This window comes from Myxine glutinosa, chromosome 12, assembly GCF_964187855.1.
Source record: "Myxine glutinosa chromosome 12, kmMyxGlut1.1, whole genome shotgun sequence".
NCBI lineage: Eukaryota > Metazoa > Chordata > Myxini > Myxiniformes > Myxinidae > Myxine > Myxine glutinosa.
Window position 1 is genome coordinate 40,965,291 of NC_136272.1, and position 144,179 is coordinate 41,109,469.

At 44.7% G+C, this 144,179-nt stretch overlaps 1 protein-coding gene and 1 long non-coding RNA gene across 5 annotated transcripts; one reads left to right on the forward strand and one right to left on the reverse strand.

Annotated features, from left to right (window-relative positions):
- Positions 1 to 6,623: 6,623 nt before the first annotated feature.
- On the reverse strand, positions 6,624 to 64,915 carry LOC137437933 (vascular endothelial growth factor A). 4 transcript variants are annotated; one of them, XM_068132690.2, is made up of 8 exons: positions 64,529 to 64,915; positions 59,482 to 59,749; positions 45,346 to 45,388; positions 27,237 to 27,433; positions 18,430 to 18,506; positions 9,626 to 9,661; positions 8,897 to 9,031; positions 6,624 to 8,673 (listed from the first exon to the last, which is right to left on the reverse strand). In XM_068132690.2, the coding sequence occupies exons 1-8, from the start codon at positions 64,543 to 64,545 to the stop codon at positions 8,652 to 8,654; spliced, it is 795 nt and encodes a 264-aa protein (XP_067988791.1). In that variant the 5' UTR covers positions 64,546 to 64,915; the 3' UTR covers positions 6,624 to 8,651. The 4 variants fall into 4 exon arrangements, with proteins under 4 accessions (XP_067988791.1, XP_067988792.1, XP_067988793.1 ...); XM_068132691.2 differs by having other exon boundaries at positions 59,482 to 59,746; positions 64,529 to 64,884; XM_068132692.2 differs by lacking the exon at positions 64,529 to 64,915 and adding an exon at positions 60,702 to 61,068.
- Positions 64,916 to 109,097: 44,182 nt separating this feature from the next.
- On the forward strand, positions 109,098 to 109,705 carry LOC137437388 (uncharacterized). The gene is made up of 2 exons (XR_010986519.2): positions 109,098 to 109,245; positions 109,524 to 109,705. It is a non-coding gene; the product is annotated as an uncharacterized LOC137437388 (long non-coding RNA).
- Positions 109,706 to 144,179: the final 34,474 nt, after the last annotated feature.

A 144,179-nucleotide genomic window follows, 5' to 3' on the forward strand; every position in this document is an offset into this window, starting at 1 on the left:
CTGGTCTTGGCACTACATATTTTCGCAGGCGTTTACGAAACCTGTTCAAAACGGGCTTGGGGCATCTGTGAAGAAAATGGGCTTGTGACAGCCTCGGGTTTTGGCGCAGTATTCTGGCACAGGAGTTCATGAAGTGGTTTGAAGCAGTTTCGGGACCTTTGAGGAAAATGTGCAGCAGATGGCTTATAGAAAAGAATGTGGAATGAGAAAAATGGCACATATGGGATTTATAACTGCAAAATCGTAACCCAGATCTATTAACACGGACTTTAGACTGTTAAACAAAACAGTATAACTATGAAATAACTGCTTACCTTTGTGAGGATCTCTTTTGGGAATCCTGGAAACCACAACACTCATAACCCCCCCCCCCCCCCCCCCCCACTTCTCTCTCCAGCCTCTCAGAGGCTGTATTAAACCGTTACGTGAGGGCGTGCTCAATTGCTCCATGTGACCCCACTTACCGGACAAGACAGCTCCCCCTATTCTAGTCCACGTGGTTGTATGTGAAGAGTAGTAGTGTACGACCCCCTTTAGAGATGAACCATTGCCTTCATTGGCGATAGATTCGATGGCGTTCAGATAATTTGTTACAGGATATCGCTCTGCTTTTGGTGCTGGGTGAAGGAAAGTTTTGTTTAGCTAAGGTGCAAAAGGTTTATTAATTGAACTATCTCCGTTTGGTTTCTTTCATTACCCTGTAGTGGCTCTGTCGGCCATATTCTTTTGGTTACCCCTTTTACTTTACCTGTGGCCTGACCAGTCGCCATCTCGTCCCACAGGCATGCCACATTCACTTTCAGCATGGCCAGCTCCTCTCATACCATGTCACTTTTCCCTACAAGGTCTGCCTGCCCAGCCTTTGCCTCTGTTCGCCCAGCACTCATGTTGTTGCACATAGCCTCCATGTCTGCCAGCATCCCAACTTGACCCATATTTAGCCTGCCCAGCTCTCAATGAACTCTGCCTGGCCAGCTCTCAGCCTCACCTCCATCCTTTCAAATAAGGCCATCATGACATTTAGTTGTTGGCTCACTAAATGTGCCGTTGACGCAGACCTGCTGCCTTGTGGCATCTGTTCTTGCTCCATTTGGGGCACTGGGCTCACAGATGGGCGATTAAAAAGACTACCAAACAGTGGGGATGGCACTACTGCACGCTCTACAAGTCCTTCTTCAGTGATGTCCAGTTCAGTTACAGCAATGTCTAACCATCTAGCATCCACCTGGTTCTGTCCATCCTGATCTGACATCACGACGAGATCCTGTGTAAATATATGTGATCATGTGACCCCTTTATAAGGCATCTATTTATTATGCTTACACAGGGTAGGGAGAGAAGAAATGGGAAATACCAACATTGACGAAAGGAACAGAAGGGAAGAGAATAGTAATGAAGGTATCTCTTTGTTGTGTATGTATGGGTAGCGAGTAAATTGAGGAAAAGAAGAGAATGTAGGATGGTAGGAAAAGGAAATGAGCTGAGCACAGTTTGGGAGAGAATGGAGGAAGATTGGGAGGATATAGGAGTATGGAGATAGAATAGAAGGGTAGGAGCAGAGAAAGGAGAGAGGGTAAAGAAAAATGCTACCATGTTGACATATAAAATAAATAGATACCTCCAAAAGTGAAGGACAACAGGGTAGCAGAGTGTCTAAGTGTAGACAGAAGACATGGGAATATTGGATGGGACATTAAGGGAACTAGGGAAGAGACCAGTATTGAGATATATCATTGAGTTCCAGTATTGAGTTCCCCATGTAAACTCTGCTGCACTGCTAGCTTCTTCTTTTCACACTACGTGAGGGTCTTTTGCGTCATTCTCTCTGTTGATGCTGGTTGAAGAAAGTTTTATTTTGTGAAGGTGCAGAAGTTCTTTGACGGGCTGGGAATGTGGCTTTAGTGAGGAGGTTTAGAGAAAAGGGTATTCCGGAACTGGTGCACCGAGCCCGAGCTCAGCAGAAGCCCACAGGGGCAGGGGAGTTAGTAGAGGTGTGCCGAACACACCAGGAGAGGGCTTCGGGCACCATGTTCCAGAGAGGGCACCAGAAGGGGTAATGTAGGAGATGCCTCCCCCTAATAGTTAGTGGAGTGCGGAAGCTCAGGTAGCCGTGATGCCAGCAGCATGGATGCTGAGACGAGTTAAAGCAGGGAGAACCTGCCGGGGAAAGCCACACTACTCAGCCATATTGTGAGGAAGTACAGAAAGAAAATTTGAGGGCTGGGCCCAAACTTCCTCGAGCACCAATAAATGGGAAGACAGGACTTGCAATAAGATAGATAGCAGGGATGTTCCCCTTTTTACCATTTTTGAATGTCAGTGGCCACAGTAGGGTAACTAGATTTGCGAGGACCCATTGTGTCCCAGATGTTAGTATTGGGGTAGGCATACCCACATCAGGCTACTCCACTGGCGAGCCTTGTGAGGCCATGCCACATCATATGTGCCTTCATTTTCCTCCTGCAAGATAGGATAGTTAATGGCAATAGTGGGCCGGGGACGGACAGACTAGTTTAGAAGGGATGAGCAGGGCAGGATTTAGGTTCGGGAAATTAAAGGGATAAAGGTAGAGTTAGAGCAGAGAGATTACAGGAGCAGAAGTAAAGTTAGTTTAGAGGGGTTAGCGGGGTAGATAGATCAGGTTAGGTTAGGGTGGTAGCCGGCCACCTGATCTGCTACGATTGTATGTTCCTCCCCAGACCGATGTAGTGTTTTTCAGACCGATGGGAAACCTGCTTGAAAGAAGCAAGTGAGGACCGAGAAGACTCACCTTTGTTCAATACGGGCCACTTGGGCCAATGGACTCCAAAGAGAGAGTGGCCACGTGGTCCCACTCATTTAACTAATGGCCAGGTTCGTATTGAAGGCCATTGAAGGCCGCAAAGACCTTTATTCAATGTTGGGTTACGTGGGTCGGGAAAATCGCCACCGACGAACGGCCACGTTGTCCTGCCTGCGTACTGCAGCTAGAAGGTCACTTGATCATTGTGAGCCCAACAACAACCTGGTGCACAGGTTGAGTATGTGACAAGGAAGAATTGATTCGATTTTGGTGAATATCCGAAGAGATTCTTCACCATTGAGTGATGAGGCTAAATCCGATTATAGAGCACAATATTTCAAAAAGTTCTGGACAAGTTATGACAAAATTAGGTGGATGAGTTGGGTCAGTGACAAGAACAAGCCGATTAGATTTTGGTTCAGGTCTAGATCCAGATTCGGCCTATCAGTGGGATACAAAACTTAAACTATTCAGCCTGGCAGAGGTATGCGCTCTACAGACTAGGGTGCCGTTATAGTTTCATGCTTTCAAATCAAACTTAATATATCGAATCTTCACATACTATATATCTTCTTGACAAACTTCACAAACTTCACAGATTGGTAGACTGGCGGCCATTTTAGTTGCAAAAAACCCCGATATTGAACACGTCCCCAACCATTTCCCGAATATGCATTTACCAATCTTGTTCAAACTTGGCACAAACAGAGTACATGCTGGCATACACATGCACCTCACTTTATTTTGCGATCAGATCCTAGATGGCTGACTAGCAGCCTTTTTTTTTTACTTAAACGTGTCCCCAACCATTTCTCGGACAAACTTGGCACCAAGACAATACATGAAAGTACACATATGCAGAAGGTTGTTGTTTTGTAATCCAACCAAAAATGGCCTTTAACACCATGCAGCAAAATTACTAAAACCACGGGGGCTATGGCATTTTATGTCCTTTTTCTTCTTGTTATACTAAGCCATGTATGACCAACACTGGAGTACTGCAATATACGTTGCTCACCTTTTTACAATAAAATGAGGATTGCCTCGTTTGCTCACCTTTTTACAATAAAATGAGGATTGCCTCGAGAAGGTGAAACAAAGAGCTACTAGAGTCACTAGACTATTACTAAAACTTTGCTGGCTAAATTATCCAGATAGATCGAAGGCACTCGGTCTAACCACTCTTGACCACTACAGACGAAGCAGAGCAGAGGTGATTCAAATATATATATATTTAATTTACAGAGGATTGGATGGGTACCCTCTCGCAGAGAGGACAAAAGGCGGGACCTCAGGGTCAAGCTTCGTCCTCAGTTGTTCCTGGGTCCCCATGGTCTTGTGCTCCTGGCAGTTTCAGTCCATGTCGGTTCTGGTGATGTGTCATTCTGCTCTGTGCGCTGTGCTGGGAAAGAGGACCTGGTGTGTCTGGCTCGGTACAGTTCATAAAAGACCTTTCAACATTGCGGTGCCCACGCCACAGCAAGACCCCTGCCGTTGCATAGCCGGGCAATCGCTGGACCATCTCCTTGGACAAATCAGAAGGGTCCATCAGGGATTTGCCCAGGTTAGACTCTGAGTATCTCTTCTCTCATGTCCCATTAACCCTCGTCGCTACTGCCCAGTGTTATCTCGCTAAGATATCTCATGTCAGTTACTCTGTTTGTTGGATACATATTGTTACGTTTGTAGGGGGTAGGCAGTGATTACTTCAGTTCAGGTAGATTTGCATAAATTAGCATGCTCCAATTGTCGTGAAGAAAAAGAACCACCATGTAATAAGTAGGGATCAGGTAGGTCATGTGTTCGGATTAAGTGTTACGTGGCCATACAAAGGGTGGCTCTTGTGCTAATTAGCTCAGGGATTATCGGTAAAATTATCCCTTGTACGTCATTACCTCTGTATCTATTCCTTTGTCTCTTTTGGCACTGCACCATAGACACGTCAGGCTAGAATCCCACATTTAAACACTCATTAATAAAAAACCTACCGGAAGTCATGCATTGAGCCCTACTGCTGACAACCCCGACTTGGGAGGCGCAAAGAGCAGGTAGGTCCATGGGGTCACACCCCCAAGAGCAGTGATTGGTTAGAGGAAGTGTGAGGCGCTCGGGGATTGGTGGAAGGATGACGTCAGCGATAACGTTCTGGAGTGGGCGAGTTGGCACGGACTGGTTGGATAAGGAAGGACAAATGACGTCAGAGCCTGGGTGATAAAAGAACGCGCTAGCGGACATTTTGGCTCTCTTCTCTTTTCTTTCTCCCTCTTTCTCTCTCTTCTCTTCTCTCTACCCTCTTCGCTTCTCTCTGCTCTCTCTGCGTCTGGTCTGGATCGCGGCAGTCGGCATTTATCTCTCTCGTCCTGGACAATAAAGCGAACGATCGTGCTTGGACCACGGGCTCAAGGAAGCAATCGGACCGGCCGTGTTTGGAGACACCACTGGTGGACGTGCAGAGGAAAAGGGCAGGGCCGCAGCTTCCCACCGGGGACGACGGGGACAGGCCCGGCTGGACGAGCGAGCTGCACACGGCCCGTTCGATTCGCGTGGAAGGCCTGTTGCGCGCCGGCGGGCACGGCCTAGTGAGCGAGGGCGTGCGGAGGCCTAGCAGCACGGGAGTGAGCTGTTCCCGCCAACAAGCGAGCGGTTCCCGCCAACGACCTTGACGAGACCCCACCAGTGATCAGAGTTAAGTGCACCCAAACACACATTATTTTCAGTTACCTTTCCCTGTGTCCGTGTTTCAAGTCTATTTGTGGGGACGTCCCAATTTAGGAAATTATTTGATCGCGCGTTTCTTTGTTACCGGCATTTCTTTTAATAAAACCTGTTTCTTTTTGTTTAAATCCGTTTTGTGCGAGTTATTTTCCGCAGGTATGGGGACTGTCGGTGGGATCCGTTCAGGTAAGCGCTCTTCAGCATCCTCCTCCTCTCCTTCCCCCACACCCCAACCCCCCACCTGTATTAACTCCGCCACATATTGAACTGAACGCTCCGGAGTAACAATTTGTTCAGCTATCCGTTCCTTGGAAAGATTTTAATCGGCAGGAACGCGACTATTATTAACAGTTAAAAAGGGGTTTATTATAAAGAGTTGGATACATTGTCCATTGCTTCTTGTACATTCCTGACTTGTGCTTTTGTTCCAAATACAATTTGCAAACCTGAATTAGTCTCTGGGTGGATCCTGGTGGCTCTGTGGAACCTGTTGAAGTTGAATTGGTCCAGAATTTCGCATCATGTGGTCAGTGTTTGCTCGGCCCTGATAAGATCGACCACGCGATCGCCGATCACCGCGGCCACTCACCCATCTCAAGGACCTCAATCTGCACGGTAAAGGGGCTCTCGATGTGGGAATGCGGCTAGAGGTCCGAGACTGTCGTGGTCATTTTGACATGACTCACCAAATTCAAAATCAGGCAAATGGGATAATCTGGTGTCTGTAACAATATGAACAGATATTTTAATTGATGGTCATTTTCATGTTTTTGCCAAATGTGATTTTATTACAGTATGTACCATTATACTCGTTTCGTCTTTTGTTTGGATATTAATGTGCAGTGACTAAGATAATCTACATAAATAATATGATGGTGTGTGACTGCCTGTCCCTTCGTCTGTGATGATTGCCATATCGCCTCACCACTTCACGCATCTTCAAAGTTTGTAGGGATAATTTTAAATGTTTTACCAATACCTTGTATCTCGTTAGCAATTCTAAGTATTTGATATTTGACTTTTGTTTTATCAACTGCTGCACAAAGCAAAGTAAAATTTCCATGGAATTTTATGCACAAAGGTTTGCACATGTACACACCCAAATAAACACAGACTTCCAAAAGAATACCTTAGCATGTACTTTATTGTATTCAGAAATGACAGACCAATTTTCTTTTATTGGATATACTGTGCATCATCTTGAGAGCTGGACTGCCCAGCAGTTGTGTTAATTTGATACAAGGTCACATCGTGAATGAAAAAGCAGCGATAACAATGGCAGTTTGGGTATGAACAGGCAGTTAAAGGGGACAGAAATAAATGTTCTTTAACACACAAATCCACACATGTTAATAAAAATCGGGTCACATAATGTTACATCGACATGTTTTCCATCAGATAACATCTACAAATCAAAACAGTTGTGGTCTGGTCACTATGAAGCCAGGATAGGTGGTGGGTTCAATATTGAATGAAAACACAAGGTTTGATTGAGTGATTTTCATACAGCCGAGCTACCATATCACAAAGCCAAAATAGAAAACATAATAACTTGCACTCACATCATGACATTGTCAAAGGGATGACGCTGAAGAAAAATGACAAGATTATCAATGATACTCAACAATGCTGAGACAAGTACTTTGAGGCTGCGATTCGGCTTTTATCATACAACTTCAAGTAACTGCAACAGACACAAAGGCAGAAGCATATTGCGTGCAGTTTGGCCCTGGAGATTCTGCCAGTTGTGGGAAAAGACACACCGTCTCCCTGCAATCACCAAAACTATCAGTTTTGGACAAAAATTTGGCACAACAACAGAGGACGAAGGAAAACGTTTTATTCGATTTCCCACGAATTCTTGACAATACTTTTCTGAAGATAAAATAGTAATTACTTTTGCTAATTCCAAAAGGCATATATTGGCCTGAAGCGCGTCCCATTAAGAAACAGAACTATCATTAGACAATTACCAATAGGGTAGGTTAAAAAAAACTTTTGCAAGTTCTGCATTATCCGACTTAAAACTCCACATGTTGGCGCTACAAGCTCAGTACTTTTATCCAAGAATCAAGTTAACATAGAATCTAATGTATGGCATATAAATAAAATGATATATGGAGATCAGCTTTTAGGGAAGCAGGACTGTGCTCTGTGAACAAACTGTTGCTCATAGCTGATATTCGTATAATCCAGTTATTACCTTATGCTGTCACCAAAATAGCCAATTGGGCATAAATATTAACTGAGGAAACAAGACAGTTAAATCATTTGCTTCACCTTTGGAGAGGGAAGCAACTGGTTTTGCGGTGTCATCACATCACAATTCGTACCATTCAGCTCCCTCTGCTCGAGCACACCAATCTAAAGTGTTGTCTGACAAGACTCAATGTAGCAAAGTACTGAAGGTTTTTGATGCCGCGTCAAAGGGTGCGGATAAAAATGTTTTTCCCTCAACCATGAAGGTCCTGCACCACCAAGACACGGCACAGATGTCGGTCCTTTACACGCGGTTTCCAGCACATTCTTTCTGGTGATGGTCGTGTCTCTTGATGCCATTGGAATAGAAGTGATGTTGTTGGCTGTGAAACTTTTTGAAAAGGGAAAAACCTTTTGATGCCTTCTCAGAGCCCCAAAAAAACATCACAGAAACCACATCATGTTATTAGTGCAGGAAATAAAACTAAGATTTTCTACCAGTGCGGCACCACAACTCCAGAGAACAGAAATCTCATTTTTTTCTAGTGAAAGAGCAGCGGAGCGCAGTGCACAAGATACAGCAGCTAAAATACCACTTTGGTAATAATGGTGGCATCCTCGGAGATGCAAAAGGAATCGGGATGTGTACCCTAAACGATCTTATAAACGATTCATTATACTGCTTAAAGATAGTGGTTGTACCTCATCATTCAGAGGAAGATGATGCTGTAAATGAAGTGCACACAGTGCACACAGCACTGCACACATGCAGTGCACACATGCAGTGCACACAGCCACACATTAGGGTTTGGTACAAGCAAACGGATTAACATCCACTTTTGCTGCTCAAGGCTTACGCAAGAACCACTACCTACAGAAGACCTTTCCATAACGAGCCAGGGATAAATACACCCCAAAACTAAATAAATATGCTTCCAGCTCCGGCTCTTGAGGCTCACCTTCGTGGCTTCCTACACCTGGAGACCAGACAGAGAAGTCAAAACAAAAACTAGATTCAGAGGCTAAACAAGTAATCTGGCTGTATGTACCGATATGGGATAACACAATGAGATTTAACAATGAAAGCCCATTAATAGCTGACTAAATCATGCCACGCCTCTCTGACCATGCTAAGGAAAAATAAATTAATAAAATTGATGAATATAAGGAAGTAAGCAAGTAAAGCAGGTAAGCAATTACCGGCAACTGGCGCGATCGAGGGATCGACCGCGCTTTTCACAACGTCGAGCCAACAGGCGACAGGAGCATTGGCAGGTGACCGGATCTTGTTGAAAACGGTTTGGGCGGCGGGCAGAGCAGGGCTTACAAGAACCACTAAACATAAACAAATGAAAAATCTGTGAACAAAGTCACAATTATAAAAATAACAGTAAAAAATAGTTATTTAATGTCATTAGCTTTGAGTCAACATGCTACTTCTGACACATTGGCAAATTGACTGCGATGTTGTGAATGAATGAATGAATTGAATGAAATTGAATTGAATTTGAATTGAATGAAATTCATTCATTCATTCACTGCGATGTTGTGCCAAACGCAATCATTTTGAGCAACAACACATGCAGAAAACATTTACTCAAACGTGCTGTGGATTACAATTATAATTGCAGTAAAGGTCATAATTAAAATTATATTACAATTTTGCATTTTGTTATTTTTTCTTCACTGGTATGCCACACTTGGCGAAATTATATCTGAAGGTGCAGCAGTAATAGATAACCATGTCTGTCAGGCAGCCATTTATAAGTGAAACCATGAAGATGTTTAGAAGAAATCAGGAGTGCTTTCAATGAATGCTCAGACATGGATAAATTGTTTTGAATTTGACAGTCGTTCATGTATTTGCAATGTACTGCATTCAATGACTTCTGAAATTCCATAACGTCCTCTACAGACAGGTAGTCTTACCTGTCAGTTTGCAATTGTTTCGAGACCTCCTTCAGCCTGGAAGAAGAAAATGTCAAGATCAGGAAATTTGAATCTAAATTATTTGTGGGCAAAAGGTCACAACAGGTCACTCATGGTGTCACATTGAAATGGGGGAGTTAAAAAAAAATCCTGTACAGCAAACCCCAAGCTGAACAACAACACAAAGTGGATAATTTTTTTGGAAAACCAAGAAGGATTAATGTGTAGACATGTGAGTACAGGTACACATGCGTGCACACATCCCCTTTTTTAATTTTTGTTCCTCACAATTGTAACACACACACACACACACACACACACACACACAATACTTTAAAAAATTAATTCTACAGTATTGGCTATTCCTAAAATATAATACAATTTAAAGGATTGCTGTAAATGATGTTAATTTCACGACATCCCGTATTCAAATTTAAATTGTAAACCTCAAAACAGTTTCCCCACCTAAAGAAAGAACCTTAACCTGTAAACAAATGACTTGTTTCCCGACTGCATGGATCATCAGATGGCCACCGTTCTTCCTCGAGGTTTCAATCCTTTCAGCCCAGAACCTCTCCAAACGGCAGATCCACAACCTTAGTCATAGACCCACATCAGTAGATTACCAACATCAGTAGATCCACAACCTCAGTCATAGACCCACATCAGTAGATTACCTACATCAGAAGATCCACAACCTAAGTCATAGACCCACATCAGTAGATTACCTACATCAGTGGATCCACAACCTCAGTCATAGACCCACATCAGTAGATTACCAACATCAGTAGATCCACAACCTCAGTCATAGACCCACATCAGTAGATTACCTACATCAGTAGATCTACAACCTCGGTCATAGAGCCACATCAGTAGATTATCTACATGAGTAGATCCACAACCTCAGTCCACAAAAACATGTAAGGATAGAATCCCCAAAAAACAACCAAACAAAGTATGAAGGAATGACACCAAAATACAACACCACAATCCTTTTATGGATATCCATCACGACATATTTTGACATTTTTCCATCTCAATCCCACAACAAATAAAAGGCAATTGCACAAAGCACACCACAAATCTACAACTAGCTCTAACATAGACATCTTCACACAAATGGTAACCTGCGCACGCAAAGCTAAAAGCGGGGGTTAAGCAATTGGTTCATGTCCGTCCGTCCATATTATCAGTTTATAATCGAGCAACAACTTGTTTAAATTGAATGTTGTGTTTTGAACATGAAACGTAACATAAATTGGAAGACAAGTTTTCTATTTAACAATACCTTGGCTCAGAATTTGTCCCGATCACACATACGCAGAGAGGAGTGAAATAGTTTTTTTACCTGGCAGTAAAACAAAATTGAAAACCATTCCAAACAGGAAATATACTGTTTATAAGGACGTCATCGTTGACACATACGACAACAACAACAACAACATGCATTTTAAGGCCATTTTCCCTGCTAGAGCGGGGGGTTAGCCAATGCGGGGGTTGACACATACGACAGGTATGAAGAATTGGTGTAACATGTTAGATAAGGTGGTGGAATAGATGCTGGGGAATATGGCGGTAAAACCTAAAACAAAGCACCACATATGGGTAGAGTTGGCCGTTGACCGCACCGCTGGACCATGGGCTTGACCAATGAAAACCGTGTGCCAAAAAGACCACACCATTCAGGAAGCTGCATGAAGAGCTGCCCAGGCCCTGGACCATGCCTCTACCAAGGCTTTATAAAGCCGGAAAATTCCATCACCGGGGCTGGTATGCATCCAGAGAACATCCCAGAGACAAGCTGAACCCTCGAAAGCAAGCAGTTGCAAGAGCAAGCCAATGTGAGAGCGAGCGACTGTGGGATCGAACGGGTTGGTGCTGACATTGTTGGTGCAAGAGCTGACAAGTCACGGAGTTTTTCCTTGGACGTGCCGTTAACACACCGATTCACACTCTCTATCTCTTTCTATCCCTATTTCTAATTAGTTCAACTTGGAACGCACGCAAACATTCAACAATTACACCCTTGACCCATTGGGGGCTGGGTTACTGACTCGCATTCACAATTTCCTCTGACGCACCACAAGCATTCATACGCACTTCTCCCCACACAGCGCACCACACCATAACCCACTCTTCTTCCTCCCTCTCCCCTCTTTCATGTTGGGACCAAACTAAGCCTGCAGGCTTACGTCGGGTGAGCAAGAGGTCGCCAACAAGCTCCGCCTTCTTCATCTCTTTCTATATATCATCATGAAGTTGATATATATATATATATATATATATATATATATATATATATATATATATATATATATATATATATATATATATATATATATATATATATATTGTTACGTGTGTGGGGGTAGGTAATTAAATACCTTAGTCGAGGTAGGATTGTATAGAGCAGTGTGCTCTGAATGTCGCGAAGAAGAATCCTCATGTATTTAAGTCAGGGCCGGATGTCAGTGTAAGCGTTATGTGTCTCCATGCGAGAGGTGGAGCTATGTTAATTAGTTAAGGTATAGGGGTAAATTCCCAGTGTGTAATCGCCTATGTGATTTTTCACTTCGTTCTAATAAAGCATGCTCAGCTAGCCATGCGATCGGCACATGATTAAAACAACGCGATCGCCGACGGTACCCAGACACGACTACACCACCCAGCCAAATCTTCTCTATGGGCGCCAAGTGTGGCGGTGAAGCCACGCCCGGAAGGGACGATTGGTTGGGACGATTTGATGGCGCTCGGTGATTGGAGCGAGTGTGACGTCATCGTCGAACATTCAAGCACCAGGAGCAAAAAGGCGAAGAAGTGACCGCCATTTCTCCCTTTTTGCTCTTTCTGTCCCTGGCTGGTCACAGGCGGGTCGCATTCGCTCTCTCTTCCTCTTTCTGTCCTGGGCTGGTCGCAGGTGGTCGCATTCGCTCTCTCTCTCTCTCCGTTCCTGGCTGCATGGAAGGCGGACGCATTTTGCTCCCTCTCCCTGTGCCCCTTGACGGAGCCGGCTGCGCGTGGAGCGGTGCATGCTAGCGAAGCGAGTGGTGGAGCCCGGTGGATCACGACGATCAGAGGAGGAAGGAGTTTTGGCCGTCGCTCTGCGGGTTGTTGGCTGCTATGGGCGCGACTGTGCGCCATCTTGTGCGGGCCCGAACGGTGGTTCCAAGACCAGCCAAGGACGCCAGGCGGAGTATCGGCCAACGCACACACAACATTTTATTTTTATTCCATCACCCCCTTGTGTTGTATACGAGTCTGTAATGTGGAGGCGCCTCAATATAGGAATTAGTTGGTTTCACCTTTCGTTTTGTTATTGCCTGCATCATTTTCATTAATCGTTTATTTGTTACAATTCTAATCCCTTGTGTTCTGTCTTTTAATTTTAATTTTCATCCCTTGTGTTCTGCAGGTAAGCCCTTGCTACTCTCCACTACTGCGCGTGCCAAAGGAACCGCCATTGTTTGGTTATACGCCTCGGAGTTAAAGCTCGTTTTGGTCATTTGTCGCCCTGAGGTCTTCACTACAGGGTAGACGCGACAATATATATATATATATATATATATATATATATATATATATATATATATACATATATATATATATATATATATATATATATACACTAGCAGAAGTACCCGGCATTGCCAGGCGGGGGAGGGGGAGGGGAGGGGAACGGGGGGGGGAGGGGAGGGGGAGAGGGGGGGAGGGGAGAAGAGGGGGGAGGGGAGAAGAGGGGGGGAGGGGAGAAGAGGGAGGAGAGAAGAGGGGGGAGGGGGAGGGGGGGAGGGGAGGAGAAGGGGGGAGGGGAGGAGAAGGGGGGGAGGGGAGGAGAAGGGGGGAGGAGAGGAGAGGGGGGAGGGGAGGAGAGGGGGGAGGGGAGGAGAGGGGGGAGGGGGGAGGGGGGAGTGGGAGGGGGGAGTGGGGGGAGGGGAGGGGGGGAGGGGGAGGGAGGGGGGAGGGGGGGAGGGAGGGGGAAGGGGAGGGAGGGAGGGGGAGGGGGAGGGGGAGGGGAGGGGGAGGGGGAGGGGAGGGAGGGGGAGGGAGGGGGAGGGGGAGGGAGGGGGGAGGGGGAGGAGGGGGAAGGGGAGGGAGGGGGAGGGGGAGGGGGAGGGGAGGGGGAGGGGGAGGGGGAGGGAGAGGGAAGGGGAGGGGGGAGTGGGAGGGGGGGGAGTGGGAGGGGGGAGGGAGGGGGGAGGGAAGGGGAAGGGGAGGGGAGGGGGGGGAGCGAAGGGGAAGGGGAGGGGAGGGGGAGGGGGAGGGAGAGGGGGGAGGGGGGAAGTACCCGGCATTGCCGGGCGGGGGAGGGGAGGGGGAAGAGGAGGGGAGGGGAGGAGAGGGGGGAGGGGAGGAGAGGGGGGAGGGGAGAAGAGGGGGGGGGAAGTACCCGGCATTCCGTGTATAAACGTGAGGGAGAAGAGGGGGGAGGGGAAGGGGAGGGGGGGAGGGGGAGGAGAGGGAGGAGGGGGGTGGAAGGGGGAGGGGGAGGGGGGGAAGTACCCGGCATTGCCGGGCGGGGGGAGGGGAGGGGGAAGAGGAGGGGAGGGGAGGAGAGGGGGGGAGGGGAGGAGAGGGGGGAGGGGAGAGAGGGGGGGGGGGAAGTACCCGGCATTGCCAGGCGGGGGAGGGGAGGGGAGGGGAACGGGGGGGGAGGGGAGGGGAGGAGGGGGGAGGGGAGAAGAGGGGGGGAGGGGGAGAAGAGGGGGGGGGGGAGGGAGAAGAGGGGGGGGAGGGGAGAAGAGGGAGGAGAGAAGAGGGGGGAGGGGGAGGGGGGAGGGGAGGAGAAGGGGGGGAGGGGAGGAGAGGGGGGAGGGGAGGGAGAAGAGGGGGGGGGGAAGTACCCGGCATTGCCAGGCGGGGGAGGGGAGGGGAGGGGAACGGGGGGGAGGGGAGGGGAGGAGGGGGGAGGGGAGAAGAGGGGGGGAGGGGAGAAGAGGGGGGGAGGGGAGAAGAGGGAGGAGAGAAGAGGGGGGAGGGGGAGGGGGGAGGGGAGGAGAGGGGGGGAGGGGAGGGAGAGGGGGGAGGGGGAAGAAGAGGGGGGGAAGTACCCGGTATTCCGTGTATAAACGTGAGGGAGAAGAGGGGGGAGGGGGGAGGAGAGGGGGAGGGGAGGAGAGAGGGGGAGGGGAGGTGAGGAGAGGGGGGGAGGGGAGGGGGGAGGGGAGGAGAGAGGGGGAGGGGGGAGGGATGCGAGAGGAGAGGGGTGGGAGGGGGAGTGGGGAGGGGGGAGGGGGAGTGGGGGAGGGGGGGGAGGGGGAGTGGGGAGGGGAGGGCGGAGGGGGGGAGGAGAGGGTGGGAGGGGGAGGGGGAGGGGAGGGGGAGGGGGAGGGGAGGGGGAGGGGAGGGGGGAGGGGAGGGGGGAGGGGAAGGGGAGGGGGGAGGGGAAGGGGAGGGGGAGGGGGGGAGGGAGGGGAGGGGGAGGGGGAGGGGAGGGGGAGGGGAGGGGGAGGGGGAGGGGGAGGGGAGGGGGAGGGAGAGGGGAGGGGTAGGGGGAGGGGGGAGGGGCGCGCAAATCGTCGAATCAGATGCCACCGATTCAGATTCCGTGTATAATATTCCTCGCTGAAAAAAATATGGATCTAAAGATGAAAGAAAAAAAAACCTATGTGGTTGTGAATGGCAATGTTCCTCGCTGAAATGTGAAAAAACTGAATTACGTGCGAACGCACAACTGAGATTATGGCGGCAAAGTTGGAACATCATGTGATCGCTCTGAGCGAATCAGCGCGCTGCTCTGCCATTCCGGTCATAATATTCCTCGCTGAAATGCGCTGAGGTAAAAATATGGTAAAAAATATATTATGAAATCAATTTTTAGGTCGGCCATGTTCTTCCCAGGCTCAATGGCCATGTTTGTGCCAAATATCAAGTACGTGAGCCTCTCGTTTAGGAGTCTATCGGTAACATTACACACACACACACACACACACACACACACACACACACACACACACACACACACACACACACACACACACACACACACACACACACACACACACACACACACACACACACACACAAACTGTGTTTTATATATATAGATATACATATTTCTATATCAGTTATGCAATTTCATACCATCAGTGGTGAACCGCATTAAGGTATCCCATCCAGCTATGCTGTACCTTAATGGTAGCGATAAGTACCGGTCTGCCACACGGCACATTATCTCTGGTATCCACCTCATTATATGGAATCCATGGGAGGGGGGGAGGGGAGGAGAGAGGGGGAGGGGGAGGGATGGGAGAGGAGTGGGAGGGGGGGAGGAGGGAGGGGGCTCTCTTTCACGAGCTCGATCTTGTATACAACAAAAAAAAAAAAAAAAAAAAAAAAAAAAAAAAAAATCGCCTGGATGCAGCCGGGAGATCCTAAGATCAAAATTATACTCTGTCGGATGGTTCTCCTGAGAGATTGACAGGCAGAGCGTACGTACATGGCGGGTGACGTCATTACGTGCGCTCATTAAAAGCTGGAGAACTGAAATTATATATGTATATATATATATATATATATATATATATATATATATATATATATATATATATACATATCTATCTATAATTCCAGCAATCTCTGTGTGTATGTTTGTATGTTTGTATGTTTGTATGTTTGTATGTTTGTATGTATGTTTGTCTGTGACCGCTGTTTCTCGACAACTACCGGTCCGATATACTTGAAACTTGCCAGGTATATTGCTGGGGACCCCGAGGATGTGCCTTTTCAAGGTTTTTAAATTAATCGGACAAGCAGTTACCGAGCTATGTCCAAAAAACGATTCAACCAATCAGAGAGCAGCGAGCTATCACGTGTGCCGAACGTGGCGAACAGACTCTGCCTCGGACGGCACATTTGAGAGCGTATTCATTTATTTCACGTTTGCAAACTATGTTGGCGCTATGTTGGCGTTAAACTATGTTTTAAAACTAATAAAAACTAATTTGCGATTCATCGTAACTGCGATATACGACCTTCCGGAGCTCCCGTGAGAGCGTGCGCCATTACGGATAGTAATTCAATTAAAAACATAAAAACATTGTCCCAATTCAGTCAGAGCGAAGGGCGTTGTTTTAAGCGAAGAGCGTTTTATTTTTCCCCTTAAATTCAGTCGCCGGACGGTGAAAGCTTTTTTTTGGGGGCAGCTACTGGCAGCGACGTACGGCCAATCACAGGACACGTTGTTGTGTCGACGTGCCGTGTTGTTTTCCCTCGCGGTTTGGAATGTTTTTCCTTTTCATTTCTTTTCTCTTCCTTACGGAAGTACGGGCATTTCCTTAAATTTGCGATTCTTTCGCTTTCCTGCGCGTTTGGGCACGCTATGGCGATTTCTTTACCAAACTCCGAAGCCGTTCGCTTTGGACCAAACCATTTCATGTAAATAGAGGGGGGGGGATTGTCACCGTACTCGCAAGCCGTTCGCTTTGGACCAAACCATTTCATGTAAATAGAGGGGGGGGATATAATTTTAGATATAGATATAGTACGGGCATGCCCTAGTATACATACATACATACACATACACACACACACACACACACACACACACACACACACACACACACACACACACACACACACACACACACACACACACACACACACACACACACACACACACACACACACACACACACACACACACAATACACATCTCGTATATTATGATGAAGCTGATCATATACAAACCCATAATTAATTGCCAGTAAATAATCAATGAATCTAAAGATGTTTTCACAGTTGTTAGTTTATTCCTGCACATCAATCAGACTTATGTATGTGTAGGAACAAATTTTTAACTAGAATGGCACTCAGTAGAGAGCATACCTCCAACAAGTGAACAGTTTATATTTTGTATCCCTGAGTAGACCAGAAAAATCAAAATACAGAATCACATTTAATCAAAATAATCTGTCCACACCTTTTTGAAATATCCTGCTATATATCGTTTTTGGCCCTTTGTACCAATGGTGAAGAATCACTTTTAAAATTCTACTAGGCGGATCCGGATACGGATCTTCACCAAAATTGAATCGATTCTTCCTCGTCACACACACAACCTGTCCACCAAGTTTCGTCCAAATCCATCCATAACTTTTTGAGATATCCTGCTATATGTTGGTTTTAACCCGATCACTCAATGGTGGAAAACCACTTTAAAAAATTTAATACTTCTCATATCCGAAGCCATATTCAGATCTTCACCAAAATTTAATCGATTCTTCCTCGTCACACACACAACCTCTCCACCACGTTTCGTCCAAATCCAACCACAACTTTTTGAGATATCCTGCTTTGTATAGTTTTTGGCCCGATCTCCCAATGGTGAAGAATCACTAAAAATTCTACTCGCCGGATCCGAATCCGGTTCTTTACCAAAATCTAACCATTTCGTCCTTGTCACATACCGTACCTCTCTGCCAAGTTTCCTCTGAATCCGTCCACAACTTTTTGAGATATCTTGTTCACAAACAAATGGACAAACAGACAGACAGACAGGGGTGAAAAGATAACCTCCGTGCACCTTGGTGGCGGAGGTAAAGAAAGGGGCCAGATCTGAACCCATGGTATCCCCACACTCTGCTGGAGTATCCTGTTGCCAAATATAAAGAAATTGTTTTTTTAAGAGAAATTTAATACTTAAAGTTTTTTTTTTGGAAAAACTACATCAATATTGATTTTCATTTACGTCTGTATTACCACCGAGTCTGGTTAAAATATTATTAAGTCATCACGAGGTGTATTTTTTCATATATATTCGTTTTTGTAACATTTGGAAGATCAACGACTGCCATGGGCCGACATACCTGCACTCACAGCTGCTGTGCTCAGTGAAGGTAACCGTTTCCACGTGTTGGCCATGTAAGGGCCGAATCTGTAGAATCTGTTAATGATAATAAAAGCAATGATCAACATGGGCTGAAAATTCAGGGTTTTTTTTTTTTTTTTTGTATACTGAATCGAGGCTCGTGAAAGAGCTGACATTTACTTCACAAACAAATCAACCAGACAAACAAAATATATAAAAAGAGGGAGCGGAAGACAAGAGAAGGGGAATCACACAAACACTTGAGAGCACACAACATTTAAGAGCAGGGAGATGTGTGGGAGGGAGAGGGCTTGGGGGGAGGAGGCGTGGGGGGAGGGGGAGGGGGGGTGGGAGAAGTATAAAACACAAGGACACCAAGGACTTCCAGGACAGAAGTTGGCGTTTGATCTCATTACAGCATAAAACTGTTACAAATCCTCTGACTGCTCACATCTCAACCAACCTCAAGCATTGCCTTTGCTAATTCTCCTCAATCCCCTCTAAACATTCCTCACAAATCTTGTTTTTCTTTCTTATATGAGCACATAGCTTATCAAATAGGAATCCACAGTAAAAAAAATCCATGTGTTCATTCAACAAGCTATATTGTTTACAAACAATCTTTCAATTAACACAAGTGTTGACCCTGGTGTTGGGCTAGCGGCTAGGGTGCCAGCTTAGGATCCTAGCATCCTGGGTTCGAATCCCGGTCGATCGCTGAATTAACGCTAGGGGGGTTGACTCAGCCTGTCATCCTTCCGAGGTCGGCTAATTGAGTACCAGTTCACTGGTAATTCCCTGTTTGTCGTTAAAGGCGGCAAAAAGGGTTGGCGTCAGGAAGGGCATCCGGCCGTAAAACATTGCTTCAAAAAGGGGACAAAAAACAACAACAACCACGGTTCCCGAAAAAGGCCAACCCCCGCTTTGCGGGGAAAAATGGCCTCTAAAGGTGTTTTTTTTTTTGTTTTTTTTTCAATTAACACAAGTGCATAACAGTGAATAAACAATGGATAAACACATGGAATGTGGGATTTGAACCTTGATTCCTCAAAACATTAGCCAATGGTTCAGATGGGAATGCTAGCAGGCCAAATGAAAAATTCATTTTTCATCTTCAAATCTCATTTATTAACAAGATCAGAGTTAAAATAGTTAGGCCTTAGTGAATGGAAGGTGCATTGATGGAGAGTTAATGTTCAATCAACCGAATCCAGGTTGCGTCACCATCGCTTGTGTGGATATGCCACCACTGCCATACCCCGTTGCAATGAATACACTGGGCAGTTTGCCATCGGCAATGCAACGGGGTCGGAATTTGAACCGTTTGAACCTGCGAGTCTGGAATCGCCAGATTACAACACTGAAGCTCAGCTGTTTTTAGTTAACCCAGAAACATAGAATTAATGATGAGTGAACCATTAAATAACTAGAACGCCACTCAGTGGAGCGCATACTCCCGCCGTGGGTTTAGTTGGAATAATACGTTTTGTTTAACATCCCCTCTCCCCAAAACAATAAATGAAAAAGAAAGTAGGCCCTAACTGTTAGATAATTTATTTTGATATATCTCGGAATTGGAGGAGAAAAACATCATTTAAGAATAAGAATAAAAGCTTTAATGCAGCAAAACAGAAAAAATCTTTCCCAAAAAAATTTCCCAAAAGAAATCCCAAAACAAATTCCCCTATCCGGAATAATATCCTGAGTTTCACCAAAAACTAATCAATTCTTCCTTATCCCAAGGGCAATCATCCCACCAACTTTCATCCAAATCCGTTCAGAACTTTTCCAGATATCTTGTTCACAAACACACGAACACACACACACACACACACACACACACACACACACACACACACACACACACACACGATCGAATGCATTACTCCCTGGCGGGAGTAATAAACCTGAAAATCGCAGAGCCAGAATTATTTATTTGGTCTGGGAAGCCAATGCGAGGTTTCTTCTTCGTCTTCAGCCTCTCACAACCCTGGGTGAATATGCGATCTTTTTTTTTTAAGTTGGAATTTTGCCAAATCTGTTTTATTCCTTTGTTAATATACCTCAGCCATTGACAAATCTGGAATTGTAATTTTATTTGAGGTTGAAATTAACCCGGGAGATTGTGTCAAACGATGCCTGCAAGTCTGTACATGTGATAAATAAATTAATCGTCCACAGTCGTAGACTCTTCTTCTTCACGCAATAACAACTTCTAGCTTCCAGACCGTACATTCAATCATCTTCAAATTTGCACACTTATTACTCTTCATGACTTCTACTACAGCATGAAGTTTCACGTCGATCAATGAAATGGTTCAAGAGATATAAATGTTTTTATTATTTGCGTTTTATTAACGATGTCTGCCAAACCACGTGACCTATCGCAAATTCCAAAAGGACATTTTAGTAGACTGATATGCTCAACAGATCTGTGAGGTTTCCCCTCGATTGGATCACAAATGAGGGAGGAGCTAGGTTTTAAAGGTTTGTGCTTAAAAACGTCACAACTCTGAAACCATGTGATACATGACGTCATGCTCGCGGACTTTTTTGTTCGTCATGGGTATGCGATTCTGCCTCCAACGTTTGGCCTCGATTTGTTAAGGCATTTTGGAGAAAATTGGATTTTAGTGTTTTTCACTCAAAACAATATGGCGGCCGAACCACGTGACCTGTGACATCATAACTACCATTGAAATATTCTACAGACCGAGTCGCTTCTATGGTGAAAATTTGCTCTCAATCGGTCCAATTATTGCAGAGAAAATGGTTTTTAAAGGAAAACAGAAAAAAAAAATTCCAAAAAAAATTGCTGGATCCGGAATAATATCCTGAGCTTCACCAAAAACTAATCAATTCTTCCTTATCCCAAGTGCAATCATCCCACCAACGTTCATCCAAATCCGTTCAGAACTTTTCCAGATATCATGTTCACGAACACACACACACACACACACACACACACACACACACACACACACACACACACACACACACACACACACACACACACACACACGTAGGAAATATAGATTGTGCTTGGAAACGCAAAGCAAGAGATGAAAAGACCCTTCCCATATCCTTTTTTTCTCAAGACCGAGTTGGCTAAGGTGTTATATGAACTCTATAGTTCATTTAGCCTTCTTTAAAACTCGTTCAAGATAAATTTCACTTATGTCTATCTTTCCTAATGGATCTTTCCAGCCTGTTTTGCTACTCTCTGCACTTTTACCAAATCACCTTTTCTGACACCACCAAACCAGACACAGCAACTGTACAGGATAACACTCAATTACTGATATGTCGGCCTCATAATAGTTTTATCAACCCTGAATGATTTAAGTTGCCGAATAAAGTAAAGGCGTTGTTGTCATTTGGAGACCAGTGATTTACAATGTTCTGACCATGATAGATTAATCATCAATTATTATACCTAAATACTTACAGGAGTGAACAGTTTCAATATAAACATTCTTGATCATGACTTGATCGTAACTGAGCTTTGGATTTCCTAAAATCAAAAAAATAATCTCTTTCGTCTTTTGAGTGTTCAACTTAAGAAAATTATCAGTTCCGGCTCAGGGGTTTTTGCACGTGCTGGTGAAAATCTATCAAAGCAGTTCATTTCCGCCTCACTAAAGTGGAGTTTACAGAACCGGATTTGTCGTGTTTTTATGTTGGGTCTTCGTCTAGGTGTTGCTGTTGTATAAAAAATTTAAAAAAACACCTTTAGAGGCCATTTTTCCCCGCAAGCGGGGGTTGGCCTTTTTCGGGGACCGTGGTTGTTGTTGTTTTTCGGTCCCCTTTTTGAAGCAATGTTTTACGGCCGGATGCCCTTCCTGCCGCCAACCCTTTTTGTCGCCTTTTACGACAAGCAGGGAATTACCAGTGAACTGGTACTCAATTAGCCGACCTCGGAAGGATGACAGGCTGAGTCAACCCCCCTGGCGTTAATTCAGCGATCGACTGGGATTCGAACCCAGGATCCTAGGATCCTAAGCTGGCACCCTAGCCGCTAGCCCAACACCAGGGACTGATTCTCTGAAATAAAACTCCCTTCAAAGGATTCATTCTATAACATTCTAAATAATTCAAATATTTCAGATTCTGATTATCAACACGCACAAAATGTCTGGTATCATTATGGAATTAAGAATATGGGTGAATACCATGATCTCTATCTGAAAACTGATGTTCTTCTTCTAGTTGATGTCTTTGAGGCTTTCAGAACAATCTGTCATTCTCAATATGGATTGGATCCTGCTCACTATTACACTGCTCCTGGATTGGCTTGGAGCACGATGTTGAAAATGACTAAGCAAGAGTTGGATTTTATAACAGATGTTGATATGCTCCTTATGATTGAGAAAGCAAAAAGAGGTGGAATTTCACAAGTATGCTCGAGCAGATACGCAAAAGCAAATAACAAATATCTTCCAAATTATGATTCAACAAAAGAGTTCTTACTTAATGTACTATGACGTGAATAACTTGTATGGTTGGGCAATGTCTCAGGCTCTTCCTTATGGAAAACTTAGATGGGTAAAAGAAAAAGACTACAAAAAGGTTTTACAAGATGTATGTATATCTACACAAGCTGAATTAGATACCTCTAATACAGGTTATTATTTTGAAGTTGATTTGAAATATCCAGAGGAATTACATGATCTTCATAAAGATTTGCCATTTTGTTGCGATCCCGTGCAATATTTCATGTTAATTAATTTGTTCCTTGTGCTATTTGTTTTGTTTGCTTCGTATTGTTCAAGGCCTGATGGCCTCGTAGGTGTGAAAATTATTTGTTTCTGTGTTCCTCATTTTGCTTCCTTCTTCCCAGGTACCTTGCTTCTACCTCATCAACATTATCCTATTTCTGCTCCACGCTTCAAAAATATCAAAACCAAAAAATAAATAAATAAATAAATTCTTTTTCACTCCATAACGATTCTCATTTTTACTTGAATTTCTTTCTGCTTCTGCTTCTACGCCGCTCCCCCTCCCCCCTTTCTTTTATCAATATGTCCAAACTGAATCTTCATTAAATTTTATGTAAATCCTTCTCCTTCCTTTAAAAGCATTTAAAATCATTTTTAAAATGCATTTCAACCTTTGCATCTCCTTCAAAAATGCTACAGGTGTTTTCCTTCGACACGCATCTCTTCTTCTTGATCACAAAGATTATTTTTCACAGCTTTTTGTTAGCTAGACGCATGATCCAATAACTATCCCCCTGCGTGTACAGCACCACTTTTCTCCATGCCTTCAACAACGGATCTTATCTCCCATCCCATGATGTTTATCTCCGTTGGTCAAAGTTAGGAATTCAGAATCAAAATAAGCATCCATCGCCACCCCATCCTCTCAAAGCTTCATGTCCCTTTCGACATCCCTTCTTACCCCACCCTTGCCATGCTTCCCCCTCACCCCACCCTTGCCATGCTTCCCCCTCAACCCACCCCTAAATGCTTCCCCCTAATCCCACCCTCTCAAACATTCCCCTGCAACACACACACACACACACACACACACACACACACACACACACACACACACACACACACACACACACACACACACACACACACACACACACACACACACACACACACACACATTCCTCTGCATCCCAGACACTCAAAACCTTCCCCCACAACCCACACACTAAAACCTTCTGCCATACCCCACACAATCAAACCATCCCCCACACAATCAAACCATCCCCCACACAATCAAACCATCCCCCACACAATCAAACCATCCCCCACACACCACACACCACACACTCAAACCTTTCCCCTCAAACTCAAAGTCTCATTAATTCACTCTAAAACCTGGTGGCACTTTGTTAAGTCTGCCTGGAGTATGCTCCCCTTCCTTCTCTAACTTCTCTTCAAATGGCACCACAGCTGACTCGGCATATGAGAAGGCCGAATGCCTCAATTCTTTGTTTGCTTCCAAATTATATGGTCCCAACCCCTCACTCTCATTACCCATTCTTCCCTGTCGTACCCAACTGCTCTCGGACTGCTCTTGGACTGTTTCTTGCACCTGAGATGGTGTAGAAGGTTCTTTCACCCTCAACTCTGACTCTGGAACTGGACCGGACGGCATCAGCTCACGAGCCCTAAAAGATACTCTCACAAATATTCTCTCCCTGTCCTTTTCAACATTCATTTGCCCCAAGTCATCTTCCATCTACCATCTACCTGGAAATCTGCCAACATCACTGCCCTACATAAAAAGGTGCAAAATCTGTCAACATCACTGCCCTACATAAAAAGGTGCAAAATCTGTCAACATCACTGCCCTACATAAAAAGATGCAAAATCTGACTCCCCTTAACAACAGACATATCAGTTTACTTCCAATCATCAGCAAGGTCATGGAATCCATCATTGCAGATCATATGAAATCCTTCCTTTTCTCCAACAACCTCATCTCAATTCACCAACTTGGTTTCAGATCAGGTCACTCTACCTAAGACATGCTGCTTCTATTCACCCAACAATGGATGGAGGCCCTCAATGTCAGACATGAGATCAGGGCCGTCTCTCTAGACATATCTCCTGCTTTTAATACAGTCTGGCATCCTGCCTTACTCGCCAAGCTCTCTGCCGATGGCATCCAAGGTCAACTCCATACATGGCTTAATGACTTCCTCCACTCTCGTAGCCAATGTGTGACACTCAATGGAATCCTTTCATCCCCTCTCCCTGTTAAGGCTGGAGTGCCCCAAGACAGTGAGTGTTCTGGCCCCAGTCCTATTCTTGATCTTCATAAATATTCTCTCTGAGCCTGGAAAAACCCCTTCATTGCTGATGAGTCCACCATGTGCCAAGGCATCACTCATCTTTCAGACAGGCAGGCTGCAGACTCTTTCCTCTCTCCAAACCTTGACAAATCACAAGCTGGTCAAACACTTGGAATACGTCTCACACTGACAAATCTCACACCCTTACGATCCCTCTCTGAAATGCCTATATAGCAAACCCTCCTATCTACTTTCTTAACAATCCTCTTGAGGAAGTTCAGTCATTCAAACTCCTGGGTCTCACTATCAGCCATGATCTTTCTTGGGCAAACCAAATTTCAAAGTTGGCCTCCAAAGCTAGCCACCAACTGGGCATCCTCCATCGTACAAGGTCCTTCCTTGGCACACCTGAACTCCTATCCATCTACAAGGTCTTGATTTGCAGCTTGATGGAGCAATGCTCTCCCCTCTGGGCTGGCTTCCCTGCCTCACATCTTGCTCAGCTTGATGCCATGGAAACCAAGGTCTTCTAGATTATTGGAATCTCCAACAACGAAGCTGCGTCTATGGGTCCATCACTTTACCATCGCAGACATGTCGGCGATCTCTGTCTTTTACCACCTCTTCTCAGTCTTGCACCCTCTGCTCTTTCCGTGCTTTGTCCTCACCCCTCCCCCCCCACTTCCCAATTTTCTGCTGGGCACACACAGTCCACCATCAACCCCCTTCTGGTGAATCTACCTAAATCCAGGATCACTGCTCACCTCCATTCAGTCGTTCCTCTTTTTTCCCCACCTGTGGAACCAACTTCCACATTCTGTTCAATCTCATTTTTCCCTCCAGGTCTACAAGAATAGCAGGTTGGTGGTGTTGGCTTAGTGGTTAGGGTGCCGGCTTGGGATCCGAGGATCCTAGGTTCGAATCCCGGTCGATCGCTGAATTAACACCAGGGGGGTTGACTCAGCCTGTCATCCTTCCGAGGTCGGCAAATTGAGTACCAGCTTACTGGGATGAATGATCCCGGTGTGTACTCTGGTTTAGAATAGGTACACCGTATCCCTGCGCATCGTAAGAGGCGACTAAGGGTTGGCACCAGGAAGGGCATCTGGCCATAAAAACATTGCCTCAAACAGGGAACCATGATTGTCATGGGGCCCGCAAGGCTAACCCCTGCTCTAGTGGGGAAAATGGCCTTAAAACGATCATTCATTCATTCATTCATTCATTCATTCTACAAGACCTCAAATTTTCCCTCCAGGTCTACAAGTCTTCATTATACATAAGCATGTATATATATATATATATATATATATATACATTAATTTCATAGTTTTAAAAATGGAAAATCATATTACATGCCTCGTAACAATGAATATCTCACTTTTTAATCCCCTACCGGTTTCACCGAAGGGGTCTATAGGATTGCTGTCTGTCCGTCTGTCCGTCCGTCCGTCCGTCCGTCCCACCTGTGGTTTTCCAGACTTTCCGCCCTTACCCTTTAACATATTCAACTGAAACTTGGTACATGGCTTTATGATGATAAGTTACAGACAGAGAGACTGTTCTGTTCTGTTCGAGTTATGTCCTTTTTGGACTTAGAAAATATCACAATCTCAAAAGCAATTTATTCCTATACTAGGAAAGATAATCCCTCCTGCATTCCTTTCCTTCTGTGCTTCATCTTTCTATTGCGTTGTGAATCGAATTGATGTTAAATAATAGTACAAATGATGTGTTGGCCTATATAAATTTAGAATCCTGTTTAACTTTGCTTCCTGGGACCTTATATGTTATGAGACAACAAAAATTGTACAATTTTTTTCTGTACACTTCATTTCAACCATTTTGGTCTTGCTGTGACATACAGTAGTGTACTTAGGAAATTATGAGTGAAGCGATACATCAATCATTCTACCCAAATCTTTAAAAAACAAAATTCTAACTCGGCCATCAAAAAATATTTTTCCAATTGAGCTTTTGCATGATATTGTGATTCTGGCCTGATTATTTATTTTCCCCTTCTCTTTGTCATTTTTATATCTCTTTACAACCTGGAGCTGAACAAGTTGTGTCACTGAAGGTTGACAGACTCGAGCACCGTCGGTACAGCAGCCAGTGCAGCGCCGCAGCTGGACACAGACTGGTCGTACGCTGGCACCTGGAGCAAGCTGCACCTCCCCAGCAACTCCAACCATAGTCTCCACTGGGCGACAATAACTTCTGGCCAGCACCTCCTCAAAGGGCAACACTGCCATGCAAGGAAGGACAAACAGAATGATTTGGTAAACTAGAACACACAAACTATGAGCTTAAATACTATTAGCAGGTAAACAGAAATCGATAGGATCCATTCTGCATCGACATCTCACATAACAAAGCAACAAGATAATTAACAAATATTATGAATGTCTCATTCAAGTCTTGTATTAAAATTACAGACAATTGCTGTTAATTTTTTAATTTGCGTGTAAAATGACAACTTACAAGGTGCTAACTCCACTTGTTTTGATGACAAAAATAATCAACTGCATCATTGATACAAGTGCGCTCTAGAAGCTCATTCCGAGAAACTATCTGAAAACAAACGATAAAATAAAATAAAATAAAATACAAAGAAAGGACATCAAATAATTTACGAAGTTTGAGTCTGGTACATACCTGGATACAAATTTAAAACTACAAGGCCATGACATCATCCAGTGGATATAATAATACCTGCATGGAGGCCTTTTCACCGAAAGGGTTACTTTGTTTAGCTTGAGATTTTGGACAGAGGAAATTGTTGGACTTTCCCCTGTCCAAAATCTAGCACGTAATCCTCAGTAATCCATCGCTTCTCTGATGTGTTTAACCAAAAGACAGCTTGTTCCACCTCACAAACATATTGCATACCTATTGGTGTGTCGGAATGAGGATGTAAAATGAAGTCGAATACCCCCAAAAAAGGATATTTTTTAAAACGTTGTTGTTGTTGTTGTTGTTGGTTTACCCTGTGCACGCGAAGCAAAAAGCAGGGTTACGAAATTGGTTTATGTCCATCTGTCTGTCTATCTTATCGGTTTATGTTCAACAGTTTATGATCGAGGAACAACTTATTTAGATTGAATGTTAGGTGAATCGAAACGTGAATAGGAAGACAGGTTTTCCATTGCGCAAATAACTAGAACAGTACTCGGTAGAGAGCATATACCTCTACCTGGCTGAACAGTTTACGTTTTGTAGCGCATTGATTGGCCAGATTTGAATTTGTACCTGAACCAAAATCTAATCAGCTTGTTCATGTTGCCTTCCCAATTCATCCACCAAGTTTCATCGGAATATGTCCCGAACTGTTTGAGATACTGTGCTGAGATATCGTGATATCGTGTTTCGTGATCGTATCGTGATACGATCGTGATATCGTATCGTATCGTGATCGTGATATCGTATCGTGATATCGTGAGATATCGTGTTTCATCCGATCACTCAGTGGTGAAGAATCACTTTTTAAAAATTCTCGTATTCAGATCCGGATCCAGATCTTCGCCAAAATTGAATCAGTTCGTCCTTGTCATGCACCCAACCTATCCACCAAGTTTCGTCCAAATCCAACCACAACTTTTTGAGATATCGTGCTCTATATAGTTTTGGCCCTATCTCTCAATGGTGAAGAATCACTTTAAAAATCCTAGTATCCGGATCCAGATTTTCACCAAAATTTAATCAATTCATCCTAATCACACACTCAACCTATCGATCAAGTTTTATCCAAATCTGTCCACAACTTTTTGAGAGATCCTGCTCAAAGTCAAACAAACAAACGGGGGTGAAAATATAACCTCCGCCCACCTAAAGTGGCGGAGATAATGAGAATGTCACTGGTTATGCTGAGTTTTTGGTTATGCTGTATTGTCTATCCTTTGCAGAAGTCAGTCAGGGCAGCAATTTGACATTTGGCAAGTGCTTCAGCTTTAACAGCACAGTGGCAAGTAATGCTAGCAGATGGGACACCAGTTTAACGTCGTCATTAGGGACGGCCTACACATTGATGCTTCAACCTGCAAAAGAAACACCAGGATGACAGTTTATAGCTGGGTCGGGATTTAAATCCAGGCAAGACACCAGCTAAGATGTGGTTGTGCCATGTCGTGCCGTGTTGATGTCCCACGCCACAGTGGAGGTGAGATTGTAGGGGGATGGTGGACAGGAGGTGTGGGTTGATTGTGGGTATTGTTAGCTTGGGTGAATAACTCGCCTTTTAGTCACCTACTGGTTTCACCAGAGGGGATCATGGGTTTGCTCTCCACCTGTCTGTCTGTCTGTCTGTCTGTCTGTCCATCCATCCATCCATCCGTCTGTCTGTCTGTCTGTCTGTCTGTCTGTCTGTCTGTCTGTCTGTCTGTCTGTTCCACCTGTGGTTTTTCAGACTTTCTACCCTTACTCTTAAACATATTCAACTGAAACTTAGTATATGGCTTTATTATGACAAGTTACAGATGTTCGGGTTTCATTGATTGCGGAGGGGGGAGGGGGTGGTCATGGGTATTGGTATCTAGGGTGATGGTTGATGGAGGATTGTGGAGGGGGGAGTGGTGCTGGGTATTGTGGGGGCGACGGTTGATAGGAGTTGTGGGAGGATGATGGAGGTGGTGGTGTGGGGTTGTCACGGGTATTGTTAGCTCGGGTGACAGTTGATGAGGGATTATGGAGGGGTGATGGAGGGGGGGCGGGGGAGAGGGGTGTGGGGTGGTCATTGGTATTGTGAGCTAGGGTGACGGTGGATGGGGAATTTTTCTGGATGGGCTTAATTTTGAGTGACGGCTGTTTCTTCCGCTTAATCGTGAAGGTGGCAACCGCGCTCAATCGTCGTGGATAACTACAAGATCTATAGCCATCTTTGTCGTTTCATAACAGTTGTCTGTAAAATGTCCCGAACACAAAACCAAACATTTTTGTAGGCCCAATCCACACTCGGGTATTTCGGACAAACTTTGTCTAATTTCTGGCAACCCTCGGATCTCTCGGCTATTGGTATAGCATGAAACCATCTTGGTTTGTGTTACTACAACCACCAAGGACGCATCGACTCAGCATTTCTTTTTTTGTATACTTAGTCGAAGCTCGTTTAAGAACTAACACATAGAACATATAACAAAGGGAGTGGGAGACAAGAGGGGGAGGGAGAGGGAAGCACATCAACAGGAGGGAACAGTGACATCAGGAGATCTGTGGAGGAGAGAGGGCTGGGGTGGATACATGGGATAAATGAGATGGACACTACAGGGGCTTTCAGGAAAGAAAACGGAATTTGATGGAGGTGGATTTGGGGTGGATTAATGTGAGTGGAAAAGATCAATGCTTTGGATGGGGGAAGATATGCGATGGTGGTGAACAGCTGTTTGGAAGACCTGGAGGGAGGAGTGGGATTGAAGAGAGTGTGGGAGTTTGTTCCAGAGGTGGCGGAAGAAAAAAGAGGAATGAAAGAGTGAAGGTGAGCAGAGAGTCTTGATTTTGGCAGTTTCACCAGAAGAAGGTTGCTGGCGGATCTTGTCCGTCCTGCAGGAATATTTGGGGGACAGGGAACAGACAGAGTTGGGGGAGCTAGGCCAGAGAGGAGTCAGTAGAAGACAGAAAGACCACAAACCTGCCTACAGTGAGAGAATGAAAGGCCCTCAGGATCAGATTCATCACGGGAGATTCCAATGATTCTGAAAGCTTTGGTTTCAACAGCATGAAGCTGCGCTAGGTGTGAGACAGGAGTACCAGCCCAGAGGGGAGAGCAGTACTCCATCAAACTGCGGATGAAAGCTTTGTACATGGTAAGCAGCTCAGTAGTGCCAAGGAAGGACTTCGCACGATGGAGGATGCCCAGTCGGCGACTGGCTTTGGAGGCCAGCTTGGAAATGTGGTTTTCCCAGGAAATATCATTGCAGATAGTGAGACCCAAAAGCTTGAGTGAAAGAACTTCTTCGAGAGGATTGTGAGAAAGTAGATGGGAAGGTTATCCAGTCGGTCTTTTCGGAGAGACATCGCAAGAGTGTGAGATTTGTCAGGATTGAAAGACATGTTCCACTTGTTGGACCAGTCTGTGATTTTGTCCAGGTCTGCAGAGAGTGAGGAGGCTACAGACTGCCGTTCTGAGGGATGAGGTATGGAGCGGCAGAAAGTGGAGTCATCAGCAAAGAGATAGAGAGGATTTTCCAGAGAGTCGGAGAGATCATTGATGAAGACCAGAAAAAGCACAGGGCCCAGAACACTGCCTTGGGGAACTCCAGCCTAAACTGGAAGGGGAGATGAGAGAAAACCATTCATGGCCACACGTTGACGACGACCAGAGGAAGTCCGCGAACCATGCGAGGAGATTTCCATGGATAACATAGGAGGAGAGTTTGGTGAGCAGAGCGGGGTGCCATACCGTATCGAAGGCACGTGTTATGTCGAGGGAGACAGCTCTGATTTCCTGTTTGGCATTAAAGACCTCTATCCATTGTTGAGACAGAAGAAGCAGCATGTCCAGAGTAGAATGACCTGGTCTGAATCCAAATTGATGATCCGAGATCAAGCCATCGGAGAAGAGGAAGGATTTGATGTCAGAAGTGATGATTTATTCCATGACTTTGCTGATCATTGCGAGCAGGCTGATTGGTCTGTAGTTGCAAGGATCTGTTTTTGCACCTTTATTGTGTGAAGCGGTAATGTTGGCTGATTTCCAAGCAGATGGCAGATGACCTTGAGCAAAAGAGAGGGTGAAGAGAACATAGAGAGGGTGAGATAGAGCGGCAGAGCAGGATTTTAGGACCCGTGAGCTGATCCCTCTCGTCCAGTTGCAGATTCAGTCGAGGTTTGACAACAACTTCTCCACCTTGTCAGGAGAGAAAGACATAGCGTCCAGGAGCAGCTGGGTTTGACTGGGAAAGGTGGGTAAAGCGAGAGATGGGTTCGCGACACAAGATTTTGAGGCAAACACAGAGTTGAGGCATTCGGCTTTTTCACGTGCAGTGTCAGCTGTGTCGCCTTTTGAGGTAAGGGAGGGGATGGAAGGGGAACAAACACCAGAAACAGATTTGACCAGACGCCACCAGGATTTGGAGGAGGGAGCCAGGTTTGAGAGTTCAGTCTTGAGAGTAGAGAGATATTGTTTCCTGGCTCTCCTGAGGGTAGAAACACATTTGTTCCGAGGTTTGTGAAAGGAACCGAGATTACCTTCAGTTGGATTAGCCTTCCATGAGGTGAAGGCAAGTTGCTTCATGGCGACTGCCTCACCACAAGCTTCAGTGTACCATGGATAGGAGGAAGGGTACGACAACCGAAGACGAGATGGGATAAATCTGTGCATGAGAGAGAGCAGTTTACTTTGGAAGAATTCCCAGGAAGAGTTGATGTCAGAGGCAGTAGAGATGGGAGACCAGTCCAGATGATTGATGGCTGCTTGCAGACCGTGCCAGTCAACCTGAGTGAAATGCCAGACTCGTCGTCGCTGAGGAGGCTCTCTGAGAATGGCCAGAGAGATGTCCACTTTAACAAGGAAATGATCAGAAGAACCGATTGGAGCAGAAGAAGAGCAGCAGACATTTGCAGGGAAGTTTGTCATGGGCAAGTCTAGAAGAGAAGATACTCCATTGACTGAGATCCGGGTCGGGAAATTGACAGATTGTGTCAGTCCCAGTGAGTCGCAAAAGTCCTTTGCTGAGGTGCCATGGCTGGTGTGAGAGGAACCCACACCCAGCTAGCTGGCATGATGACAGTTGAAGTCGCCACATATGAGGAAGAGAGAGTTGGGATGAGTGGATAGAAGATGGTCCACGTTGTCAGACAGGGAGATGTAAATGGAGTCATCACTTTTTGGAGGAAGGTACAGAACACATATGAACAAAAGGTGGGAGCGGAGAGGAAGCCATAGCCAAAGGTACTCCTGGGGGTGGGGTGGAGAGAGGGCAGTGCAAGGACAGTGAGTTCGAGAGTTTTTGATAAAGATAGCATCCCCACCACCAGGACGAGGCACAGCTCTATCATACCGGAGGAGGGAGTAACCAGGAAGATATATTAAGTAATCAGAGATATCTTGAATGAGGAAAGTTTCTGTTAAGCAGATTACGTCTGGTTTGTGAGAAGCAACCTGTGTGGAGAGATCAACCAGGTTTGAGCGAAGGCCCCGGATGTTTGAGGTCCATACCGTTAAGGAAGAGGGAGGGGAGCATCGGGTACAGGACAGGGGAGGGGAGGGGTCGGGTAAGATGAGGGGTGAGAGGGGAGGGAGGGAGAGCTGTTGATAGTGTGTCCGAGATTTCAGAAGGGTTAGGAGAAAGGGAAGGATGAGGAGGACAAAAGCTTTGATGGTGATGGGAAGAGGCACAATGAGGTGATATTTAAAGGGGGTGGGGGGGGGGGCAGAGCAAAGTCGAAGGTTCAAGGAGGTGGAGGTATGTGATGGAAGGGAGAGCTAGTGGGGAGGAGGGAGCTTTGAGGAGGAGGAGGGAGGAAGGAGAATTGGAGAAAAATAGTAAGAGGGGAGATTAGAAGGGGAGGGGTGGGGAGGGAGTTTTGAAGGGGAGGGGTGAGGGGATGTTTTGAAGGGGAGGGGTGAGGGGGGAGTTTTGAAGGGGAGGGGTTGTTTTTTTTGTATACTGAATCGAGGCTCGTGAAAGAGCTGACATTTACTTCACAAACAAATCAACCAGACAAACAAAATATATAAAAAGAGGGAGCGGAAGACAAGAGAATGGGAAGCACACAAACACTTGAGAGCACACAACATTTGAGAGCAGGGAGATGTGTGGGAGGGAGAGGGCTCGGGGGGAGGAGGTGTGGGAAGGGGTGGGGGGGTGGGGGGTGGGAGAAGTATAAAACACAAGGACACCAAGGACTTCCAGGTCAGAGGTTGGTATTTCAAAAAGTGGAATTGGGGTGAAATTATCGGGGATAGAAAAGATCAAGGTTTTGGATGGGGGAAGATAAGAGATGGTGGTGAACAGCTGTTTTAAAGACCTGGATGGTGGAGTGGGATTGAAGAGAGTGAGGGAGTTTGTTCCAGAGCCGGGAGAAAAGGGGAATGAAGGAGCGAAGGTGAGCAGAGAGTCTTGATTTAGGCAGTTTAACCATAAGAGGGTTGCAGGCAGATCTTGTGCGACCTGTAGGAATATTTGCGGGACAGAGCCCAGAGAGAGCTGGGGGGGCAAGGCCTGAGAGGAGTCGGTAGAAGACGGAAAGACCACCAACCTGCCTGCGGTGAGTGAGTGAAAGGCCCTTGGAGTTAGCTTCATCGTGGGAGATTCCAATGATTCTGAATGCTTTGCTTTCAACAGCGTGAAGACGAGCTAGGTGTGAGGCAGGAGCACCAGCCCAGAGGGGAGAGCAGTATTCCATTGAGCTGCGGATGAAAGCCTTGTACGTGGTGAGGAGCTCAGGTGTGCCAAGGAAGGACTTCGCACGACGGAGGATGCCCAGTCGGCGACTGGCTTTGGAGGCCAGATTTGAAATGTGGTTTTCCCAGGAAAGATCATGGCAGATAGTGAGACCCAAAAGTTTGAGTGACAGAACTTCTTGGAGAGGATTATTCAGAAAGTAGATGGGAGGGTTGTCCAGTCGGTCATTTCGGAGAGACATTGTAAGAGTGTGAGATTTGTCAGGATTGAAAGACATGTTCCACTTGTTTGCCCAGTCTGTGATTTTGTCCAGGTCTGCAGAGAGTGAGGAGGCTGCAGACTGTCGATCTGAGGGATGAAGAATGGAGCGACAGAGAGTAGAGTCATCAGCAAAGAGATAGAGAGGATTTTCAAGAGAGTCAGGGAGATCATTGATGAAGACCAGAAAAAGCACAGGGCCCAGAACACTGCCTTGGGGAACTCCAGCCTGAACAGGAAGAGGAGATGAGAGAAACCCATTCAGCGCCACACGTTGACTACGACTAGAGAGGAAGTCCGCCAGCCATGCGTGGAGATTTCCATGGATACCAACAGAGGAGAGTTTGGTGAGCAGGGCGGGGTACCAGACCGTATCGAAGGCACGTGATATGTCAAGGGAGACAGCTCGAATTTCCTGTTTGGCATTGAGGACCTCCATCCATTGCTGAGAAAGCAGAAGCAGCATGTCCAGAGTAGAGTGACCAGGTCTGAAACCAAATTGATGATCAGAGATCAAGCCATTGCAGAAGAGGAAAGATTTCATATCTGAAGCAATGATGGATTCCATGACTTTACTGATAATTGAGAGAAGGCTGATTGGTCTGTAGTTGCTAGGATCTGTTTTTGCACCTTTTTTGTGCAAAGCGGTGATGTTGGCAGATTTCCAAGCAGATGGCAGATGACCTTGAGCAAAAGACAGTGTGAAGAGAACAGAGAGAGGGAGTGAAAGAGCGGAAGAACAAGATTTTAGGACCCGTGGGCTGATGCCGTCAGGTCCAGTTGCAGAATCAGAGTCGAGGGTTGACAGAAACTTTTCCACCTTGTCAGGAGGAAAGGACACAGAGTCCAGGAGCAGCTGGATACGACTGGGTACAGTGGGTACAGAGAGGGATGGGTTTGGGACACAAGATTTAGAGGCAAACACAGAGTTGAGGCATTCAGCTTTTTCACGCGCGGAGTCAGCCGTGTGGCCGTTTGAGGTGAGGGAGGGGATGGAGGGGGAACAAACACCAGAAACAGATTTGACCAGACGCCACCAGGATTTGGAAGAGGGAGACAGATAAGAGAGTTCTGTCCTGAGAACGGATAGATATTGTTTCCTGGCTCTCCTGAGGGTGGACACACACTTGTTTCGGGCTTTGTGAAAGGAAATGAGATTTCCTTCCGTTGGATTTGCTTTCCAGGAGACGAAAGCAAGTTGTTTCTGGGCAATAGCCTCACCACAAGATTCCGTGTACCATGGACGGGAGGAAGGGTATGACAACTGAAGACGAGATGGGATAAATCTGTGCATGAGAGAGAGCAGTTTACTTTGGAAGAATTCCCAGGATGAGTTGATGTCAGAGGCGGTAGAGATGGGAGACCAGTCCAGATGATTGATGGCTGCTTGAAGACCATGCCAGTTGGCCTGAGTGAAATGCCAGACTCGTCGACGCTGAGGAGGCTCTCTGAGAATGGTCAGAGAGATGTCCACTTTAACAAGCACATGATCAGATGAGCCGATTGGAGCAGAAGAAGAGCAGCAGACATTTTCAGGGAAGTTAGTCATAACCAAGTCCAGAAGAGAAGATGCTCCATTGATTGTGATCCGGGTCGGGAAATTGACAGATTGTGTCAGTCCCAGTGAGTCACAGAAGTCCTTTGCTGAAGAGCCATGGCTGGTGAGAGAGGTACCCACACCCAGCCAACTGGCATGGTGACAATTGAAATCACCACATATGAGGAAGAGAGAGTTGGGATGGGTAGATAGAAGTTGGTCCATGCTATCAGACAGCGAGATGTAGATGGAGTCATCACTGTTTGGTGGACGGTACAACACACATATGAACAAAAGGTGGGAGCGAAGGGGAAGCCGTAGACAAAGGTATTCCTGGGGGTGAGGTGGAGAGAGGGCAGTGCAAGGAGAGTGAGGAAGAGAGTTTTTTATAAAGATAGCAACCCCCCCTCCAGGACGAGGCTCAGGTCTATCCTACCGGAGGAGGGAGTAACCTGGGAGAGATACCAAGGAATCAGAGACATGATGAAGGAGGAAAGTTTCTGTTAAGCAGATCACGTCTGGTTTGTCAGAAGCAACCTGTATGGAGAGATCAGTCAAGTTTGAGCGAAGGCCCCGGATGTTTGAGGTCCATACTGTTAAAGAAGAGGAAGGGGGAGCATCGGATACAGAACAGGGGGGGGGGGGAGCGGTACGGTATGATGTGGAAGAGGAGGAAGAGGTAGGGAGAGCTGTTGAAGGTGCGTCAGAGATTTCAGAACAGCTTGGAGAAAGGGAAGTATGGGGCGGACAAAAGGTTTGATGGTGATTGGGTGAGGCGCAGTGAGGTGTTGTTTGAGGAGGGGGAAGAGTGAGGCAGAAGGTTGAGGGAGCTGAAGGTGAGAGTTGGAAGGGGGAAGAAGAGGGGAGGACGCTTTGAGGTGGAGGGGTGAGAGGGGAGTCTAGGAGGGGAGGAGTGAGGGAGGGTCTCAGAGGGGAGGGGTGTGGGGGGAGTTTAGGAGGGAAGGGGCAAGGGGGGAGATCTGAAAGGGATGGGTGATGGGGAAGATTTGGAGGGGAGGGGCAAGGGGGAAGATTTGAAAGGGATGGGTGATGGGGAAGATTTGGAGGGGAGGGGTGAGATTGGATTTTGAAAAATGTACGATTAATGGGAAACGAACATTTCTTGCAAAATGAGATTCTTGCGACCTTCGAGTCAAAAATACGTTTGAGGATGCTGAAGGATGGGTGGAGTTCTGGAGAGTTTAGGGAATGAATGAAAGATGCACTGTAAGAGATGGAATTTTTTTTTGGAATGAATAGATTTGGTGAGCAAGTCGAAAGCATCCTTTTATAGAAGAAGAAGAAAAAGGTGTTATAGAATATGACAGAATACCATTCTTCAGGGGACAGATGGAACATTTTTTAACGACGTGAACAAAGAACGAACGAACAAATAAGAACGAAACGGATAAGAACAGAGAAGGGAATATATATGTTTTTTTTGTTTGTTTTTTTTGTTTTTGAGTTGGGATGAAAACAAAGACAGAGACTGAACGTGGAACGTGAAAAATAGAGACCGAAAGGAATTGCGAGCGCCGAAAGGAAACCGACGATTCTGTACACGGGTATGAAAAACCAACACCAAGAATACTATTAGAGACACACCAATAGTTACATACACACCGAAAGAAAGATAAAGTTTCGACCTGTGGTAAAGCCGGTATTACGACAAAAACACAATTGTGAACAGTTACTTATTAACTTCGAAAGCGTGCGCGCATGCACAGCTTTGAAGAGACGTGACGTCACGTGACTTCCCGAGACGTGAAGAGACTTTGAAGAGATTTAAAACGTTAGACAAGTGGTCGATGTTCGGGGAAGTTAGGGGGAGAAGAGAAAATCTAAGAAATAAGCAATACAGCGAAGGAAAGAACTTAAATTCACAGAACACCTATGGGGGTAGGGAAGCCGAGATAGACGAGGGTGAGGAGGAGTTTTGAAGGGGAGGGATGAGGAGGGAGTTTTGAAGGGGAGGGGTGAGGGGAAGTTTTGAAGGGGAGGGGTGAGGGTGTAGTTTTGAAGGGGAGGGGTGAGTGGGAGGATTTCAGGAGGGGATGGGCGAGGTGGGAGTTTCGGAGGGGAGGGGTGAGGGGGGAGTTTAGGAGGGGAGGGGTGAGGGGGGAGAATTGAAAGGGAGGAATGAGGAGGGAGTTTTGGAGGGGAGGGGAGAGGAGGGGGGAGTTTAGGAGGAGAGGGGTGAGTGGGGAGTTTAGGAGGGGAGGGGTGAGGGGGGAGTTTAGGTGGGGAGGGGTGAGGGGGGGGAGAATTGAAAGGGAGGGGTGAGGGGGAGTTTTGGAGGAGGAGGGGTGAGGGGGAGTTTAGAAAGGAGATGATTCATGAAAAACCAACATTTATTACAAACTGGGTTTGTTGTGATTTTCCAGTCAGAGATCCGTTTTAAAACGATAGAGGAGGGGTGGAATGAAGGTGAGTTTAGAGAATGTAGAAAGGATGACGAAGAGATTGAAAAAAAATTTTTATGAAATGAATTGATGAGGAAATTTAAAAAAGCCTTTTAAATTGGAAGAAAAACAGCGTGTTGTAATACAGTCACGTGAAAAAGTAAGTACACCCCATGTAAAGTTTTGACTTTTTCAACATATTTCAAAATACAGCTATTTGATCTTCATTTCAACAATATTGATAGATGAAGGTGATATAATATAACAAATATCATGAAACATTTACATTTTGTAGTCCATTGTATAATTTAAATAAACATAAATGCAAATTTCACATGTGGAAAAAGAAAGTACACCCCTACATTTATCACTACTTCAAATACCTAAAATTAGAATCAGTTGCACCAGCTCAGGTGCAAATGATTAGAACATCGTTGGAGAGGATCTTGGAGGAACCTGTCTTATTTAAACCTCAGACATTTCGTTTGGTTTGCTCTTTGTTGTTGAAGTGTGTGGCGTCACCATGCCGAGATCAAAAGAGCTCTCTGAGGCCTTCAGAAAGAAGGTTATAGATGCCTACGAGTCTGGGAAGGGATTTAAAAAGATCTCCAAACAATTTGAAATCAATCATTCGACTGTCCGGAAAATCATCTACAAGTGGAGAAGATTTCAAACAACTGCCAACTTGTTCAGGCCAGGCCGCCCCAGCAAGTTCAGCCCGAGAGCAGACCGGAAGATGCTGAAAGAAGTCTCTAAGAACCCCAGAATGTCATCACGGGACCTACAGGTAAATCTTGCCACTGTTGATGTCAAAGTGCACGAGTCTACTATTAGAAAGAGGCTGCACAAATTGGATCTACATGGGAGGTATGCCAGGAGGAAACCCTTGCTGTCCAGAAAGAACACCAGGGCAAGACTAAAGTTTGCCAATGAACACCGAGGCAAAGACCAGCACTTCTGGAACAATGTGCTCTGGACAGATGAGTCAAAGGTAGAGCTATTTGACCACAGTACCAGAAGACATATTTGGCGAAAACCAAAGACAGCATTTGAACACAAGAACCTGATACCAACTGTAAAGCATGGTGGTGGAAATATTATGGTTTGGGGCAGCTTTGCTGCATCAGGGCCTGGGCAGCTCACTATCATAGAATCCACTATGAATTATTCATTGTACCAGAGGGTGCTTGAGGATAATGTGAGGCCATCTGTCGGAAAGTTGAAGCTCAACCAAAGGTGGACCTTGCAACATGACAATGACCCTAAATATACCAGTAAATCCACCAAGGAATGGCTGAAAAAAAAGAAAAGCCAGTGTCCATATGTTTTATACCTCTCCCACCCCCACCCTTCCCATGCCTCCCCCCCAAAGCCCTCTCCCTCCCACAGTTCTCTCGATGTCTCCATGTCTCTCGGTCCCTGCTCTCAAATGTTGTGTTTGTGTCCTTCCCCCTCTCTCCCCATCTTGTCTACCGCTCCCGATGTTATTTGTTTTATGTGTCTGTTTGTCTTTCTGTGTGATTAATGTTCGCTCTTTCACGAGCCTCGATCTTGTATACAAAAAAAAAAAAAAAAAAATGGATGGTTCTGGAATGGCCAAGTAAAAGCCCGGATCTAAATCCCATCGAGATGTTGTGGGGGGATTTGAAACGAGCTGTGCATGCAAGAAACCCCTCAAACATCACACAACTGAAAGAATTGAAAGTGGGCAAAAATTTCTCACAGTCGATGTCAGAGACTGTTAGACATTTATTTAAAAATGCCTACTTGAGGTTGTTTCTGCCAAAGGGGGCAATACCACCTATTGGAGCCAAGGGTGTACTTACTTTTTCCACATGCGAAATTTGCATTTATGTTTATTTAAATTATACAATAGACTACAAAATGTAAATGTTTCATGATATTTGTTATATCATATCACCTTTATCTGTCAATATTGTTGAAATGAAGATCAAATAGCTGTATGTTGAAATATGTTGAAAAAGTCAAAACTTTACATGGGGTGTATTTACTTTTTCACGTGACTGTATAACACTACATAAAACACTGCAGGGGAAAGTTTCACGATTTTTGTTTAAATATGTTTAAAAACAATCTGGGAAAAAGTCCCTGAAGTGAGGGCCTGGATCAGAGAAAGGAGAAAGGGTTAAATGAGATGGAGGAAACTAGAATTGGAAAGGCGAGTTTCGGCTGGAGATGGAAGGAAGTGGTGGTAGAAAAGGAGATGAAGGGGGCGGGGCAAGACAACAAGCACATGTGGGGGCCCGCAAGGATAGAAGGAAATAATAAATAATAAAATAATAATAAAAATTGCATTTTAAAAGTTAGACAAAGGGTAGATGTTCGGGGACGTTAGGGGGAGAAGAGAAAATCTAAGAAATAAGCAATACAGCAAAGGAAAGAACTTAAATTCACAAAACACCGACGGGGGGGAGGGAAGCCCCAAGTTACCAGGCCACGCACACGGTGCGAACAGAAAACGATTAATTATACACATGTTTGCACGAATTGCAAACAAACACTAACGAGAAACACACAGTAACACATGCACAATAAAATAACGAGTGGAAATTTGACAAATACACAAATGGGAAAATACTTAAACTTTGATGCCGTGCAGAGGTCAAAGTCGCTGCCTTGCTTGAGGGACCGGAAGCGGAGGTGAGAAGAATTTAAAAAGTGAGAAGAATTTTAAAAATCAGAATTAAAACTTTGATTAAGGGCTCTTCAAACATTGAAGCATTTCTTATGACTGCCTCCAACCACCCTAAGCCTGGTGTTGGCTTAACGGTTAGGGTGGAGGGTTTGGGATCCTTGGGTCCTGAGTTTGAATCCCGGTCAGCTGTAAAATTAACACCAGGTGGAGTTGACTCAGCCTGTCATCCTTCCAAGGTCAGCAAAATGAGTACCAACTCACTGTGTCCTCTCTCAAGGAGGTTGGGGCAGGATTTGCACTCCGGCCGCCGCAAAACACCTCATTCCATAATACACACAGTGGTATGTGTCAGGATGGTGCTGAGGTCACTTTGATAGTGTTGACTAACTGACCAACATATAAAATAAACCACATGGTGTCTCAATGCAATCTCTTCACTTCCATGGTGACAGACAGCTTCGAGACTTGGAGTACTTCAAAATAATTTCATACTTACAATATTTGCTAACTGGTATCTCCACCCAGGTTATACTATCCTCTTCAACTAAACTATTGTTATGTCTGGGGGGTAGAGGAATATCTAGAGCCAGATAGATCTGTATAGGTATGTATCCGACTGTCGTGATAGAGATCTACCTGTAATAAGTTCTATGTTAGCCCGGGTTGCCGGTATAAGCTGTATTGATGCCCCCACTACGAGGGAGCAGGGCGTGCTAAATAGTACTGTAGGGATTATGGATAAGATTCCTTTGTTCGTCGTTTCCCCCTGTCGCCAAACCTTTGTCCCTTATGGCAACGCATACTCATATAAACACTTAGATAGGCCCTTTAGTGCAACAGTAATTAAATTCCCTTCCCTTACAATGACCTTGGAAGAAGACAGGCAGGAAGCCAGATCGGGGCACCGCCGGATGGCCGCCGCCAGCCGCACCACCAGCTGGCCTAGCAACATCGCGTGAGACGAGCTGTAACCACGCCACAGGGAACGTGTGATTGGTTGGCGCGGAAGGCGCGAGCCTTGAACCAATCAGCGCGGAAGTCGCGAGACAGTTCAGGAGACGGCGGGAAGCTACGAGGCTCTGGTTGGTGGCGCGCCAAAACTGAAGTCACATGCCAAGTGACAAAAGGACTCGCTGGCAGGATTCTGGAAGCTTCGCTCTGGGGGATTGAGTCATGCTGACGGTTCGCGCGTGTATTGCGTCGTGCTGAGGCTTCGCTCTTGGTATTGAGTTGTGCTGGTCCTTCGCTTGTCATTTTTCATCCTTGGCTCTTCGTCTTGAGAGGTCCTGGTGGTCGTTGGTTCGCCATCGTCATGGTGCTTGGAGCGGTGCTCGGTGCTTTTGGTGCTGTGAGCGAACGGACCCCGTGGGCTGTCGACGAGGAGCCTGGAGTGGGGCGGGTCGCTGGGGCCTGGAGGAGCGCGTTTGGCGAAGCGGACGTAGGGCCTCCTCGCGCCAGAGCTTGGAGCCGCGTTGGACGGTGGACAAGGCTGCAGACAGTTAAGACGCACCACATTTCACACGTACACGACAGACAGTTATTTTTGCAATTCATTCCCTTGTTTCGTATTTGGAAGTCGGTGTGCGGGATCCCATTTTAGGACATTTTATTACCGGCGCGTATTTCCCTGTCCCGCTATCTCTTGTAAAATAAATCCTTGCATTATTTTCCCTTTCCATTCAACATCTTGTGTTCGTTGAGTTAATTCCCCTACAGGATCGGAGCTGCGGTTGGATCGCTATCGGTAAGCGCTTCCGCCTCTTCTTCTTCACTTCTTCTTCCCGTGTTTTATAGCCGAATCCGAGTTGGTCATCGCCTCAATTAAATCCGTTTGGTCATTCGCGAGCCCTGGTATTAACCGGAGGGTATTCGCACGACAGTATCAAACAAGCCCAATTACACCGCTGTTAGACTTTCGGTCTTGTTTCTTTAGCATTTATGCAAAGAATGGTATTCCCGTCAGCGTAGCGATGGATCTTATATGCTAGTGTCTCTTAAATGAGAAATTAGCTTGTTCTCAGCTGCACATGATCACAGTAGCATTAGTTACCTGAAAACTGCACATCTGCCATTTTTGTACTGCAGAGTCAAATAAAATAAACGTAGCTGTTGTTTAGCATTTATGATCAATTTAAGAAACAGAATTATTTATTTTTACATAACATGTATTATGTTTACTTTTTGGGTGGTCAAAAATTTAATAAAACGAGATGTAATCTCAAACCTCAAATTTTATTACAGTCTCATGTTGACAGTTTACACTAATTTGTGGTGATTCGATCATTTAGATTTTAGAACGTGCTGCAGCAATATAAAGTGTATAAAAGCACAGGCTGTCATAGTGTCATATGCTTCCCAGTTGTACTCTGAATGCGGTAATTACTCCCAGGACTGAAACCCCCATGAGAAGAGTGTGGAAATAAAAGTCATGGCTGGTGAATATCATTTGGATGAAAAAAGACAAGGGTCCACGTTTTATCAAGAGATGTAAGCAAGACAATGAAATGGGTAAGTATAAATGGAGTTTGGAATAACTAGTAGTTCAGGTAGAAAACTAAAACTCTCCAAAAGGGATGTTAAGTACTACAGTGTGAATTTTTTTACATGATTGATGAAGGCCAAGTACAGAGTTTGCCTTGGCTTGCTTTAATTTAAGTACAGATGTGAATATTGCCTCAAGAAAACAAAGACATACAGTTGTTTCAACGGTGGTGCTGAAAAATGACAGCAGAGATGCTACCAAATTAAAACTAGAGCAAAGTCGATGGCGTGCCATCGAAAATCCCCATGCTGCCCACCTAAAGCAAATTTGACCCAATATCAAATCTTGAGTGAAACTTATTCTTCCGTTTTTGACCCCTGTGATCCCAAGTTCACAGCCCCTGGGAATGAACTGGGGGTTAAATCAAAAAAATCATTACATATTTCATGTTGATTGCATATACAAAGTTTCATTTAAAATGTTTTAAAACGTATCCGTAATTGCATTTTTCGGTACTTGAGCTTTTGACCCAGCCCCAGGGTGGTGAGGGGGGGGGGGGGGGGGGGGAGGTCAAAACTGACACTGCTCTTACACCTTCGTGCCATGTGTTGATCATAACCACCAAGTTTAGTGAATCTCTGCCCAAATGTTTAGGAGATAGTGTGACGGACGGACAGACAGATTGACAGACAGAACAGATTACACTGTGCTCCCACTGCGCTCCCCCTACACCACCCCCTCCCACCCTCCCTCCCCCCCCCCCCCCCGCCGTTTTTTTTTTTTTTTTTTAAACATGGCGATAATTAATCATTGGACTACAAACAGTGGTTGGATAAAAGTTGGAAAAGGCACCTCACAAATTAATCCATAATAAAATTGTTCAGCAGTAATCAACAGCAGTTTATTTGACGGGCAAAGGAAGAACAGTATCATAATCCCTGTATTGAATGCACAATTTTTTAATGAAAGTTTTAGCAAGTGAAGATGTGACAAAACATGGAGATAGTTATACTTCTTCGCTGTACTATATCTATCTTTCTCATGTACCATGGCAAAATAGAGATATTGTTGTGTGAAGTTGTAAAAGATGGTCAAGACGTTGTGATTAGTGATGTTCGAGTTACCAGCATTAGGAACAGTCATAGACTACATAATAATTGTGTTCCCGTGTCAGATAGAGGTGAAGAGATCAATGTGCAGTGGAAAGTGGAAGAGGTGGAAATGATTAGCATGGCTGGAATACAAGACTAACATGACTAACATGAATACAAGACTAATTGGATGGACATCATGAATTTAGCTATCCAAAATCCTGATAAATGAAATATTTGGGGTTGGGTGGGGATTCCTTACAAATGTTATGCAAAAGCACACCTGCAATCGATCAAATTATAAATGCAGCACATGTAATATAGTTAGGCCTAAGTGGTCAGGCATTCAGCAATTTTACCTGTATAACAAACAGACAGGACAGGTGTGCTTACCATGCTGGTGGCTGGTAGAAGGGGGTGCTTGGTGAATAGAGACCTGCAAGTACAAAGAAATGTGAAGTTTACAGGGAAATCTTCCCTCACTGTAGCTGTTTTGTTTTTATTTCACTTTGGTGTAATTAACGTGAAACATTTACAGCCCAGATACACAAAAGAACACTCCTTTTCTATCTTTCAAGGTTTTTAAAAATGCACCTTGTTTTTGTTCACCAATTATAAAGCCCCTTCCCCCTAGCCTTCCCCTCCACCCCCACATTCACTTTTGCATTGTTGCATTTAATTTCCCATTGTCTTGTCCAGCCGAGTTTAGCTTGAGAAGGTTTTGCTTTTCTTTTCTTTCTTCTCCGTCTTCTTCTTCTTCTTCTTTTAACAGGATCTAGGGCTCAAAGTGGAGCTGCTAACACACAAATCTCACACACATGGATCAACAGACGAATACGCGAGACAGAACAAAGGACTGTTTGAAGAGACAAACACAACCATTGAGCTTGGGAGAAGCCGTCGCTTCCCGGGGCACTCTGGGTACCAGCGACGCCACAACAATGCCACCACCTTTCTCACCGCACCAAGGCAAAATTTCTGCAGGAGGAATTTCATCCTCCCCATGGGTGCCAGCATATGGGAATTGTCCGTCCTCTTATCCTTTTGAATGCTTAGTGTCAAGCAGGAAAGCAACACGTACCATATTTTAAGTCTTTGGTATGATATAAATATTTAAGTATCATATTTGCATTGAAAGCCTGATGTTGGCTTAGCAGTTTGGGTGCCGGCTTGGGATCCTAGGATCCTGGGTTCGAATCCCGGTCGATCGCTGAATTAACGCCAGGGGAGTTGACTCAGCCTGTCATCCTTCCGAGGTCGGCAAATTGAGTACCAGCTTGTTGGGATGAATGATCCCGGTGTGTACCCGGATTCAGACTAGGTACACCGTATCCTTGCGCATCGTAAGAGCGTGACCAAGGGTTGGCGTCAGGAAGGGCATCCGGCCATAAAAACATTGCCTCAAACAGGGAACCATGATTGTCATGGTCATGGAGCCCGCAAGGCTAACCCCCCGCTCTAGCGGGGAAAATGGCCTTAAAACGATCATTCATTTTCATTATGACTCGGTCAGGTTTTGAACCACCGACCTCCCAGACTCGGAGTGAACACCCCAACCATCATACCACAGAGTCTGGGATATTTATTTCCTCGAAATTGAGGTGTTTTCTCATTATGCAGCTTTCGAGGCACTTATACGGAAGCATGGCCTGGTCTGCATGCCTCAGAATGAGGTTAATGTGGAGGATTTTGTAATTACTTTTTGTAATATTGTTGGAATAGATCAAATGTGCACTACCAGGCGAATGAATAAACATGTTATAGTCGTTGTTTATGAGGAAAAGCCATTCTATGAAATTCTCACTACCGCTTTGTCCATCGATAAACAATACATTGATTTGGCCTCAACTTTATACGAGTACATTGGCGCATTCCTCTTTTTGTAAAATTTAAAAAATCAAGATCGATTTTATCTGAATTATACTGCAGTTTCATAAATTCATAAATCGCAATGATACTTCTCTGTGCTGCTGGAATGAGCATGTAAAATATATTCCATTCCATTGTTTTTTATTGTCCATGTGAAACATGGAATTTTTTAATCCAATGACAATGCAATTCAAAAAGGGTGCATCACATCATTTTTGCATTAAATATTAGCCTTTCCTTTATGCATTAGCAATATAATGTCTTTTTGACGATAGGCTTAAAGTTTGCTTCCTCCAAATGTTGAAAAGGTTCAAAATGTCTAAGTTTCAAATCGACAATCATGATTATCAGAGCTGTTAAAATGTTTTGTCAGTGGTGAGATTTGTTCGTAAAAAAAAAAAAACGTTCCCATCTTCAGGCCACATCCTTTCTTCACAAAAAGTCATGTATCCCAATGTTAATATCAGTACATTTCCTTCCGCCTCTACTGTTATGGAATTCACTTCACTGTTGTTTGAAATGATGCTAACTTAACGCCAGCTTGTAATGTTTCCGACAGTTGCGTTTCAAATTTTGGGGATGGTTTACATGTGAATCCTCATTTTAAGAAGACGGAAATTCCTAAAAAAGGTAGTTTTGATATGCAAGAACCATTTCGTAATTGACAACTTTACCTACAACTGATTTGAAACACACTAATACCCAATGGTGCCTGATAGGATGGCCTAGAGATATGCACTATGGTGCATCAAATGTCCTGTTTTTGAAAAATATTCTCATATTGATCGAGTCATACTTTGTTACGCTGGCCCCATATATAATTTCTGTTAAATATTTCAGATTTTCGATTTTGTTTAGACCCCCCCCCTGCCTCCCCCCTCCACCAGCATTGGGTAAAAATCAGGTACCCCCACTAAAGGGCACCATCTGCCATACAACATCTGCTACACCTCAGCTGACACCTGCCCGTATGCTGGACAGTCCGGACTCTCAAGGCCAGAACGCCAATGGCAATGCAACAGGTCTGGGCAGTGCTATCAATAACGAGGTTGCACAGATAACAGGAATACGCTTCCCTACCTGCCGCCAAGTCCTGCGCTGTCTTGCACTGGATTTCCTAGTGCTCCCCCCCCCCCCCCCCCCCCAAATGAGCGTCTGTGCAGCTCTTCCTGCGTCAGGTCGCCAACTAAAATATAAAAAAAAGAAGGCCAGCATACCCCGTGTCTGACCACCAGGCGTGCATCTTGCTCATTCAGCTTCTGCACACCAACTGTAAGATGAGGGAGATTCCGCCAATGAGTAGATCAGGCCCGGCCATGCTCGCAAAGCTGCAGGCCATGGAACAATGACTGGGATGCGACCTTCCGGTTGTGACCGGCCAATGTTGAGCAGCAGGTCACAAACCTGGGGGATCGTCTGTTCCTTCAATCAATGAAGATTGACCACATAGCATCTTTCAGCACCTACGACAAGGTCATGTCGCAGAAGATGCACCATCGTCAGGTTCGTGAGCAGGCCGAGGAAGAACAGCGCAAGCAGAATCTGCAGAAGATTGGTGTTACTAATTCCATAATTTTGTTGGCAGACAACAGTGAGGCGGCAGCCAGCAGCAATGACGAAAGTGATGCGACTGACACTCAGACGACCACTGTGACTTCCACTCAGAGCCAGCACACAGGCACCCCGGCGTTCATCCCCCGTGATACGATATGTCGTCCGAAGTTGGTTTCCTTTGCCAATCGACTCAAGCTGACACCGACACAACAGGAAGGCCATAATTGATGAAGCCGGGGACAATCCTGCCAATGTGTCAACTTGCCATGTTTTGAAGAGGAAATAATAAAAATGTTGAAAAAATTATTTTTGTTTGGTTAATTGGTTACCCAATTACCCAATTTTCAAAAAAAATGAACTAAATTTGATTTTACAATTTTGATCGCATTTTGGAATCAGTGACCCTGGATGTAATTGAACCCTGAATTACTGTAAGAAACCGTTCTTACTTTTATATAAATCGAAAAAAACAAAAAAAAAACACATTTGGCCAAAGCAACCCATTAGCGGGGGTACCCGATTTTTACCCGATCCTGGTGGGGGGGTCTAAACAAAATCGAAAATCCAAAATATTTTACAGAAATGCTATATAGGGTGAGTGTAACAAAGCAAAAGTATGACTACATCAATATAAGAATATTTTTCAAAAACACCGTTGTCCCGCTACCTGCTGTTGGATGCACCCTAATACGCACACTCACCTCTAAGCTAACTATCTCGGCCCAACTATAAACTGTCATCCCAGTGTTTCACATGTAAGGTGATTCATCAATGTGTGTGCCTCGGATGATGGACGTTAAATGATCGATCCCTCGGATGGACGTTAAATTGGATGTCCCATCTGCCAGCATTAGGTGGTGGATGTTAAAGATGCCGGTACCATTGACAAATTCCAAATTCCTGCCATAACTGCTGCTGGGAAAGCAATTGCAAACCACCCAGCATAAAAATTGCAAAGAAACTGCTTCGTCAGCACAGACGTAACAGAATACAGTACATCAGTATCAGAAGAACAAATGAGCCATTTTCAGGTGAAACTATAGATCCTTTGCCTTCTGCAAAGACCATTTTGCTCGTTAGTTCAGAAGGTTGTAAACTTCATCTTCAGAAAATCTTGATAAAGTATCCTCGATTCCTTCTCAGGTGAGTGACAATGGTTTGTATACAGACTCAAATGAGGGGATGTAAAACATTAAGAGTGCATTTCCAGTGACCCCTCTTGTCATCTAATGGCCCTGGCATAGCTCATCATCCATCTAATACCATCCCGGCCATGATGCATGGTGGTGGCAGCATCATTTTATGGGGATGCTTTTCAGCGGCAGGGACTGGAAGACTTGTAAGGATAGAGGGAACAATGAATGGAGCCAAGTACAGGAAAATCCTTGAGGAGAACCTCCTTCAGAGTGAAAAAGACCTGACTGTGGCAAAGATTTAAGTTCCACCAAGACAATGACCCCAAGCATACAGCCAAAGCAACACTGGAATGGCTTCAGTGAAAAAAAGGTGAAAGTCCTTGAGTGGCCCAGCCAAAGCCCAGACTTGAATCGCATTGAGAATCTGTGGAAAGACTTGAAGATTACTGTTCACCAATGCTTCCCATGCAACTTGACAGAGCTTTAGCAAATCTGCAAGCAAGAATGGAAGAAACTCCCCAAATCCAGATGTGCAAAGCTGATACAGACATGCCCAAGAAGACTTGAAGGTATAATTGCTGCCAAGGGCAGGGGGTGAATACTTGTGTAAATCAGACGGTTGAAATATATACTATATATATATATATATATATATATATATATATATATATATATATATATATATATATATATATATATATATATTGTTACAGACGTGGCTTGGATGTTATTTACCGAGCGGTTTTATGGTATGACCACGTCTGCACAAGTTACCCGATTGTGCCCGAACGTTGACTAGTCGCGCGATGCTGGCTCAATAAGAAAAAGAAGACACCCGGCTGGATTACAATAACACAATACGACACCAATGTTTCAATTCTCAAGACCTCCGGAGGAGATTATATTCGTACGGAAAGGTCAGATTACAGGGGCTAGAGGTATAATCACAGAAAGACAGGCACTTAGACACACTCTTATATTAACCCCGGACAGACGACAGACAAACGGGACAACGGCTGACTCACACGGGGGTTTGATGGCTAGGAAAGGCAGGATCGATGGCTCCAGGTCCTCCTGGGCTCGGGGCAGGGTACAGTACGGTCCGGTCCGGTCCAAAGATGCGGGGAGGTCTCGTCGCGCTGGGGGTGGCGGTGGCTTCTCTCTCCAAGCTGAGGCGCATCTGACGTCACATCCGGCGCGGGGCCGCGTATATCCGGCGGGGAGTGACACGCCCTCGGCTCGTTAGCTCCGCCCCAGATGGAATCGGCACGTTGCTTCTCATTGGGTGCGTGGGGGGGTTACTGGCTCCGCCCCTGACGAGGAGCTGACAGCCAGCCCCTTCGGGGTAACGCCGTGGAGCGCATGGTCATGGCGGGTAACCGAGCCGGTGTGAGGACGCACACTCCCCGCCCCTCTGTTGTTGTAGTCGTAGTTGTAGTTGTAATTGTTGTTGTAGTTGTTGTTATTGTTGTTGTTTGGGGAAGAAGATGGGAGGAGGTATGGGAAAGGTCCTAAACTCACTACTGATGCCATATAATCACATTCTGGTGCAACGAAGAGTCATAATTAATGGAGACGAGGCCTTAACTGACATAGAATAAGAATAGCTAGGAAGATGTCCGAAAGTTGTCTACGTGTGGTGCGGTGGACCTGGGCACGACATTTAATGGGGGAATAAGGGGAAGGTCGGCTCTACTGATTGTTATTTACATGCAATGGGACTAGGGAATGGGGGATTGGGGAAAGTTGGGGAGTATTGGAGAAAATAGGGGAATATTTACAAGCGGATATGGAGGCCAAATTCCATATTCGCAACATTGCACCCTTCTCTACCCTCGGGGCGTCCCGACCCGATAAATTTTTACCTACTTTAGTGTGGCACGCAATGTAGTTCCCTCTACTATTAACTCTACCCTGAGTGCGACAGTTTTACAGATATTCACAAATGAGTAAATATGTCCCCCTGCGACATTGCACCCTTCTCCTCACAGAAACACACCCACAGGATAACCGAATCCGGAAAGAATTCGCAAACTACACATACAGCCGGTAGGGAGCATTATTTACAAGATTACGCTGATATCTACACTACGATCCAGGACCTGTTTTTGGAGGAACACATGCAGATGTTATGCATATAGTCTAGTAGGAAGACTAGGTCCCCCTGCACCCCCCGGAGATATACTTATAATCAGTGTTTCTAGATTGGAAAAAATGTGTAGAAAATGACTAGCTATGGCCCCAAGCTGAAAAAATGTCCCACATACCATTTTTATGCAAATTACTGCTGCAAATTTTATGCAAAATTATGCAAATTTTATGCAAATTTTTGATGAGGAGTAGAGTTGAGGGGTCTTTGAGGGCTTCATCGAGGTGCTCTCGGTTGCAAGACTGGGTCATTCTGAGAAGCACAGCAGGGTCAGAGATCATGATGTTCTCCTCCTCAGTGAATCTCTCCATCAACAGCCTCTCCATTGCCTCACACACTGTTTTGAGGCAAAAGAGGGACTTTGCGTAGGCCTTTCCACTGAGAACACCTTTGAGAGATCCACTTGTTACTAGTTGTGCCTCAAAGAGAATCTCTGCATATCCAGAACCACGCATCTTGTGTCCAGTGAGCATCCCGATGTAGTTCATGGATGTGTGGAAGGGTCCAATCGTTACTACATGACTAGCAAATTCATTTGGCCAGCGCCAGATGATGGGAAGGGCTTTCATGCAGACACCCAGATCAAATGTATTCAGGACCCATCTCTGACCCACCTCAGCAGTTGCTGCCTCGGAACGCTTCAGTAGCTCACGAACAACTGCGTTGTCTGTGATCGGTTGGTGGATAGGCGTGCAGTAGTCGACTGTTGATTTGCTGGGTGGGGGAGAACCAGTTGCAGAGGTGAAACCCCCTAGCCCAGGCACAGGCTGCAGGCCATTGCCATGCCATGCAGGCACCAGGCACAGACCGATCACAGACAACGCAGTTGTTCGTGAGCTACTGAAGCGTTCCGAGGCAGCAACTGCTGAGGTGGGTCAGAGATGGGTCCTGAATACATTTGATCTGGGTGTCTGCATGAAAGCCCTTCCCATCATCTGGCGCTGGCCAAATGAATTTGCTAGTCATGTAGTAACGATTGGACCCTTCCACACATCCATGAACTACATCGGGATGCTCACTGGACACAAGATGCGTGGTTCTGGATATGCAGAGATTCTCTTTGAGGCACAACTAGTAACAAGTGGATCTCTCAAAGGTGTTCTCAGTGGAAAGGCCTACGCAAAGTCCCTCTTTTGCCTCAAAACAGTGTGTGAGGCAATGGAGAGGCTGTTGATGGAGAGATTCACTGAGGAGGAGAACATCATGATCTCTGACCCTGCTGTGCTTCTCAGAATGACCCAGTCTTGCAACCGAGAGCACCTCGATGAAGCCCTCAAAGACCCCTCAACTCTACTCCTCATCAAAAATTTGCATAAAATTTGCATAATTTTGCATAAAATTTGCAGCAGTAATTTGCATAAAAATGGTATGTGGGACATTTTTTCAGCTTGGGGCCATAGCTAGTCATTTTCTACACATTTTTTCCAATCTAGAAACACTGATTAGAAGTATATCTCCGGGGGGTGCAGGGGGACCTAGTCTTCCTACTAGACTAATAGAGAGAGCGCGCTTGCCAACATCGATACACCAACCCACGAGTGCTCTGTGGCCGACGGCCTTTAATAACGTGCAGAGCACCCTTCCCGAGCATCAAAAGCACCACCCCACCACCAATCGGTGCAGTCACCATTGTTCATTGGAATAAAAATAAATTCGACAACCCCTAACCCTGCAGGTGTCTCTTGCTCTTCGTGTGGCCTTCAGTGGTGTTAATTAACAGTGGTTCACCTTTATGGCATAGGTGCCACGTTGACCCATAGGTCCATCCCCGGGTGGTGCTTGGCCGCAAACGAACTGCGGTCCATTGTGGGTGGCCACAAACATTGCGGTCCATATGGTGTATCGATCCCGGCAGCAAACAGCGAAAGTGCAGGCCCACAACTGCGCAGCCAGCACCTCTCTCTCCTCTCTCTCTACCCCAAAGCCAGATCCTCGGAGGTGGGAGACAAAAGAAGAACCAAGTGAGTAAGGTGGTAAGGGCGCAAAAGTGCACGCAATATAAGGTAATGCACACTGGGGGCACATGGGAACCAGGTGAGACAGGTACGTTCCTATCGTACGCCCCCCCCCACCAGGTAACCTACATGGCCCCTCCCTTACCCCTTACTGTATCCACACAACACAACACTACCCATAAACATCTACTTTACAAATCAACAAACATCCCTACTGTCTTCCCCGTTCCTCCCATAAACCAAATTCGTCTTCTCTCCCTCCTAACCAATCAAATTTGCCATTTTCAACTCTCATCAAAATTTGCCATTTTCAACTCAACATCAAAATTTGCCATTACCAATTCATCATCAGTCCCTCCTAGGGAGGGAGAGATGGAATCACCCCAATGTCTCATCCACGTCGTGATGCGTCTCACAAATCCTCACAGCAATCTCATTTCCTGCACAAAACAAAGAAAACACAGGTGTGGAGTCATCATCATCACCACAGGTAAGTGGCTGCGTATGGTGCGACAGGTTCATCAATCCTAACTATCGCCTAAATGACTTTAACAACTTTACACTACCCGGGGTCTTTCTCCGGCCAAACCATTGGCCCTCTTACACTATGGGTTCTAAAAACCAATTCCCATTGGCCAAACTGTGGTGCTCTTCAATTTGGGGTCTCACTCCCCCGATTCATCTCCCGGTGCCCTCGTACAATTTCTGGGCTGCGACGTGTACCTCTCCCAGTGGGTCTACCCACCTGCACACCTCCACCACTGCAGTTGCCTCCGAGCTTACCTGCTCCTTACCCTAACCTAACTACCAGGGGAAGGCCCTCTGGCTCTCTCCCCACTCCGTGCCCTCTCTGGCACTGGGCTGCCCGATCCACACCCGGGATCCTCAGGCACCCACTCACAACTACCGGCTCCCAGAGCCCACCTGCGGCCTCACCTGGCCGACATCCTCACAGTGGTGGAGTGCCCAACCAACTACACACACTAACAGGCTACACGCCCAGCCATTTCCACAACACTAATGCACCATCTCACAACACCATTCTGCAACCGCACCACAAATGCCAATATCCAACCACAATTTACCTGCACCCTCTACCTAACACTTACACTACCCGCCCCGGGTACTCGTGAAAGGGGTCCACTCTTCCCCCATCCACACCTTCGCACCATGCACACCACTCAGTACCACTCACTCCAACTCTCTCCACACACCTGTACCTGCACACCTGTGCTCTCACACCTGGTGCCACCTGCACCCTTCTCTCCCCAAGCGCATTCGCGCTGATCCACACACTCACTACTCATACACTGCTCCACACACCTGTCCAGTTGCACACCTGTGCAATCACACCTGTTCAATTCTCACAAACACGGCATCATCTCAGCTAACTACTCCCTTCTGAAACTTGCGCTTCCCAGTCGTCCCTTTAAACTATTGCGCTCCCTCGTCATTATCATCCATACTAATCTACCTGCGTCCCCACTACAGGTATCAGTCACTAACTAATCTTAACGTTACCTAATGTCATCTTCTAGATCCCTACAATATAACCTAACCCACCCGGGCTAGTTTTCACTGCCATACACCCCATAAGCTAGTGCGCATTTGCCCCCCCCTGTGAGGGATGGTGGATTTGCCATCCCACCACATCGGGGGTCTCTCACTACCAATTTCGCTCGTCCAAATCCAACAATTCAAAAATTTTCCATTTACTGCCAATTCTATTCACTTTTCTAAATTTCGTATCAAATCACTACTATCACTATCACCATTACCCGTCTACTTATTACATCCTCTCGGTGCGCCAATTCACATCTACAGCCCGGCTTCGTACAGCCGAGCAATGAATGCGGGTCGTTTTGTGCCAGCGGCTGGATACGTCCCGCATTCGGGGCAGGGACGGGGGCTTACCCGGGCCGAGATCCCACGCATCACCTCGGCGTGGAGCCATCCAATGCCCCGATCTCGACTGCCGGCACGTCTCACCAAAAAGTGGTCGCCATGACGACCCTTTCTATCGGGCTGCCAGCTCCGCCTAGTGGAGCACGGACGCGGCCGTTCAAAGCGAGGCCCGGCACGCACCAAGGGCCCGATTCGGCTATAAGTCGTTCTAAACTCTACCCCGTCTAACGTCGATGCTTCACCTGGACGCTTACACCCCGCAGCCCGTTCCTTGCTCACACATCCAGCCGTGCCCATGCTCCTCGTACCTTTCCTTACACACCCAGGTACACCCATTCCACTCACAGCCTTGGTCACACACCTGACCACCGAACACTTTGGCACACATTCGTTGCTCGCACACCTCACCAATACACCGCTTCGCACCCCCTCCTCGGTCACCTCCTCTGTGACAATCACAGGTGTGCTCTCATTCGCACACCCAACCACGTGCCTCACCACCAACTCCAGCGTGCATTCCCACTCACGCTCTACCATTCCAGGTGTGCATCCTTCCATCCCAGGTGTACATCCTCGCTCACCTGTCACAACTAACTCACGCTCCATGTCACTCTCACTACTTTCACCTCCATTCCTGACAGCGCACTCACCCTTACTCTTGACAGCACACTCTTTCCCCATGCACCTGTCCGTCACACACCTTTCTCGCGCACACTCTCCCGTCACACTCTCTGTAACACTCACCACACCGCGCTCCCATGTGCTCCCTCGCACACGCGCTACGACCGACTCACTCTCGCCAGCACCCTCACTACTCCTTGGCACGCACTTTTTCCTCACACACCCCAGAGTCGGACTTTCTCGCACACCTCCTCTTTCGCACACCAGACCTGTCGCACACTTCACAACGGCCTCTCACGAACACCCGGGTCCATCTCGACCCCCAAGCTCCTTAAATCCCCTGGCGCATCATACGCACGACCATATTGGTCACCACTTACACCGGGTCCTCTTCCTCTTCGCTTCTCCTCCATCACCTGCGAATCCCTCATCCGGTTAATGAGCACATCATCACGATCCGAACACAGACTCTGGACCAATTCTTTTACCTCCTCTTTTATCTCTTTCTTATCCTCTCTCCGTCGCTTTTTAATTTCGCTCACCCCTTCTTCCACTTCTTCTAATTTTTGCTTCATCTCCTTCATCTCTTCGTGCGCCCCTTTAAGTTCTTCCTCTAACTCCACTTTATTTTTTTCTATGTGCTCCCGCACCTCCCGCTCTTTAACCTCCATTACCTCTACCACCTTGTCCATTTTCCTCGTCAGGTCCTCATGTACCGTCTGACACTCTTTTTTAATTACCCCTACGTCCTTTTTCATCTCCTTCTGTGTCGATTTTAAACCCTCTATTACCGCTGTGTTCTTCTTTACCTGGTCCCCCAACTCCTTTTGTCCCACTGTCAGTTGTTCTACTCCCAGCGTCAACTCCTCTATACCACCTTGCAATTTTACAGTCCCCTTTCTCACCTCTTTCTCCATGCGCTCCTTACAGTGCCTCACCTCCTCGCGCACTCCTCCGACCTCCTCACTCACTCCTCTTCTGATCTCCTCTCCCATCACTTGCATCTCCTGCCCAGATGCCACCCTCATCTGCTCCATTTCCTCCCTGTGAGCATCCAGTTTGGTTTCTACCCCCATTCTGACCCCCTCTATCTGCTGCTCCATTTGGTTAACTTCCCTTTCCGCTTGGTCCCTCATGTCCCTCAATTTGCCTTCCATGGTGTTTTCTAACCCCTCTAACCCTTTTTGCATCCCTTCCATTTGATTCTCTTGAGCGGCCATTCTGTTTTCTACCCCCGTTAACCCCTCCTGTATTTCCCCTAATCTATCGTCTAATTTCCCAAATTTCATGTCTAATCCCTTAAAATTATTGTCTAATCCCTTAAAATTATTGTCTAATCCCTCACTGGTACCCCTCGCTTCGTCCCTCATTACCCCCATTTGGCCCTCCAATCGCTCACCCTGAGCATCCATCCGGTTCCCCATTACCCCCATTTGGTTTCCCAAGTCATTCCTCAGGTCTTCACTTGTCTGGACCATGAGCGCCTTTATTTGTTCCATAAATAGGCCCCAATCCATCGGCGGCGCTGCTACGGTCGCGGGCGCGGTGACCAGCGAGGCGCCATTTTGTGCGCCCGCTTCTTCGTGCGTGACGGCGCTATTTTGCGAACCTGCCTCCCTCACTGCTTCGCTCTCCTCCTGTCCCTCATTTTGGTCCTGGATCGACCCTACCTCTCTCTCCTCTACCGGACCCCAGCTGTCTTGATCCGCCATAGCGCGACTTTCAAAATTCGGTTTTTTATTTTATTTTCGTAAAACAAATTCAAATTTCGGCCGTTATAATTTCGCGCGGGAAACGCGCTCCAAATCGATTCTAACTGTTACAAATTTGGGCCTAATAAATTTAGTCCCGGGTTCGAATTCCACTCCTCGACACCAATTGTTACAGACGTGGCTTGGATGTTATTTACCGAGCGGTTTTATGGTATGACCACGTCTGCACAAGTTACCCGATTGTGCCCGAACGTTGACTAGTCGCGCGATGCTGGCTCAATAAGAAAAAGAAGACACCCGGCTGGATTACAATAACACAATACGACACCAATGTTTCAATTCTCAAGACCTCCGGAGGAGATTATATTCGTACGGAAAGGTCAGATTACAGGGGCTAGAGGTATAATCACAGAAAGACAGGCACTTAGACACACTCTTATATTAACCCCGGACAGACGACAGACAAACGGGACAACGGCTGACTCACACGGGGGTTTGATGGCTAGGAAAGGCAGGATCGATGGCTCCAGGTCCTCCTGGGCTCGGGGCAGGGTACAGTACGGTCCGGTCCGGTCCAAAGATGCGGGGAGGTCTCGTCGCGCTGGGGGTGGCGGTGGCTTCTCTCTCCAAGCTGAGGCGCATCTGACGTCACATCCGGCGCGGGGCCGCGTATATCCGGCGGGGAGTGACACGCCCTCGGCTCGTTAGCTCCGCCCCAGATGGAATCGGCACGTTGCTTCTCATTGGGTGCGTGGGGGGGTTACTGGCTCCGCCCCTGACGAGGAGCTGACAGCCAGCCCCTTCGGGGTAACGCCGTGGAGCGCATGGTCATGGCGGGTAACCGAGCCGGTGTGAGGACGCACACTCCCCGCCCCTCTGTTGTTGTAGTCGTAGTTGTAGTTGTAATTGTTGTTGTAGTTGTTGTTATTGTTGTTGTTTGGGGAAGAAGATGGGAGGAGGTATGGGAAAGGTCCTAAACTCACTACTGATGCCATATAATCACATTCTGGTGCAACGAAGAGTCATAATTAATGGAGACGAGGCCTTAACTGACATAGAATAAGAATAGCTAGGAAGATGTCCGAAAGTTGTCTACGTGTGGTGCGGTGGACCTGGGCACGACATTTAATGGGGGAATAAGGGGAAGGTCGGCTCTACTGATTGTTATTTACATGCAATGGGACTAGGGAATGGGGGATTGGGGAAAGTTGGGGAGTATTGGAGAAAATAGGGGAATATTTACAAGCGGATATGGAGGCCAAATTCCATATTCGCAACAATATATATATATATATATATATATATATATATATATATATATATATATATATATATATATATATATATATACGTATATTATATATATATATACGTATATTATATATATATATATATATATATATATATATATATATATATATATATATGAGTGTGTGTGTGTACACACACACACACACACACACACACACACACACACACACACACACACACACACACACACACACACACACAGAGGGGAATTGATAATGAACGTTGCTGTGGCTGAACATGCTAAAAAATCATAGGTTCTACAAGTGAACCAAAGGAAAGGCGAACCGGTCGGAAGAGCCTCGATCGAGAAACCTCACCTGGACAGTTGAAGCTCGGACAAAAATGAGGTGAAGCAACACCAAGAAGCCGACAGCCATAAATCCAGCACAATGCTGCATGTCTCCCCCACACTCCTGCAATCTCCATTGCCTAGCACCCGGCCCCGGCTTGCGGGACCAGGTGGGCAGGTAGCGGGACAACGAGTGCACGACACTCAGCGTCGGTGCTGTATTCCGCCTTTGCTTTCGCAAGTTGAGAGATGGATGGCCAAGCGGTTCACATATCGTTTTTGTAGCCAGCCGTCTGCTGCGCACACACACAAATCAACACAGTACTATATTACTCCCAAGTACTCTCACATCACCCAGACACACAACGCTAAAGCACAAGCGAGGGAGCTGTGGGGAATATAATATTGATATAATCATTGAAATAGTTCGTATGTTGTGCAATAATGCTATGACAGCCCAGGTATCATATCTCGTGCAAGCTTCACTCCATGTTCAGCAAGCTACCTTTTCACCTTGATTGCAGAACACCAAGGTTAGCCTCGCACACGTGATTCTACGTCATGTTCAAAATACATCTCCACTCTGAACGCATCTTCACCATTGACTGGCATGGTTGGCACTGTGCCACCCAAGGTTGGCATTCTGTTACGCAATCACGATAATATGCTGCCAAGGATTGCTATCGGGGGTGAAAACTCAGAACTTTCTGACTTAGCACGAGAAAGCTTCAATTCTCGAGTTATACACTCTGTGTCACGTGACTTTCCACTCCAAATGGAATTGCATCAATGAAGTGTGTGATGATCAATGGAGGGCGACCCACTTGGGTCGTACCGTGGTGGTTGGTGGTTGTATTGGGCGAGTCCGAGCAAACGGATCACGGTATCACATCTCAGACATGATACTGATAGTGATAGAATGTAGAGGACAAATGCACAGACACGAGTATGTAAAACGTACAAAATCACTACCAGACGTGGACAGACACATCTAGCGGTCGCCACAACGACACGGACAAACTGAGGTAATCGGACAGAACGTGCAGACACGTCAAATCACGCGTCGTCATCCGTCTCGATGTCTAATTAGCGGCGTTATAACCTTTATTCGTGATTCCTCTTCCAATGACTTCGCTTCCCGCCCCGCGACCCCTGCGCCGCCGCCGCTTGCCCTTTTTGTCCGTGCGGCTCGTTTCGCGCACCTCACGCCGTCAGTCGTACGTTTTGCATTCTCACACCGTGTAGTACCTGCTCCGTCGAATGATCGCTCCGGGCCCCTCGTCCTCCCCTCCTCGTTCTCCGTCTCCTTGTACAGCCAGTCTTTCTCCACTCCCCTCGCCTTGACTACACAGACACTCGCACGCTCCACCGACTCCACTCTCCTCCTCTCACCACTCCCCCTGCCCTCTTTCCACTCCCGCGAATTCCTAATCGGCCTCTTCTTCTTCTTCTTTAATTTCCTCGATCTCAATCGCCCCTTTCCCCAACCCTGCATCTGTCTTGCCTGTAGAGGTGTTTCTTCTTCTTTATGAAGAATGTTGTCTCAGCACGGCAGGTAAAATAGGTAGGGAGGGATAGATAACAGGGAGCGATAGCGATATGGCTTGGTGGGGGCGGGGGAGGGGGCGTGGCGAGGGAACAGACAATATTGGAAAGCAGTGAAGAGAGGGAGGAGCTAAAAGTAAAGGGGCGTGGCGACTGACGAAAAGAGAAGTGAGGGACGGGGAGGAAGAAAGAGCAAATGGGGGAGATGCATTATATGGAGAGGAGGAGGGAATACAGGGCAGGGCGGACGAGAAAGGTGAAGAAGTAAAGAAAGAGGAAGAGAAATGGTAATCCAAATGAGGGAAAAAGCGGGAAGAGTAATGGGAGCGAGGAGGAAGTGGCGGGAGACGAAAGGTGATGACAGTAAAACGAGGGGTACGAGTAGGTCAGGAGGTGTATGTTTTGGGGGAATTGAGTATGGTGATGATGACGATGAATCTGGGGAGGAGCCGCGTTGAAGGTGTAGGATTTATCAAAGGTGAATCAAAAGTCCGTCTGTATAAATAAAATTAATTAATTTAAAAAGCGCCAAAAGCGTTCCTCGTTACTCTCGAGGCAACGCGATCTGGAGATCAGCTGATCAGTCCCCACACCGACAAAGCCCTTCACCTGGCCCCTTCTCCTTTCACTCTAAAAGGTACGAATTTAAATGTACAGAAACCGGAACAAAAAGCATCTTATTACAGGCGCGGAACATGGTGGATTACGGCGATTGGATTGCGGAACCAGTAAAGCACAAAACAACGAGAAAAACAACAAATGCACCGAGAAATCAACTGAAGTAGGTACAGGTAGATTATTTTTTGCAGGTAAAAAAAAAAAATCCTTTTGATATTGCTACTATTTTTAAGGTAAAATATTTATTTATTTATTTATTTATTGATAATGCTGATGGAATATTATACTTGAAGCATGCAATCTTTATTGGTATCTCAATGGCTTAGCCTGGCGTTGGCTTAGCGGTTAGGGTGCCGGCTTGGGATCCTAGGATCACTCCATGTTCAGCAAGCCTGGTGTTCAGCAAGCCTGGTGTTGGCTTAGCGGTTTGGGTGCCGGCTTGGGATCCTAGGATCACTCCATGTTCAGCAAGCCTGGTGTTCAGCAAGCCTGGTGTTGGCTTAGCGGTTTGGGTGCCGGCTTGGGATCCTAGGATCACTCCATGTTCAGCAAGCCTGGTGTTCAGCAAGCCTGGTGTTGGCTTAGCGGTTAGGGTGCCGGCTTGGGATCCTAGGATCACTCCATGTTCAGCAAGCCTGGTGTTTAGCAAGCCTGGTGTTCAGCAGGCCTTGTGTCCGACGTGTGAGCCTGGTGTTGGCTTACCGGTTAAGGTGCCGGCTTGGGATCCTCAGATCACTCCATGTTCAGCAAGCCTGGTGTTCAGCAAGCCTTGTGTCCGACGTGTGAGCCTGGTGTTGGCTTACCGGTTAAGGTGCCGGCTTGGGATCCTCAGATCACTCCATGTTCAGCAAGCCTGGTGTTCAGCAAGCCTGGTGTCCGACGTGTGAGCCTGGTGTTGGCTTACCCGTTAGGGTGCCGGCTTGGGGATCCTCGGATCACTCCATGTTCAGCAAGCCTGGTGTTCAGCAAGCCTGGTGTTGGCTTACCGGTTAGGGTACCAGCTTGGGATCTTAGGATCCTGGGTTCCAATCCCGGTCGATCGCTGAATTAACGCCAGGGGGGTTGACTCAGCCTGTCATCCTTCTGAGGTCGGCAAATTGAGTACCAGTTCACTGGTAATTCCCTGTGTGTCGCAAGAGGCGACCAACAGGGTTGGCGGCAGGAAGGGCAACTGGCCGTAAAACATTGCTTCAAAAAAAGGGGTCCAAGGAGCCCGAAAAAGGTTAACCCCTGCTCTGCGGGGAAAAAATGGCCTCTAAAGGTGGTCTCTCTCTCTCCTGTCTTCCTACGGATTCCAGATTGTTGCGTTGCCACAACTACAAAAGCAACAATGTTGTGACGATGTGCGTGTGCTTGCGCACACTTGTGTTGCTGGCTGCAATATGCCTCAACCATCACCCATGACTTTTTTGGACCGACCACATGTCAGAGCTGGTCTCCAAAGGCAGCCGCAGACTGGGAAACCTCAGTCGGGTCGTTCCTGGAAAATCAGAACTACTCACAGTCCACAAAACCTTTGGCCGTAGCGCCATGGAGTACTGCTCTCCGCTACGGGGTGGCCCCTCAGCATCACATCTGTCCCTGGATTCTGTGGAATCTAAAGCTCTCAATGTGATTGGAATATCTGGTGAGGAGGCCGAAGCATGGAATTTGTTGCTCTTACCTGGCAGGCAGGTTGGTTGTAGAACGCAACGGCACTTATTCTCTATGATTGCTTCCTCTGCTCTATCTGTCCTCCAAACCCCACTCCAGGATGCACGCGTTCTTCCAGCAACCCCCTCCTGGTTAAATTTCCCAAATCCAGGCTGACTACACGAGTATTCCTCACTTCTACCATCTATTGAACCGCCTTCCAGAAGCTGTTCCGTTTCACTCAACCCTCCAGGGCTTCAAGCAAGTTGTGCATCACCACCTCATGTCATCCCCAATTTTGTCCCATGATATTTATTACCCCCATTAACTATTCTCAACTCAACCATCTCACTTGCTAGTTTCAGTGTTTCCTCACGTCCTCCCTTTCCTCTTTTCCTGTTGGTTCATTTATTGTCCCCCGTCGCACCGTGGAGCGAAAGGGGGACTATGGTTTTCCCCTCCGTCCGTGTGTCTGTCCGTGCGTGCATGCGTGCGTAAGCGAAGGACCGAATTCTAATTTTGTGTGTGGGTGCAACCCACGTCAAAATCCAAGATGGCCACCGCCATGTATGTCTGAACCTTGTGAGCGGAATATCTTTGAAAAATAAGCGAAGTACCAACTTCTAATCCGGTGTGTGGGTGACTGTATCTAGGCATAAGGAAGAACGCTATTGAAAATTGGGTCGCCACGTCAAAATCCAAGATGGCCGCCACCATATATATGTCTGAACCTTGTGAGCAAAATATCTTGAAAAATAAACGAACTACTAACTTCTAATTTGGTGTGTGGGTGTATCTACGCATAAGGGAGAACGCTATTGAAAATTGGGTCGCCGCGTCAAAATCCAAGATGGCCACCTTGCGTCTTCCACTTTATCAACTCACATCACATCATCGACGGGGGACCTAGGCATAACGCTTGTTCCCTTTATTTCTGCCCCACTATCAGTTCCTCACTCTTCCATGAGCCTTGCTATGTTCCTGTAAGGGGGGGGGAATGCACATGTAAATGTTTGTTGCCATAATCGGCCATCTTCTTCTTCCCTGGTTTGTTAGTACAACTATTGCTTGACACATAATTATGATCGATAATAATAGTACTGTAATGAGAAGTAAGTTTGTAATGTTTCGATACCTTTACGGTATACAGTATATGTGGTACACCATCATTGATCAGTTACCCCCCCCCCCCCCCCCGAATTCCCCTTTCACCTCCCTCCCCGCCCACTTTCATTCACCCCTCCTCCAACCACACCAAGTCCACCAACCACATGTCATACCTCAAAGTTGTCTGCATGACATTTTCTCTCTCATTTCAAGAAGCCACGAGGGAGATGATCTTTGTAACATGTCAGGAGGACATTCAGCAAGGGCCGAGCCGTGTGGCCTCGATGGTTTCAGAAGGATTCGGTGTTAAAGAGGACAGATAATGGCAGGGAAGGGCATTGAAGGACGGACCAGGGAAGGCACTTTTTAGCACGTTGCACGAGCGTTGGTGCTGCGAGACAAAAATAGCCGCATGGAGAGCCAGCTCAAACTCCTCGCCAGACCAGGGGACGAGTACAGGGAGGGCAATGACGAAGGTGAGAACGCGACGGCACCGGTACACGCACGTGTTCTGGTCACCTGCGTGGCTGTGTTTCCGTGCCAGCGCGCACGTCCCACCTGCGTCGGCCCTCCCCATATAGCTTCCATCCCACTACGTGGTGGAAGGCGTTCCCTGTCAGCAAAACGTAGCAATTGACAAACTCGGAGCCAAAACAATGCTACCGATTTAAAGCGCAGCTGATACGGAATATGACCTTGTGATGACATGGGGAAAAAAAATGAACATTATTTTTGAGTTCAATGCAGAAATATTATGAAAAACCAAGAAAGTAATACATTTGACCGAAAACATTTTTAAATACCCCAAGACAAAACAGAATTAGACGATACTTTTAAATATTATCACAACGGTCCAAAGGACGAGCTCACTGCAACCGAGGCATCGGAGAACTGTCAACCAAGAATGTCTCATAACTTCATGCGCCAAACCCAGCAAACAAGTTTTGAACTTCATTTATGGATAAACTCTGAAACAGATTTTACAAAAGGTAAACTCTGGATGAATGATAAACAATGCCAAAATCAAGGTCTTTCTCTCAATGTCTGTCAATCAATGTCAATAAAACTTAAAAATCATAAATAGAAAAGCAAACCGATATTTCTGGTATATCATCAGGCTAATATAATATATACTAGTGGGGTCACTCGTGGGGATCCCACGGGCATGGACGTGTGTGACATTTCGACATATTGAGTTCGATGCTGCACCTGCACATTCAGTTTCACAAAATGGTTACTACCAATTTATAAGATGCACAAATGATGTCATCTACACAATGTATTGACTTCTGATAACATGTGAATGCATGTGCGTGCACACCCACATATATATATATATATATATATATATTGTTACGTGCTCCTCCCCGACCCCCTGGTCACGGTGTACCGCCGAGCCCCGAGAGGGGTCACAGCAGAAAAATGTGTTATTCTGTATGTCAAAGATCAATGGTGAAGCCACACCAATTGTTACTTACAAACCAATATTGTATTAAGATCACACAAGAATAACAGTACAACAATAATAGTAATCAAAAGTACAATCAATATACAGACTTGGCATTTAATATGGAATATATATTTTTTCTTGACTTGGGTTTACTTTCTGAACTCGGTATATCAATCTGGTGAGTTTCTTTTACGCTTCGGTGATTTCTTTGTTAAAAGAACCATGCCACTGATTGTCTGTCGCAGCAGGAAGTCAATAACAGGATTATATCACAGGTGGCGTGACAAAATGTACGGACAGGTACATTTGACGATTGGCTTCACAATCGGGTATATAAGGGTTGTTGCGTCCTGTATTAGTGGAAAACAACTGCTGCACGTCTACAAAAGTTATTGCCGCTTCCCCTGGAGATAGTCCGTCAACTCGACAATGCTGTTTGTCATTTAGTGGTGCATGAAACAGCGTGCTATTGCTTGGCAAATTCCGGCATGAAACAGCGTGCTATTGCTTGGCAGTATGGCATCACTCAAGGTCAGGTGTCAAAGATCCTGAAACGAAATGCTCAGAGGGGTGTCCCTACTCCAATACCAAGGCCAGGACGTCCCCGCAGAACCACAAGGAGGGATGATCGCCAGCTGCACCGGTTAGTCCGCAATGGCTGTACCAAGTCAGCTAATCGGCTTAGGGCTGAGTGGCAGCAACTGACAAATGTGCCTGTATCCAGAAGGCTAGTCAACCAACGACTGGTTCAAGCAGGCTATCGTGCCAGGCGTCCCCTGAGAAAGCCACGTCTGACCAGACAACACAGCTAGCGCCGATTGCAGTGGGCCAGAGAGCACCGTCTGTGGCAGCCAGGACACTGGAATCGCGTGATCTTCAGTGACGAGTCTAGATTTCTCGTCTATCGTCAAGATGGCCGCGTCCGAGTGCGCAGACAAGTGCATGAAGCCTACAACGAAGATTGTATAGTGCCAAGAGTCCAAGCTGGAGGTGGTGGGGTGACCGTTTGGGCTGCTTTTCATGCAGGGGGCAAAACTGACCTGGTTGTTCTGAATGGAAACCTGAACCAGGTCAAGCACAGGGCCATTCTGGAAGAAACATTGCTTCCATTTGTTCGTGCAGCCTTTCGAGGAAACTTTGTCTTCCAAGATGACAATGCACGGCCTCATCATGCTCGCATGATCCAACACTTTCTTGCTGACCGTGGTGTAGAGCATAGTGAGTGACCTGCCATGTCCCCGGATATGAATCCGATAGAGAACTTGTGGGCAGAATTAACGCGTCAAATCGACAACTTGGACCAGCAGCCTGCCTCTGTGCGTGAATTGCAGCAGGCTATTGTAACTGCATGGCAAGCGATTCCTGTCCAAACCTTGGCAAATCTCATGAACAGCATGCCTCAACGTGTATGTGCTCTCCTGAATGCTCGTGGGGGTTACACGAAGTCCTGAACTGTAATTTTACTGTCCGTAATCCCAGTCGTAACTTAACTTTTGTTTTTGTTAAAAAAAATTTGGGCTGATGTGCAAAATAAAGAGATACTTCTGGAAAACGCACAGAAGTTTAACACAGTACTGTCCGTGAATTGAGTTCGATATCGGTTTACATCACTTTCAAGGATCAATTTATTTGCTTCGAAATGTCAAATGTGGTTTTTGTTTCTTTTAAAGGTCACATTAACAAAATCTAGAATAATTTCAACATAATTCCACTGAACTTTTGGTTCTAAGTCATCTTGAAAAGTAAGTTCACCCCCACAAAAAAAAAATTCCATATTAAATGCCAAGTCTGTGTATCCTATGATGGTACCATCAGTTTCGTAATATATAACTCACTGTGCTCCAAGTGAGTGAAACAAGAACATTCCCAATGTCTCTTTCCCGGCTTCAAACCCAAGTAAATCCGGTTTCAAGCCAAAGTCGATCCGCTCCAGCGATCGTCAGAACGATGTCCAATCGAGATCAGAATCCCGTTCGAATGACAGTCACAATCACGTGGCCAAAGCTGCGCAAAGGCGCCCTCCAGGCGACTGGGAAATCACACCCACAGGTATGGACGTTTCACGGCTCACAGTCGGCGAACCTCAGATTTACCTTCAAAATCCGCGTTGCACACACACACACCAGATAAACGTCTGAATGCGGTGAAAATGGCTGACGAAGCAAAGAAACCTTGCTCGACGCACAAAGCGCGCGAGTCAAAATGGCCGACGGCCCGTACTCGAGACGTAACGGCCCGACGATGATACTTTGGAATCGATCGCAAAACCTCACACGCAGGTTAATCTGTCACAGCGATAACAACTCTGTCGCAGGGATCCCTTTCCTGGGAAACCCAAAGTTCACTCGTGACTCTTGCTCGCCAACGTTTGCTCCAGACCGCAAAGCAACTCTGCTTCTTGTCCGACTCCACTCGCTCCGCCTTCTTTTCTCCTCTTCCTCTTCTTCGTCGTCCGATTCCGGTTTCATTTAAAACATTAACTTTTTTAACTTTTGAAAATAGAAATATCTATTTCCTTTAAATGACAACAATAATAATACATGGAGTCAAAAATGTTTACAGTGGATGAAAACCACAACAACGGAAGTGACAAATCCATAACAATATATATATATATATATATATATATATATATATATATATATATATATATATATATATATATATATATATATATATATATACATACATACATACATACATATATATATATATATATATATATATATATATATATATATATACATATATATATATATATATATATATATATATATATATATATATATATATATATATATATATATATATTGTTGCGGTTTTGGGTCTGTCAAGTGAGTTTAATAAAGGTTAAAGTCTGTCCCTCATAGTTAGTCACACAAGCAGCATGTAGCCTCGCAATAGTATAGTTATGTCTTAGTATTTGTGAGCTTAGTTCCCTTCCAGTGTTAATTCTGCGTTGAGTAGGAGCCAGGAAAATAGGCCCTACTGCTACCGATCATCCTACGTCTGTAGCCTCAATCCCTTTTGCGTTAACGTTGGTTCATATTGGGCGAGTTAACACGAGGCAGGCAGAGGAGGATCGGGGCGGAGTCGAGATGGAGCGGCAGAAGCAATGACGGTAAGCACGAGCCGCCAATCAGAGCTCAGAGGTTGTGGTGGAGGCGTGGCGTCAGAGGGCGTGGTGAGAAGAGTCTGGTGGGTTCCAGAAGGTTCAGGGGGCGTAGCTATAAGAACCGCTGCGCAAAAGCCCTCGACAGGACTTGACTTGCTGCGAGAGAGAGAGAGATAAAAGGACTCGCAGAGGAACGCCGGATAAGTGAGAGAGGACTGCTGCCTGATGAACTTGACCATTGCACAAGAACGCGCGCACTAACCAGCTCGGAGGGTATTGAAGAAGAGGAGTTGGTCGCTACATATACGCGGGCGCAGCCAGACGTGTTGATAACGAATATAGCGCATTTGAGATGCGCGAGTGAACAAGGCTGCATAACCGCCAGCCGCGCTAAAGTCCGCACTCTATCGTTCCGCCCCAACATCTGCTTTGTTCGAGAGACGCGCTATGAGTCCCTGCCTTCGCCTGCCACCATCTTTGCGGGAGGTGCCGGGGACCGTGGAGAGCTGGACGAGGACCATCCCTGAATGCGTTGGGGATCACCTGCCCATCTGCAATCCCCTGTGTGAGTGTGAGACGGGCCCGTTGTCCAAGGGATAAGTTAAGATTGCTTAAGGATTGCTCTGTATCTCTTCGTCCTTGAACTGTATATACGTGTGGGAATAATTAAATCCTTGTTCTTTCTTTCTGATTCGATCGTTCCTGTGGTTTCCTCAATTGACTAAGCGTGGCACGAATAAGGTCGCTCCAATCGGGTTCCACTAAGTAAGACAGTGCGGACCACGTGTACGCAATCCGCTCGGCGTACTCAAACCACACGTGGTTCATGCGAGGCTTGTTTCCTCGCTCCCAGGGCAGCGCGGGGACTTAGGTACGAGCGAAAAGTAGTCCCGAAACCCTACGCCGCGTGTGTCCGGGAGGGACGTAATGAGTCTCGGTTCCGCCAGGCCCAGTAAAGACAAGGGGATTAATCCCCCCTTGATTAGGGGAAGAAGGCCGGCATAGAGAACCGTAACAATTGGTGTCAGGAGTGTGGGATTGGACCCGGAGTGCGCTTCATGCACTTGAAATTGCGAGTGGCCGAAATTTAGTTTTAAAATCCAAAATTAAATTCGTGCCATGGCTAGCCAAAGCGATCGAATGCCGGTGGGGGTAGAAGAGGAGGTAGATAACGAGGAATTAATGACCCAGGACCCACAGGAAGAATTGGGAGAAGAGGAGGACATTGATGAGGGGCCGGCAGTCGGGGTAGAAAATGGCGGCGCCTCGCACATGGCGGCGAGTGCTGAGCCCGCAGTGCAGGGGACTTCCAATTATTTATGGCACAAATGAGGGCCTATATGATAAAGTCAGAGCATAAAATGGATGCAATGGGTGAGCGATTGGAAAACAAATTGGACGCCCAGAGTGACAAATCCACCTGGGAAAGGAAAGAATTGGGGGACAAATCCACCCGGGACATAAAAAAAAAAGGGTGATAAATTGGAAGAGGTGAAAAATGAATTGGAAAGCAAAATGGGTGGCCAATTGAAAGAAATGGGTGGCCAATTGAAAGAAATGGGTGGCCAATTAAAAGAAATGGGGGACGAATATATCCGGGGAATAAAATAAATGGGGGAGGACATTGGGCGTGGGTTGAGCGAGGAGGTCGCAAAGGGACGCGACGAGGTAACGCGGTGCGAGGAACGCGTAGGGAGCGAGCTTGGGCAGAGCGCAGCCAAGTTGACCGAGGGAATAGAAATCGCGACTCGGGGTGTAAAAGAGCCGGCGGCTGCCGAATTGGAAAAGAAAATTTTATGCGCACCGGCAATCGTCGAGCTAGAAAAAGACATCATTCAAATTGAAGAAGAAATGATTATAGTTGAAATTGGGGCCGAAGGGACGGCAGAAATAGGAAATATATCGTGGGAGGAAAAAATGGAATCCGCGCAAAGTCTGTGTTTGCATTGTGATGCCGGGCTTGCTAACCCCAATAAAGGTTTGCAGGTGCGGTTGCCGGAGAAGAAGGTCCCCAAGGTGAGTAGGGGTGTGTATGGCGTGAAAGTGTTTGGCGGGAAAAGGTTTTTGGCGCGCTTGGGATCGAGACGAAGCCCGGGCGCTCGTGGAAGGTCCTTTGTGCGGTGTACGCGAGCGAATTTTGCGCGTGTGTGAAAAAAGTGTGCAACGGAGCGTGAGTGTATGATAGAATGTGAGTGGGAAGAGTGCGTCGGAGAAGAGTGTGAAACAGAGTGTGTGATGGCTGAGGAGAGTGAGAGAGGATGCACACCAGAGCATGTTGTAGAGAGTGTGCAGGAGTGCACACCAGAGCACGTGATTGGGTGTGTACCAGGAGAGTGCACACCCGTGGACGTTACGGAGTATGTAACAAAAGAGTGTGCATGAGGGTGTGTGAGGGCCGATGGTGTTCGAGTGTGTAACGGAGTGCGTGAGTGGTATGAGTGCGCCAGGGTGTGCGCGAGGATGTGTGATAATGGAGTGTGCGAACGGTGTGAGTGCATCTAGGTGTGCAGGTGCGAGTACAGGGCATGAGAAAGAATGCACACCGGACCGTGTGCGGAGAGAGCGTGCGGTAACAGAATACAGGGAGTGTATGGGAGGCGCTGGAGTGCCGCGTTGTGTGCGTATGGAATGGGTCACGTGGGGTGAGAACGCGACTCGAGCATCGACGCAGACCGGGGTAGCGTTTAGCGCGATGTATAGCTGACGCGAGCCCTCGGTGCGTGGTGTGCTTTGTGTGCAGCGGGGACCGGCGGGGATCGTTGCCGCAGCGGTCTCACAAGGACCGGCGTGCATGGTTCACGCCGGGCCCCGCCCTGTATGGTCGGTGCCGCGCCTTGGCGGGAAAGGCGATCGGCACGGTTCAGGGGGGGTAGGAGAATTCGGAGCCGCGCCCCCTGGCGGGTGCGATGCTCCGACCGTGGGCGGTTGGGCCAACGTGCGTGGGACCGCAAGGCTCCGCGCAGAGATGGCGCCTTGAACCTTGGCCCAACAAAGCCTCCTTCCCTGGATCGAAAATGCCGGATGGACCCAACCTACAGGCGACCAACCACCCGCATGCATTGCTCGGCTTTGCGAAGCCGAGCTATGAAAATGTATTCCCACCCGACGAGGCTCGAGTATAATGGACGGATAGCAATGGTGTTGGCGAATGGTGCCCGGCATGGAGGAATGGAGTTTTACCATTCCTCATCTGGGCTCATGAGCATTAGATTAGGGGGATGGCAGTGACCTGCACATGGAGGGACCAGCAATGGTTACCTCCATGGGGCACTGAAGCTAGCTGAGGGCGGGCTAGGATAATTGTTAAGGATTTAGCAGACCGTAGGGACAAGATTTAAGTAGTGACATTTGTAGAGGTAGAGGGGATGTAGAGAGATTAGGTGGTTGATAACGACGAAGGGTGTGCTTAGTGTAAGGGAAGATGGGGAAGCATGAGTTTTAGGGGAAGTAGTCAGCTAGATGATGCTGTGTGTGTGAGGAATTGTGTATTGAGATAAATGGAATTGTGTTTGGAGTGTATGGACAGGAGTGTGAGCACAAGAGGTGTGCCAGATATGTGGTGTGTAAGCACAAGAGATGTGTGAGAGAAGTGGTGTGCCAGATGTGGTGTGGAAGCACCAAAGGTGTGCGAGAGAAGTGGTGTGCAAGATATTTGGTGTGTGAGAAAATTTGGTGTGGAATGCTTGGTGTGGAATGGAAGGTGTGGAATGCATGGTGCGAAGGAGTGAATGGGGGGAGATGGACCCATTCACGAATACCCGGGGTGGGTAGTTTAAAGCCAGGTAGAGGGCTGAGGTAAATTGTTTGGATATTGACACCTGTGGTGCGGGAAGTGGCAGGTAGTGCTTTGGTTGGGTGCATGAGTCTAAGGAATGGCTGGGCGTGTGGCTTTGTTGGTGCGTATGGTTATTGGAGCACTCCGCCACTGGTAGTCTGTCGGCCAGGTGAGGCCGCAGGTAGGCTCCGGGAGCCAGTTAGAGTTGTGAGTAGTTGTTCAGTGGTGCCCGAGGATCCAGGAGAAGGACCCGGGTAGCCCAATGCCAGAGAGGGCATCAGAGGGGTAAAGAGCCAGGAGGGGCCTTCCCCAGTTAGGTAGTCGCAGGAGCAGGTAAGCTCGGGTGGCGACTTCAGTGGCGGAGGTGCGCAAGTTGTTGGACCTGCTAGTGGAGCCACATGACCCAGCCCCGAAATTGTGCGAGGGCACAGTGAGAAAAATTGGGGAGTGAGACCCAAATTTGTAGGGCACCGCAGAGTGGTCAATGGGGAATTCGGTTTTTAGAACCACATAGTTTAAAGAGGCCAATTGGCAGGGCATGACCCCGGGTAGTGTAAGTGAGTTAATGTCATTAGAGTAGTTAGGAAGAGAATTCCCTTCACGCCATCCACATCCATTCACCAAGGGAAACGGAACTCCACACCAGGGCTTTGAAACTGTTTGAGTGGGTAAGACGCATCACGACATAGAGTGACATTGTGTTGGTTCCATCTCTTCCTTCCTGGGAGGGATTGGAAGACGAATTTGGAATTAGAGGGGGATTTGGGAGACAGGACGTAGTGACGAATTTGTAAATATAAGGAAGGGCTAGGGTACTGTAGTGTAAGCCGATGTTGGGGGGTACGGACGGTTAGGGACGAGTCTGCTCTGCTCGCTCCTCCGCGCCCCACGCGTTGCATTACCTTGTGTTGATGTGTACCTTTGCGCCCTTTCTGCTTTGCTGACCGTGCTTTGTCTCTCCCCCACCCCTGGACCCACTTTGGAGGAGGAGTTGTGCAGCAACATCGAACTGTGCAGCACCCCTGCTGCACTTTGCTACACCTGTGCAGCTGAACTGTGCGGCACTTTGCTGCCCATGTGCAGTATGATTTTGTCAACCGAGTCTAAAACTATGTTAGCGAATGTGAAAAATGAAATGATATATCGAATTAGAGTTGAAATAAAACTGTGAGAGAGAGCAAGACCCCACGGGCCTAACTAAACAGGCCTCAAAGCTATGCGAGTGAATAAAATGGTGGATATTTGTTTATATGAAGCCTCTCCCAGAATGGGTGGAGCTACTCTCTAAACGGAGTAAGCCACACCCCCGCACAAACAGACAGACAGACAGAATCACCTACGGCTAATATAATATAGATATATATGTGCGCGTGTGTGTGTGTGTACCAGTTAGGCATGCACACTGCAAGCAACTTCCGTACGTGCAGACATAATAAATATAAGCTTTATGTATTTGATGACGTGGATTGTGAGGGAGCTTTATATTCAAGAGTACAAGATTACAATGATATGCAAGCCAAAAGCCAACTAAAAATGTTTCATATTCATAATTAACCGAAAGCCTGGTGTTGGCTTAGCGGTTAGGTTGCTGGCTTGGGATCCTAGGATCCTTGGTTTGAATCCCGGTCGATCGCTGAATTAATGCCAGGGGGGGTTGACTCAGCCTATCGTCCCTCCGAGGTCAGTAAATTGAGTACCAGTTCACTGGTAATTCTGTTCTGGTAATTGGTTTTGTGTGTTGCATGGGGCGACTAACAGGGTTGGCAGCAGGAAGGGCATCCGGCGGTAAAACCATTTAGGCTATCAGCTAGGGGGGTCAACCGGTACCAAATTGAGGGAGTAAGGCTAATAATGATTTTTGACAAGGTTTTTACCTCTAGAATAAGAAAATATGTGATAGCAAATTCAGCGATGTAGCTAAATGTATGTTATCACGCATTTTCAAAATGGCCGCCACTTTACATACAAAATTTAACGTTGTTGTTGTTTTGTTTGCTTTTTTTTCTGTAGGAACGGTGGTCGGAGCAACGAGCAACGAAGTAGATAGAAAGTAGATGCTATACGATTAGAATAGAAATAATAGTACACACCAAGTGATGAGGTCTACTAATTTTCCAAAATGAACAGCGCCACAGAAAGCAAAGAATGCGTTATACACATGACAAGATCGGATGACGATGATCATCTGGTGAGCCCACAAAACTACACATCTTCGTTGACATTACTGGAAGCGGCTAAGGTTAGGAACCATGAACATATCATCAATATTGCCGAGGGGCTTGAGGGCAATGAAGTGCCAGAAATATTCTACCACCGAAAATGTAGGAGCCTGTTCACCATGAAACGAGATTTAAACATGCTAAAGAGGAAAGCCAATGAAGACACTGAATCTGAAGCAGGAGGTAGCAGCGCTCCCAAAAGGCCATGTAGGAGATCATCAGTAGAGAAAAGAGTGTATGATACGGAGTGCATCTTCTGTCGCAGAGACAAGTATGTGAAGGGGTCTCATACACGTGAAAAACTTTCACAAGTTGTTCAACGCAGAGCAGATGAAAGATTGAGAGAATGTGCAATAAAGAAAAATGACAAGGATATGATAGCGCTTACCAGTAGAGATATTGTGGCAGCAGAAGCGTGTTACCATTTCTCATGCTACAGGAATTACAACAGAGAATGTATACAGCCTGAGGTTGAAGGTGCAGATGGACCCGATGACACAGATGATTTTGCACAGTATCAGAGGATCGAGAAAGAAGCATATGCAAAACTTCTCACCTATATCAGAACAGACGTAATCCCAAACAAGACCATCATACCAATCATGTCACTCACTGCTAAATTAGAAGAATACATGCTGTCTGATGGGATTGATTGTCTAACGCAGTCCACAAAGAAACATGTTCATAGAACGCTTGAATATGAGCTGGGGAGTTCGGTGAAGATATTTCCAGATGACAAGGGAAAGTTGGTGATGGTACCAGACAATGTATCATTGGAAGATGCTGTCTTGCAAAATCAATGTCTGCAAAGGGAACTCAAAATATGGAAAAACAAAGTGAAAGACTCCAACAAGATCAAGACCAACAAGATCAAGACCCCATAGAGCCCGTGCAGTTATTGATTTCCTTCAGCAAGAAGCAGTCACCACACTACCATGGCCAGCAAGAAGCCCAGATCTTAACCCAATCGAGCATGTATGGGATTTTCTGGGTATCCGAGTACGTCGGAGGGAACCTCCTGTACAGAACTTGCATGAACTTGAGCAGGCTTTGCATGAAGAATGGAACAGACTGCCACAGCGCCAGATTCAACGTCTCGTTCAATCAATGAGAAGACGTGTTGTGGCAGTGATCCAAGAGCAGATGAAAGATTGAGAGATTGAGAGAAAGATTGTTTATATGAAGCCTCTCCCAGAATGGGTGGAGCTACTCTCTAAACGGAGTAAGCCACACCCCCGCACAAACAGACAGACCGACAGAATCACCTACGGAAGGTGATTCACCTACGAAATTCACATACTTGTCTCTGCGACAGAAGATGCACTCCGTATCATACACTCTTTTCTCTACTGATGATCTCCTACATGGCCTTTTGGGAGCGCTGCTACCTCCTGCTTCAGATTCAGTGTCTTCATTGGCTTTCCTCTTTAGCATGTTTAAATCTCGTTTCATGGTGAACAGGCACCTACGAAATCACCTACGGAATCTATCAAATAATCAATAACAAAACCAAGATTGAGAGATTATTAACATACTTGTTGCACCTTTTGCAGTGATCCAAGTGATCCAAGGTGGTTACACTCGATATTGACTGTGGCGGTGCTTACAGAGGCTATTGATGGTCATCTATTGATTTGGCGCCAAACTTTAGTTTTTGGCCGCTGTAACATGTTGCATTATTGGTTTACACTGAAACTTTTGTCAAGCATGATTTTGGACCAAAAACGCCCTTTTGCGAATGGCCTTGTTACAATCACATTAAACAGGAATGTGTCACCCAATTTTGTTCTCTTCATTGCGTTCCAACATCTGGACAAAATGTTGCACAAGATTACCCGACACCGCAACGAAAAGGTGCAAAAATTCATCGATACATTTCCACTATGTCGAAAATACGTGGTGGTGCGATACTTTTTTCCATGTGTATACTTGCAAATCTACTGAATGCCAGTTATTTTCGTGCATATTTTGTGCATAAAGTTGTTGCTATGATGGCAGCCATTTTGTGAAATTGGGCGCCATATTGGATTCTATCTTCTTGGATTAAAGTTCAGATGATGTATTTCATACTTTAAGAGAGTTGTAAAGTCTTAAACATCTCAAAACGCAATGCTATTTGTTACAAATTCCTACAAGAATATGAAACATGGTGTTTTTAATAGAAAAACATGCATTTTGGCGGCCATTTTGAAAATGAGGTGATAACACCCATTTGGCTACATGGTTGAATTTGCTATCACATATTTTCATATTCTAGGGGTAAAGACCTATCCAAAAATCAATATTAGGCTTACTCCCTCATTTTGGTACCAATGGACCCTATTTTGGGGGTCTGGCTGATGGCCTAATTGCTTCAAAAATGGGACCACGGTGCCCGAAAAAGGCCAACCCCTGCTTTGCGGGGAAAAATTGCCTCTAAAGGTGGTTCCATTCATAATTAACCTAATCAAACTATGACCAAAACTAGAATGGCACTCTTCAACGTCAACCGATATGCCTCCGCCTACATTATCACATCATTATACATACTTCGTTACATTTAAATTTCTTCAGTTGTTCTCGAGTATCACATTTTTACCTGACATGCCTTCCGGCCTTTGACTACTTGATGCAGAAATCTAATCAGTTAATCTTTTCATCATAATATATACATATACCAAGTTTGGTCAAAATCCCATCACTGGTTCACAAGTCAGTGCAGTAACATAATTTTCACCAAATGGGAACTTTAACCTTTGACCTCTTGACCCCATAATCAAATCCATTTATCTTTACATCATTATACATAATTGGACCAACTTTGGTTTAGATCCCTTCAGCCGTTCTTAAGTTATTGCAGTAATGAAAACCTATCATGGACGGATGGATGGACGCACAACCAGACGGACGGACGGACATCTTGAAAACATAATGCCTCCGGCGACTTAGTCAACGGAGGCGTAAAAAAGGAGAATGAACAAATGGATATAAACCTCAACCCCAGCCTGCCCTTGTTCTTACTTATTTTCACTACTCACCTTTATATTCTCTCTCTTTTATTTCGCTTTATGCAGTTATTTTCTTTAACCCTCAGATGCAAGCGTCAAAAATCCTACATAAACGCAGCCATTGAACCTCGGAGGCCCAACGGATATATTCGTGGTTTTTTTATCTTTTATTTTTTATAGATTTTTTTTCTTTCATATCCTTTTTCAATCCAAGTCGATGTTCATGGATGTGTATTTGCTCAGAAAATGTGAATCATTGATCCTATTGTTTGGAAGAATCCCATGCAAGTAATGAATGTTTTTGGGTTTTTTTGCAAAAAAAAAAATTTGGTTTTTGGTTTTTCAACTTTTTTTTCTCTAAAAGGTTGAGGCTCATGGAGGAGTATTTGCTCAAAAAATATGATTTACTGATCCTTTTATTTCGAATGTATAGACCACAACTGTCGAAAACCCTACACCAATGCAGCCATTGAGCCTCGGAGGCCCCAGGCAATTGTATTCGTGGTTTTTTTTTTTGGTATATATATATATATATATATATATATATATATATATATATATATATATATATATATATATATATATATATATATATATATATACATATATATATATATATATATACATATATATATATATTTCCTTTCATATCCTTTTCCAATCCATGTCGATGCTCATGGATGTGTATTTGCTCAGAAAATGTGAATCATTCATCCTATTATTTGGAAGAATCCCATACAAGTAATGAATAATTGTTTTTTTTTTTGCAACAAAAAAAATAATTTGGGGGGGGGGGGGGGGGGGTTCAACTTTTTTATCTTCAAAAAGTTGAGGCTCATGGAGGACTATTTGCTCAAAAAAAATATGATTCACTGATCCTTTTATTTAGAATGTATATGTCCACAACATTGTCAAAAATCCTACACCAATGCAGTCCTGGAACGCCCGGGCATTTTATTTACTTATTATGATTATGGGTAATGTATAATGTGTTATGGGTAATGTGTTATGGGTTATGTGTTATGGGTAATGTGTAATGTGTTATGGGTAATGTGTAATGTGTTATGGGTAATGTGTAATGTGTTATGGGTAATGTGTAATGTGTTATGGGTAATGTGTAATGTGTTATGGGTAATGTGTAATGTGTTATGGGTAATGTGTAATGTATTATGGGTTATGTGTTATGGGTAATGTGTTATGTGTTATGGGTAATGTGTTATGGGTAATGTGTAATGTGTAATGTGTAATGTGTTATGGGTAATGTGTAATGTATTATGGGTTATGTGTTATGGGTAATGTGTTATGGGTAATGGGTAATGTGTTATGGGTAATGTGTAATGTGTTATGGGTAATGTGTAATGTGTTATGGGTAATGTGTAATGTATTATGGGTTATGTGTTATGGGTAATGTGTTATGGGTAATGTGTAATGTGTTATGGGTAATGTGTAATGTGTTATGGGTAATGTGTAATGTATTATGGGTTATGTGTTATGGGTAATGTGTTATGGGTAATGGGTAATGTGTTATGGGTAATGTGTAATGTGTTATGGCTAATGTGTAATGTGTTATGGGTAATGTGTAATGTGTTATGGGTAATGTGTAATGTGTTATGGGTAATGTGTAATGTGTTATGTGTTATGAATGAAGGTTTTACCTCGAATCTGAATGAAATATTTATATATTTATTCTATCGAATTATTTATATCCAAGTTATAGGAGCATACAAGAAGGCTCATGCAAAGCAAAAAAATTATATAACATGGATATAACAAAAGAAAAATTATGGGGTGCCTCTCATGCCCCAGGCCTGCATTAGTGTTATGAATGAAGAATAAAGCTTTTCCCACGAACCTGAATTAAAATTTTGATATTTTTGTCACTGAATTATTTGTAACCAAGTTATCGAAGCATATAATGAGGCTCATATCAAGAAAATAATGATATAACATAGTAGTACAACAACATTTATGTGGGGCCTCGAAGGCCCCAGGCCTGCATTTGTGTCGGATTTTTGGGTTATAAGTGAAGAATGAAGATTTTCGCACGAGCCTGAATGAATTATTTATTTATTTATGTCACTGAATTTTGTGTAACAACCTAAAAGTCGGTGAAAATGATGCTCATTCCAAAAATAAATTGTAAATCATAGTTTTTGCAACAAAAAAAACCTTGTGGGCCCCGAGGCCCAATCACTGCATCCAAGGGTTAAGGTCTGGCCTCATCGAGGACTATATAGTCTATGACTGGAGCCTTTAACATATAGTCAGGTTCACTATGTCAATAAATTATATTTCGTTCAAAATCATGGTAGATTAGCAAACCTATACATTTTTGGAAAGGTTATAGCATAAGGAAACTAAAAATCAATGTTTACATTTGGAGAGATACCTGTATGGCGGCCATTTTGGATTTTCAAAATGGCCACTGTAAAATACATATTTTGTTCTATTTCTGCCTCTAATTACCCTAATAACTTTAAAATATATACTAAACCTATATTTTCAGGGACAAGGAATCCAATGATAGTATCAAATTAGTGCTATGGGGAATGGTAAGACACGAATCAAAGGTTTTGAATTGCAAAATACTGTCTTTATATTCGCGATAAGTTGCATAATCAAATACATGTTATCATTTTGTACAGGCAGTTAATAACATCAAAATGTGTCACAATAATTCATATCACCAAACATACACAGGCAGTCAGCAAAATCATATATACACATGCAGTCAGTATAACTTCACATCTACACAGGCAGTCAATGACAAAATATACACAGGCAGTCAATGGCATCAAACATACACGATTACAGAATATGCCATTTAGAGTTCGTCATCACTGTCCTGTGTGTCGTATCCGACAATATAGTCCGCATCGTTTTCACAGTCCGTTCCACACAAGCAAAGGTCGGTCAAATTGATTGGCAAATCGAATTGGTCGAATGGTCGATCGAATCGAATTTGATGAATCGAATCGAATCGAATCGATCGAATTGGTCGAATGGTCGAATGGTCGATCGAAGCGATTGGTCGAATGGTCGAATTGGTCGAATGGTCGATCGAAGCGATTGGTCGAATGGTCGATCGAAGCGATTGGTCGAATGGTCGAATTGGTCGATCGAAGCGATTGGTCGAATGGTCGAATGGGTCGAATGGAATTGGTCGATTGGTCGAATTGGTCGAATTGGTCGAATCGAATTGGTCGGAATTGGCAAATGTAAACATTGATTTTCAGATTTTCCATGTAATAACGTTTCCAAAAATGTATAGGTTTGCTAATCTACCATGATTTTGAACGAAAAAACATAGTGAACCTGAATAATAATAAAAAACCTAAGTAATAGTAATAATTGGCAATAATAATGATAATAACATGACCCCCTGCTGCTTTCATGGTGAGTGGGTGTACTGGTATTGAAAACATCCAATTTCATTTTATTTGTGTTCTTCAGTTGCCATGTTTGACATCCATATAATAGCACAGATAGATCATTGCTAATGTATAACCTGAGTTGGAAATCCACACCGAACTTCCATGATTTCCATACTGTTGACAAAGTTTTGAAAGCTTAGGTCACTTTATATATCCTACTGACTATTTACTTATTGTGATGCCATAATGCATTGATAATACTAAGTCTTGAAGTGGGCTGCCTAGAGGTATACACTCTCGTTTCTGAGCGGTTTCACCTGGGTTTGAATCCCGCCCCATCAGCTATGAACTGTCATCCTGGTGTTTGTTTCACAGGCAGAGTGATACATGAATCCTTTAAGCTTAAATGGACCTTCAATTGGGCATCACATCTTCCAGCATTAGTTGATGGATGCTAAAAATCCCATGGTGTCTTTTGCAAAGAGTCGGCAAGTTATCACCACCCGCCTTCCCCACCCCTGGACAAGTTCCAAATTTCTGCTCTAACCTACTGGAGGCACCGCATCAGTGACACAGCCATACCCCTGAAAGAACTGATCCTAACCGGCAGCGACGTGCAGCATACGACAGATGATGTGTTGATTTGTCTTACCATCATTCCACTTGATTCCCAGGCCTAGGTTATCAGTCCTGTTGGCCATTCCCCATGCGATTAGGATTCTAAACAATAAGGATGAGAGAATGCAGCCATGTCAGACACTTGTCTGAAGTTCAAAGAAATCTGTATTGCCTCACATCAGACACAATCTCACGTACAGACACAACAATCCGAGCAACGAAGACACATTGGATGAGGGTGATGATCTTATCTGTGCTGCCATAACTTTTCAGGATCTCACATACATGAGCAGCATACACTGTTAAAGGCAATGGTAAAATTTACAAACTTCACAATATTGGGGCAATGGAACGCCAGACTTTCTCATTATCCGTTTTAAGATGAATATTTGTTCAGAATAATATCTCTTTGGTCTGAATCCAGCTTGATTTACTCAAAGGATAGCATCGACAGCATCTTTGATATTTTGGAGAGTCACATAACAGAAAACGTTGCAGGGGATTGAGAGCAATGTAATGCCTTTCCAGTTGTTTCCGACAGAAAGTTCACCTTTTTGGAAGGTTCACCTCTCCTCTGCAGTCTGGTGCTGAGTCTAAACTCCATACTCCTTTACAGATCTTAACCAGCCATTTTCTTATAGATAAAGCAATGGTTTGGCCTTGAGGTATGCACACTTGCCTCAAAGCCTTCTAGCCTTAATGATTAATAAAGCCATCCAGCCACTCCGAATGATCTCTCCTAATCTCTGGAAAATCCTCTCTATCTCTTTGCTGATGCCTCCACTCTCTGCCGCTTCATATCCCAACCCTCATATCGGCAGGCAGCAGCCTCTTCACTCTCTGCAGACCTGGACAAACTCACAAACTGATCAAACAAAGTGGAACATGTCTTTCAATCCGGACAAATCTCACACTCACTTTTTTCTCTCCGAAAAGACCATCTGGAAAACCCTCCCATCTACTTTCTGAACAATCCTCTTGAAGAAGTTCTGTCACTCAAGCTTTTGGGTAACTATCTGCCATGATGTTTCCTGGGAAAACCACATTTCCAAGCTGGCCTCCAAAGCCAGTCGCCGACTGGGCATCCTCCGTCATGCGAAGTCCTTTATGGGAACTTCTGAGCTCCTCACCACATACAAAGCTTTCATCTGCTGCTCAATGGAATACTGTTCTCCCCCCTGGGCTGGTGCTCCTGCCTCACACCTAGCTCGGCTTCACACGGTTGAAACCAAAGCATTCAGAATCATTGGAATCTCCTGCGATGAAGCTGATTCTGAGGGCCTTTCTCTCTCTCACCGCAGGCAGGTTGGTGGTCTTTCTGTCTTCTGCCGACTCCTCTCTGGCCTTGCTCCCCCAGCTCTGTCTATGCTCTGTCCCCCAAATATTCCTGCAGGACACACAAGATCTGCCAGCAACCCTCTTCTGGTGAAACTGCCAAAATCAAGACTCTCTGCTCACCTTCACTCCTTCATTCCTCTTTTCTCCCACCTCTGGAACAAACTTCCACACTCTCTTCAAACCCTCTCCTCCCTCCATGTCTTCAAATCATCTGTTCACCACCATCTCTTATCTTCCCCCATCCAAAACCTTGATCTTTTCTACCCCCGTTAAAACACCCCAAATCCGTCTCTTTAAATCCCCGACTTCTTTCCTGAAATTCCTGGAAGTGTTCATTTGCTTTGTATCGTGTACCCTTCCCTCCTCCCCAAACCCTCCCCCTTCCACAGATCTACTGGCTTCCCTCTCTCCCCCTCTTGTCTCCCGCTCCCTTCATTGCATGTTTTATGTGCCTGTGCATGTTTTCATGTTCAATGTGTTAGCTTACACGAGCCTCGATTCTGTATACCAAAAAATAATAATCTTACTATAATTCACCAAATGTCGGTCCGTCTGTCCGTCCATTCGAAGGTACCGCAAAAACGGCTGAATCGATCGCAACAATATGTTGGGTGGGTAATCCTGGGATCTCCTGGAGTAAAATAGGGTATATTGTTTTTCCAATTTCAGGTTTGGCCTCCAGCATTTTCAGGTTTGGACTCCCGCATAACGTTATTTTCCCGGGTGCCGCACAAACGGCTGCACCGATCGCTGCACAGCTGCACCGATCGGCTGCACTGATCGTACTCGGTGACCTCGGACAAAGACCTTTTATAAGGACGGGTTGAATCCCTGCTTGAGAGAATGCCAACCCACTCCCCGCCATCACAGCCATCTCTCCAACTCACAATCCCACGAGATATGCGGAAAGGACGACCCAAAACCAATTATCTTCTTTTTGATTTGTATATAAACAGCATTAAAAGTAAATAATGACCTCGGCCAAAGTTCAAACAACGTGGGTTTAATTTCTACAAGAGAGAATTACACATAGCTATTTGGGCGGTGTATAAGCCAACAGATCGCTGTCTCCATCGATCTTGCCGAGGCCTTAACACCTATCGGCTCAAAATCCTTTTAACTGTTGACTTGGTCGTTTTTACAATGAAGGAAACATTAACAATGTTGTTAAAAGTTTATTTTGTGATTAATTTGTGATTGGAGTTATGTTGTTTGGAATGAAAAAAGAGATATCGAGTTCAAGTAAATGACGACATGCCGTGATGGTTTCTACTTTATGAACGTGAACTTCGCGGATCGCCATATGCAGATTCGCCACGGACCCACGATCGATCTTTCTATACGTGAACGTACGCGTTTGTTTGTGAATGGGTACGTTTTTCATGGAAGTCCTTCACGAACTTGCTGTCCATGTCTGACGTGTGACTGAAGGTGCTACAGGAATGTGGAATTTATTGGTTTCATGCTTTAGCATTCGCCATATCTGCATTTTCTGTTTGCTTCTGGCCTTACACCCGTGCGTAGCATGGGTATCTCACGAGTAATAATAATAATAAAAAACCAAACAAGCCTGCGTTTGAATCCTGACCCAGCTACAATCCCTGTGTTTCAGAGACTAGGTGATTTGTCAACGTGTGTGCCATCTGTCGGATGGACGTTAAACGGCTGCCCCATCTGCCATAATAAGTTGGTGGACGTTAAGGATCCCACGGTGTCCTTATAAAAAGTATGAGAACTGTCGCTGGCACGCTGGCCCAATTCCAAATTTCTGCCCTAACTACTGCGAGGAGGGATGGCAAACCACCCAGCATGACACCAGGCCAAGAAACTACTTCGGAAAGACCAACGCTCGATAACACAGAGTATGGTACATCGGATTGGAATGCAATGGTAAAATGAATTGATATTAGCCAGTGTAAACAAGAAAACACTATCTACACCCTCTTTATCCTGAATTTTTGCTTTGCTGTAGACTGTTACTAATGTTACCACGTAGACCATAGAAAAGAATCCAGCCGGGGTCACGCCCTATGTGTACAAGGTGGGTTAGCGAAAGTTTTCAAACCCAAAATTGCTGTCAAAAGTTTGGGATGGACCACCTGTGCCCCTGAAGGGACATTCAGACCATTGGCCATTTAAAAACAATAAACAAATAAATAGGTAATTGAATGAAATTGTTCAAAATTGTGGAGCGACGCATTTGTAACAAGTGGACTTGTTCTATAGCAGCATTGTAGCAAGTCTGGGGTTACCCAGTTTGTTCAGTGCCTGATCACAGCCACAACATGTATCAACGGCAATCTTCAGCCACGTGGAAAAAAATCAGCAACCATGAGTGAGCACAAATTTCTTTGATTTTTATTTCCGGTATTCTTGCACTCGTCCTGATTAATGCAAGACGAAAAGCTTTGACATGTCTGACAAATGAAAGACATCCTTGCAACAAAGGCAGAAAAGGAAGCATACACCAATACATTTTATTTGGAAAGTTTAACAGAACAGATTTCTTAGTTCAGAAAATTATTGTGTAAATAAAAACATATACGTACATCAGAAAAAATATTGTATAAATTTAAGTGGAGTAATGAATGCAGAAGAATACTTGTTCCAAATAAGTTTTATTCATCCATAAAATAAATGGGCTTACCCATGAGTAGGAGAAAAACAAAAAGAAACAAGCATTCTGAGTAATGCGCTGCAATACATGTCCCCTACCAAAGTTCAAAGTGCCATAACTTTGTCAAAAATGATCGATTATGCAAATTTATGCACGGTTGATGCTGGTTTTCAAACTTGATCTGAGGTATGCTGAGACACGTGTGTGTCACGCCTCGCCTCGTTGATAAGCCCGCAAGGTCGCTCCGTGGAGCGGCCTGCACGTATTGCACTGTGTGAATTATATAAATTATTACCAACTCACGGTCTGAGGTACTAGCGATGCAAGAGATATCCATTTTTTAAAATATTTTCGTTTAATTAACGATATCTGCCAAACCACGTGCCCTATCGCAAATTCCAAAAGGACATTTTAGTAGACTGACATGCTGAACAGATTTGTGAAGTTTCCCCTCGATTGGATCAAAAATGAGGGAGGAGCTCAGTTTTAAAGGTTCATGCTTAAAAACGTCATAACTCTGAAACCATCAGCAATTTATTATATTTTCCGGTTCACGATCAATGATCGATGTGTATAATATATATGTTGCTCGGCTTGGCTCCGCCCCTCCGGAAAGCGCGCGCTGTGTCGCACTGTTGACGTTCGCGAGACGAGGCTGAGGACGCGCGGTGCGGCTTGAGGAGAACTCAGGAATAAACAAGAGATATCCATTTTTAAAAAATATTTTCGTCTAATTAACGATATCTGCCAAACCACGTGCCCTATCGCAAATTCCAAAAGGACATTTTAGTGCTGAACAGATCTGTGAAGTTTCCCCTCGATTGGATCAAAAATGAGGGAGGAGCTCGGTTTTAAAGGTTCATGCTTAAAAACGTCATAACTCTGAAACCATGTGAAGCATGACGTCATGCCCGCTGACCTTTTTGTTCGTCATGGGTATGCGATTCTGCCTGCAAAGTTTGGCCTCGATCTGTTCAACCATTGCAGAGAAAAAGGGATTTTCGTGTTTTCACGAAAAACAATATGGCGACCGAACCACGTGACCTGTGACGTCATAATTACCATTAAAATATTCCACAGACCGAGTCCATCATATGGTGAAAATTTTATCTCAATCGGTCCTATTATTGCAGAGAAATTGGTTTTTAAAGGGAATTAAAACTTAAAATGGCACTGAGTTAAGGATCATCAGCATTATCAGAATTCCCAAAGTTCAAAGTGCCATAACTTTGTCAAAAATGATCGAAACGTCGTGAAGTTCGAACTTGACCTGTAACTTATCATGAGGAAACCATGTGCCAAGTTTGAAATCATTGGCATTAAGCGTTTAGAAAAAAAAGTCCGGAAAACTGTTCTTTGCGTGACGGACTGACGGACTGACGGACTGACGGACTGACAGACTGACAGACGGAGGGACGGCGTGCAAACCTATAGTCCCCTCCGGTTTACACCGGTAGGGGACTAATAAAGCAAAAACAAACCGATAACATATATTGATGCAGTAAATATATATACACATACACACAGTACATAGGTTTAACAATTACAGTTCAAGAACAACAGAATACCAGATAACAGCTTATTGTTATTGACATGTAAAAGTATTACCGAATGCCAATAAATAATGTCTTCATTCTCACCATCCTGAACAATCCTGAATCCTCACAATGCATGAACTGTAATTTGTCATTCTTCAACATCACAGCTGAAAACAAACATAAGTTGCATTTGAAACCCTCATCTATCTATAATTCCAGTAATCTCTGTGTGTGTGTGTGTCTGTCTGTGTGTTTGTCTGTGACCGCTGTTTCTCGACAACCACGGGTCCGATATACTTGAAACTTGCCAGGTATATTGCTGGGGACCCGAGGATGTGCCTTTTCAAGGTTTCATATTAATCGGACAATTACTTACCGAGATATGTCCAAAAAACGATTCAACCAATCAGAGAGCAGCGAACTAGCGCGTGTGCCGAACGTGGCGGACACACTCTGCCTCGGATGGCACATTTGAGAGCGTATTCATTTATTTCACGTTTGCAAACTATGTTGGCGCTATGTTGGCGTTAAACGATGTTTTAAAACTAATAAAAACGAATTTGCGATTCATTCGCTTTCCTGCGCGTTTGTGTACGCGATGGCGATTTCTTTACCAAACTCCGGAAGCCGTTCGCTTTGGACCGAACCATTTCATGTAAATAGAGGGGGGGGTTCTGTGGTCGTTGCGAATGGACCAAACCATTCATGTAAATAGAGGGGGGGGATTGTCACTGTACTCGCAAGCCGTTCGCCGTTCGCTTTGGCGTTGCGAATGGACCAAACCATTTCATGTAAATAGAGGGGGGGGATATAATTTTAGATAGATATATAGTACGGGCATATATATAGTACGGGCATGCCCTAGTTTATACAATTGAATTTGCTATAAACTAATAAACACAACTAATGACAGAGCAAACAGTGCTACAATGAACATATGCACTGTGCTAACCTTTTACAAACATAGCAATGACATGTTATCAGCAAGGGGAGCAAACCTACCCATCATTTTTCTAAGTTTAAATAAACATCCATTTGGAAGTCGCTCCGGCCGAACAGCGTTGTAAATGGCAAGAAGACGGATGACGATTCAATATAGCGGACAGCATTATGGGAAACACAAGCCATACTTATTTTATACAGAGGCATAGAAAAACCACTAAACCAACAATGTAAATTCTATAACGGCAACGATTGTTTGAAGAAAAACTTTCACCTATTTATAAAATACTTCCAAATCTCCGAAATCACTGATAATTCCGAGCAAGTCTGCTGTGCACCTTTATGTATTCATAAACTTTAAATAAATAAAGAGACATATAAATCAGAAACTTATTGCATTAATAAAGACACATAAATCAGAAAATGTATTGAATACACAGATATAAACCACAGAATACAAGAAAAAGGTGTGTAAATCACTATAAAATGCACCCTAGAAAACAAATTCTTGGAAATATGGTGAAAATAACACTTTGACGTTTGTAATGTGAGTGACAGGCACTTTAAGAAACACTTAAAGCCTATCTGAGGTCACGGCTGTGCCGCTGATGCAATGCCCTCTGCTGGTTGGTGCAGGAATTTGAAATTTGGCCAAAGTGCCGGCAATAGCTCGCCTACTCTTCGGGTTGAACACTGTGGGGTCTTTAATGTCCACCAACAAATGCTGGCAGACGGGACCACCGTTTAACGTCCATCCAAGGAACGGCACACGCATGGATGAATCACCTGCCTGTGAAACATCGAACTGACAGGATATCGTAGGACACTTTTGGAGGACACATTAAAATATCGAACACTTGAATATCGTAGGACACTTTTGGAGGACACATTAAAATATCGTAGGACACTTTTGGAGGACACATTAAAATATCGTAGAACAATTTTGAAGGACACATTAAAATATCGAACACTTGAATACCGAAGGGCACTTTTGGAGGACACATTGAAATATCGTAGGACACTTTTGGAGGACACATTAAAATATCGTAGGACACTTTTGGACGACACATTAAAATATAGTCGGACACTTTTGGAGGACACATTAAAATATCGTAGGACACTTTTGGAGGACACATTAAAATATCGAACACTTGAATATCGAAGGACAATTTTGAAGGACACATTAAAATATTGAACACTTGAATACCGAAGGGCACTTTTGGAGGACACATTGAAATATCATAGGACACTTTTGGAGGACACATTAAAATATCGTAGGACACTTTTGGAGGACACATTAAAATATCGTAGGACACTTTTGGAGGACACATTAAAATATCGAACACTTGAATATCGAAGGACAATTTTGAAGGACATATTAAAATATTGAACACTTGAATATTGAAGGACAATTTTGAAGGACACATTAAAATATTGTAGAACACTTTTGAATGACACATTAAAATATCGTAGGACACTTTTGAAGGACACATTAAAATATCGAACACTTGAATATCGAAGGACAATTTTGAAGGACACATTAAAATATTGAACACTTGAATACCGAAGGGCACTTTTGGAGGACACATTGAAATATCATAGGACACTTTTGGAGGACACATTAAAATATCGTAGGACACTTTTGGACGACACATTAAAATATAGTCGGACACTTTTGGAGGACACATTAAAATATCGTAGGACACTTTTGGAGGACACATTAAAATATCGTAGGACACTTTTGGAGGACACATTAAAATATCGAACACTTGAATATCGAAGGACAATTTTGAAGGACATATTAAAATATTGAACACTTGAATATTGAAGGACAATTTTGAAGGACACATTAAAATATTGTAGAACACTTTTGAATGACACATTAAAATATCGTAGGACACTTTTGAAGGACACATTAAAATATCGAACACTTGAATATCGAAGGACAATTTTGAAGGACACATTAAAATATTGAACACTTGAATATTGAAGGACAATTTTGGAGGACACATTGAAATATCGTAGGACACTTTTGAAGGACACATTAAAATATCGAACACTTGAATATCGAAGGACAATTGTAAATTGAATATCGAAGGACAAACAAACGAATGTAACAACAACAACAAAAATTTATCGAGATAATGAATGTTTCCTCTGGTCTATTCTCGCACATGACCAATCACCAAAGTGGAATCCTGAAAGGGTAAGCCATCACAAGATGTATGAAAATACCCTAAAGGTTGATGGATTGACATTCCCAATGAAATTAGAAGATATTTATAAATCTGAGAAGATTAACAACTGAAGCATTAATGCACATATGGTACAACATATTGCAACAAAATACTAAGGAAGTCTGACGTCGACATCGATGAAGAAAACCACATTGACCTTCTCTACTTTAAAGTTTTCCACATTAACCTCATATTAAGCATCTAAAATGAATGGTAAGACATACCCATGTGAGCGATGTAAGACACATGTAAGCATTGCCTCAACTTTTTTCAACATCAAAGAAAGCTTGAAGCAACATTCACGATATTGTTCAAACCAACAAGCAACAGACATTGATATGCCAAAAGTGGGTTCAGGAGTCGCATTCAAAGATTTCAATAAAATCGAAACATGAGACCAATGATGGCATATGAGGATGGCACCATGAAAATGGCATACACAGGCAGATCGGAAATAGAAGTGTATTGGGGTAATTTTTTACAGGGGAGCGAGGAAAGGTACGTGGTGCAGTTATCCACCCAGGGTTTATTCGCAAGGTGGTACAGCAGAGCAAAATGCAGTTATTGGTGCGGAATAAAACAAGCAATAGGGGTAACCATGTGCTGTGATATTTACAAAGCGAAAGAGACGCAGGGCAGACTTAACCCGTCTAATTATCCCACTTATTACGATCTTACTAACACAACATTGGCGCCAAGTCAGGATCACACCGGCAGAGTTTAAGAAAGAGGGAGATCGAGGTTGGTTTGTCCTCCACCTCACAGAGCGAGGTCCGTCGTGTCCTCACTTCCCTGCACTATGGAATGGGTAATGGGGAAAATTGCTGGTTGAGCTCTTTTAGTTATGGACTGTGTTATTGCTAATCCCCTGGTCTGCTACTGGCTCCCGTTCAGGTTCAGCACCCAGGGGATCACACCCCTTCTGCTTACATCAGCCTCGCCGAGAGTTTGTTGGCCTCACATCGTCTTCAGTGGTTCTTGAACCTCGCCATGGCTCTCAGCTCCTCACTTAAAATGGGGCGGGTGTATTTTGCTGCGAGTTCGTGCACCCAGGATCTGGATAGCATTGGAGGCAGCCGTAGGGCTGCCACTGTCGATTGGAAGCGCCGTGCGCCATGCCCGCAGCGAGGCCTTGCTGATGGCAGCGAGGCAAATGTCCACCAATCAGAGCTGAATATCTTATCACATGACAGGGGGACAACAGATCCTCCACTCAGCAGATCCAAGCCCAGCTATACCATTGTTAGACTATCGGTCTTGTTTATTCATAACTTAAGAGATCAAACAAATAATTGTAAGGAGGTTACTTGTCAGGAATACCTGCAAAAAAACGTGCAATAAATTAGAATTCACTGGTTGCAAAAGTATTCACCCTCTTAGGTCAGTACTTTGTGTAAGCCTGTTTTGCAACAGTGGCTGATATGAATCTTTTTGGGTAGGTCTCCACCAACTTTGCATGTTGAGATGGTGAAACCTTTGCCCATTCTTCATGTGAAAATTTCTCTAGTTCTGCCAAGTTTGATGGGGATCGTCGATGGACTGTGTTACGTGCTCCTCCCCAAACCCCGGTCACGGTGTACCTCCGAGCCCCGAGAGGAGTCACGGCAGAAAGATGTGTTATTCTGTGTGTCAAAGATCAATGGTGAAACCACACAAATTGTTACCAACAAACAAGTATCGTATTAAGGTCACACAAGAATAACAGTACAATAACAATATTAATCAATTGTACAACCAATTAGTATCCCTAACTTAAGGTTCATCTGTGAAAAAATTTAAAAGAAGCTAATTTCAACTGATTTGGGTAGGTATGGGTATGGACAACTACCAAAAAAAAGTAAGGAGGGATAGGGGTTGGGGAAACCTTTTTATTAGAGGTCAAAGGTCATTGACCTCTGCCTAAATCATATAAAATTGTATTTCAGCAACAAAATATGGTATATAGATGATCTTGGTGTCAAAATGCACAGGATTACGAAAGAAGATGACATAGAATAATGACTGACCCATGGAACCAATTACTGACCTCCGAAAATGAGGTCAAAGGTCAAAAATAGACGTCTTATCACCAAAATATCATATCAAATATCATATTGGTAACAGTAACAGAATTATACCAAGATACAAACTAAATATGAAATGGATTCTTCACCACCAAAATACGAGGTTAATGGTCAAAATAAGCAGGGGGGAGGGGGGGGGGTAAAGTTCATTAGTGTCAAATAGTTTGTGTATGTAAAGTATATGTGAATTTATAATCAACAATTTGCAGAATACTACTCACAACTTAGAACTTACAGTATCTATCGGCAACAACAAATTAATAATACTCAGTCTGTTTCCTCTTCATCGCTACCAATTTCTTCTTCTGCATCTATGCTATCTGTCCATTGTCGCAATGCCCACAGCACACTCCACATGCAGATACACACGACATGCGAGCTTTCATGCAGCTGCATCTCATTGTTTGACATTGCCTCTCCCCTTCCTTGCAGTTGCAACAAATTACTTTCAGAAGGTTGTCTGGCGCGATACCAACAGATAGCATTTTTGGTCTGAGTTTTCTGTTGGAATCTAACTCCCATCCTCTTCCTTTGGGATCAAGAATAGAGGTGTCAAGATGCTTCCATACCACAACTTGAAGATGGACACGAAGGGAATGTTGAGCTGTTGCATCTTCCGTTGGTGGTAGGCGGTCAGGATCGATTTTGCCCTTGGCTGCTTGCTTCTTGAACTTCATGTAGCGAGACTTTTCTAGGGGAGTATCCCCACAGCCATATGTGATCTGCATGGCTTTTAATCCAGCTGTTCGAATTATGGAGTCGGTTGAAGTGGGACTTGTGAATGCAGTAATGACACTGGCAGGAAATCTGCATTTGTAGAGAGCACATTTGGTATGTCCATGAATGCATGAAACAGTGTCGTTTCCAGACCAGCCATACTTGAAGAGGAACTCTTCTTTGTCTCCGATGTGTATGCTAGAGATGTCGTAAAGACCACCAAAATCTGCTTGTAAATAGAAATTAGTACAGTGGATAGGCCTATGATAGCAGAGCAATATCAAAATATCAGTGTCCTGGGCGACAACAACAACTGGGGATTTAACACTTGCGACCAAGTCCATTGCAGACCTAACAATCAGCGTGTCACCATCATCTTTTGCTTGGCGTACAGTGATATTGTGGCTTGCCATCTCTGCAGATATCATCATGATTAAGGCTCCTTTGTTCTTCTCATTTGCCAGGAAAACCTCTCTGTCACATGATATAGTCAATTCCGGTGTGACCCTCATGTCCGGAGAAACCTTCTTCCCAGCCATCCGCCGCATATGTTCATGGTCTTTCGTTGATGATTCCTCCCCGTAGCCATCAAACACTACAGTAGCATCCTTGAATTTGTTGTCAACATATCTGACATATGTATCAACTATAGTCTTGATGGTTGCACCGCTGGACCACTTTACCTGATGAAGTAGCCACCCTCCATCAACAACATGCATCTTGCTGTTTATGTCCACGTCAAGTATTGTAGCTGTTTCCTTGAGCATCTTGCCAAATTCATGCTTTTTGGGTTTTCTCATCATGCGATCCATTGTGAAGAGAGATGTTGGGACCGGGGTCAGCTCAAATTTGAACATGTGTTCGATCCCTTCATCTCTCTCTGCCATGAAAATCAGTCTATTGAAAAGAAGGGTCTTTTCGATGTAGATCCTCTTGTCACCTAACTTTACTTTCTTCTGAAGTTCAGCCAGATTTTTGCATTTCTTTGCTGTCTTCATGCTCTTAACCGGTGACTCATTATCAAGATCCTTTTGCATTTCATGGCCTATCCTCACTGCATCATCACAGTTGACAATTGACTTGTCGGTAGTTATTACTCCACTAGACAGCGAAGTAATGGTGTTGGGGTCTTTTACCTGAAATGAAAAATGAAATATTATTTTACATAGCTAAGATGATAAGTAAATGTTCCACAAATAGTAACTGAAATGTGGAATGATTTCTGTGCTACTATCAGTAAATGAAACAGATCTATACTAACCTCTATGAAGGGGTTACGAGTTGAAAACCATGCAGAAATCAACTTGACGTGCTGGCTGTCTTTCTCTAGACGCTTTGCCCCAATAGTGTAGCAGCATAGCAAACCTGTTGTGCATTTTGTGATACAAGCACCAAATTTGGCACAAATGTACATTAATATTGTTGCGGATATGAGAATTGTATATATTTTTTTGATTGTGTGAATTGTTATTATTGTTTATTCTGCGCCCCCCTGCCTCCGGAGCTGTGTAAAGGTGAAAGGGCATCCCATAATTAGTCCACAAGCATACACGTCAGCCAAATAATAGAATACCCCTGTTTGATAGTTATCTCTTATTCTGTGTTTTAGGGTAAGGCTGTGTCTCCCATTAATTGAAGTACTCCATTGCACCAGTGAAAGAGAATAGATCCCCTTTCATTCCCATCCCCAAAATCTCCATTTCAATTCACATCCCCTCTCGTCATTGCCAAGCCTCGATTGCCAATTACCTCCCCTCCAAAACCACCATTGAACATGTGCTCGGGTCGGGGAAGAGGGGCGTTGCCCGCCCGTCGTCATCAAGGGCAGAGCGAGAGGGTCGCGTGACCAACCAGGGCCGAGGTGAGCAGACCGATGGGCGTGTCCTGAAGGCCGGAGGCGCTATAAAGGCGCGCGCGCAAGAAGCGGAGTTGAGTCGTCGTTGGTCATCAGTGGTGGTCAGTGGTGGCGTTGAGAGGGTCAGTGGTTGCGTTGGTTGCGGTAAGAAGTCGGTGGTGAGAAGTCGGTGGTGGAGGGTCAGTGGTTGCGTTGGTTGCGGTGAGGAGTCGGTGGTGAGGAGTGAGTGGACCAAGAAAGAGTTGAGGGTTTGGACCAGACGAGTCAGACAAGTCCTGGAAAAGCAGCGGAGGCCACAGCAGCAACAACACCCAACAGCCACTTGGGGCCTGGACGGCGGTTTTGAGCAAGGCCGTGAAGGAACGGCGGCTGCTAAACGCGCCGATCGTGCTGCAGGACCCCCTTGGACCTTCCTCTCCCTCCAGCCATCCACCTCCTGCCTTTCCATCCTTCTTGTGTACGTGAGTTTGTTTTGTTTGTTTTGACCCTGGGTATTTGATTAAGTCTGTATAAGCTAGTATTTGCACTGTGTCACCTGCGTCTTATGTGTTGTAAATAAACGTGACTGCTTGCTTTTTGCTTGTGTGTGTAAATAGTAAATAAATTCAGTAGTATTTCCAAACCTTTCTTTGCCTTCGTCTTCCTCTTTGCATTCGTCGTTTTAGTCTTTTCCCTCATTGAGCAGCCGCGGTGCGATCCGGCCAACGTTTGGGTGGAATCGGGTTCTAATCGGGGAATAACTGTTCGGTCGCGGAGCCTTCGCTCGGCAAAGTAACATCTAAACCGCGATCAGTAACAATATGTTGCGAACATTTTCAGATATTGGGCCACTTGAAATTCTCTCTTTATGTCCGCCATATTGGATTTCAAAATGGCCGCCACTTGAAATCTACATTTGCTATTATCTCTGGACGTAATGCAGCTATTGACTTGATTCTGGTATCTAAATGTATGTTTTTGGGGGCAAGGAATCCAATGGTACCAATTTCAACTTAATATTATCTATCACAGTCTGTTATATAATTTTATTTTGAAATTATCTAGGCAAATATTGGATTCAACACAATACTTTGAAAAGAATGTCTTAGTTCTGTAAATGTCTTAGGTATAATACTGACATGCTACATGGTCTAGTATTTGAGGCTAGGTGTACTGGTATCTGAGGCTAGGTATATACCGGTACTGAAGATACGTGTACATAAACAGTGTCATGTTAACAAGTTCAGCATTGCCACAAGTACATGTATGTTGTTGACTCATCGTCATGTGCAGTCCCCTTCACACACACAGAGGGCTGTGCACTGAAGGGCAGCCTTTTTGCACTTGCAGCGCCTCACACACCCTTTCTTGCACTTGCAAGAAACCAGCTCAATGCAGCTGTGAGCTGCCTCAGTTAGCCTGGTCCAGTAAGGTGTGTACTGTCCTTCTCCAGTCCTTGACCAACCCCAGTTGGTTGGTGGAGGGAGCTCTGGTGCTGGCAGCAGTATCTGACCCCACACATGTCCACCTTGATACACTGCCCTCTTGACATGTTCCTCCAGAGCTGCCTTCGTTGGAGGGATGAGCTGCACATTGTTCTTCCTTGCGAAGAGTTTCCTCCTGGCCTTGTCAATGTCTGTGCATTTGCTGGTTCGATCATACAACAGGATCACGAACCTCTCGATGATGTGCATTGCATCGTCTGGTATGTCACGAGGTGCAGAGGACAGCAGCAGCAGCGCCTCAGTGAGTTCTGGCAGTACCGTCCAGACTGCCCACGCAGTGTTCTTGCCATGTCTATGAAAACTAGACACAGTGTCACAGGTTTGGTCAGTGTCTCCGTCTTGTCCTCTTGACATATAAGGCATAACTTCCAGTCAGTTGTGGTGAGGTGCTGTGATGTTGATGGTGAAGTTCGCTCAACATCAGCTAGTCTGAAGCTCTTGGACATGGTGGAACTGTCTTCTGAATCTGCAACGATACAATGATATAATGTTAACATTTTGTTATATATATAATAGAGGGGTTTCCTCCGCCATACTAATGGAGAGGAGGATAATTCCTCTATATCGTAGAGCATTTAGCTTGGCACACTTAGGGAATTAGTTTTGTGAGATTATGCCGGAATAAAATTTTCACCCATACCGGAGGCAAGAAGAGAAATAAAATCACATGAGATTCTTTAGTTAAAAAATATTCCCAAATGTATTGAATATTTACAAAACATTTGAATTCATAAATTCTTACAATATTTACACAGCCAAGATTTAAATATAAATCAGTCTAAACTCTTATTAGGTTGGACAGTACATTTTCCAGACATACCCCGTTCTGTTAATTACAGCCTTCGTGTTAAATTCAGAACATGTCACAATTGTCAGTGTGGAATACACACTTCACTCAAAATACTACTTTATATAAAACATTTCTAATTTAAAGCCTTATAGTAAGAATTTCAGATAAACCCCAAAAAAGTAAGACCAGGTTGGCTATTAGACAACCTGCCTCTGTCGTGCCCACCAGACAAGTGGTTTTAGCCAGCACACATGTGTATCAGGTAAGCTTGTGCTGAGTACATCATACCTGAACAACTCAGTGAGGCAGAACACAGCAGTGCACACCAGGGTGACCCCTTCAGTGCATAAACCAATTAACCTGTCCACTGCAGGGCATATAGAAATGAAGTTATTTTCTGCATATAATAATAATATAAGTTCAGTTCTACATAACAATTTCTGTTATCACCACTACCACTACAACTACCACTACTACAAGCTTTGTCTGGAATTTTGTGGACTAACAGACAAACAGACATACAGACAAGCTGGGATCAAAACATTACCTCCTTCCACCATTGAGTGTAGAGGTAAACATCATGGAAATTATATCATGCCCTAGATTTAATTCATGCTTACCCGTGTATTTGCTTCACTGGTTCACAAGGTCTTTTGCATACATGTAATTCAGACTCTCGTCTTCATTGCTGACCACACAATGTTGTCTAGCTGAGCCCAGATTGTATGTAATTAACTCATTTATGTGGAGTCACAAGGTGATTTAAACACAGCCACACACAAAGAACACAGTTGATGTGGGTCAACACACATGCAGCCTCTCTACTCTTTTATTTGGGTCAGGGCTGTGATTAAAGACATGTAGTGGAGTCATGTTTGTAAACATTGTTAAAGACATGCTACAGTGCATTGTTAAGGAAACAAGACAGATGGAAGCCTATACAAGAAATTTCTGTACTCTAGAAACACAAAAGATGGCTTAAAGGGTCTAGGAAAAGGGGATTATGCATGTTTGGTATTTATTGAGAATATGAATGTAATGTTACATAAAATATGCATATGAAAAACACAAATGAATGGGTCACTTTGTTTCCTAATGGGATATGAATTTATATTTTAGACTGCCAGTATATATGAGCTTGTCTGAGTTGTTACTAGTGATTTAGTATAGTTTTTTTATTTATTTATATTTACAGAACTAAGACATTCTTTTCAAAGTATTGTGTTGAATCCAATATTTGCCTAGATAATTTCCAAATAAAATTATATAACAGACTGTGATAGATAATATTAAGTTGAAATTGGTACGATTGGATTCCTTGCCCCCAAAAACATACATTTAGATACCAGAATCAAGTCAATAGCTGCATTACGTCCAGAGATAATAGCAAATGTAGATTTCAAGTGGCGGCCATTTTGAAATCCAATATGGCGGACATAAAGAGAGAATTTCAAGTGGCCCAATATCTGAAAATGTTCGCAACATATTAATGTACATTTGTGCCAAATTTGGTGCTTGTATCACAAAATGCACAATTCTTTTGAATATTTGGGCTAAGCCGCCCCACTACAAGGTCTGTGTGGGTCCTCTTACTCCGCTTTCCACCAATCATTTCTTCCATCAGGTCCCCCAGAAGCTTGAGATGTGAAAACGTACCAGCCCATACTTTCACAGAGCTCTCGTTGCGCATTCTTCCTCTTGTTAAGCCTCCATTTGACTTGGCTTTCCGCATGAGTGTCTCTTCGATTGTCTGGTCAGAAAATTGTCCAGAAAATTGCTCATCGCTGTGAGCATTTTTTGTCCATCTTTCACTGTACGGAAATCGAGTAGAACCCTGGCCTGAAAACATTACATGAAAACATGGACAAAGTTAGTTGCCATCCCATGTAAATCACCATACTAACTTCAAACATTCAAAATTCAAACAAAATAACATAAAACAGGTATGGATGGGCTTGGAATCTTAATGAAATTTACATGAATCAAGTAAAGAATTACTTTATCTTACCATCAACTTTGTCATCATTTACTGCTTGAGATGCCTTTTGTCGCTTTGGTCTTGGCGCATGCTCTTGCTCCTCAACATCTGGCTCCTTTTGCATGAAAAGGGTTCGGCATCTACGATGGACTGTCATAGGAGTGTTGCTACTCCATTTTTGTTCCAATCGCTCCAATAATGAAGAGTTGTTGATAAGTCTACACTGCTCTATTAGATTCTCATATCCCTTTCTGTACAACCTCTGTAGCTTTCCTGCTTCTGAAAAGTCCTCACTTCATATTTCACATATATCCATCCTGGTAATTTTGTTATTTTACAGTATTGTTCCAAAGGCCTCAGGGAACTTTTGGGACATCTCACTGCACTGGGGTAGTCAAGGTACATGTAGGCTAGCTAGGTTTTCTCAGTAATCACTCCTGAAACAAAGACAAAACAAAGACTTCATTCATGCAATATATAGTGTTTTAGTCTAGGGTCAATGACATTTGATCCCAAGAAAGGTAATTTCCCCCTCCCCCTCTGCTCTTGGAATAAATAATAACCCCCATATCCACCACGTAAGTTGAAATTAACCTCTTCGGTTTTTTTTTTGCTCATTTTTATATAATATGGTAATTTTCCTGTTATAAATATGACATTTTAGTGATAAAACAGCTTTTTTGACCTTTGACCTCATTTTCAGAGGTCAGGATTTGGTCCCAAGGGTCAATAATTATCTTATGTCATCTTCTTTCGTAATCCTGTGCATTTTGACACCAAGATCATCTATATACCATATTTTGTTGCTGAAATACAATTTTATATGATTTAGGCAGAGGTCAATGACCTTTGACCTCTAATAAAAAGGTTTCCCCAACCCCTATCCCTCCTTACTTTTTTTTGGAAGTTGTCCATACCCATACCCACCAAAATCAGTTGAAACTAGCTTCTTTTAAATTTTTTCACAGATTGCCTAATATATGGCTAATTTAGGGTTACTAAATATATCAGTCCTATGATGGTACCATCAGTTTCGTACAATGTAACTCACTGTGCTCCAAGTGAGCGAAAAGAACATTCCCAATGTCTCTATCCTGGCATCAAGCCAAAGTCGATCCACGCTCCAGTGATCATCAGAACGATGTCGTATCGAGACCAGAATCCCGCTCGGTTGACAATCACACTGCCAAAGATGGGCGAAGGTACCCTCAAGCGGCGACTGGGAAATCACACCTTTGGGTATGGATGTTCAACGGCTCACAAACGGCGAACCGCAAATTCCCACTCAAAATCCACGTTACACACACAAACCAGGTTAACGTCTGGATGCGGTGAAATGGTTGAAGCGAGGTGAAGAGCCTAGAGCGATGCGAAAATCAGGCGCGTGGCAAAATGGCCAACGGGCCCGAACTCGAGGCGTAACGGCACTCCAACGATCCTCTTCGGAATCAACCGCAAAACCTGACACGCAGGTTTATCTGTCACAGCGATAACAACTCTGTTCCAGGAATCCCTTTCCCAGGAAACCCCAAAGTTCGCTAGTGACCCCCGTTCGCCAGCGTTTGCTCAAGACCTCAAAGCAGCTCGGCTCCTTCTCCACTTCACTTGCTCTGACTCTTCTTCCTCTTCTTCTTCCTCTTCTTCTTCGTCCAGTTCCCGATCCGGTTTCCGGTTTCTTTTTAAAACATTAATTTTTTTTACCTTTTGAAAACAGTTATCTCCAATTCACTTAAACGATAACAATAATAGTACATGCAACCAAAAATGTTTACAGTGGATAAAAACCACAACAACGGAAGTGACGAATCCGTAACAACTGCAATCTTCAAATCTCATCATAAATGTTCAATTGAGTTCAAGTCAGGACTTTGATGAGGCCACACAAAAACATTTATTTTATTATTATTCAGCCACTCCAGTGTGGCTTTAGCTTTGTGCTTCGGATCATTGTCTTGCTGAAATGTGAATTTTCAACCCAGTTTCAGATTCATGGCTGACTCGAGCAGGTTTTCATCAAGGATTCTCCCATACTTTGCACCGTCCATTATCCCTTCTATTCTGCCAAGCTTGCCAGTCCCTGCTGATGAAAAGCAGCCCCATAATATTATGCTGCACCAACATGCTTAACAGTAAGGATGGTGTTGATTGGTTGATGTGCAGTATTGGGCTTGCGCCAGATGTAACGCTTTGAAGTTAGACCAAAAAGTTACAATTTTTGTCTTGTCTGACCACAAAACGTTTCTCCACATGTCTGCAGTATCATTACGATCCTTTTTCGCAAACTCCATATGACCTTTTATATATGTCTTTTTCAGTAATAGCTTCTTTCTTGCCACCTGTCCATATAGGCCAGATCTGTGAACGGAACCGGGTATTGTTTATTGATGAACGCTGACCACCATCTCAGACATAGAGCCTTGCAGATGCTTCAAAGTCATTGTTTGATTTACAGTGACATCACAAACCAGTTTCCTACTTGCCCGGCTGCTGTTTGGATGGGTGACCTGATCTGGGAAGAGTCTGGGTGGTATGATAAGTCTTCTACTTCTTACTGATGGATTTCACCGTAATCAAAGGGATAATGAGTGACTTTGAAATCTTCTTCTAACCCTCTCCTGAACTGTGCTTCTCCACCACTTTATGTCTAACTTCTTCGGATAGCTCCTTGGTCTTCATGTTTGCCTTGTTGGTTGACCAAGTGAGTTGCACCTTAAAACTCCTTAGATAAGTGGGGGAGCTAAATTTTCAAGTTAAACCACTGATTACATACAGGTGAAACCTATTACACCTATTTTGTAACTTTTGAAACAAATAATTTTCTTTTGAAGTGATTTAGGCTTAAAGAGGCAAAGGGGTTGAATACTCAAGCAACTGAGAATCATCTGCTTTTCTCTGTTAATCAAACTCATTCACATTTTATCTGCATTTTTTAGCTTTATCACTTTGGAGTAGTTTGTGAAGACTCCATATTTTAAGTTTGATTTGAATACATCATGAAAAGATGGATACCCTGCGCAGTCAACTTGTTGTGACCCAACTCTTCTGTTTTTGAACATTATTTTTCTTTGATCCAATATGGCTGCCAGACCACGTGAGCGATGACATCATAAATTTATATTCTCTATTATAATTGTTGCACAGTTCACGCCCAAAACATTTCAAACTGATCAGACTAAGCGTTGTCCGTCGAATTATGACGTCATAATCATGGCACCAATGACATTATCGTTAACAACACCTATTCCCCACATGGAGTTCTTTACAATGAGCCACGTTTCAATTTTTCCATGGAGCGGTTTTGGAGATATAGAGGTGCAACCTTTTTCGGTTTTTTTTTCCAAGATGGCGCCTGTACCACATGACCTATGACGTGATGATTGTCACTATAATATTCTAAAGGAGGAGGCGCTCCTATGGTGAAAATTTCGTGTCCATCGGACCAACAGTTGCCGAGAAAATGATTTTTTTCAATGCAGACACGGCACATGTACGCACATGAATGCTTAACCTCGCTTTTCGCTTCGCGAGCTCAGGTGGCATCAAAATGTGAAAACTTTGGAGGGGGGTGAATACTTTTGCAGGCCAATATCTGTCATTCCTACTACAAAGAAGAAAAACATCTCATTTAATAAAACAATCTTAAAGGAAGCACAAGACTCACATCAGATTTCTTGATTCATGTAAATTTATTGCAAGTCCTTTATCCACATTACAATCAAACCTCACATCATTTCCTAATCTTAAAAATTTCCAAAATCAGAGCGAGTTGAGCTTTTATCACGAAAGGGTGTTTATCTTTATGACATGGACAACTCTGATAGATTTAGTGAAACACAACTACCTTCAAAATAAAGTTTCTACAATGAGTTGCATAGAACCCATATTACTGATGAAGACTATCAATACGTGCAAAATATCTGGGAAAATTAAACATTAAAAACCCTGATGAATAAATATCACGACTTCTATTTCAAGACTGATGTTTTGTTATTATGTGGTGTATTTGAAAAACGAGAAACATCCACTCTTTACGAGAGAATTGGCAAGTCGTCTCCCCCTTCCCTCGCAAGGAGATGGGAGGAATCCTTCTTTTGTTTACCCTGGGTACCACCAACACGGATGCAAAATATCGTGTAGTTTGGGCAAGCCCAGTTTTTCTATGATTTTCAGATGTACATACATACACACATACCGACAGAGAATTACCTTGTTTGATATAGTAGGATTCAGATATTAGTCAGGTTTGTGTGTACTGTGTATGTATGTACACACAAATACAATGTACAATACAATGTATGTATGTATGTACAATACAATGTATGTATGTACAATCCACCTTTTTGAGGTGGCTTTTGTCTTCTTTCCTGGAAGTCCTTGGTGTCCTTGCGTTTTATACCTATCCTGCCTCCCCCCAGGCCCTCTCCCTCCCACACATCTCCCGATGTCCCTGCTCTCAAATGTTGTGTTTGTGTGCTTCCTCCCCTTCTCTCCCCATCTTGTCGACCGCTCCCCTTTTTATATACTTTGTTTGCTTGTTTGTTTGATTTGTTTGTTTGATAAATGTTAGCTCTTTCACGAGCCTCGACTCTGTATATAAAAATAAATTAAAAAAAGGTTCACTATATTTTTTCGTTCAAAATTTTTGGATTAGCAAAACGATACATTTTTGGAATATTTAGAGCATGAGGAATCCAAAAATTAATTTTGGCATTTGCGAATTAATTTTGCCGAAAATGTCACTCAGGACGTGATGATCTGTAAAAGCAAATTCCTGAACGGTATAGACCGAGTAGATCCTGTGTATAGGACTTGTAGTTAAATCTGATACTAACAAGGCTGCTTTCTTGCTTTATAAACCCAAACCTATAACTACAAAGGACTTGCAATATCATGTATTATGTATTATACAGTTTTATCACAAATATAAAGACAATGGTTTTCAATTACCTTTGTTTGTTGCTTTTCTATAATCCTGAGCACTATTTTGAGGCCTTTATAGGATTCCTTGACCCAGAAAACATAGGATTAGCATATTTAATTAAGCTCCTAGGTTGACTAGAAGCCGAGATAGCGCAAAATATGTACTTTATGGCGGCCATTTTGAAAATCCAAAATCTGTGTCTGTGCAAATGGCAACATTGATTTTCGGATTCTCCATGCTCCGATTCCAAAAATTGTACAGGTTTGGTAATCTCCCCAAATTTTTGAACGAAATTATATTTGTTAACATGGTGAACCTGACTATCTGTCACAATAATAACTCATACGGATGAGACCCTGTTCGTTATTATCCGGCTCCCAGATTAGCTTGGAGTTCGACGTTAAAGATGTTGATGATAACGAAAGCTAAAAGAGGTAAAACATCACAAGTCTGTTCAAAGAGATGTGCTGCAGCAAACAATAAATACCTCCCAGATAACGATGCTTCAAAAGACAGTTGTTATCTGATGTATTGCAATGCCAACAATCTCTATGGATGGGCAATGTCTCAGTCTTTATCGTGTGGAAGTTTCAAATGAGTGAAAAAGAAGAATTACAAACAGGTTTTTTAAAACATTATCTTTACACAAAATGAACTAGAACGCCACTCAGTAGAGCGCATACTCCCGCCGTGGGTCAAGTTGGAATAGTACGATTTCACAAAAGTTTGAGGGAGGAGTTCAGTGACAACACAAGACAACACAACACAGATATATATTTGGAATATATAGAAGATAATGTAAAAAAAAAACAAATCAATTTCACTTACATTTTCGGATTCAGCGTTCAATTCTATATAAGTGAGCGTATTTTGAGGCATGTGTGACTTCAAATAAGATTGTAAGCCAGGAAAAACGTTCGTTTCATTCCTTAGGGATACAACATGTAAAACTGGCCCAAACGTCAAGACAAAACTCGCTCATTTGAAGTCGTACAAGCTGATGCGACCACTCATTCTTCTGGGAAGAATCCCGTGCACATGCTTGTCACACTTATAACTCACCTAAGTCTTTATAAGTTCATCAAATACTGACACCGCGATTGACATTCGCTGAGGTAAATGTTGATATCTCTTTTGAGGTAAATAAAATAAATAAATAAAAACCCGTTTTAAAGCATTATACGTATCAAACGATACATTCTATGAAACGGGGAAACCTAATACACACTTTGGTGGTTTTAAAATGACAGAATATGTCTTTATTAGAAAGAAAAAAAAAAAACTTTCAAGACGACGCTACTAACAAAATACACCACAAAATACACCGCTCTAACGCATAACCACGAGTTTAAACTACATTTACAACAAATATGAAAACTATTTTCATATCACAATGTTAAATATAGAATATATAGAAGATAATGTTAAAAAAAGGAGCCCTGTCTTCCAATGGTAAACAATCCTTCAAAAAATTCCTGAATCGAGAATAATATCCTGAGCTTCACCAAAAACTAATCAATTCTTCCTTTTCCCAAGGGCAATCATCCCACCAACTTTCATCCAAATCCGTTGAGAACTTTTCCAGATATTTTGTTCACACACACACACACACACACGGACACGATCGAATGCATTACTCCCTGGCGGGAGTAATTACCCAAAGCAAAAGTTGTAATGCAGTACGTATGCAATTTTCATTACACATTTCTTTAAAAACGGCCCCAAACCGCATATGGAAGACTGGTGCAATAATGTGCAGGTTATGTTTTTGCCGCCCAATATGATCTCACTGATACAGACCATGGAATTATTGCTGGATCTAAAGGCCTATTACCTGAGGTGCACCATATGGCAGGTCATAAGTGAAACCGACTAAACAAGCCCGTAGTTGTGGTGGGCATTCAACAATGAGAAAACCTTAGAAAACATCTCGGATCCATGGGCAGAGGCGAGTACTTCTCCAATGAACGGCAGGTGGAGGAAAGTGTGATCTGAGTGTCTCCACGATTTCACAGACTTCGGAGAAAATGTATAACCAGGTTCATTTTAATTATAGCAGTTTTTGCTGCGGTTGCGCTCCCTGGTGAATGTATCATGATAACCTCGGAGGTATCGCTCATTGGTCAATCACAGCCAAACCAATCAAAAGGCGTTTACTGAGACAATCCTACTTCAGGAAATGCAAGACATGTCTATATGTTCCGATTAAATAAGAGTGGTCCGACATACTCCTGATAAGCATTTGCAACAAATCGGCATCAGTACACAGACTATAGAGTTGTGTCCACATCTTCGCTTTCTGAAGACACAACATTCATTACCTCCACCATCAAAGGTGGATGGAGGTTATGTTTTCATCCCTGTCTGTCCGTTTGTCTGTCCGTTTGTGAACAAAATATCTCAAAAAGTTGTGGACGGATTCGGACGAAATTTAGGAGAGAGGTAGCGTATGTGACAAGGACGAAATGATTAGATTTTGGTGAAGTTCCGGATCCGGCTACTAGAATATTTTAAGTCATTCTTCACCATTGGGAGATAGGGCCAAAAACTATACATAGCAGGATATCTCAAAAAGTTATGGACCGATTTGGAAAAAACTTGTTGGACCAGTTGGGTGTGTAACAAGGAAGAATCGATTCAATTTTGGTGAAGATCCGGATCCGACTAGTAGAATTTTTAAGTGATTCTTCACCATTGAGTGATATGGCCAACCAGGCGGAGGTATGCTATCTCCTGAGTGCTGTTCTAGTCTAATAATTCTGCTTCATTGAAGTACAGCATCTCCACTTATCTTTCATCTCCTTGTCTGTCCTCAAGTAGATTTGTGCCATGAACGGTAGACATAATACATGAACCAACCTTCAAGGATGCCAGAATTATCTTACTATAATTTACCAAATGTCCGTCTGTCTGTCCGTCTGTTCGAAGGTACCGCAAAAACGGCTGAACCGATCGCAACGATATTTTGGGTGGGTAATCCTGGGATCTCCTGGAGTAAAATAGGCTATATTGTTTTTCCAATTTCAGCTTTGGCCTCCAGCATTTTCAGGTTTGGACTCCCTCATAACGTTATTTTCCCAGGTGCCGCACAAACGGCTCCACCGATCGCTGCACGGCTGCACTGATCGGACTCGGTGACCTCGGACAAAGACCTTTTATAAGGACATCGGTTGAATCCATGCTTGAGAGAATGCCAACTCCCTCCCCGCCATCACGGTCATCTCTCCAACTCACAATCCCACGAGATATGCGGAAAGGACGACCCAAAACCAATTATCTTCTTTTTGATTCGTATATAAACATCATTAAAAGTAAATAATGACCTCGGCCAAAGTTCAAACGATGTGGGTTTAATCTCTACATGAGAGAATTCCACATAGCTATTTGGGCGGTGTATAAGCCAACAGATCGCTGCTTCCATCGATCTTGCCGAGGCCGTAACACCTATTGGCTCAAAATCCTTTTAACTGTTGACTTGGTAGTTTTTACAATGAAGGAAACATCAACAATGTTGTTAAAAGTTTATTTTGTGATGAATTTGTGATTGGAGTTATGTTGTTTGGAATGAAAAAAGAGATATTGAGTTCAAGTAAATGACGACATGCCGTGATGGTTTCTACTTTCTGAACGTGAACTTCGTGGATCGCCATATGCAGATTCGCCACGGACCCATGATCGATGTCTCTATACGTGAAAGTACCCGTTTGTTTGCGTACAGGTACGATTTTCATGGAAGTCCTTCACGAACGTGCTGTCCATGTCTGACGTGCGACTGAAGGTGCTACAGGAATGTGGAATTTATTGGTTTCATGCTTTAGCATTGGCCGTATCTGCATTGTCTGTTTGCTTTTGGCCTCCCACCCGTGCGTAGCACGGGTACCTCACTAGTCTGTTTAAATTAATCCAGACTTTCATGCGTCAGGGAGAAACAAGGACCTGCAAAAAATCTTCCAGACCCAGGGAAGGTGATGGTGAGATTGTGAGAGAAATCACCAAGGTGTGTGGTCTGTTAAAGCACAGATGTAAGAAGAGGAGAGGAAGTGAGTACAGAAACCTGGTGGAACATTGCGATGGTTGTGGTGGCAGACTTGGTGATCTTGGGAATAGTCAGGGGGAAAACATGCAAAATCCAACTAAATGCCTTCAAAAATAAAGTCATAGAGGTTTTTGTATTTTTGGCATCCTTGGGACCCCTAGTCAACATTTCTGGATGATGACATTAAATTTAGGCGGTGGCATTTTTTTTATTTGCGTATTTTCAAAATGGCTGCCACCTGCATCTAGCAAAACAACCACTAGCACATCTCAGCAACTAATTGGTTGATTTTGTTGGTTTTACTATCAAATTATAGGTTTCCTAGGTTGCTGAATTGATTTGTGAGGTGACCGAAGCATTTCAAGGTCAAGGTCACTTGTACAAGGTCAATGTTTATGTCAATTTTGACCCCCAAACCAATAAAATGACATGGGCAGTTATTTTTAAATTTTGATTAACTCAATTGCTACTTAAGTTTATGTTTTAGGGTGTTGCGTTCATTTCCCACTTCACTGATGCAATTCATGGTCAAGGTCATAGTGTTGAGGTGAAGGTCATTTTATAACCTGGAAACAAAAAACGGCATCAATCAATGAATGGGTTTGTATAATCTTTTACCAAACAAAAGTTCCTTTGCAGAGTGTTGGAGTCGCATAGTATGTATATTTAGCATAGATACTACCAGAAAGTTGTTGGTCAACAGTTTAAATTGTTTTTTCCCTTTATCCCCAGGTTCCTGAACAGATTTTGCTAGATCATATCACAAACAGGCTGGGTACATGCATAATATTTTTGATGTAAAGTTCTCACATTTGCATGTCACAAGACTCTACAAGGTAAGAGTAATGCAAATATTCCTCATTTATCTTTGTTATTGTATCTTATATGTCGCAGTCAATGTTTAAGAATTGGCCATTTAACAATATTTTTAAAATGCCTAAAATTTATAATTACTTTGAACTGTAAGAAAAGAAAATATAGTTACACGTTTTTGCAAAATTTGAAAATTTAACTCCGCCTGTAAATATGTTACAGACTCTTAGTTGCTGATGCATTGCTTAAAAGCGGATATGATTTTACTGATTTCATTATTTCTTTATTTTCTACTCTTTAGGTCCTCTAATATGGAATGCACATTTGGGAGAGTCGGTCAGTGCAGAGCAGCTGGGGATGATTTCCAAGTCAGCGTCACTGAAACCCGAATTGACAGTATTCGGTCAGCCAGTAAACGAAGAGGTGACGGGCTACACCAACAGCTGGAGAGTGACTATTCAATAAAGATTCACAGAAAGTGTGCATCTTTATATACTTCTAAATTACTTGTTGATAGAGTAGAAAAAAGGCATAGAGATGAGGAGTTAACTGAAGCTCGACATGCCAAACAGTTGAGATCAGATGCTCCCGTAGATGAGAGTGGTGTAAAGTTTGATTTCAAGATACATTGTATTTTTTGTGCGAATCCTACAATTTGTACATTACCATGTGAGTATGACGCTAAAGTTCCACACAATCGTCGCAAACCTGCATGTCTTGTACGTACTGATGTTGACAAGCATGGCAGAGAGTTGACAAAGGTTATTTGCGCAAAATGCTGTGAAAGAAATGACAAACTAGGGCATGTGGTCAAGGCAAGAATAGATTCTATGATTGAGTCTGATCTTCATGCAGCTGATGCAAGGTATCATCGCGCGTGTAAAACCAATTTCCTGTACAACTTCAACAACATCGACAGCAAGGCACCCGAAGACCCATCTTTCCTTTCTCTGGCAGATACAATGTCTGCTAATAAGGCAAAGATGTGGAATTCAGTTGAACTGCAACAGGAGTATGAAGACAGCGGAGGTACTACAATCACACAGAGAAACATTCTCATACAGAAGATAAAGAATTATTTCAAAGATGCTATAATAGTTCTGTCTTCACCAGGTCTCGCCAGTATTGTTGCATTTGCATCTGAAACAACCAAGTTATTACATATTCTGAAGCGCGATGATGACGACGATGGAATTGATGCAGCCCTGTCTAAAGTTGCACAGAAAATACTAAAAGAGACTTTCACATCCAAGAAGAAGAGGAATACCTACACAGTCAACATAGATGTTGATATCGCTCGTGAATCAGTCAGTGAAACACTACTGAGTCTGCTTGAGAAAGTGAGTGGAAAGTTAAGTGATTCTCTGCCTGCCCTCATGATTAGTAATATGATTTCCGGAATGGTCCACAAGTCTCCAACTGATCTCCAGATTTCTCTTGGAGTGGCAATGGGGAGAAATAAAAGTCTTACAACTCTTCTCCATAAGTTTGGTGTGTGCTGTTCCTATGATGAGGTGACATTGTTTAAATACTCAGTAGCTGTTGCAGTGGCAAAATAAATGGAGGAATTTAGGTTTAATGGAGACAGTTTGATCCACTGCTGTGCAGACAATTTTGACTGTGAGATCTCATCTCAAAACTGTAATAAACTCTGCCATTCTTTGGCCATGGTCCTTGCTCAAACTGAGGACTCTGTCAGCTCAGACCCAGTTGCAGGGGAACGTCAAACCATTTTACGCCAGAAAATAGAGGACCGGCACAAATCTGTGGACTTTGAAGTGCCTGGGATCCTATATGATGGCCCAAAGAACCCTCCTATGCCACCAGACAAAGCCTTATATCAAATTCCACCTCTTTCATTCCTCTGTTCCCAGGTAATATCCGTTCAGCGCTGCGATGAACTGGACTACCAATTCATGAAGGACATACTGACAGTTGAATCATGTCCACAGTGGAGTGGGTACAATACACAACTAGCTCGGAAATCGGGTATGGTGATTAAGCCCAAGGCAAAATTGGTCTACCTCCCTTTGATCGACAAAGTTCCTGCATCCCCCTCAACTATACTAACAGCAATCGAGAAAGGCCTCACTCTGATCAGCGAATCAGGGACGGGACAGAAGGTCCTAATATTTACTGTAGATCAGCAACTATACAAGGTCACGGTAGACATACTGTTTCATCCTCCTTCTTACTTCAGGAATACCATCCCTCTACCTGGTGGTATGCACACTCTCATGGCTTTTATTCATGCCGTTTGCATCATCCTCTCTCTTGCCCTGAAATCAATTCTTTCTGCAACATTTGGCAGCGTGGACAAAATGATGAGCGGGAAAAAGTACCCTCAAAATTTCAGGGCTCTACGAATGCTTACAGAGGAGATGCTCCAGAATCTTCTACAGCAGAATCCAGGAATAATAAGCATAGTTGACCTACTCAACTGCCTCAATGAACGGTCTAAACGCAGCAAGACCACAAAGCTGTGGAGTGACACTCTGCTAAAAGGAATGTTTATTATGACTGCATTCGTTCGAGGAGCGCATGAGCAAGACTTCCCACTTCAGCTGGCAGCAGTAAAAGCTATGTTGCCCTATTTTGCAGCTGCAGGCTGTTACAATTACCTGAGATATGGCTCGTTCTACATCCACCACATGGAGTCGCTCCCTGCAGAACGCCTGAAAGAGCTCAAGAATGACTGTGGCCTTCGTCTCATCCCGGGGTTCAACAACTCAATTTTCACAGATCAGTTCATGGAGTCCACATATATGCGTCTCGGCCATGGGCCAGGAGGAGCCACAGGCCTTGCTGTAAATGATACTCAGATGACAAAGTGGGCACTCAGCTTTGCCATTTGTGGCGAGGTCTGTGCAAGTCTCAACAGAATGTCAGATAATGAGCCTCCCATAGCTAAATTTCACAAAGAGGAATCAGCAAAGAGAATTGCAGCTGATAAGGAGGACAGGGCGAGTATACAGAGGACTCTTGCATTAGCTATTGATCCACTGGATCCCGACCAACATCCAAATGGTAAACTATTGAACATTGTCACAGGTGAGATGGCACATGAAGACATAAATGCACACAATGCTGTGGACATTGGCCAAACAATGGTTAAAGAGTTCAGGAAAAGCTGGCCTTCAGGTTTCTATGATAAATTATCAAAGCCCATTCTAACTACGCATGACAAGAAGAAACATGTAACATTGGGTGGCAAGAAGTTGTATGATCAGGAAATGATCTATGCGAGGCTCATCGGTCTGATGTCAAGCAACCGATCAGTACCCATAGATGCCTGTCTGAGCACGGAGCTTGCTGCCTATCCTCCGGCGCTATTCGACTCAGCTGGAATGATGCGAGTATCACAAAAGTCAAACCTGAAAACTGCTCTCCAAATCACTATTTCAAAGCGTTCAATCTCTACTGCTGACACTGCTGTGTACGATGTGTCTGCTCTGCTGTGGACCATTAACTGGCCAACTGGTGCACTCCAGTTGTATATCGATGCACTCAAGGTCTTTGTCAAGCAGGCATTGGTTGCTGGAAATGTCGTGTTTGTCTTTGATAGATACTTTGATAACAGCACAAAGGCATACTGTCGCCTGCTCCGACAGGAGAAGCAGGGAACCAGCCGAATCCACATACTTAAACCAGACATGCCCACACCACCTAAGAGTGCAATCCTTGGTGTCTGCAAAAACAAGATGCAGCTAAACAGAATGGTTGCTGAAGCCCTGCTGGATCCTGACTTCTACAAACCCGCCACACAGAATGGACATAGTCTGACTCTCGCAGGTGTAGGTGATGTGCCTCTAGAGATTATGATGGGGGATATGTCGGGAGCGTACAGATCTCTCATCAAGCCATGAAGAAGCTGATCCCATCCTCGTTCAACATGCCATATCACGGTGTGCGATGGGGGAGAACGTTCAAGTTATCTCAGATGACACAGATGTATTAATTCTTCTCCTCCATTTCTATGTCTCCCACAAGTGTACAAGTCCTCCATTCATGAGCTCTCCTCGTGCAGATCGTTCGATTGTAGATCTAAGAGCCACTGCCGAGAAGACCAAGGACAGGGCAAGGGCCATTCTTGTAATGCATGCGTTAACAGGGATTGATACTGTCGCAGCAACCGACAACATAGGTAAAAAGGTGGCACTCAAGGCCCTTCAAACAATTGACCCACAGAGTTTGTCCATCGTTGGCGATCCTCAAGCCAATCTTACTGAGATCTGCAGCTCAGCAACTGCCTTCCTGATTGCCTGCTTTGGCACGACATATGCTGAATGTAAATCAATGACCGAGTGCCGCCTCAAAATGTGGAAGAATAAAACAGGAGCTGGCACATCTATCAAGTTGTGGAGTCTACCACCTACAACTGAAGCAGTAACAGAAAATATCAAGAGAGCGCACTACCAAGTGGCGCACTGGCTGACAGCCATGTCCGGCATACCACCACAACTCAGTCCAAAAGACCATGGATGGGAGCAAGACGGCTCTGTCCTGAAACCCTGCACCATCACACAAGGAACAAAACTGGCCCCTGATGAGATCCTTGAAATGGTATGGTGTGGATGTGAAAAATCTGCTTGTAAGGGTGGAAATTGCAAATGTAGCCTCATCGGTTGCACAGTGTTCTGTGCCTGTGAAGCTGGCCAACTGTGTCTCAATCCACTGACCAAGAGATCAAGCATAGAAGATGAGGGTGATGAGGATGGTGATGATGCCAGTATAGACTCATAAACTAATATCAGTACAACATCTATTAACAATTGTGGCATAAATTTGTAGAAGAGTAAAGTGGTCGCTATATTACCTCTTTTGTAAGTGTTTGCATTAAATTTGAGATTTGATATTTCCGTGTCGTGTCTTCTGTGGCCCAATATGAAACCAAACAGGCTTTGAAATTGACCATTACTATTTGACCTTGACTTCAAGTCACTCAAAACACCCTGGTTAATCGACTTATATGCCCATGGACCTAATATCTGGTAAAAAAAAATCATCAGAACTGGCCTATAAAATGCTGAAACATTCTATTTTTCATCTTTTTGGGGTCACATATCACATTGACCATGTGATCTTGACCTTGAAATGCTTCGGTCACCTCACAAATCGATTCAGCAACCTAGGAAACCTATAATTTGACAGTAAAACCAACAAAATCAACCCATTAGTTGCTGGGATGTGCTAGTGGTTGTTTTTGCTAGATGCGGGTGGCAGCCATTTTGAAAATACGCAAATAAAAAAAATGCCACCGCCTAAATTTAATGTTATCATCCAGAAATGTTGACTAGGAGTCCCAAGGATGCCAAAAATGCAAAAACCTCTGACTTGTTTTTTGAAGGGGTTCAACTGGATTTCCTCCTGACTAGAAGTAGCTTCTGCGAAAGGACTCTCAGGTGTGCTCGGGCTGTCCCGTACTCCGTGTTTCGGTCACTGTGTCCATGGTGTGCCTCAGCACCAAACATGCACCGAGGCCTTACCACATCCACTGGATGTTGCAACCATGGTAGCTCTTCCTCTTTTGGGTTAGTGTCGGTGCATGTTGTACCTCAAGGCTGGTACACCACCAAGTTGCCAAGGGAATCAGCCGTCCGCATCTTTAAAGTCTCACCCAGTGTTCGGCTGGACTCTGCACAAACTGGCAGAAAATCCAAACACTCACTCCCACCTTCACACTCGGAAGCCATTTTCATGGTAAACATTTCAGTCCCTTGTGTGCAGTAAAATCGACTAACTTGGATAAACTGGCACGAAGTGGACCCAATTCCTCATTCCCATGTTTGCGTGCATCGTTGTGAGGTTTAGAATTTAAACGAATTTGCTGCAGATAAACATTTATATTGTAGATTCCTGAATTGCAAATGTTCCTTCAGTCGATGCATGAGGCCTTGCTGTGTGGATGAGGTTGACCGGGGGAAGTTTTCGGCCCAAGTCTTTTACGACCCGGCTGGCCAGGCCTGACGCTCGACCGAGTAGTTGGTTGGGGCAGGAATTTGGAATTTGCTCACCTACTATTCGGGAAGGACACCGTGGGATGTTTAACATCCATCAACTAATGCTGGAAGATGGGATGCCCAGTTTAACTTCGATCCGAGGGATGAACCACCCAGACTGCGAGACAACAGGATTACAATTTTGTAGCTGATCTGGATTCAAACACCTTGGCTAGAGAGCACAGGGGAGAGAGCACAGGGGTGAGAGCACAGGGGTGAGAGCACAGGGGAGAGAGCACAGGGGAGAGAGCACAGGGGAGAGAGCACAGGGGTGAGAGCACAGGGGTGAGAGCACAGGGGTGAGAGCACAGGGGTGAGAGCACAGGGGAGAGAGCACAGGGGAGAGCGCACAGGGGAGAGAGCACAGGGGTGAGAGCAAAGGGGTGAGAGCACAGGGGAGAGAGCACAGGGGAGAGAGCACAGGGGAGAGAGCACAGGGGAGAGAGCACAGGGGAGAGAGCACAGGGGTGAGAGCACAGGGGTGAGAGCACAGGGGAGAGAGCACAGGGGAGACAGCACAGGGGAGAGAGCACAGGGGAGAGAGCACAGGGGAGAGAGCACAGGGGTGAGAGCACAGGGGTGAGAGCAAAGGGGTGAGAGCACAGGGGAGAGAGCACAGGGGAGAGAGCACAGGGGAGAGAGCACAGGGGAGAGAGCACAGGGGTGAGAGCACAGGGGAGAGAGCACAGGGGAGAGAGCACAGGGGAGAGAGCACAGGGGTGAGAGCACAGGGGAGAGAGCACAGGGGTGAGAGCACAGGGGAGAGAGCACAGTTTTGAATGAGCGCGTGTGTTAGGAACATTGAAGGAAGAGTAAATGACATCGGATCGGGTCACGATAGGAAGATGTTGGTTGCGGTGCACAGAGGACCAAATGATGGAGGGAACGTTTACTCTGTAGATTTGAAAAATAGATACAGGATATAGAGAAGGTGAAACAGGTAGAGGATATTGAGAAGGTGAAACAGGTACAGGATGTTAGGAAAGTGAAACAGGTACAGGATATTGAGAAGGTGAAACAGGTACAGGATGTTAGGAAAGTGAAACAGGTACAGGATATTGAGAAGGTGAAACAGGTACAGGATGTTAGGAAAGTGAAACAGGTACAGGATATTGAGAAGGTGAAACAGGTACAGGATGTTAGGAAAGTGAAACAGGTACAGGATATTGCGAAAGTGTCTGAAAGCAAAGGGTTGTGAGGTCGTGTTTTCTGGGATTCTCCCAAGATTGAGAAATGGAATATAATTTATGAGCAGAGCGATAGATGCCAACCTATGGCTGGAAGATGGTGTAGGGAGGAAGTTTTTACACTTAAGAGAAAGTGAGAATCATTTTGGGGCAAGGGGAGCGCTTCCAGAATGCTGGACATTTGCTTACAGAAAGGGGGCAGGAAGGTTTGCAGTGGGAATTGAGGAAGGAATTCAGGATTTTTTTTTAGGTTAATGGAGGGTGGGAAAACTATGAAGGAAGAATCTGATTATGTAATTGTGATCGATTAGTAAGGCCAGGCAAGAAAAGAAAAAACTGGAAGGGAAAAGTTAAAGTTATTCTTTATCAATGCCAGGAGTTTAAGAGTTGGAGTTCAGGATATGGCGTAAGGCTATTAGATTTCAGGAAGGCAAACCTTGAGGGAATGAGGAGAGAGCTGGGTGAAGCTAACAAGAGGACAATCTCCATCGGAGAAATGGGAAACCTTCATGGAGCAAATGTGTAGAGTGCAGAGTATGTAGATTACAATGAGGTGTAAAACTAGAAGCAGAAAGAGGTCAGGGTGGTTGAATAGTGAGTGGGTCAGGGTGGTTGAGTAGTGAGTGGGTCAGGGTGGTTGGGTGGTTGAGTAGTGAGTGGGTCAGGGTGGTTGGGTAGTGAGTGGGTCAAGGTGGTTGGGTAGTGAGTGGGTCAGGGTGGTTAGGTAGTGAGTGGATCAGGGTGGTTGGGTAGTTGGGTAGGTTGGGAATCCTATTGAGGAGAGAGAGAAGGATTTGTTAGGTATACAGTAACAGGACTGGATCGGTAGAGGAGTAAGCAGAGGCAAGTTGAGAAAATAACTCAGCAAGCCAAAAGGGGGAATGAGAGGAGATGGCTAAGAATATTAAGCAGAATAGCAAGGCCTTCTTTATATAAGGGGTGAAGAACAGATTTGGACAAGTGTGGGCCCGTTGAGGAATATCACAGGGAGAGTAGATAGTGAGGAAAGCAAGATGGCAGGCTGATTAAACAGGTATTTTGATTCTGTGGCGGACACAAAAGCCCACTGGCGTGGTGACATCATTCCACGCACGAAGTGGGCGGTGGCCAGGCCCGAGGGGTAGGCGTGGCCTCATGATATACACCGGGCGACCAGCCCGGAGGAGTTCAGTGTTACAGTGTAGTCTTACAATAAAGACATTTATATGTTACCGCTTGTCCGCTTCCTCCTTGCTCACAAGCAGCGCGCGTAACGCCGCGCTTTACTGGTGACCCTCGACGTTGGATCTGCCGGAGCGATCCTTCCACACGCGACGCCATCGCCATGGCCGCCTTCGTCAAACTTCCGGAATTTTGGGAGGCTCAGGCCGAAGTCTGGTTCGTCCAGGCCGAAGCCCAATTTCAGCTTCGGCGCCTCACCAACGACGACCTGCGCTACTGCCATGTCGTCGCCTCCCTCGGGCCCGGCACGGCCGCTCGAGTTGTGTCCGTCCTTCGCCACCCACCGGACGGCCACAAGTACGAGGCACTCAAGCGGCTACTCCTAGCCACGTTCGGCCTCACGGACGACGCACGGGCCGATCGCCTCCTGGATCTCCCCGAGCTCGGTGAGACGCGCCCGTCGGTCCGAATGGACCATATGCTGTCACTGTTGGGCGACGAAGCCCCCGGTTCGCTATTCCGGGCGCTTTTCCGTCGCCAACTTCCAGCGCAGGTTCGCCTCGCGTTGGCCGGGACCGGGCTAACGGAACCCCGAGCATTGGCGGCCGAGGCGGACAAGTACTTCGCCGCTTCGGACACGCGGGCGAGCGTTGGCGTGGCCGTCACGGCCTTCGACGCTGATGTTCCACAGCATCATCTTCTACAGCACGCTGATGTTCCACAGCATCATCTTCTACAGCACGCTGATGTTCCACAGCATCATGTTCTACAGCACGCTGATGTTCCACAGCATCATCTTCTACAGCACGCTGATGTTCCACAGCATCATCTTCTACAGCACGCTGTGGTTCAGCAGCATGCTGATACGCACCTCGTGAACGCCGCCACGCCCCGCCCACCACCGCGGCGAAAACCGCCACCGCGGGGAAACCCGTCGACTCCACCGGCCTGGCGGAGCCAGCCGCGCTCCTCCAGCTCCACCACCTGGTGCTGGTTCCACGCCAAGTTCGGCCACGAAGCTCGGCGGTGTCATCCGCCGTGCTCCTTCAACGGGTCGGGAAACGCCCGGGCCGGCGCTCAATTGTGGCGATGAGCGCCGGCCGTTCGAGCAGCCTGCTGTTCATAACGGACACCTTCTCCGGGCGCCGTTACCTGTGCGACACGGGAGCACAGGTGAGTGTCATTCCCGCCAGCACGTCAGACAAGCACGCCGCGGGTGGGGGCCCCGCGCTGCTTGCCGCGAACGGGACGCCCATCCGTACGTACGGAAAACGCTGCCTCTCTCTGCGGTTTGGAGGGCAGGTTTTCCGATGGACGTTCGTCACCGCCGACGTGCCCATGGCACTGCTTGGCGCGGACTTCCTGTGCGCTAATGGGCTCCTGGTCGACGTCAAGCGCAGACGGCTTGTCCAGGCCGAGACGTTCAGCTCGCTCGCATGTGCGTTGCCCAGCTCAACGAGCGGCTTGCCAAGCGGCTTGCCGAACGATTCGGTTCCGGCCACGTTGGTCTGTACGCTTCCGGCAGCGGACGCATTCACCCGCCTCCTCGCCGGCTTCCCGGCCCTCACGCGGCCCACCTTCTCGGCGGGGGCCGTCAAGCACGGGGTGGCCCATCACATCCCCACCGTCGGGCCACCGGTCTACGCCCGGGCACGCCGCCTCGAGCCGACGAAGCTGGCGGTGGCAAAAGCGGAGTTCGCTACCCTGGAGCGACTCGGCATCGTTCGGCGCTCAGAGAGCGCTTGGGCGTCGCCGCTGCACATCGTGCCGAAGCCCGGCGGGGGATGGCGACCGTGCGGGGACTATCGCTGTCTCAATGACGCCACGACTCCCGACCGCTACCCCGTCCCCCACATTCAGGACTTTTCCGCCCGTTTGGCGGGCAGGTCCTTCTTCTCGAAGGTGGACCTCATACGCGGCTACCATCAGGTCCCCGTCAGGCCGGAGGACGTCCCGAAGACGGCGGTCATCACGCCATTCGGACTCTTCGAGTTCCTGCGCATGCCCTTCGGTCTGAAGAATGCGGCTCAGGCGTTCCAGCGACTGATGGACAGCGTCCTGCGCGACTTGGATTTTGTCTACGTCTACCTGGACGATATCCTCGTCGCCAGCGCGTCCCGCGAAGAGCACCTACGCCACCTCCGCACGCTCTTCGAACGCCTGGGCCAGCATGGCCTGATTGGGAACCCCGCAAAGTGCCGGTTCGGCGCCGCCACAATCGATTTTCTGGGGCACCGTGTCACCAGGCACGGAGCCGTCCCCCTGCCGGCCAAGGTGGAGGCGGTGAAGGGGTTTCCGCGCCCCCGCACGATCAGAGGGCTGCAGGAGTTCCTGGGCATGGTGAACTTTTACCATCGGTTCCTGCCCCGTATCGCCCAGCTCCTGCGCCCCCTGCACGAAGCTCTCCGAGGTAAGCCGGGCAAAGGCGACGTTACCTGGACCGAGCAGATGGACACGGCGTTCACGGGCGCGAAGCTCGCTTTGGCTAACGCCACCATGCTCGCGCACCCGGCGCCCGATGCACCGATCGCCCTCACCACCGATGCCTCGGACTACGCGGTGGGCGCGGTGCACGAGCAATGGGTGCGTGGAGCTTGGCAACCGCTGGCGTTCTTTAGCCGGCAGCTTCGCCCGCCCGAACGCCGTTACAGTACCTTCGACCGCGAGTTGCTCGGACTTCACTTGGCGGTCAGGCACTTCCGTCATCTGCTCGAGGGCCGGGCGTTCACTGCCTTCGTCGACCACAAGCCGCTGATCTTCGCGATGGGCAAGGTCACCGAGCCGTGGTCGGCCCGGCAGCAGCGTCACCTCTCGGCCGTGTCCGAGTACACGACGGACATCCAGCACGTCGCGGGGAAGGACAACCCGGTTGCGGATTGCCTTTCCCGGGCCGTCGCCCACGCAGTCCACCTCGGCATCGACTATGCCCGGATGGCAGCGGACCAGGCCGCTGACCCCGACGTCCAGGCCTTGCGGACCGCCGTCACGGGCCTCCGCGTCACCGAGGTGCCGTTCGACGGCGCGGGCGCGGCCCTCTTGTGCGACGTCTCCCTCGGGCGTCCTCGCCCCATTGTGCCCGCGGGCTGGCAGCGCCAGGTGTTTGACGCCATCCACGGCCTGTCCCACCCGGGCGCGAGGGCCTCCCAAAGGCTGATCGCCGACAAGTTCGTCTGGCATGGCCTCCGGAAGGCCGTCCGCGGCTGGGCCAGGACGTGCCTCGCGTGCCAGCGCGCCAAGGTGCACCGGCACACCCAGGCCCCGTTGGCCCCGTCCACGGTGCCGGAACGCCGGTTTGACCACGTCCACGTGGACCTGGTGGGACCTCTGCCCCCCTCGCGGGGTTTCACCTACGTCCTCACCATGGTGGACCGCACCACCCGGTGGCCGGAGGCCGTGCCCTTGGCGTCGACAACGGCGGCCGATGTCGCGCAGGCTTTCATCGCCACCTGGGTCGCCCGGTTCGGCGCCCCCTCAGACATCTCATCCGACCGCGGCCCCCAGTTCACCTCGGAGCTCTGGGGGGCGGTTGCGCAGGGGCTCGGGGTCCGGCTGCACCGAACCACGGCCTACCACCCCCAGGCTAACGGCCTGTGTGAGCGATTTCACCGCTCATTGAAGGCCGCGCTCCGGGCCACCCTCCGCGACGGCGGCTGGGTCGACAGGCTCCCCTGGGTCCTGCTGGGCCTCCGGACGGCGCCCAAGGAGGACCTGCGCGCATCCGCGGCGGAGTTGGTCTTCGGGCAACCGCTGCGGGTGCCGGGCGAGTTCCTCCCCGACTCCACGGCACCATGGTCCGCGGCACAGCAGCGCTCCGCTCTGCAAGAGACCGCCCAGAGGTTCGCCCCGGTGCCAACGGCATGCCACGGGCACCCACCGACGCACGTCGCCCCGGAGCTTCGCACGGCGGAGTACGTCTTCGTCCGCCACGATGCCCATCGGACACCACTGCGGCCCCCGTACGACGGGCCTTTCCGCGTGCTGGAGACCGGGGCGAAGCACTTCACCCTGGACATCGGCGGTACTCCTGACCGCGTTTCGGTAGACCGCCTCAAGCCGGCCCACCTCGATGTGGACCATCCACCGCCAGTGGCCCGACCCCCACGTCGGGGCCGCCCTCCTGCGGGCGGACCCCCGGCACCGCCCAGCCCCGCCGCCACGGCGCCCCCCGGTCCTGCACCCATCCCAGGGGCAGCCAGGGGCATCCCACCTGGTATCCCTGCACCCCGGACGCCGCCGATCGCCAGGGGGCGCTTCGGCCGGGTCATTCGTCTGCCCCGCAAACTGGCCCTCCAGGTGCGCGGGAATTCTGGGGGGGCGCGTGTGGCGGACACAAAAGCCCACTGGCGTGGTGACATCATGCCACGCACGAAGTGGGCGGTGGCCACGCCCGAGGGGTAGGCGTGGCCTCATGATATACACCGGGCGACCAGCCCGGAGGAGTTCAGTGTTACAGTGTAGTCTTACAATAAAGACATTTATATGTTACCGCTTGTCCGCTTCCTCCTTGCTCACAAGCAGCGCGCGTAACGCCGCGCTTTAATTCAACATTTACACAAGAACAGTCAGGAGAATTGGTAATAACATAGAGTATCTATCATGGAGGTGAGGAAGGGATTTTAGAGGAGATCCAGGTGGGAGAGGAGGAAGTAAAGGACCAGCTTGGAAAGCTAAGAGGAGATAAAGCTCTGGGGCCAGGTAATATATGCACCTGAGAGTATTGAGGGAGGTGGCTGAGCAGGTAAGCAAGATGTTAGCAGAATAGGTAAACGAGACGTTAACAGAGCAGGTAAGTACGCTGTTAATGGAGCGGGTAAGCGAGATGTTAACGGATCAGGATGTTAAAGGAGCAGTTAAGTGAGTTGTTTACGGAGCAGGTAAGTGGGATGTTAACGGAGCAGGTAAGTAGGCTGTTAATGGAGCGGGTAAGCGAGATGTTAATGGATCAGGATGTTAAAGGAGCAGTTAAGTGAGTTGGTTACGGAGCAGGTAAGCGAGATGTTAACGGATCAGGTAAGTACGCTGTTAATGGAGAGGGTAAGCGAGATGTTAACGGATCAGGATGTTAAAGGAGCAGTTAAGTGAGTTGTTTATGGAGCAGGTAAGTGGGATGTTAACGGAGCAGGTAAGTGAGATGTTAACGGATCAGGATGTTAACGGAGCAGTTACGTGAGTTGCTTACGGAGCAGGTAAGTGGGATGTTAACGGATCAGGTAAGCGAGACGTTAACAGAGCAGGTAAGCGAGATATTAACGGATCAGGTAAGTAGGCTGTTAATGGAGCGGTTAAGCGAGATGTTAACGGATCAGGATGTTAACGGAGCAGTTAAGTGATTTGTTTTCAGAGCAGGTAAGTGAGATGTTAACGGATCAGGTAAGTAGGCTGTTAACGGAGCGGGTAAGCGAGATGTTAACGGATCAGGATGTAAACGGAGCATTTAAGTGAGTTGTTTATGGAGCAGGTAAATGGGATGTTAACGGAGCAGGTAAGCGAGATGTTAATGGAGCAGATAAGTGGGATTTTAAGAGCAGGTAAGCGGGATGTCAACTGAACAGGTAAGCAGGATGTTAACAGAGCAGGTAACCAATATGTTAACGGATCAGGCAAACAGGATGTTAACGGAGTTGGTAATCGAGGGTTAACAGATCAGGTAGTGTTAACAGAAGGCATTTCATAAGGTACCACATAGGAGGTTGTTAGCCAAGGTGAGGCCTTGTGGAGTGGCGCATGGTCAGGTAGCTACCTGGATTGGAAAGTGGCTTCGTGATCGGAAGCAAAGAGTGACCGCGAGTGGGAGAATCTTGGGCTGGGAGGATGCAAATAGTAGGGTTCCTCAGGGATCAGCAATAGGACCATGACAATTCATAATTTACAAAAACCATTTGGATAGTGGGGTGAAGAGTAGGCTTTCCAAATTTGCAGTTGACACAAAGTTGGAGGTAAGGTAGATAGCAGTGGGGGGTAGTAATCAGATTCAGGAAAGTATTGATACTTGCATTGATTGGCGGAAAGATTGGCAGATACAATTTAACCTAAGCAAGTACACATACATTCAAAGTACGCCGCCCCCATGCCAAATAATTAAATATCCTACAGCGCGGCATTGCCGGGGCGCCTCCGGCGCCCGGCAATACCGCAGTGCAGCTCATAGAGGCTGCATTGGGAGGGAGAGGTGTACGCTAATTGATTGATTAATTGTATAATTAAAATCAATAAAAGATTATCACAAAATATTTTCTTAATCAATTGACTAATAGCATAACTAAACCACTAGCGCTTCATCCGAAGATGTATCTTTTAGAAATTTAATTAAATAAGTCATTAATAAAAAATTAAATAATTAAATGATTAATCAATAAATAATTAATCGATTAATCAATAAATAATTAATCGATTAAATGATTAATCAATAAATCAAAAAGATCCTTGATAGCCACATCACTTGGTCACTGTCATGTCCAAATATTAGCTTCCCAGCTCAAAAGGTGCCTGAGATATTGGCCAAATGAGAAAGAAAATAAATAAATGATTAATAATGAAAATAAATATATAATAATCATTAAAAAATTAAATTATTAATCAATTCGGTCACAGAACACATAAACCACCACCATTTCATCAGAATCTGTCACTGAATTTTTTTTTTTTTAGTAATTAATCGATTAATTAAATAATTAATCGATTAATTGATTAATCAATAAATCAAAAATATCCTTGACAGCCACATCACTTGGTCACTCATGTCCAAATATTAGCTTCTGAGCTCAAAAGGTGCCTGAGATATTGGCCAAATGAGAAAGAAAATAAATAAATGATTAATAATGAAAATAAATAAATAACAATCATTAAAAAATTAAATTATTAATCAATTCGGTCATCTATCTATCTATCTATCTATATAATTATAAAATTGAAATCTTGCGTTTGTGTGTAACATTCGATCGGTCCGGGGGCGTGGCTTACCCCTTTGAGAGAGTAGTAATATCCACCATTTTATTAACTCGCATAGCTTTGAGGCCTGTTTTGTAGGCCCGTGGTGTCTTGCTCTCTCTCTCAGTTTTATTTCAAATCAAATTCGATATATCATTTCATTTTCCACAGTCGCTAACATAGTTTTAGACTCGGTTGAAAAAAAACGGGAAGAAAATCCGATGAAAGTTTCCGTTTATAGAATGAAATGAATTCTGAAAGGCTTGTATCTTCAAGGCCATTGAGTCTGTTTCACGCCTTTATCTTCAATCTAAGTCGCCATCTGATTTCATTTTTATCGATGGTTTTAGACTCGGTAAAAGAAATAATTGAGAACATTCACGCACACACGGGAAATTGCAGAGATATATTTAAAAAATCGCGCCACGTTGATATACGAAAAATACACCGCCTAAAATAACAGGCATACAGTATATATCTTCGTTATTTCATTCAACATTATTACCCGGAAGTAAAATATGTTTCAGGAAATTACCGAGAGATATTTCTTCGATTTTTTTTATTATTTATATGCGCATACACTTTAAATAGGTTTATTTGAAATGTTTAATTTTCACAATGTAATTTATTTGTCATTTGATGATCGGCAAAACGATAGCACAAACACAATACTATTTGCAGGAAGAATGTCGTATCAACCCTCCGACGGCGCTACGGACGCGGACAACGAATCACACCTCACGTCTATGGACGCGAATAGCAACATCCGCACGAATCAGTCATCAATGATTTTCATTGACGTGCCTGAAGGCACAGGGAAGACGTTTCTTATTAACCTGATTCTCTCTAAAGTGAGAGCGAGTGGAGAAGTTGCCCCCTGCGGTGGCCTCATCTGGCATAGCTGCTACCCTCATGCCTGGTGGAAGAACAGCGCACTCAAGGTTCCAAATCCCTCTGACACCGAGGGAAGATGGCGTATGCAACATCGATAAAAATTCCACTATCGCAGACCTCTTTCGAAGTACAAAACTCATCGTGTGGGATGAGTGTCCTATGATCAGGAGAGAGAGTTTCGAGGCTGTGGATCGCACGTTGCGTGATGTATGTGACAAAGACGAGCCTTTTGGAGGGATCTTGACGATATGCTGTGGTGATTTCCGTCAACGTGATCGGAGATGAGGGCCGAAATCACGTGTCACAGGTAAGTGATTTAGAACGCTGGAGAGGTGAGCCTTATGGCTTGCTGGTCCAAATAATCTCCCTGATGATGTCCAGCGTTCGCTTTAGTTCTATTCTCATATCTATTCAAACTGACATTGACCCAACGGTCCATGGGTCGTCTAGGGGTAGCATCATCAGCATCATTGGCTGAGGCGTAGCATCATTGGCTGAGGGGTAGCATCATTGGCTGAGGGGTAGCATCATTGGCTGAGGGGTAGCATCATTGGCTGAGGGGTAGCATCATTGGCTGAGGGGTAGCATCATTGGCTGAGGGGTAGCATCATTGGCTGAGGGGTAGCATCATTGGCTGAGGGGTAGCATCATTGGCTGAGGGGTAGCATCATTGGCTGAGGGGTAGCATCATTGGCTGAGGTGTAGCATCATTGGCTGAGGGGTAGCATCATTGGCTGAGGGGTAGCATCATTGGCTGAGGAGTAGCATCATTGGCTGAGGGGCAGCATCATTGGCTGAGGGGCGACATCATTGGCTGAGGGGTAGCATCATTGGCTGAGGTGTAGCATCATTGGCTGAGGGGTCACATCATTGGCTGAGGGGTAGCATCATTGGCTGAGGGGTGGCATCATTGGCTGAGGGGTGGCATCATTGGCTGAGGGGTAGCATCATTGGCTGAGGGGTAGCATCATTGGCTGAGGGGTAGCATCATTGGCTGAGGGGTAGCATCATTGGCTGAGGGGTAGCATCATTGGCTGAGGGGTAGCATCATTGGTTGAGGGGTAGCATCATTGGCTGAGGTGTAGCATCATTGGCTGAGGGGTGGCATCATTGGCTGAGGGGTGGCATCATTGGCTGAGGGGTAGCATCATTGGCTGAGGGGTAGCATCATTGGCTGAGGTGTGACATCATTGGCTGAGGGGTAGCATCATTGGCTGAGGTGTAGCATCATTGGCTGAGGGGTAGCATCATTGGCTGAGGGGTAGCATCATTGGCTGAGGGGTAGCATCATTGGCTGAGGCGTAGCATCATTGGCTGAGGTGTGACATCATTGGCTGAGGGGTAGCATCATTGGCTGAGGTGTAGCATCATTGGCTGAGGGGTAGCATCATTGGCTGAGGCGTAGCATCATTGGCTGAGGCGTAGCATCATTGGCTGAGGGGCGACATCATTGGCTGAGGGGCGGCATCATTGGCTGAGGGGCGACATCATTGGCTGGGGGGCGACATCATTGGCTGAGGGGCGACATCATTGGCTGAGGGGCGACATCATTGGCTGAGGGACGACATCATTGGCTGAGGGGCGACATCATTGGCTGAGGGGCGACATCATTGGCTGAGGGGCGACATCATTGGCTGAGGGGTAGCATCATTGGCTGAGGGGTAGCATCATTGGCTGAGGGGTAGCATCATTGGCTGAGGGGTGGCATCATTGGCTGAGGAGTGGCATCATTGGCTGAGGGGTGGCATCATTGGCTGAGGGGTGGCATCATTGGCTGAGGGGTAGCATCATTGGCTGAGGGGTAGCATCATTGGCTGAGGGGTGGCATCATTGGCTGAGGGGTGGCATCATTGGCTGAGGGGTAGCATCATTGGCTATGGGGTGGCATCATTGGCTGAGGGGTGACATCATTGGCTGAGGGGTAGCATCATTGGCTGAGGTGTAGCATCATTGGCTGAGGGGTAGCATCATTGGCTGAGGTGTAGCATCATTGGCTGAGGGGTAGCATCATTGGCTGAGGGGTAGCATCATTGGCTGAGGCGTAGCATCATTGGCTGAGGCGTAGCATCATTGGCTGAGGCGTAGCATCATTGGCTGAGGGGTGACATCATTGGCTGAGGGGCGACATCATTGGCTGAGGGGCGGCATCATTGGCTGAGGGGCGACATCATTGGCTGAGGGGCGACATCATTGGCTGAGGGGCGACATCATTGGCTGAGGGGCGACATCATTGGCTGAGGGGCGACATCATTGGCTGAGGGGCGACATCATTGGCTGAGGGGCGACATCATTGGCTGAGGGGTAGCATCATTGGCTGAGGGGTAGCATCATTGGCTGAGGGGTAGCATCATTGGCTGAGGGGTAGCATCATTGGCTGAGGGGTAGCATCATTGGCTGAGGGGTAGCATCATTGGCTGAGGGGTGACATCATTGGCTGAGAGGTGACATCATTGGCTGAGGGGTATCATCATTGGCTGAGGGGTGACATCATTGGCTGAGGGGCGACATCATTGGCTGAGGGGCGACATCATTGGCCGAGGGGCGACATCATTGGCCGAGGGGCGACATCATTGGCCGAGGGGCGATATCATTGGCCGAGGGGCGACATCATTGGCTGAGGGGCGACATCATTGGCTGAGGTGTAGCATCATTGGCTGAGGGGTAGCATCATTGGCTGAGGGGTAGCATCATTGGCTGAGGGGTAGCATCATTGGCTGAGGGGTAGCATCATTGGCTGAGGGGTAGCATCATTGGCTGAGGGGTGACATCATTGGCTGAGAGGTGACATCATTGGCTGAGGGGTATCATCATTGGCTGAGGGGTGACATCATTGGCTGAGGGGCGACATCATTGGCTGAGGAGCGACATCATTGGCCGAGGGGCGACATCATTGGCCGAGGGGCGACATCATTGGCCGAGGGGCGATATCATTGGCCGAGGGGCGACATCATTGGCCGAGGGGCGATATCATTGGCCGAGGGGCGACATCATTGGCTGAGGGGCGACATCATTGGCTGAGGGGTAGCATCATTGGCTGAGGTGTAGCATCATTGGCTGAGGGGTCACATCATTGGCTGAGGGGTAGCATCATTGGCGGAGGGGTGGCATCATTGGCTGAGGGGTGGCATCATTGGCTGAGGGGTAGCATCATTGGCTGAGGGGTAGCATCATTGGCTGAGGGGTAGCATCATTGGCTGAGGGGTAGCATCATTGGCTGAGGGGTAGCATCATTGGCTGAGGGGTAGCATCATTGGTTGAGGGGTAGCATCATTGGCTGAGGTGTAGCATCATTGGCTGAGGGGTGGCATCATTGGCTGAGGGGTGGCATCATTGGCTGAGGGGTAGCATCATTGGCTGAGGGGTAGCATCATTGGCTGAGGTGTGACATCATTGGCTGAGGGGTAGCATCATTGGCTGAGGTGTAGCATCATTGGCTGAGGGGTAGCATCATTGGCTGAGGGGTAGCATCATTGGCTGAGGGGTAGCATCATTGGCTGAGGCGTAGCATCATTGGCTGAGGTGTGACATCATTGGCTGAGGGGTAGCATCATTGGCTGAGGTGTAGCATCATTGGCTGAGGGGTAGCATCATTGGCTGAGGCGTAGCATCATTGGCTGAGGCGTAGCATCATTGGCTGAGGGGCGACATCATTGGCTGAGGGGCGGCATCATTGGCTGAGGGGCGACATCATTGGCTGGGGGGCGACATCATTGGCTGAGGGGCGACATCATTGGCTGAGGGGCGACATCATTGGCTGAGGGGCGACATCATTGGCTGAGGGGCGACATCATTGGCTGAGGGGCGACATCATTGGCTGAGGGGTAGCATCATTGGCTGAGGGGTAGCATCATTGGCTGAGGGGTAGCATCATTGGCTGAGGGGTGGCATCATTGGCTGAGGGGTGGCATCATTGGCTGAGGGGTGGCATCATTGGCTGAGGGGTGGCATCATTGGCTGAGGGGTGGCATCATTGGCTGAGGGGTGGCATCATTGGCTGAGGGGTGGCATCATTGGCTGAGGGGTGGCATCATTGGCTGAGGGGTAGCATCATTGGCTATGGGGTGGCATCATTGGCTGAGGGGTGACATCATTGGCTGAGGGGTAGCATCATTGGCTGAGGTGTAGCATCATTGGCTGAGGGGTAGCATCATTGGCTGAGGTGTAGCATCATTGGCTGAGGGGTAGCATCATTGGCTGAGGGGTAGCATCATTGGCTGAGGGGTAGCATCATTGGCTGAGGCGTAGCATCATTGGCTGAGGCGTAGCATCATTGGCTGAGGCGTAGCATCATTGGCTGAGGGGTGACATCATTGGCTGAGGGGCGACATCATTGGCTGAGGGGCGGCATCATTGGCTGAGGGGCGACATCATTGGCTGAGGGGCGACATCATTGGCTGAGGGGCGACATCATTGGCTGAGGGGCGACATCATTGGCTGAGGGGCGACATCATTGGCTGAGGGGCGACATCATTGGCTGAGGGGCGACATCATTGGCTGAGGGGCGACATCATTGGCTGAGGGGTAGCATCATTGGCTGAGGGGTAGCATCATTGGCTGAGGGGTAGCATCATTGGCTGAGGGGTAGCATCATTGGCTGAGGGGTAGCATCATTGGCTGAGGGGTAGCATCATTGGCTGAGGGGTGACATCATTGGCTGAGAGGTGACATCATTGGCTGAGGGGTATCATCATTGGCTGAGGGGTGACATCATTGGCTGAGGGGCGACATCATTGGCTGAGGGGCGACATCATTGGCTGAGGGGTAGCATCATTGGCTGAGGGGCGACATCATTGGCTGAGGAGCGACATCATTGGCTGAGGGGCGACATCATTGGCTGAGGGGCGACATCATTGGCTGAGGGGCGACATCATTGGCTGAGGGGTAGCATCATTGGCTGAGGGGCGACATCATTGGCTGAGGAGCGACATCATTGGCTGAGGGGCGACATCATTGGCTGAGGGGCGACATCATTGGCTGAGGGGCAGCATCATTGGCTGAGGGGCGACATCATTGGCTGAGGAGCGGCATCATTGGCTGGGGGGTGACATCATTGGCTGACGGGTGACATCATTGGCTGAGGGGTGACATCATTGGCTGAGGGGTAGCATCATTGGCTGAGGGGTAGCATCATTGGCTGAGAGGTAGCATCATTGGCTGAGGTGTAGCATCATTGGCTGAGGGGCGACATCATTGGCTGAGGGGCGGCATCATTGGCTGAGGGGCGACATCATTGGCTGAGGGGCGACATCATTGGCTGAGGGGTAGCATCATTGGCTGAGGGGCGACATCATTGGCTGAGGGGCGACATCATTGGCTGAGGGGCGACATCATTGGCTGAGGGGTGACATCATTGGCTGAGGGGCGACATCATTGGCTGAGGGGTAGCATCATTGGCTGAGGGGCGACATCATTGGCCGAGGGGCGGCATCATTGGCCGAGGGGCGACATCATTGGCCGAGGGGCGACATCATTGGCCGAGGGGCGACATCATTGGCCGAGGGGCGACATCATTGGTCGAGGGGCGACATCATTGGCCGAGGGGCGACATCATTGGCCGAGGGGCGACATCATTGGCCGAGGGGCGACATCATTGGCCGAGGGGCGACATCATTGGCCGAGGGGCGACATCATTGGCCGAGGGGCGACATCATTGGCCGAGGGGCGACATCATTGGCCGAGGGGCGACATCATTGGCTGAGGGGCGACATCATTGGCTGAGGGGTCACATCATTGGCTGCGGGGTCTTCTCCTCACTGCTCATTACTAAAAACTGCTCTTCTATGTGAGGATTGATAAATAAAAGCAATTAGAACCAGTAAATTTAGTTTTATATGGCATTTTGCCTCTCTATTAGAAAGTATGAGAAAATTATATATCTTCGCCATAGGTTGACCTTTGACCCCCACTGTAACCATGGTAACCCCTTATTTATATATAATAACATTGACCCAACGGGTCATGGGTCGTCTAGTAGAACACATAAACCACCACCATTTCATCAGAATCTGTAACTTCAAAAAACAATTTTTTTGTCATTCATCGAATAATTAAATAATTAATCGATTAATTGATTAATTGATTAATTAATTAATAAATCAAAATGAGCTTTTGCAGCCAAATCACCTGGTCATTGGCATGTCCAAATATCAGCTTCCTAACTCAAAAGGTGCCTGAGTTAATGGTCAGAAGAGAAAGGAAATTTGATTAGTTAAATAGGTACTTAATTAATCCCTAATAATTAAATAACTCCTCAATTAATTGATTAATCAAAAAACAAAAAATAAAGTTTTTGACAAAGGGCTTGCTCACTACTGTGCCGACATTTCAGCTTCCTAGCTCAAAGGATGGCTGAGATATCGCCCGGACAAACAAGAAAGAAAACAAGAAAACAAACAAGAAAACAACCAGAGTGAAAACTGAGTACTCCCTTTCAGTGTGCGTCACTGCCGAGCCCCCTCGGTGCCCGGCAATGACGATATGCAGCACCTGGAGATGGCATAGGAAAGGAGCGGTGTACAAAAACAAACAAACAAACAACCAGGGTGAAAACTGAGTACTCCCTTTCAGCCTGCGTTACTGCTGAGCCCCCTTCGGTGCCCGGAAATGACGATATGCAGCGCCTGGAGATGGCAGAGGAAAGGAGCGGCGTACAAAAACAAACAAACAAACAACCAGAGTGAAAACTGAGTACTCCCTTTCAGCATGCGTCACTGCCGAGCCCCCTTCGGTGCCCGGCAATGACGTTTTGCAGTGCCTGGAAATGGCATAGGAAAGGAGCGGTGTACAATAAATGATTAATAATGAAAATAAATAAATAATAATCATAAAAAAATTAAATAGTTAATGAATTGGCTAATGGAATACATAAACCACCACCATTTCATCAGAATCTGTAACTTTAAAAAATTAGTCATTAATCGAATAATTAAATAATTATTAGATTAATTAATTAATTGATTAATCAATAAATCGAAAATAGCCTTTGCAGCCAAATCACCTGGTCAATGGCATGTCCAAATATCAGCTTCCTAACTCAAAAGGTGCCTGAGTTAATGGTCAGAAGAGAAAGGAAATTAGATTAATTAAATAAGTACTTAATTAATCGCTAATAATTAAACAACTCATCAATTAATTGATTCATCAAAAAACAAAAAATACGGTTTTTGACAAAGGATTTGCTCACTATTGTGCCGAAATTTCAGCTTCCTAGCTCAAAGGATGGCTGAGATATCGCCCGGAAAAACAAGAAAGAAAGAAAAAGAAAGAAAACAAACAAACAAACAACCAGAGTGAAAACTGAGTACTCCCTTTCAGCGTGCGTTACTGCCGAGCCCCTTTCGGTGCCCGGCAATGACGATATGCAGCGCCTGGAGATGACAGAGGAAAGGAGCGGTGTACAAAAACAAACAACCAGAGTGAAAACTGAGTACTCCCTTCCAGCGTGCGTCACTGCCGAGCCCCCTTCGGTGCCCGGAAATGACGTTTTGCAGTGCCTGGAGATGGCAAAGGAAAAGAGCGGTGTACAACAAGAGTAAGGTGCTGGGGATGGGTAACAACAATGAAAATGGAGATTACATGATGTGAGGGGCAATTGGAGCATGTCACATAGGATATGGATGTGGGGTGGTAATAGATAGGGGGAGTAAACGTACAGCTTGGTGTCGGGCAGTTATAGGTAAAGCAAACAGGGTTTTAAGTTGTATTTGTAAAGGGATAAATTATAAATCAAACGAGGTGGTTTTAACACTATTGGAATTGAATGAGGCCAGATCAAGAATATTGTGTGCAGTTTTGGTCACCACAACTTAGGAAGGACATAGCTGCCATAGAGAGGGTTTACCAACTTTACCATGGAAATTATATTTCCCCTTTTTCATTTAAACGCCCTTGGGATATCCCGAGGTATGCCACATTGTCTCATCCACACTCCTCGCTCACTTCATTCCTCCAATGAGATTGCGTCGTTTCGACCGATACAATTGGTCTGGTGTGAATGTGGTACAGCCATGATGGGCCAAATGTCCTCCTCCCCCAGCATCGAGTTTCCTTGTGTATAATGATTCATACCCACCACACCACGTGGTATCCCATTAATGACACCATCAGTTTCATCCCCTATCATCAGTCTGGTCTGCTCTCCTCCATTAACATTCCTTCCTGATGATGTTATTTTACTTCCTGCAGTGCTCCAGGAGGTAGGCCTGACCTCCTTTCAGGACATGTTGGAGGCCACATATTTATTATGTATGTTCAGGTGTGGGGTTTCAGGAAACAAAAGTGAGAAAACAGGGTGGCATTATGGAAATAAGGTGAAAGTAAGGTGAGAAGGAAAATGAGGTTGGCAATAAGAGTAAGGGAATGGATAGGGATCATCAGCCAGTTAGTCATGTGTGGAATAAATTTAATCTGTCAGACTAAGACAAAAGAAAAAATCGCACCCTTGTTCGACAGAAGCGGTTCACTTCGGCATAATTAATATGAAATAGGCAAAATAATGAAACTAAAAAAACCTTTTGGAACCTTATATAAGTACCCTATAGAACCACCGACAATTACACTTTAAAACCCTTTATAACCGCTTAGAATTAACCTTCACAACTCACTAGAATTACCCTTTAGAACTCACTAGAATTACACTTTAGAACTCACTAGAATTACCATTTAGAACCATTTAGAATTACCCTTTAGAACCGTCTAGAATTACCCTTTAGAACCGTCTAGAATGACACTTCAGAACCATTTAGAATTACCCTTTAGAACCGTCTAGAATTACACTTCAGAACCATTTAGAATTACCCTTTAAAACCCACTAGAATTACCCTTTAGAACCGGCTAGAATTACCCTTTAGAACCGTCTAGAATTACGCTTCAGAACCATTTAGAATTACCCTTTAGAACCGTCTAGAAATACCCTTTAGAACCATTTAGAATTACCCTTCAGAACAGTCTAGAATTACCCTTTAGAACCGTCTAGAATTACACTTTAGAACTCACTAGACTGACCCTTTAGAACCATTTAGAATTACCCTTTAGAACCGTCTAGAATTACCCTTTAGAACCGTCTAGAATTACACTTCAGAACCATTTAGAATTACCCTTTAGAACCGTCTAGAATTACACTTCAGAACCATTTAGAATTACCCTTTTAAACCCACTAGAATTACCCTTTAGAACCATCTAGAATTACCCTTTCGGACCGTCTAGAATTACACTTCAGAACCGTCTAGAATTACACTTCAGAACAATTTTGAATTACCCTTTAAAACCCATGAGAATTACCCTTTAGAACCCATTATAATTACACTTTAGAAACCACTAGAATTACCATTTAGAACCCCTTAGAATTACCCTTTATAAACCACTAGAATTACCATTTAGAACCATCTAGAATTACACTTTAGAACCATTTAGAATTACACTTTAGAACCCATTAGAATTACACTTTAGAACCCATTAGAATTACACGTTCGAACCCATTATAATTACACTTTAGAACCCATTAGAATTACACTTTAGAACCCATTAGAATTACACTTTAGAACCCATTAGAATTACACGTTCGAACCCATTAGAATTACACTTTAGAACCCATTAGAATTACACTTTCGAACCCATTAGAATTACACGTTCGAACCCATTAGAATTACACTTTAGAACCCATTAGAATTACACTTTAGAACCCATTAGAATTACACTTTAGAACCCATTAGAATTACACGTTCGAACCCATTAGAATGACACTTTAGAACCCATTAGAATTACACTTTCGAACCATTTAGAATTACACTTCAGAACCATTTAGAATTACCCTTTAAAACCCACTAGAATTACCCTTTCGAACCATCGAGAATTACCCTTTAGAACCGTCTAGAATTACACTTCAGAAGCATTTAGAATTACCCTTTAGAACCGTCTAGAATTACCCTTTAGAACCGTCTGGAATTACACTTCAGAACCGTCTAGAATTACACTTCAGAACAATTTAGAATTACCCGTTAAAACACACGAGAATTACCCTTTAGAACCCATTATAATTACACTTTAGAAACCACTAGAATTACCATTTAGAACCCCTTAGAATTACCCTTTATAAACCACTAGAATTACCATTTAGAACCATCTAGAATTACACTTTAGAACCATTTAGAATTACACTTAAGAACCCATGAGAATTACACTTTTGAACCCATTAGAATTACACTTTCGAACCCATTAGAATTACACTTTAGAACCCATTAGAATTACACTTTAGAACCCATTAGAATTACACTTTCGAACCCATTGGAATTACACTTTAGAACCCATTAGAATTACATTTTAGAACCCATTAGAATTACACTTTAGAACCCATTAAAATTACACTTTCGAACCCATTAGAATTACACTTTCGAACCCATTAGAATTACACTTTCGAACCCATTAGAATGACACTTTAGAACCAATTAGAATTACCCTGTAGAACCGTCTAGAATTACCCTTTAGAACCGTCTAGAATTACACTTCAGAACCATTTAGAATTACCCTTTAAAACCCACTAGAATTACCCTTTAGAACCGGCTAGAATTACCCTTTAGAACCGTCTAGAATTACGCTTCAGAACCATTTAGAATTACCCTTTAGAACCGTCTAGAATGACCCTTTAGAACCATTTAGAATTACCCTTCAGAACAGTCTAGAATTACCCTTTAGAACCGTCTAGAATTACACTTTAGAACTCACTAGAATTACCCCTTTAGAACCATTTAGAATTACCCTTTAGAACCGTCTAGAATTACCCTTTAGAACCGTCTAGAATTACACTTCAGAACCATTTAGAATTACCCTTTAGAACCGTCTAGAATTACACTTCAGAACCATTTAGAATTACCCTTTTAAACCCACTAGAATTACCCTTGAGAACCATCTTGAATTACCCTTTAGAACCGTCTAGAATTACACTTCAGAACCATTTAGAATTACCCTTTAGAACCGTCTAGAATTACACTTCAGAACCGTCTAGAATTACACTTCAGAACCATTTAGAATTACCCTTTAGAACCCATTATAATTACACTTTAGAAACCACTAGAATTACCATTTAGAACCCCTGAGAATTACCCTTGATAAACCACTAGAATTACCATTTAGAACCATCTAGAATTACACTTTAGAACCATTTAGAATTACACTTTAGAACCCATTAGAATTACACTTTAGAACCCATTCGAATTACATGTTCGAACCCATTAGAATTACACTTTAGAACCCATTAGAATTACACTTTAGAACCCATTAGAATTACACTTTAGAACCCATTAGAATTACACTTTAGAACCCATTAGAATTACACTTTAGAACCCATTAGAATTACAGCTTCGAACCCATTAGAATTACACTTTAGAACCCATTAGAATTACACTTTCTAACCCATTAGAATTACACTTTCGAACCCATTAGAATTACACTTTCGAACCCATTAGAATTACCCTGTAGAACCGTTTAGAATTACCCTTTAGAACCGTCTAGAATTACACTTCAGAACCATTTAAAATTACCCTTTAGAACCGTCTAGAATTACACTTCAGAACGATTTAGAATTACCCTTTAGAACCGTCTAGAATTACACTTCAGAACCATTTAGAATTACCCTTTAAAACCCACTAGAATTACCCTTTAGAACCGGCTAGAATTACCCTTTAGAACCGTCTAGAATTACACTTCAGAACCATTTAGAATTACCCTTTAAAACCCACTAGAATTACCCTTTAGAACCGTCTAGAATTACCCTTTAGAACCGTCTAGAATGACACTTCAGAACGATTTAGAATTACCCTTTAGAACCGTCTAGAATTACACTTTAGAACTCACTAGAATTACCCCTTTAGAACCATTTAGAATTACCCTTTAGAACCGTCTAGAATTACCCTTTAGAACCGTCTAGAATTACACTTCAGAACCATTTAAAATTACCCTTTAGAACCGTCTAGAATTACACCAGAACGATTTAGAATTACCCTTTAGAACCGTCTCGAATTACCCTTTAGAACCATTTAGAATTACACTTTCGAACCCATTAGAATCACACTTTAGAACCCATTAGAATTACACTTTAGAACCCATTAGAATTACACTTTAGAACCCATTAGAATTACACTTTCGAACCCATTGGAATTGCACTTTAGAACCCATTAGAATTACACTTTAGAACCCATTAGAATTACACTTTAGAACCCATTAAAATTACACTTTCCAACCCATTAGAATTACACTTTTGAACCCATTAGAATTACACTTTCGAACCCATTAGAATGACACTTTAGAACCAATTAGAATTACCCTGTAGAACCGTCTAGAATTACCCTTTAGAACCGTCTAGAATTACACTTCAGAACCATTTAGAATTACCCTTTAAAACCCACTAGAATTACCCTTTAGAACCGGCTAGAATTACCCTTTAGAACCGTCTAGAATTACGCTTCAGAACCATTTAGAATTACCCTTTAGAACCGTCTAGAATTACCCTTTAGAACCATTTAGAATTACCCTTCAGAAGTCTAGAATTACCCTTTAGAACCATCTAGAATTACACTTTAGAACTCACTAGAATTACCCCTTTAGAACCATTTAGAATTACCCTTTAGAACCGTCTAGAATTACACTTTAGAACTCACTAGGAATTACCCCTTTAGAACGATTTAGAATTACCCTTTAGAACCGTCTAGAATTACCCTTTAGAACCGTCTAGAATTACACTTCAGAACCATTTAGAATTACCCTTTAGAACCGTCTAGAATTACACTTCAGAACCATTTAGAATTACCCTTTTAAACCCACTAGAATTACCCTTTAGAACCATCTAGAATTACCCTTTAGAACCGTCTAGAATTACACTTCAGAACCGTCTAGAATTACACTTCAGAACCATTTAGAATTACCCTTTTAAACCCACTAGAATTACCCTTTAGAACCATCTAGAATTACCCTTTAGAACCGTCTAGAATTACACTTCAGAACCGTCTAGAATTACACTTCAGAACCCTTTAGAATTACCCTTTAAAACCCATGAGAATTACCCTTTAGAACCCATTATAATTACACTTTAGAAACCACTAGAATTACCATTTAGAACCCCTTAGAATTACCCTTGATAAACCACTAGAATTACCATTTAGAACCATCTAGAATTACACTTTAGAACCATTTAGATTTACACTTTAGAACCCATTATAAGTACACTTGAGAAACCACTAGAATTACCATTTAGAACCCCTTAGAATTACCCTTGATAAACCACTAGAATTACCATTTAGAACCATCTAGAATTACACTTCAGAACCATTTAGAATTACACTTTAGAACCCATTAGAATTACACTTTAGAACCCATTAGAATTACATGTTCGAACCCATTAGAATTACACTTTAGAACCCTTTAGAATTACACTTTAGAACCCATTAGAATTACACTTTAGAACCCATTAGAATTACACCTTCGAACCCATTAGAATTACACTTTAGAACCCATTAGAATTACACTTTCGAACCGATTAGAATTACACTTTCGAACCCATTAGAATTACACTTTCGAACCCATTAGAATGACACTTTAGAACCAATTAGAATTACCCTGCAGAACCGTCTAGAATTACCCTTTAGAACCGTCTAGAATTACACTTCAGAACCATTTAAAATTACCCTTTAGAACCGTCTAGAATTACACTTCAGAACGATTTAGAATTACCCTTTAGAACCGTCTAGAATTACCCTTTAGAACCATTTAGAATTACACTTTCGAACCCATTAGAATCACACTTTAGAACCCATTAGAATCACACTTTAGAACCCATTAGAATTACACTTTAAACCCCATTCGAATTACCCTTTAGAACCGTCTAAAATTACACTTCAGAACCGTCTAGAATTACACTTCAGAACCATTTAGAATTACCCTTTAGAACCGTCTAGAATTACCCTTTAGAACCGTCTAGAATTACACTTCAGAACCATCTAGAATTACCCGTTAAAACCCACGAGAATTACCCTTTAGAACCCATTATAATTACACTTTAGAAACCACTAGAATTACTATTTAGAACCCCTTAAAATTACCCTTTATAAACCACTAGAATTACCATTTAGAACCATCTAGAATTACACTTTAGAACCATTTAGAATTACACTTTAGAACCCATGAGAATTACACTTTTGAACCCATTAGAATTACACTTTCGAACCCATTAGAATTACACTTTCGAACCCATTAGAATTACACTTTCGAACCCATTAGAATTACACTTTCGAACCCATTAGAATTACACTTTAGAACCCATTAGAATTACACTTTAGAACCCATTAGAATTACACTTTAGAACCCATTAGAATTACACTTTAGAACCCATTAGAATTACACTTTAGAACGCATTAGAATTACACTTTGGAACCCATTAGAATTACAATTTAGAACCCATTAGAATTACCCTTTAGAACCGTCTAAAATTACACTTCAGAACCGTCTAGAATTACACTTCAGAACCATTTAGAATTAGCCTTTAGAACCCATTAGAATTACCCTTTAGAACCATCTAGAATTACACTTCAGAACCATTTAGAATTACACTTTAGAACCGTCTAAAATTACCCTTTTGAACCGTCTAGAATTACACTTCAGAACCATTTGGAATTACCCTTTAAAACCCACTAGAATGATCCTTTAGAACCCATTATAATTACACTTTAGAAACCACAAGAATTACCATTTAGAACCCCTTAGAATTACCCTTCATAAACCACTAGAATTACCATTTAGAACCATCTCGAATTACACTTTCGAACCATCTAGAATTACACTTTAGAACCCATTAGAATTACACTTTAGAACCCATTAGAATTACACTTTAGAACCCATTAGATTTACACTTTAGAACCCATTAGAATTACATTTTCGACCCCATTAGAATTACACTTTAGAACCCATTAGAATTACACTTTAGAACCGTCTAGAATTACCCTTTTGAACCGTCTAGAATTACACTTTCGAACCGTTGAGAATTACACTTCAGAACCATTTAGAATTACCCTTTAAAACCCACGAGAATTATCCTTTAGAACCCATTATAATTACACTTTAGAAACCACTAGAATTAACATTTAGAACCCCTTAGAATTACCCTTTATAAACCACTAGAATTACCATTTAGAACCATCTATAATTACACTTTAGAACCATTTAGAATTACACTTTCGAACCCATTAGAATTACACTTTCGAACCCATTCGAATTACACTTTAGAACCCATTAGAATTACACTTTAGAACCCATTATAATTACACTTTCGAACCCATTAGAATTACACTTTAGGACCCATTAGAATTACACTTTAGAACCCATTAGAATTACACTTTAGAACCCATTAGAATTACACTTTAGAACCCATTAGAATTACACTTTAGAACCATTTATAATTACACTTTAGAACCATTTAGAACTACACTTTAGAACCATTTAGAATTACACTTTAGAGCCATTTATAATTACACTTTAGAACCATTTATAATTACACTTTAGAACCATTTAGAACTACACTTTAGAACCATTTAGAATGACACTTTAGAGCCATTTATAATTACACTTTAGAACCGTCTAGAATTACACTTTAGAACGATTTAGAACCCATTAGAATTACACTTTAGAACCATTTAGAAATACCCTTTAGAACCATTTAGAATTACACTTTAGAACCCATTAGAATTACACTTTCGAACCATTTGGAATTACACTTTAGAACCCATTAGGATTACACTTTAGAACCCATTAGAATTATACTTTAGAACCCACTAGAATTACCATTTAGAACCCCTTAGAATTACCCTTCATAAACCACTAGAATTACCATTTGAAACCATCGAGAATTACACTTTTGAACCAACTAGAATTACACTTTAGAACCCATTAGAATTACACGTTAGAACCCATTAGAATTACACTTTAGAACCCATTAGAATTACACTTTCGAACCCATTATAATTACACTTTAGAACCCATTAGAATTACACTTTCAACCCCATTAGAATTACACTTTAGAACCCATTAGAATTACACTTTAGAACCGTCTACAATTACCTTTTGAACCGTCTAGAATTACACTTTCGAACCATCGAGAATTACACTTCAGAACCATTTAGAATTACCCTTTAAAACCCACTAGAATTATCCTTTAGAACCCATTATAATTACACTTTAGAAACCACTAGAATTACCATTTAGAACCCCTTAGAATTACCCTTTATAAACCACTAGAATTACCATTTAGAACCATCTAGAATTACACTTTAGAACCATTTAGAATTACACTTTAAAACCCATTAGAATTACACTTTAGAACCCATTAGAATTACACTTTAGAACCATTTAGAATTACACTTTAGAACCATTTAGAAATACCCTTTAGAACCATTCAGAATTACACTTTAGAACCATTTAGAATTACACTTTAGAACCATTTAGAATTACACTTTAGAACCCATTAGAATTACACTTTAGAACCATTTAGAAATACCCTTTAGAACCATTTAGAATTACACTTTAGAACGCTTTAGAATTACACTTTAGAATCCATTAGGATTACACTTTAGAACCATGAGGAATTATACTTTAGAACCCATTAGAATTATACTTTAGAACCCACTAGAACTACTTTAGAACCCATTAGAATTACACTTTTGAACCCATTACAATTACACCTTAGAACCGTCTAAAATAACACTTTAGAACCATTTAGAATTATACTTTAGAACCCGTTAAAATTTAACTTTAGAACCATTTAAAATAACACTTTAGAACCATTTAGAATTATACTTTAGAACCCGTTAAAATTTAACTTTAGAACCATTTAAAATTACACTTTAGAACCATTTAGAATTACACTTTAAAACCATTTAGAATTACACTTTAGAACCATTGAGAATTACACTTCAGAACCATTGAGAATTACACTTCAGAACCATTTAGAATTATCCTTTACAGTTACACTTTAGAACCCATTACAATTACACTTTCGAACCCATTATAATACACTTTGGAACCATTTAGAAATACCCTTTGGAACCATTTAGAATTACACTTTAGAACCCATTCGAATTACACTTTAGAACCATTTAGAACTACACTTTAGAACCATTTAGAATGACACTTTAGAGCCATTTATAATTACACTTTAGAGCCATTTATAATTACACTTTAGAACCGTCTAGAATTACACTTTAGAACGATTTAGAACCCATTAGAATTACACTTTAGAACCATTTAGAAATACCCTTTAGAACCATTTAGAATTACACTTTAGAACCCATTAGAATTACACTTTCGAACCATTTGGAATTACACTTTAGAACCCATTAGGATTACACTTTAGAACCCATTAGAATTATACTTTAGAACCCACTAGAATTACCATTTAGAACCCCTTAGAATTACCCTTCATAAACCACTAGAATTACCATTTAGAACCATCGAGAATTACACTTTTGAACCAACTAGAATTACACTTTAGAACCCATTAGAATTACACGTTAGAACCCATTAGAATTACACTTTAGAACCCATTCGAATTACACTTTCGAACCCATTATAATTACACTTTAGAACCCATTAGAATTACACTTTCAACCCCATTAGAATTACACTTTAGAACCCATTAGAATTACACTTTAGAACCGTCTACAATTACCTTTTGAACCGTCTAGAATTACACTTTCGAACCATCGAGAATTACACTTCAGAACCATTTAGAATTACCCTTTAAAACCCACTAGAATTATCCTTTAGAACCCATTATAATTACACTTTAGAAACCACTAGAATTACCATTTAGAACCCCTTAGAATTACCCTTTATAAACCACTAGAATTACCATTTAGAACCATCTAGAATTACACTTTAGAACCATTTAGAATTACACTTTAAAACCCATTAGAATTACACTTTAGAACCCATTAGAATTACACTTTAGAACCATTTAGAATTACACTTTAGAACCATTTAGAAATACCCTTTAGAACCATTTAGAATTACACTTTAGAACCATTTAGAATTACACTTTAGAACCATTTAGAATGACACTTTAGAGCCATTTATAATTACACTTTAGAACCGTCTAGAATTACACTTTAGAACGATTTAGAATTACACTTTAGAACCCATTAGAATTACACTTTAGAACCATTTAGAAATACCCTTTAGAACCATTTAGAATTACACTTTAGAACGCTTTAGAATTACACTTTAGAACCCATTAGGATTACACTTTAGAACCATGAGGAATTATACTTTAGAACCCACTAGAACTACTTTAGAACCCATTAGAATTACACTTTTGAACCCATTACAATTACACCTTAGAACCGTCTAAAATAACACTTTAGAACCATTTAGAATTATACTTTAGAACCCGTTAAAATTTAACTTTAGAACCATTTAAAATAACACTTTAGAACCATTTAGAATTATACTTTAGAACCCGTTAAAATTTAACTTTAGAACCATTTAAAATTACACTTTAGAACCATTTAGAATTACACTTTAGAGCCATTAATAATTACACTTTAGAACCGTCTAGAATTACAGTTTAGAACTATTTAGAATTACACTTTAGAACCCATTAGAATTACACTTTAGAACCATTTAGAAATACACTTTAGAACCGTCTATAATTACACTTTCGAACCATTTGGAATGATAGTTTTGAACCATTTAGAATTACACTTTAGAACCATTGAAAATTACACTTCAGAACCATTGAGAATTACACTTCAG

What these genes read in the sequence shown, in the direction of transcription:
- LOC137437933 (XM_068132690.2), bottom strand. An exon ending in TCCGAGCTTCAACTGTCCAG is followed by an intron (nt 45,389 to 59,481) that starts GTGAGGTTTCTC and finishes TTGTACTTGCAG; the next exon opens with GTCTCTATTCACCAAGCACC. An exon ending in CTCGATCGCGCCAGTTGCCG is followed by an intron (nt 8,674 to 8,896) that starts GTAATTGCTTAC and finishes TCTGGTCTCCAG; the next exon opens with GTGTAGGAAGCCACGAAGGT.